This window comes from Cnephaeus nilssonii (assembly GCF_951640355.1).
Source record: "Cnephaeus nilssonii genome assembly, chromosome: X".
Taxonomy (NCBI): Eukaryota; Metazoa; Chordata; class Mammalia; order Chiroptera; family Vespertilionidae; genus Cnephaeus; species Cnephaeus nilssonii.
This window is the reverse complement of record NC_137071.1, coordinates 68,925,203-69,051,192: the sequence shown is the minus strand read 5'-3', so window position 1 is coordinate 69,051,192 and position 125,990 is coordinate 68,925,203. Positions and strand designations below refer to the sequence as shown.

Genomic DNA, 125,990 nt, shown 5'->3' with positions numbered 1-125,990 from the left:
AAACAGGCATTTCAAAGGTAATGTTTAGTAAACAGCAAGATATTATCAGGTTGAGGGGTTTGCCTTTGGCCAGTCAGCAGCAGGTAATAACATGCAGATATTCAACCTTCTGAATATCAAAGTACTATTCAGCCTTCTGACCGGACTTCTCCCATTTGTATTAATTACTGTTGATCTTTGCTTCCAGCAGGTTAGAGTCCCAGGTTTCTTTGTTTGTGAGGTACCACTAGTTAGGAACATGGTAGCTTCTCAGTTCACAGAAGACCCCCTTCTTGAAACCCTGGTGACAATATGCTCCAACAATTATGTTTGCTTCCTCTCTTGTTGGCATGATTTGTTAAGGATAATTTGGAATTTCAAAGGCCTCTTTGAGGAACTTAAGATCTTCCCAAACTGGCTCCTCCAAAACCTCTACCTTCCCATCACCTCATCACCTCCTTTCTTTCATAACGTTCCATCTTCCTTCTAGTTCTTTTGACTCATTTGCTATGTCCTCCTTCAAATTCCTACCTCCTGCATCCCTCTGTCCACACTGACAGACATTTCCCTTCCCATTTAATCCCCTAAGCTACCCACAATCACTGGAATTCTAGGCCCTCTACCCTCTATTGACATTCTCAAGGGACTCAAGGACCGCCAAAAGCAACCATCTGAGGCTGAAAGAAAAAAAGGCTATTGAGAAACAGAACTAGATGTCTTGTCGACTCAGATGGCTGTAGAGACATCCAGACAGTGGCTAGATGACTCCTCAGCCAATCACCTAAAATTTATTCCACACATTGGCCTGGTGGCTCAGTTGGTTGGAGTACCATCCCATACACCAAAGGTTGTGGGTTTGATTCCTAGTCAGGTCACATACCTAGGTTGTATGTTCACTCCCCAGTTGGGATGGGTATGGGAGACAACCATTCGATGTTTCTCTCTTCTCTCTCTCTCTCTCTCTCTCTCTCTCTCTCTCTCTCTCTCTCCCTATCTCTCTCTCAAATCAATAAAAATATATCCTCAGGTGGGGATTAAAAAATAAAATTAAAACTTAGTAGACACCCTCCATAATATTATATATCAGGGAAAAAACAAAACCCTTAAAAGTTTTCTTCACAAATATTGGTAAACAGGTTAACCTTAACTTGCCCCATTTGCCAAAAACACAATTTGGATAAAAATATAAAGTGGAGAAAAGAAGAGAGGTAATTATTTTATATAAACCAGTGAATTTGTATTACTATTATGTTTTACTGACTCATGGCTAAAATTTTAGAATGAAAGATGTAAGATCTTTGTATCTCTCTGTATATGTATGTACATATGCATGAATGTTACATATAAGTGATATTTTTCTACTTCTGGATGGTATTACCAAAATAATTTATAAAATCCCTTAAAGGAGTTCTACTCAAATTAGCTTACAGACAAATGAGCATGTATATAAATTAAGTATTCCTAAAACTCTCAGAAATATAGAAACTAATCTAATGTATTTTTTAAGTTCATGACTGGGAAAATCTTTGGTAAAAAAAAAAAGCTTTTAAATTGTTGCTAAAATAAAAACAAGCATGTCTTCAGAGTCATCAGCTTTAAATGTGATGCAGACATAAAGTTTTTTCTGCCTAGGTTTGCTAATCAAACCAGTTTATGTTATCTCTACTGGTTGTTTAAAATTATAAAACTACTAGAGGCCCGGTGCATGAAATTCATGCACTCAGTGGGGGGTGGGGTTCCTCAGCCCAGATTGCAAGAGGGCACAGGCCAGGCCGAGGGACCCCACCTGTGCACAATTGAGGCCAGGGAGAGAGACGGGAGGTTGGCCAGCCAGGAAGGGATTTCAGTAGGGCTCCAGGGCGTGTCCGGTCCATCTCATTCAGTCCCAATCAGCCAGACCCCAACAGCAAGCTAACCTACCAGTGCACGTCAGAGCGAGCAGTTGAGAAGCCTTAGCATATCATTAGCATATTAAGCTTTGATTGGTTGAATGGCTGACCGGATGATCAGACACTTAGCATATTAGGCTTTTATTATATAGGATAAATTCATCCTAAGAACAACATCCTTCCCGGGTCCGGGTGAGGCCGTGGGCCCCTGGATCCGGGTGAGTCTGGCCCTGGGTCCGGGTGAGGCCGTGGGCCCCTGGATCCGGGTGAGCCTGGCCCCGGGTCCGGGTGAGGCCGTGGGCCCCTGGATCCGGGTGAGCCTGGGTCCCGGGTCCGGGTGAGGCCGTGGGCCCCTGGATCCGGGTGAGTCTGGCCCCGGGTCCGGGTGAGGCCGTGGGCCCCTGGATCTGGGTGAGCCTGGACCCGGGACCGGGTGAGGCCGTGGGCCCCTGGATCCGGGTGAGCCTGGGTCCCGGGTCCGGGTGAGGCCGGGGGCCCCTGGATCCGGGTGAGCCTGGCCCCAGGTCCGGGTGAGGCCGTGGGCCCCTGGATCCGGGTGAGCCTGGGTCCCGGGTCCGGGTGAGGCCGTGGGCCCCTGGATCCGGGTGAGCCTGGCCCCAGGTCCGGGTGAGGCCGTGGGCCCCTGGATCCGGGTGAGCCTGGGTCCCGGGTCCGGGTGAGGCCGTGGGCCCCTGGATCCGGGTGAGCCTGGCCCCAGGTCCGGGTGAGGCCGTGGGCCCCTGGATCCGGGTGAGCCTGGGTCCCGGGTCCGGGTGAGGCCGTGGGCCCCTGGATCCGGGTGAGCCTGGCCCCGGGTCCGGGTGAGGCCGTGGGCCCCTGGATCCGGGTGAGCCTGGCCCCGGGTCCGGGTGAGGCCGTGGGCCCCTGGATCCGGGTGAAGCCGTGCCCCTGGGTCCGGCCGAGACCAAACCAGAGGGAGTCGGACCTGCATTACCACCATTTGTCCACCATCCAGAGCTGAGGGGTCAGTGCCGACATGTACTCATAGGGAACTGGTGGACATTGATATTGGGTCTCAAAAGAACTGTTGGTCCAGAAAGAAACTCACTACAGACTGATTCATTTGCCTGTCAGCATAACTATTATTGCTCATCGCACATTCAATTCTTATAAGTATATCTCTAGTGACACATGATTTCGCTCATCTAGGGGAAATGATGAACAACATAGACTGATGAACAAGAACAGAACCAGAAACAAGGAGGCATCGATCGGACTATCGGGCCTCAGAGGGAGGATAGGGGAGGGTGGGGGGAGGGGGGAGAGATCAACCAAAGGTCTTGTGTGCATGCATATGAGCCTAACCAATGTTTAAGTTCAACAGAGGGTTGGGGCATCCATGGGGAGGGGTGTGGGATGGGAATGGGGGGATGAGGACAAATATGTGACACCTTAATCAATAAAGAAATTTTAAAAAAAAAGAACAACATCCTATATAATAAAAGGCTAATATGCAAATTATCCCCTCAACTGGGAGTTTGACTGGGAGTTTGACCACTTGCTATGATGTGCATTGACCACCAGGGGTGGTGTGGAACATGGCGGGCATCAGCGATGCTGCACTGGTAGCAGGCAGCAGTGGAGGCACTGCCGGCCCCAAGACGAGAGCGGGACCACAGTGGGATGGTGGAGCAGGTGAGCAGGCAGTGCCAGGCCAAGGCGGGTGCGAGTGGGGACCCAATTGCCCCACTGATCACCCCACAGATGGTGACCAGCAGCCGGCAGGGCCGGGAGCTGGAGACCTCTCACCGGCTACCTGGGGGCAGGGTTGATGGGGACGGAGGTGTAGTGAGAATGCAGGGTGTCCACCAAGCTCACTCTCACTCTCCCTGCTACCCTCCCCTGGGATGTCTGGGCTCACGTGCCGGGGAAACCCCTGCGCTCAGGTGCCAGGCACCTGCCAGGAGCCCACCCTGCACCCGCAAGGCCTCTTCCAAATGAGCCAGGCCACCCAGTAGGGCTCCCCGTGGGTTCATGCAGGAGCCAGTCTGTGAGGCTGGCCAGGAGAGAGCATGCTGCCTGCCCACCTTCTATGTGGCTGCTACTGGGTGGCCCAGAGGCCCACGCTGCACCCCAGCCCACAGCGTCTGGCTGCGCTCACCGTATCTCTGTGTGGGGACTCTGGCACCATGCCTCAGGTGGAGGGGGGTGTGTGGGGGCCTGGGAGCCCAGGTGCTTCCCAGGGCCCAGAGGTCAGCTGGGACCTGCCCTTCCATGCCAGACACTCGCACTTCAATCGCCAGCCAGACCTAGGGACCACACCCATCCATGAATTTCATGCACCTGGCCTCTAGTCCTATATAATCCTACCTAATAAAAGGGTAATATGCAAATTAACCATCACTCTGCTACATGCACAAGCCATGCCCACCAGCCACACCCACCAGCCCATCAGAGCGAGTATGCAAATAAACCCAACCAAGATGGCTACAGCCACAGAGAGCAGGAGGGAGGCTTGGGTTTCCCAGGCAACGGATGAAGCCAAGCTTTCCGCCTGCCCTTCCCAGCCTAAGCCCCCACTAAAGGCTACAAAGTTTCAATTATAGAAGGTAAACAAATCCATACAGAAATGGCGGCAGCCACGGAGCTGGAAAGAGCAGGAGGCTAGGGTTGCCCCACGATTTCCGCACACCCTGGCCAGCCCAGGCCTCCGCTTAAGGCTACAAAGTTTCAATTTTAGAAGATATACACAAACCCCAACAGAAACGGCTGCCAGCCACGGAGCGAGCAGGAGGCTTGGCTCCACTCCAGGCTACAAAGTTTCAATTGTAGAAGGTAAATAAATTCCAGATACCAGGGCCTCCACTTGGGTTGCCAGGGGGCATGGCTGGCCTGCAAACCACCACAGGCCCCTCGCTCAGGCCACCCCACGCCCCAAGGGAACCCCCACCCTGATCTGGGACACCCTTAAGGGCAAACCAGCTGGCCCCCACCCATGTACCACGCCTCTATCCTATCTAATAAAAGGGTAATATGCAGATTGACCATCACTCTAACACACAAGATGGCTGCCCCCATGTGGTCAAAGATCCTGCCCCCATGTGGACACAAGATGGCCACCACAAGATGGCCAGCAGGGGAGGGCAGTTGGGAGGCACCAGGCCTGCAAGGGAGGGCAGTTGGAGGTGATCAAGCCTGCAGGGGAGGGCAGTTAGGGGTGACCAGGCTGGCAGAGGAGGGAAGTTGGGGGCAAACAGGCTGGCAGGGGAGCAGTTAGACATCAATCAGGCTGGCATTGGAGTGGTTAGGGGGTGATCAGGCTGGCAGGCAGAAGCGGTTAGGGGAAATCAGGAAGGCAGACAGGCGAGCAGTTGGGAGCCAGCAGTCCTGGATTGTGAGAGGGATGTCCGACTGCCTGTTTAGGCCCGATCCCAGTGGAATCAGGCCTAAACAGGCAGTCGGACATCCCTCGAGGGGTCCCAGATTGGAGAGGGTATAGGCTGGGCTGAGGGACACACACACCCCGCCCCCATGCATGAATTTTGTGCACCGGGCCTCTAGTAAAAGTATAATATGTTAAGTGTCCGACTGTTCATTCAACCATTCGTTCGATTGTTCCACCAGTTGCTATGACGTGCACTGACCACCAAGGGGCAGATGCTCCAACCAGTAGGTTAGCTTGCTGCTGGGGTCCGGCCAATGGGGACTGGGCAAGACAGGCCAGACATGCCCTGGAGCCCTCCCGCAGTCCCTTCTCAGCCAGCTGGCCAACATCCTATGGTCCCTCCCAGGCTGGATTGCGAGAGGGCACAGGCCAGGCCAGGCCGAGGGACACCACCGGTGCACGAATTCGTGCACTGGGCCTCTAGTGTAAAATAAAAATGAATTGGGGGAGCATTTGAGATCTTGTGGGTTGGGCTCAAATAAACTCTTATTAAAATTCTCTACAGTTTTTGACTTACATTGACATTTACTTGGTGTATTTGGCAGGATTCCGAGGAAGCCCACCCAGGACCATCTTGTGAACCCAGACCCTGTACTAGGTATAAGCAAGGGACCATTGTGCCCCGCCAGCTCCCTGCTTTGCATCAGGTGAACGTGGTTTTCTCTCAGAATCCCAGACCTCCTTACTTTAAGTAGGAGGTCCATGGCTTTATTTGAGCTGTTGTTAGAAAATCCTCCAGGTGGATAAGGGTTGAAATAATCCAGGGAAAGGGAAATAATGGGCTTCTGCATTTTTAAAAATTAAATTTATTGTGGTGACATTGGTTAATAAATTACATCGGTTTCAAGCATACAATTCTATGATACATCAACTGTATATTGCATTATGTGCCCATTTCAGCTTTTAATTGAATTACTTACTGAAAATCTGAACAAAATATTTTTGGTTAAATGAAAGACTAAATAGAGAAGCTAAATATATTTGGGTCTGTTAATAAACATGAAAAATTATACTATGAAAAAGACCTATGCCTCTAAGCAGTGTTCAATTATACGAGAAATAAAATAGCCTGGAATTCTGAAGTTGCAGAGTGTTTGGCTAGATGAACAGTAACCTCCCTGCTAGGGCAAATAAAAATTTTATAATATTTTGCCTCTTTTTTAAATCAGTTGTTGATAAGTGACAATATCATGACTCATTAACAGTCTTTGGCCACTGGATCAACATAGAAAAATGTGGATAAAGAACAAATATATTCAAGAATTAAAAAATCTAACTACAGGTTGACCTTTAAAATAAAATCAAAAATGATATTTAGAAAGTTTTAAATGGCAATAAAAAAGAGTCAACACTTTCCCCTAGTGATATATCAACATTTATGTACAAAAATCAAAGGAATGTACTGCTACATTTTGGGTATGTTCATGTGCCACATAACGTTTTGGTCACTAACAGACTGCATGTAATACAGTGGTTCCATAAAAGTATAATGGAGCTGACAAATTCCTGTCAACTAGCTACATCATAGTACAATGCATTACTCATGTGTTTGTGATGATGTTGGTGTAAAAAACTTATTTGCTGTCTGTTGTATAAAAGTATAGCACATACAATTATGTACAATACATAACACTTAAGATAATAAACACAATGTTACGGACTTAGGTCAAAAAAGAGATATGGCCTGGCTGGTGTGGCTCAATGGTTGAGCATTGACCTATGAACCAGGAGGTCATGGTTCAATTCCCAGTCAGGGCACATGCCCTGGTTGCTGGCTCCAACCCCAGTAGCGGGTGTGCAGGAGGCAGCTGATCAATGATTCTCTCTTATCATTGATCTCTCTCTCTCTCTCTCTCTCTCTCTCTCTCTCTCTCTATATATATATATATATATATATATATATTTATATATATATCTGTCTCTGTCTCTCTCTCTCTCTCTCTTTCTATCTCAGTCTCTCTCTCTCTCTTCCTCTCTAAAATCAATAAAATATATTTTTAAAAAGACATGCCTCTAGAAATTATGAAATGAAATTCATAAATTTGCTACAGAATATAGTATGTGGCAGACAGTTCAGAATTGCTTACTTTCTAGTTTTTTTTGTAAAAGATTACCAATGGCTAAAAATTATAACCAATGCCTGTAAAAGAAACTACTAGGAATAATAAGTGTAAAAAAAACTCTATATGCAAGAAAAACAAGATGTGTTTTTGATAAGGAAAACTATAAAGGATGTATTTTTGTTATGGGAAAAAAGAGAGCAAATTTGTCCTGAAGTATAATGACTAGTTGTTCCAGAATGAGAAAGAAAAAAGAGTAGGACAAAAACTGAATGGATATAAAGAAAAATACGTTGTAGAAGGTTTGTGAAAAAGAAATGTTATGTGTGATCAGGTTCTTAAGATAGAGTAGATTTATAAGTTGTTTTCAAAGGAGACTTAATATCAAAAGTACAGAGGTGAAAAACTAGAATTTGGCTTTCTCTTTGTTAAAAATAACAGTTTTCTTAGATTATTGGTCTGCTTGTTTATTGAAGTATAATGGACATACAATATTATGTTAGTTTCAGATGTACCACATAGTGATTCAACCTTTATATACAGTAACCAACTGTCACCATTCAAAGTTGATACAATATTATTGTCTATATTTCCTGTGTTGTACATCCTGAAGACTTATTTATTTCATATCTGAAGGTTTTTACCTCTTGATTCCCTTTATCTGTTTCACCCACACCTTCCAATCCCCCTCTTCTCTGGCAACCATCAGTCTGTCTTCTGTTATCTATGAGTCTGGTTTTGTTTTGTTTTGTTTGTTCTTTGTTTGCTTTTTGGGGTCCACATGTACATGAAATAATATAGTACTTGTCTTTTTTAATTAGTGTTTTCATTTTCTTTGATTAAATACCAAAAAGTGGAATTGCTGAATTGTATCATAGTTCTATTTTCGTGGTTTTTTTTTAGAAACTTCCATACTGTTTTCCATAGTGGCAACACCAATTTATATTCCCATCAATAATGCACAAAGGTGCGAATTTCTCCTCATCCTCACCAGCACCTATTACTTCTTATCCTATCTAATAAAGAGGTAATATGCAAATTGACCCTCACACCCTTGCACAAGATGGCCACCCCATGTGGTCAAAGATGGCTGCCCCCATGTGGTCAAAGATGGCCACCACAAGATGGCCAGCAGGGGAGAGTAGTTGTGGGCGATCAGGCCAGCAGGGAAGGGCAGTTAGGGGTGACCGGGCCTGCAGGGGAGGGAAGGCAGTTGGGGGTGACCAGGCCGGCAGGGGAGGGCAGTTGGGGGAAACCAGGCCTGCAAGGGAGGGGAGTTGGGGGGGACCAGGCCAACAGGGGAGGTTAGTTAGGGGTGAGCAGGCCAGCAGGGAGGGCAGTTGGGGGTGACCAGGTCGGCAGGGGAGGGCAGTTGGGGTGACCAGGCCAGCAATGGAAGGCAGTTAGGGGGACCAGGCCTGCAGGGGAGGGCAGTTGGGGGCGACCAGGCTGGCAGGGGAGGGCAGTTAAGGGTGACTGGGCCGGCAGGGGAGGGCAGTTGGGGGTGATTGGGCTGGCAGGGGAGGGCAGTTGGGGGGGATCAGGCCAGAACGGGAGGGCAGTTGGGGGCAATCGGGCTGGCAGGGGAGCAGTTAGGTGTCAATCAGGCTGGCAGAGGAGTGGTTAGGGGGTGATCAGGCTGGCAGGCAGGTGAGCGGTTGGAAGCCAGCAGTCCTGGATTTTGAGAGGGATCAGGCCTAAACGGGCAGTCGCACATCCCCCGAGGGGTCCCAGATTGGAGAGGGTGCAGGCTGTGCTGAGGGACACATCCTCCCCAGTGCATGAATTTCGTGCACTGAGCCTCTAGTACAGTGATGCCGAACCTATGACACGCTTGTCAGCACTGACACGCGTAGCCATTTCTGATGACACGCAGCCGCTGAGGCGGCCGCATGCCGAGGATGAGACATTTGCTGCTCCTGAGGATGAAACATTTGCGAAATAATGTTTTTTCCTTAAAGTGACACACTACCCGAGTTATGCTCAGTTTTTTGGCGAAGTTTGACACACCAAGCTCAAAGGGTTGCCCATCACTGCTCTAGTATTTTTAATAGCAGCCATTCTAACAGGCAGGATGTGATATCTCATTGTGGTTTTGATTTGCATTTCATTCATGATTAATGATTTTGAGCATCTTTTCATGTACCTGTTGACCATCTGTATGTCTTCTTTGGAAAAATGTTCCTTCAGTTCTTCTGCCCATTTTTTAATCGGATTGTTTGTTTGTTAGTGAGGTATATGAGTTCTTTATATATTTTGGATATTAGCCCTTATTAGATATATGGCTTGAAAAAACTTTCTTCCATTCAGTAAGTTACCTTTTTATTTTAAAAAACTAGTGGCCTGCCCTAACCAGTTTGGCTCAGTAGATAGAGCATCAGCCTGCAGACTCAAGAGTCCCAGGTTCGATTCCAGTCAAGGGCATGTACCTTGGTTGCGGGCACATACCCAGTAGGGAGTGTGCAGGAGGCAACTGATCGATGTTTCTAACTCTCTATCCCTCTCTCTTCCTCTCTGTAAAAAAATCAATAAAATACATTTAAAAAAATAATAAATAAATAAATAAAAATAAAAATAAAAGCCGAAACCGGTTTGGCTCAGTGGATAGAGCGTCGGTCTGCGGACTGAAAGGTCCCAGGTTCGATTCCGGTCAAGGGCATGTACATTGGTTGCGGGCACATCCCCAGTAGGGGGCGTGCAGGAGGCAGCTGGTTGATGTTTCTCTCTCATCAATGTTTCTAGCTCTCTATGCCTCTCCCTTCCTCTCTGTAAAAAATCAATAAAATAAAAAAAATAAAAATAAAAAATCAATAAAATATATTTAAAAAATAAAAAACTAGTGGCCTGGTGCACAAAATTCGTGCAAAGAGGGGGGTGTCCCTCAGCCCGGCCTGTACCCTCTCCAATCTGGGACCCCTAGAAAGATGTCCTACTGCCAGTTTACAGGGAAAGGGCATAAACTGGCAGTCAGACATCCCTCTCGCATTCCGGGACTGCTGGCTCCTAACCACTCACCGGCCTGCCTGCTTGATTGCCCCTAACCACTCTGCCTGCTGGCCTGCTGGCCTTCTCTCCCCCAACTGCCCCCCTGCTGGCCTGCTCACCCCCAACTGCCCCCCGTGTCAGCGTGATCACCCCCAACTACCCCCTGTGTCAGTGTACTCACCCCCAACTGCCCCCCCTGCTGGCCTGCTTGCCCCCAATTGCCCCCCTGATGGCCTGCTCACCCCAAACTGCCCCCCCACTGTCCTAATCACCCCAACTGACCCCCACTGACAGCCTGCTCACCCCCAACTGGCCCCCCTGCTGGTCTGCTCACCCCCAACTGGCCCCCCCCACCAGCCTGATCACCCCCAATGCCCCCCCCCACCAGCCTGATCACCCACAACTGCCCTCCCCTCTTGGCCTCTAACCACCTCTACCTCGGCCCTGCCACCATGGCTTTGTCCAGAAGAACATCTGGAAGGTCTCCTGGAAGGTCTCCCAGTCTAATTAGCATATTACCCTTTTATTAGTATAGAGGCCTGGTGCACGGGTGGAGGCCAGCTGGTTTGCCCTGAAGGGTGTCCCGGATCAGAGTGGGGGGTTCCCTTGGGGTGTGGGGCAGCCTGGGTGAGGGGCCTGTGGTGGTTTGCAGGCTGGCCATGCCCCCATGGGGTGAGGGTCCCCACTGAGGGGGCGCGGCCAGCCTGGGTGAGGGGCTGAGGGCTATTTTCAAGCTGGCCACACCTCCTTCAGGGTGGGGGTTCCTGCTGGGGTGCCTGGTCAGCCTGGGTGAGGGGCTGATGGCTGTTTTCAGTCTGGCCACACCCCCTTCAGGGTGAGGGTCCCCGCTGGGGGGCTTGGCCAGCCTGCAAACAGCCATCAGCCCCTCACCCAGGCTGGCCAGGCACCCCAGAAGGAACCCCCACCCTGAAGGAGGTGTGGCCAGCTTGAAAATAGCCCTCAGCCCCTCACCCAGGCTGGCCGCGCCCCCTCAGTGGGGACCCTCACCCCATGGGGGTGTGGCCAGCCTGGGTAAGGGGCTGAGGGCCATTTTCAGGCTGGCCACGTCCCCCAGCGAAGGCTCCCAGCCCCTCCTTGAGCGGAGGCCAGGGCGGGCAGGAAGCTTGGTTTCCTCTGTTGCTGGAGGCAACCCAAGCCTCCTGCTTGCTCCAGCTCCATGGCTGTTGCCATCTTTGTTAGGTTAATTTGCATACTCACTCCTGATTGGCTGGTGGGCATAGCAGAGTGATAGTCCATTTGCAGGTTTCTCTTTTATTAGTGTAGATGTTTATAAGAGTTTATTTAAACCAACCTGAGGACATATGCCAGGGAGCACGATCTCAAATGATTCCACCTTTTCATTTTGTTGATGGTTTCCTTTGCTGTGAAGAGACTTTTTAGTTTGATGTAGTCCCACTTGTTTATTTTTGCTTTTGTTGCTTTTGCTTTGGGGGTCAGACTTAAGACATCATTGCCAAGACCTATATCAAGAAGCTAAATGCCTATGTGTTCTACGAGTTTTATGGTTTCAGGTTGGTTGGTTTTTATCTATTGATTTTTAGAGAGAGTGGAAAGGAGGGGGAGAGACAGATAGAGAGAAAACATTGATGTAAGAGACACACATTGATTGGTTGCCTACAGCAAGTGCCCCGACTGGGGCCAGGGATCAAGCCTGCAACCAAGGTACATGCCCTTGACCGGAATTGAACTCAGGACCCCTCAGTCCGAGGGCCAATGCTCTATACACTGAGCCAATGCGACCAGGGTGGAAGGGTTATTTAATGTCCAATGGGTCAGGAGCAGGATGTCACCAGAAGTTCATAGATTGCAGGTTTGCAACTCTATAGGGAAATAAGAGAGCCATCCAAAATTAGGTGGTTTCTCTGAGGCAGGCAAAGTGCTTTACTTGTATTCTCTCACTGAATTCTTAAAACAAGCCTAGGAAGAGGGAATTTATACACCCAAGTTCTGAATGAGAAAACTGAGGATCACAGAAGCTGTCATTTCCCTAGGTTCAAACAGCTAGTTAGTAGTGCAGCAGGGATTCAAAGGCAAGTCTGTCTGATTCCAAAGACACCAGCTCTTAGAGAAATACTAGTAACCACAAAAAAAGCGAGGGTGTGATGTTGGAAGCTACCCATTGTCCTCACTAACAGAGAAGTGTAAACAAGGAGCCCGGAATGCTAGTGAACCTTGAGCCCGGGCAAGGGCCAGAGCTATGCACCGATTGTTTAGTCCAGACAATGGTGGCTCAAGCAATTTCCTGACCAAATAGTCTCAGAGTAAATCTTTACCAATATTTACTGACCTTTAAGATAGTCTGTTACCAGAATTGCCTGCCAGACTAAGGGCAATATGTGTATCCAAAATTGAATAAAAGTTTGGCAAGGCCTGGGCACCAGTGAAGTTCTTCCCCTAGAGTTGGACTCTCCACCTGGCCCCCAATTTCCAAATTATTATTTCTTGTCTCATCTCTGTCATTTGCATGCAGCCCTTCTCCAGATCCTGAACCCTGAACCACATGGGACGTGGTTCGCACAGCCCAAAGATTACATATTTAATCCAAGTGCAAGGGATGAGGAAGAGAATGAAATGTTCACTCCCAGGATCCATCCTTTAACCACAGACTTCCCAAAAAATTGTTCTCTGGGAGAAACCAAGATGGCGGCATAGTTAAACAACTAAACTGCAGCCTCGCACAACAATTTCAAAAATACAACTAAAAGACAAGATGTACATCATCCAGAACCACAGGAAAGCTGGCTGACTGAAAATCCTACAACCAGAAGGAAAGAGAAAACCACAAGGGACATCAGAGGAGCTGTAAAAGCCTGAGGTATGGAGACACTGGCGCGCGCGTGTGGAGAGGACGGGGCGGCTGAGTGCCTGGCTGGCGTTCTCTAGCGGGGAAGGAAATAAAAGCTTCAGACTGTGCTGAACCCCAGCTCCGACTGCACTGAACCCCAGTTCCGGGCGAGACCCTGGGGACCCAGGCTCATACTGGGGGAATCTGGGCTGTAAGGCAGAAACTCGGGGGAGCAGCAAAAGGCAGAGCTCCGGAGACGCGCACATGAATGTGCGCAGAGGACGGACTGTTGACTGTGCCACTGAATTGCCCTAGCGGGAAGGAGACAAAAGCTCCGGACTGCGCTGAACCCCAGCTCCGACTGCACTGAACCCCAGTTCTGGGCGAGAATCTGGGAATCCAGATTCCTTGGGGGAGAGATTAGACTGTTTGGCAGCAGGCGAAACTCCAGGGCACCTTTCTCTCAGAGGTGCTTGCAGTGAGTACTGAGGGACACTGAGACCCAGGAACCTCATAGGGCGGGGCTGACGGGAAGCCAAGGCTGTAGGCTCCACCCTGAAACTCTACCCCATCCAAGCTGAGCACAGAGGCTTTTACAATTTTGCAAGTCTAGTCGAATAAGGCTGTCTCCCAGCGTAGACACAGCTGATCCTCACAGCCAATTGGCCTGGAAGTCAACTCCTCCCACTGATACCAACAACAATCAAGACTTAACTACAAGGCTGTACACACAGTTCACAAAGGGGTGCACCAAGAGTGTCCACCTCAGGTAACTGGGGAGACCGAGCCACTGGCCCACATAGGACAACTAGCACACAAAACTACCCTACCAACTCAGGGAAGCAGTGAAAATGCGGAGACAAAGAAACAGATCACAAACCAAAGAAATGGAGGAAAACAAACGACTGGAGATAGAGTTCAAAACCACGCTTATAAGGTTTTTCAAGAATTTCCTAGAAAAGGCCGATAAATTTAGTGAGACCCTCGAGGATATGCGAGAGACCCTCGAGGATATGGAAAAGGACCAACTAGAAATTAAACATATACTGACTGAAATAAAAAATATTATACAGACACCCAACAGCAAACTAGAGGAACGCAAGAATCAAGTCAAAGATCTGAAATACAAAGAAGCAAAAAATCACTCAACTGGAAAAGCTAAAAGAAAAAAGAATCCAAAAATTTGAAGATAGTGTAAGAAGCCTCTGGGACAACTTCAAGCATACCAACATCAGAATTATGGGGGTGCCAGAAGAAGAGAGAGAGCAAGATACTGAAAACCTATTTGAAGAAATAATGACTGAAAACTTCCCCCACCTGGCGAAAGAAATAGACTTACAAGTCCAGGAAGTGCACAGAACCCCAAACAAAAGGAATCCAAAGAGGACCACACCAAGACACATCATAATTAAAATGCCAAGAGCAAAAGACAAAGAGAGAATATTAAAAGCAGCAAGAGAAAAACAGTTAATTACCTACAAGGGAGCACCCATATGATTGTCAGCTGATTTCTCAACAGAAACTATGTAGGTCAGACGGGAGTGGCAAGAAATAGTCAAAGTGATGAATAGCAAGAACCTACAACCAAGGGTACTCTACCCAGCCAAGCTGACATTCAGAATTGAAGGTCAGCTAAAGAGCTTCACAGATAAGAAAAAGCTAAAGGAGTTCATCAACACCAAACCAGTATTATATGAAATGCTTAAAGGTATTCTTTAAGAAGAGGAAGAAGAAGAAGAAAAAGGTAAAGATAAACATTATGAACAACAAATACATATCTATCAACACGTGAATCTAAAAATCAAGTGAATTAAAAATCTGATGTACAGAACAAACTGGTGAATATAATAGAATCAGGGGCATAGAAAGGGAGTGGACTGACAACTCTCAGAGGGAAAGGGGTGTGGGGGGTGTGGGAAGAGATTGGACAAAAATCGTACACCTATGGATGAGGACAGTGAGGGGGGGGTAAGGGAAGAGGGTGGGATGGGAACCAGGTGGACGGGAGCTGTGGGGGGGGGGAAGAGGAACTGTAATAATCTGAACAATAAAGATTTATTAAATTTAAAAAAATTGTTTTCTGATAATTTTCCATTTGAGGAGAATGTGAAATTTGATTGGCAAGATAGAGGGTAGAATCAGCATTAGTACCTGGACATACTATAAACTCTTTCCCAAAAGGACACAAGAAATAAAAAGAAAGGGAGCCCTAGCTGGTTTGGCTCAGTGGATGGAGCATTGGCCTGGGGACTGAAGGGTTCCAGGTTGGATTCCAGTCGAGGGCAGGTACTTTGATTTCAGGCTCCATCCCAGCCCTGGTCGGTGCACATGCTGTAGGCAACCAATGAATATGTCTCTTTCACATTGATCTCTCACATCAATGTTTCTCTCTGTCTCTCCCCCTCCCTTCCACACTCTAAATAATCAATGGGAAAATATCCTCAGGTGAGGATTAACAAAGAGAGGGAGGGAAGGAGGAAAGGAGAGAGAGGGAGGGAGGGAGGGAGGGAGGGAGGGAGGGAGGGAGGGAGGGAGGGAGGGAGGGAGGGAGGGAAAGAGAGAGAGAGAGAAGAAGGAGGAGGAGGAGGAGAGAAAGGATCAAAGGAAGGGGGAAATAGACTGACAAAAGCAGTTGCATCTTCTTTTAACCTTTTTTATTGAGGTACAACATTCACACAGTAAAGTGCACAGATCTTGAGTATATAGCTCAACAAACTTTACATACTGGAGAAGGTTTAACTCGTTGTAAGAGTTGGTGAGTTGACCACAGGAAAATAGAATGACCTCAAAGTAATATTGATGGGCCATTTGAGGTTGTCGATAGTTTATCATGAACCAAGCTTTACTTGTTCTAAGTGTTTTTCTAAGTGTTCCAGTGTTTTATCTTAGTTAATCCTCAAAGCAGCCCCATGAGGTATTATATACCTCCCTTTTCACAGATGATGAAATGGGGCGACAGCAAAACAATGTCACTTGTTTAAGGTCACTTGTTTAAGGTTGGAGCCAGGCATCAAATCCAGATAATGTCTCTAAAGCCCGTGATCTTAACCAGTACACTAAGATATGTCCCAAAACAGGTCCTGATCACACATTTGCGCTGATCATATAGATCTACATAATATATTTCATGGGGCACTGCATTATATGGATGTAGCACATACATTTTTTTTTCCTTTTAGCCACAAGCTCAGTTACCAGGACATGAAGAAAATATGTCTTTCTTTTTTTTATTGATTTCAGAGAGGAAGGGAGAGGGATAGAAGCATCAATTATGACAGAGAATCATTGATCAGCTGCCTCATGCATGTCCCACACTGAAGATCAAGCCCACAATCTGGGCATGTGCCCTGACTGGAATTGAATCCTGACCTCCTGATCGACGCTCAACCACTGAGCCACGCTGGCTGGGCATCAGTGATGTTTCTATCTCTCTCATCTCTCTCTCCCTCTTCCTTCCTCTCTGAAATCAATAAAAAATATTTTTTAAAAATACATAACATGTGTGATAAAATAACAAGAAACTTCATAATTTAAAAAGCATATGGCATTTTGTAATTTGTAACTATATGATTATAAATATATGGTAAGTCAATGTAAACATACACTAATGCATAACTATAAGGCAACAATATGCACAATTGCCACGCCCCCAGCTTTCTTCCAGTGCATTACAAATATCAGTTCATTGAGTTCTCACAAGCCTATGAAGAGAGGAGGAGGACGAGTCTCCCCATTTTACAGATGACAAAACCAAGGCATGGGGACTTTCTAAAGGTTTCAAAACTAGTCAGAGGCCGAACCAGGATTCAATGGCAGTTCAATCTCTGCCTCTCATGTTCCCTCCTTGTCTTTGCCCCCTCCCTCTGTCAGGTTGCCCCTCCACGAGTTCTTGGGCTCTTCGTCTGAGGCCTCGAATTACCTTTCCCCTTGAGCTGCATCTCTGATTCCTCCATAGTGGCAGAGGCCCATTAAACTTGAGAACCGGAACCCGAAAATATGTGTTTCTTTCCCCTTGTGTCATCTTGTAAGACAGCTCAGGAAGGCTGGCAGAGAACATGGAGTTGTTTGCTTTTCTGGGCCTGACTAGAAGCTCTGTCCAAACTAAGCCTTGTAGTATACTGGGCCCTGAATATTTCATAGAGCATGCCTCCACGAATTTGTAAATTGGTTTTATGCTTGACAATCTCCTAAGTTAATTTTTCAGAAACTCTCCAGCTGTGATTCTGCGTTCTCAAGTCAGCCACTAGACATTACCTAATTTCACAAAGGAGAGAGCTTATTTGAGGCTGGGTTACATTTAGGAATATGGAGATCATTGGCATAATTTCCCTCTTTTCTGCTTTGCTGTATTTTCCAATTTTATATAAAGAATATATGTAATTTTTAACTTGCAGAGGAAAATGAAGTTACATTCTCCAAATAAAAAGCCAGGCTAGGCAAAGGACAGAGACCTAAGATTCAGTGTTTTTGATATAACATAGAGTAAACATAGAGAAATGAAAACCTATATGTATACAAAAACTTGTACATGAATGTGTTCATAGCAACTCTATTCATAGCTGCCCCAAATTTGAAATAACAGTAATGTGCAAAATCAAACGAGTAGATAAGCAAACTGTGGTACATCCATACAATGAAATATTACTTAGCAATAAAAATAAATAAATCACAAATTAATTATGCTGACTGAAAGAAGCCAAACCAAAAAAAAGAGTACATATTGTATTCTTTCATTTATATAATAGTCTAGGAAATGCAAATTAATGTATATTTATAGGAATCAGATTAGTGGTTACCTCTGGGGCGGGGAATGGGGGAGAAGGGATTAACTGGGAAGGGGCCTGAAGGAACCTTTTGAGGTGATGGAAATGTTCTATGTCTTGATCTGGTTACATGAGTGCAATTTTTTTTAAATGCCTCTCTGTGGAGGGATATATAGGAGGCTAAATGGTGATGGAAGGAGACTTGACTTGGGGTGGTGAACACACAATAGAATATACAATTGATGTATTATAGACTTGTATATCTGAAACCTGTATAATTTTATTAACCAGTGTCACCCCCATAAATTCAATTAAAATTTTTAAAAAATAAACAAAATGAAAATAAAAAATAAATGTCTCTTTAGACCCCTAACCCCACTCCTACTATAAAGTTGACATTTTTTTAAATATATTTTATTGATTTTTTACAGAGAGGAAGGGAGAGGGATAGAGAGTTAGAAACATCGATGAGAGAGAAACATTCATCAGCTGCCTCCTGCACACCCCCCACTGGGGATGTGCCCGCAACCAAGATACATGCCCTTGACTAGAATCGAACCCGGGACCCTTCAGTCCGCAGGCCAACGCTCTATCCACTGAGCCAAACCGGTCAGGGCTAAAGTTGGCATTTTTGTACCCTTCTCAGCCAAACTGATTCAAATAGTTGCCTATACTCTGTTTCCGCCACCTTGACTTCCCCCCCCGGCCCCCCCCCCGCCCCAACCCACCTCAGCTAAAACACACTCCAAATCCAGATTTCGGCCCTGTCATTCCATGAAAATATATAACCAATGATCTCCATATTTCTAAATGCAACACATATTTTCCAGTCTACATCTTATTTGATCCTCATCACCAACAGACACTGCTGACAATCCATTCCCTACTTTGCCTTCAATGACTTGAGTCCTCCTAACATTCTTTTAAACCTCCCTGGCTGCTCTTCCCCTGTCTCCTTTGCAGGCTGATCCTCCTCTACTCCACATTAAATCCTGGAGTTTCTTAAGGCTCCTTCCTATGTTCTCCTTCATTCCCCGCTCTGATACTCTTCTGATCTGCTGTATTTTCCAATTTTCTATAGAGAATATATGTACTTTTATTCAGCATTATCCCCATACATGGTTTCAATTACCATCTATGGGCATAGATTTCACAATTTATATCTCTGGTTTAGATTCCTCTTCCAAACTGAAGATCCATCCATTGAATTATCTATCTGGATTTCTTGGTGTCCTCAAAAGCGTCTCCAACACAACATGTCTAAAACCACTCTCACAATTTTCATCCTCAAACTCAGTATTCAGTGTCTCTGACCAGCACCCACAAACATGCAGTTGTATAAGCCAGAAAATGAGAAGTCATCCTTGACCTTTCACTCTTCCTCACTCCCAATTCCAATCCATTTCTAATTCCTGTGGATATTACTTCTTGTGTAACTCTAAAATACACCAATTCCTGCCCTAGCTGGTTTGGCTCAGTGGATAGAGTGTTGGCCAGCAGATTGAAAGGTCCCAGGTTTGATTTTCAGTCAAGGGCACGTGTCAGGGTTGCATATCCCCAGTAGGGGGCGTGCAGGAGGCAGCCAATCAATTATTCTCTCTCATCATTGATGTTTCTCACTCTCCCTCTCCCTTCCTCTCTGAAATCAATAAAAATATATATCTTTTTAAAAATACACCAATTCCCTCCATCTAAACCACAGCTAGCCTAGTCCAATCTGCCATCACTTCTATCCTGGATTGTTGTAATGATTCTTTCTTTTTTTTAATATATTTTATTGATTTTTTACAGAGAGGAAGAGAGAGGGATAGAGAGTTAGAAACATCGATGAGAGAGAAACATCGATCAGCTGCCTCTTGCACACCCCCTACTGGGGATGTGCCCGCAACCAAGGTACATGCCCTTGACCGGAATCGAACCCGGGACCCTTGAGTCCGCAAGCTGACGCTCTATCCACTGAGCCAAACCGGTTTCGGCTGTTGTAATGATTCTTAATAGGACTCCCCAATACAGTGTGACCCCTTTCCAGTTCTTTGTCCACATTGTAGCCAGGGTGGTATTTTAAAAAGACAAATCAAATCCATTACCACCACTACCACCCCACCACCACCACCCCCACACACACACATACACACCGGGTTGCCAATGGCCGTTAGGATATAGACAAAACAGCTTAAAGGGGGCTTCTGTTGACAGTCCACTGCCATGACAGTCCGCATGTCTTGACCTCCTATATATCAGCACCCTCAACTCCTACCACACTGCTTTCCCACTGCCTCTTGAACTCCAGTAGTACTGGCATTGTCTCAGCCCCTTTTACTCACTATCATATCTTTGAACACATAGCCTTAAGCCTTCTCCTCCAACCTAATAAGCCTCTACTCTTCCTGACCTCTCTCTCAGCTCAATAATCACATCCTTGCCCTAACCGGTTTGGCTCAGTGGATAGAGCGTCGGCCTGTGGACTGAAGGGTCCCAGGTTCGATTCCAATCAAGGGCACATGCCAGGGTTGTGGGCTTGATCCCCAGTAGGGGGTGTGCAGGAGGCAGTCAGTCAATGATTCTCTTTCATCATTGATGTTTCTATCTCTCTGTCCCTCTCCCATTCTCTCTGAAATAAATAGAAATATATTAAAATAATAATAATAATAATCACATTCCCAGGGCAGAATTCCTGACCACCTTGACTAGTCAATTCCCGCGATTTTATAGGTTCCTATAGAACTGTGAACCCCTTCTTCCTAGTACTTGTCCTTATTGCAAATACACACTTGTATGGCTATTTGCTTGCTATTTGGGAGCTCCACTAGAGTATGAGCTCCATGAAGACTGAGACCTTGTAGATGGTTTTTGCTCACATCTGTTCCCTCAGCACCCAGCACAGTGCTTGGCAACAAATAAGACCTCAATAAGCATTTTGTGAATAAATGGATGAGTAGACACTGTTCAGTGGTCTTTTAAAAAAGAATTGTCCCACAGCAGGACAAACTGATATGTACTGCCATAAGCACTGTCTAAAAGTGCCTTCTGTGAAGGAGAAATAGAGCTAGACACTAGTTAAAAGCAGTAAAGACAGATTTTATTCAGTACTATTGCAATAGGGGAAAAGATACTTCAGTATAAAACTGGGCTCGATTTTGAATATAACAAAGACAAGTGGGGATTTATAGCCAAGGAACAGAGTGGGGGCGGGAGGGGGGGGGGGTCAGTGGATGGAAAATTACTGAGGAGACATCAAGGAGTGGGGATTCTTGCTAAACCAATTTAGCAAGATGATCAGGATCAAGTATATGAGATGACTTAGAAAAATTATTGCTAAAACTGGGCTGGGCACGTGGACAGGGCCCAAAGGAAGAGGCCTAATTGAAAAGAGGTCTAAAGTTTGGTCAAGGAGAGCTCTCGCTCCCGGGTCAGACGGCCGGAGGGAGAAGATGGCGAAGACGTACGATTATCTGTTCAAACTGCTGCTGATCGGCGACTCGGGGGTGGGCAAGACCTGCCTCCTTTTCCGCTTTTCGGAGGACGCCTTTAACACCACCTTCATCTCCACCATCGGAATTGATTTTAAAATCAGAACGATAGAACTTGATGGAAAGAAAATTAAGCTTCAGATATGGGACACAGCAGGTCAGGAAAGATTTCGAACCATCACGACAGCATACTATAGAGGAGCCACGGGAATCATGCTGGTCTATGACATCACAAATGAAAAGTCCTTCGACAATATTAAAAATTGGATAAGAAACACTGAAGAGCATGCCTCTTTAGACGTGGAAAGAATGATCTTGGGTAACAAATGCGATATGAATGACAAAAGACAAGTGTCAAAAGAAAGAGGGGAGAAGTTAGCAATTGACTATGGGATTAAATTCTTGGAGACAAGTGCAAAATCCAGTACAAATGTAGAAGAGGCATTTTTTACACTTGCACGAGATATAATGACAAAACTCAACAGAAAAATGAACCACAGCAATTCATCAGGGGCAGGTGGACCAGTGAAAATAACAGAAAACCGATCAAAGAAGACCAGTTTCTTCCGGTGTTCGCTGCTTTGATGAACTTTTTTCTGAGAGACTGCAGCACACCTAGAGGACCCTTCCCTGCTTCTCTGAAAGCACAGGTCCCCCAGCCTCGGAATCACACCGCCAGGCTGCTGCTGAGAGCACCACCGAGCCTAGACCTCTCCACACAGAACACCTAGTGGATTCCCGCCACAGCCTAGGGAGATAACAGGCTCCTTTTTTCAAACATGGAAGCAATGAAATGGAGACACATGCAAGACTTGTTTTTTTTCTTTGTTTTGTTGCCTTTTGCAGAAGCTGCTCTCTTTTCTTTTTCACTTTGCACATCAGTGTTGTTAGCCTTTCCCTGTTATAGCACAGTCTTAGACTCTCACAAGCACACTTTTGTCTCATAAAGTTCTAGACAAATTTGTGCTTTGGGGATGTGTAAAACAAGAGTAGAACATTTAAAGCAGAGGTCAATATAACTAAAATTAAAGGACATTTGGGCTGATGTTCATATGGCCAGATGTTACTGCATTCATAGCATTTATTTAAGGGCTCTGATTTGTGATTTTCTTAAATAAGAATCATTAAATTCTGATAAAATTTATCTTAAAAATGTCCACCTATTCATCATAGGCTGTAATTTTTTTTGTTTGTTTCTTATTGTTTAGCACTTTGCTTCATTCTTGACTTTTTAGCCAGTCTGGGTAGCTGAAGAAATCACTTTTCAGTTGATTCTCTCTGCCTAACCTATAAAAACTGCATTTGGAAATGACCTTAATCTCTTTTTTCCTGGGGTTCATATTTGCTGTCTTTTCCTATGTTTGACCTATTGTAATCAGTCAGTTATCTAAAACGTAACATATTTTACCACTGTTGTCTGTTTCTAGTTGTGAACTCTTGAGCTGAAATTTTACATGGGCAGAGAATGTACCATTTAGGGTTTTATTTCAGTGTCTAGTTGTGGTTCCATCACATTAGCATACATAATATATTTTGTCTTAGGTTTACTCCCCAGATTGCTGATTTAGTTGTAATACCCAATTCCTACCATGATCCCTGTGTACAAGAGTTAACAAGAGTTAATTTAAATTTTGGCTCACAGAAAGCTTACCTAAAGGAAGAGATATGACTTGTTAACATAAATATAGAAGAAATAGCTCTTGGTAATGGTGAAAATAATGATTTTCGTTCTGTTTTTACTTGGGTTTTTAAACAAAATAAGAATAAATAGACTTAGTGCAGCCTCTAGGAAAAGTCTTGCTGTTTCATTAGAGAAAATATGAGCAAGGTTTCCGTTTTAAAACAGCTACTGTTGAATGGGTAGGACCCAGTTCCATCTGTTCAGGTTTGTTGTTAGAGAACTTGGTCCAGTCATCTGGGGCAAAGCCGACCAAAAGCTTAGCTGTCTTTCTCACCAAACCCTGGAACTGGGGTACCTTTTGTAGATGAAACCATCACATAGGAAAAGAAAGGGATTTAGTGTTAACTGTGTGCCAAATTAAGGTCATTATGTCATTGCTGTTATCCTAGCCTTCTGTGTCGTAACACAGAGGGGAGTAACAAAGAGGTGATGAAGGAAATGAATTCTGTTGAGAAGTATTCTTCCTCTTAGACCTGTTTTGTTTCACAGAGTTTACCATCATGCTTGAAATTAAGAATTGGAAATGGAAGTGGAAACAGATTGCTTGTTACCACAGAGAATTCTGCTTCAAATTAAGATGTATCATAGAATGCTTGAACCATTCAAACTTTTTGAAAACTTATGCACAATTTTGCTACAGCAAATATAAATATTCCAGAGCTATTTTTGATGGGGACACTAAACATTGTTAACAAATTTTTTAAAAACTTACCTATGGCTTAAAGGCATCTGTTGGTGTCCGAGTATAATCAAGCGGTTCCTTGCTTGAAAGTTTATTATAAGTCTACCATCTTAAAATTAGATACATCTTTGGAAAGAAAAAATAATTTCTTAGAAACATCTTGTATTCACTAATTTTCTGAAAAATATTCCAAGCAGTTAAGCTTTCTGGAGGGTAACAAAGTCGTTTCTAAAAAGCAAGTGCTATGACACCATGTATGAATGTAATTCTCTTAGTAATTTACCTCTGACTATTTGGTGTCTTAACACTTTGGTTTATATCTCAGGGGGTTATCTGCAAACCAAAACTGACATATCCTATGGTTAGCTTTTTTTTTTTTAACAGAATGCTTTGCTTTTGTTTTATTCTTTCTCTCTTCTTTTGTCTTATATGGATTAATAACTAGTCTCCATGAAATTCCCTGAAAGAGCCGTGAAAGCTAGATGAGTCTAAAGGTGCTCTTTGAAGTAGCAGCAATTCGGGGTATATGCTCTGTTGTATATAAATAAATCGTCCTTGCTATTTTCTTACATTTAGACTTGCTAAATTGTATATAATTTGAGCTAAGACCATAGGAAATTCACCTTCTGTATGGTAAAATGACCCAATAAATATTCCAGTTTGCTAAATCATGTACATATAGTGCATTATTTTTTCTATTTGTAGATGAATTTAGTGAGAGATAATTGTCTGTTCCCTGCTGAAACTGAAGAAATCTAGTTTGAACATTTCTGTGGTCTATGGATCAGGTACATGAAAATTGTGCAGCAGTACCAGTGGTATTCAGTGGCTGCACTTTATTATCAGTGTGCTCATTTCTGCCAATGATTGACTAGACCTTTTCAAATAGAGTCTGAGGGTATCAGACAATGAAAATGTGCTGTAACTAAGTAGCATGTAAATCAGTTGATTGTAAAATGTTTCACTGGGAACTTATTTTAGCTCTATTTTACTTCAGACAGATTATAAGAAAAGAACCCACCTGTGCATCAGTTAGGAGGTGCTGCAGGGTTTCTTACTATTTACATGAACATTTTGTGCAGTCTTTATTATAAATTTTCAGAAGACTATACTCTTTACTTTGAAGGACTATTTTTTATTATACCTCATTAGCTTACTAGTGTTCTAATACCTGGTAGAAAAACAGTGAGCCAGGATTTATGCATCCAACACAATTTAAATGATATGTTTTGTTTTTAACTAAAGGCATCATTGGGAAAGGTAGGAGGTAGTTTAGAATAGAACATACATGTCATATCCAATAGTGTAAAAAAGAAGTATTATCTCCCTATCTCCATTAATAAATTTAGCTGTGTAATATAGATAAATGTTTGCAGAAATTTCTAATAAGAGATTATAACTCCATTTTACAGGTGCTAATGCTGGGAATCTGTATTAAGGATTATATAAAGTTTTTCCTGTGAACAGTAAGTGATACATATAAGCAGACTTTCTTTTCTAGATTATGACTTAGATTTCTTTATAAATTTAGTTCTTAATCTTTAAAGATGAGCTTCTAAGCTTAAAATTTTAAAACAGCACTTCATTATGTTGGTGTACTTGTGTCAGATTGTAAGCTGTCATTTCTGCTGTCAGGTTTTATAGTTTTCCTTTTAACAGAAAGTACATTCCATTTTCCTTCTTGTTACAGCTAAAGAAGGGAGAAAGGAATGTCTAAAAATGAAATTCCTTGTCCTAGAGAAACCTAGAGAGACAGGATATGCTAATAAAATTTCAAATGCTAGCACAATTTTACAATAGAATTGGTGTTTTTTAAAAGACTAATAAAATGAATGGTTGTCATGCTCACTATGAAAAAAAATCTAAGTGACTGAAATTTACAGAAATAAAAATTAGCAAAAAATTATTTTAGGGATATTTTCAAATTTTACTTCATTTTTTTGAAATAACTTATACGTATGTAATTGCATTTCGTATTGCCAACAACTAATAGAACTTGTTTCATTTTCTTACATTTTTAAAAAATGTGAACTTATCAGAATTCATTCCTATGGCCTTACAGATGGGTTTTTATTTTGTTTGCAGCATTTCCTTTAATTCAAAATACCATAACTCTTTGACTAAAATCATGCCCCCTAATGGAAAATATCTAGTTTTTCCATAGAATTATCTCACTGCATATGTTTTGGTGTTTTTATTTTTGTTCCAACGGCTTAATGTGAAAAGCTCCTGCAGATAAAGTGGGCCTGTCATGTGGTTAGTCTTGTTTAAGCCAATTCATTAACTGTGTACTGATACTATTGCTGTGTTTTTGTTGTTTTTTAAGTGGATTTTATTCCAGGTGAACTTTTTTTATATAATAATGTTCGTCTAAAATAAAAACTACATAATGAAAATAAAAAAAATAAAGTTTGGTCAAGGAGAGAGTCTTTGTCATTTCCTTGGTCAGCAAACTGTGGCTCGTGAGCCACATGGGGCTCTTTAGCCCCTTGAGTGTGGCTCTTCCACAAAATACCATGGCCTGGGCGAGTCTATTTTGAAGAAGTGGCGTTAGAAGAAGTTTAAGTTTAAAAAATTTGGCTCTCCAAAGAAATTTCAATCGTTGTACTGTTGATATTTGGCTCTGTTGACTAATGAGTTTGCCGACCACTGCCTTAGGCCATTGTATTTCCATTTATCCTGCTAGGCTGTTCACAAAATACAGGCATTTGTAAGTGCTTCTTTAAGGTGCAATTTATATTCATAAAGTTCACCTGTTTTAAGTGTATAAGTGAATGGTTTTTAGTGAATTTATAGAGTTGTACAAACCATCACTACATTCTAAGTTTAGGACATTTTCATTATCTTTTAAAAAGAACCTTCAAAAATATAAATATAAAAAATAAAAAGAACCTTCATGCCCTTTTTGCAGTTATTCTCCCTGTCCCACCCTATTGGCACTTTCAAAGATCCTTATATTTACATAAGGATAAAAGGTGCAGCTTAGCCAGACAAGCAAAAATAGAAACTGCCACACGTTGAAATAATTTTAGAACCACCAAGTAATAACTGCAGCCTGATTATTTGCTCAAAAAGATTTAGGAAAAGAGAAATCAGTATGAACTGAGGAGTGCAAGGAAATTTCAAGGAAGAGGTAGAACATTTTAGGGGTTTGCTGCAAATGAAAAAAAAGTGCAAAAGAAAAAATAAAAACATAAGTTGAGAAATATCAAACAAAAGAACTCACATGTTTTCAGAACTTTTTAAATTCTCAGTATGGTGCTATAATACTTGGGGAGCTGTTTGTCCTTGATCCAGTAAGCAATGGGAGTTTTGAGAACAGAAGGAAAAGGATTAATCACAAGCCATAAAAGTTGAATCAAGCCGAAACCGGTTTGGCTCAGTGGATAGAGCGTCAGCCTGCGGACTGAAGGGTCCCGGGTTCGATTCCGGTCGAGGGCATGTACCTTGGTTGCGGGCACATCCCCAGTGGGGGGTGTGCAGGAGGCAGCTGATGGATGTTTCTCTCTCATCGATGTTCCTGACTCTCTCTTCCTCTCTGTGAAAAAATCAATAAAATATATTTTTAAAAAATAAGTTGAATCAACACTCAACTGAAAATAAACCTGTACTGAGCGCCTGCAGTGTGCGCAGGAAAAAGTGACTCCCTCTCTCGTCCGCTCTCCAGCCCGCTGCCCGTGGGCCACGGGAGCCACGATCGCACAACAGCGGGGGGGGGGGGGCGGCCAGATAACCCACGAGGGGGACCAGAGAGGTTATTATCTTCCCTTCTAGATTGCTGTAGCCCGGTTTGGCCTGGGGCCTCCCGCTCCAGGCGCTCAACTGGACCGCAAAGACTGAGAGGGTCCTGGGAGAGCGGGGGAGGGTCTAGGACGGACCAGGGTTCACAGGTCTGGCCGCGGTTAACAAAGTGATAGTCTCCCCTTCAGAACTCAGACACCCGACTCCCCGAGCCCGCCACTGCCCGCCATTGCCGCGCTGAGCGCGCGCCCCCTCTAGCGACCAGCACTAGCCCGCGCGGCCAGCCGCCATTGCCCTGGCAGCCTCTTCCGCATCTCTTCCCGAAAAGGAAATACAAGGCGGAGAGGCAGATTGAGGGTCTCTGGACGGCGCAAGCCTAGAGATAGGAATGAGTCTTATCAAACTCTCTGCCCTCCTGGTGCCCGCTTACCTGACCTTTCCCCTTCCTCTCGGTGGGATCAGGAGGGAAAGGGGACTACGGGCTGGGGAGCGAGAGGAGATGATGGACGCACCTCTGGTCATCGCCACCCTCACCACACAGGTCCCCCATGCGGATCTAAGCCATGTTCTTCTCTTCCCCTCCTCCCTTCCTCCGGTATCCTGCTTCTTTCCCAAAGACAAGGTTGATCCTCACCCTCCCTGAGACAGTTTCCTCATCTTTCAAGTGGAGATAGTGAAACCCCACAACCAAGGGGTCCCGGCTGCCTGTCACTACTTGAGCCAACTAAGCAGAGACAGGGTTGAATCCTATATGAGCCTTTATTCCAATACTGTCGGCAGCGTGGAAGAGCGGCAGGTCATCCACAAACAGCTGCTCTGCCCCCACCCTAAGCCAGCTGCTTATATTGGGTAGAAGGACAAAGATTATGTGGGAAGTAGGCAAAAGGAATATGAATGGGTATCCAAAAGGAATAATAATGAGTAAAATGGTTGCAGATTACAGGCAATGCGGGCTGGGGCTAGAGGGTTGCAAAGGGCTGTTGCCTCCATTGTTTCAGCAACAAGGTTGTTAATCTTTCTATGATGATAGGCAGTTCTCTGATTAGGAGAATGGACAAAATTTCCAGGTTAACTTCCAGGTCCCGGGTCCTACAACTCCCAGTCAGGTTACAATGTGCTTACTTTAATCAGAACAAAACAATCACGGCTAACAGGGCATGATTAATATTTCTTATAACTATAGCTAGTCTCCACTATTTCATTTTTGCCCTCCAAATGGCATCGACACATAATGACATCCAGTGTATGAGAAGCCCAGTGCAAGGGGGGAGGCAGAAAGAGGGAGGGAGAGAGTAAGAAAAAGGGATAGTGGAAAAGAGTACTCACAATCTGCAGGTAAATGTCCTAATTAGTGTATAGGTAGGACAGAGCGTTGGAATACGTAAATAGTTCAGAAAATAATTACTGAATAAATGACAGTGATTCTCAGGTGTTGTCTCTCTGTACCCATCTCTTCTTTCGGAAGCCTAACGTTCTCTTTTCAGAGGGCTGGTGGTAGCCTGTGTGTTCTTTGCATCTGTCTGTGCAGATCACACACAGGCTCCAGGCACAAGCTAACCCCTCCCCTCCGGAGTGCTAACCTGGTGACCCCTGAAATATGCCTGCTTTGCATTCACAAGACTTAATGTTGATCAGTGTGGGAGCAGGTTGTAAAACGGCCCTTGTGATTCTCCCAGCTGGGTATCAGGCACAGCTATTCCAAATGGCTCCTCTCACCTGTTCTGGCTGCCCTGGGTCTGGGGAACACTTATTGAACAATTCAGGTTTCATTCCATCAGCGATTCTTTTGCAATAGACCTTTAGGCTCATCTTGGAGTAATCTTCCTTTTTGCTGGCAGCTTAGGAATTCTCCCTTGATTTGTAAAGGAATTTGCAGTGCATTTCACATTAATTTGCTGGGTGGAGGGGTACAGAAAATGTGCCATGCTTACAGATAGGATGAGACGAGCTTAGTGACCTCCTTTATGGTTGGGTGAATGAATGCAGGAATAAGTAAATGGGTGAATAACAAAATCCATGCAGAAGCTAGTGGTTCTGAGCATCAAAATCACCTGGAGGACTTGTTGAAACACAGATTGTTGGGCCCCATCCGTAAGTTTTTGGTTCAGTCAGTCTGGAATGGGGCCCGAGACTTTGCATTTCTAACAAGTTCCCAGGTTATGCTGATGCTGCTGGCCCAGGAACCTCACTCTGAGAACCATTGGCATTAAGTTATCAGTGGCGACCCCTTTAGACCACGAAAGTTTTAGCTGCAAACTTTCAGCCTGATCCTACCAACTAGCTCCTGGGGGCAGTCTAAAATGAATCCCTTGAGACTGTCAGACCTCAGAGGGAAGGTAGGGGAGGGTGGGGATAAGGGAGAAAGATCAACCAAAGGACTTGTGTGCTTGCATATGAGCCTAACCAGTGACCACGGACAACAGGGGGGTGGGGCATGGGTGTGGAGGGGTTTGGGATGGGAATGGGGGGGGGGGGTTTGAGGACAAATATGTGATACCTTAATCAATAAAGTAATTTAAAAAAATAAAAATAAGATAAAATAAAATGAATCCCTTGAGTTGGTGGCTGGTGGGTATGGGTATGTTGCCCACTTTACCTTCAAGCAAGCTCTCCTGGGTAGTGTGTTAGATTTGAGAGAATTAGAGATGGGGTGTGTGTGTGTGTTTATGTGTTTGCATGCCCATCTGTATTGTTACTCTGAAAGGAACTACTGTCCCTTTCTATACCTCTAGTGCTGACTGCTGATCTTCCAGGGTCTCTCTCTTTTGACCGCTTCCCCAAGCCCTTCTCTCTCTCTTTTTAAATTTTTTTTTAGTTTATTTTGGTAACATCCTATATAATAAAGAGCTAATATGCTAATAAGACCGAACAGCCGAAGGACCTTCAGAACAAAGCCAGGGCTACGAGGGCTGGCCAGGGCTGCAAGGGGCTGCGAGGGCCAGCCGGGGCAGCCAGGGCTGTGAGGGCCAAGCCCCTTGCACGAATTTCATGCATCGGGCCTCTAGTTGGTTAATAAAATATATTTCAAGGGTACATCAACTGTATACTGTGTGTTCACCACCCCAAGTCAAGTCTCTTTCCATCACCATTTATCCCCTCCATATGACCTCTTCTACCACCCCCCACTCCTCTTTTCCTCTGGTAATCACCATACTGTTGTCTGTGTCTATGAGGTTGTTTTGTTGTTGTGTTTTTGCCTAATCCCTTTTCACCCAGCCTGGCACCTTCTGTGTTTTCTTATCCAGCCTAGGAAGCAAACACCTTAGCTCTCTAGACTCAGTCAATCATTTCCTGAGAGTTGGTGACATCTAGTGGCTAACTGGAGAATCTTTGCTCACATTTAGAGAACGTTCTGGAAAATTAACTGAGCAGCCTGGAAAGCAAAAACACCTACCTACTTGTGAACCCTCTGAGAAAGGCTTCCTGAAGGGCTTAGGAGGTGAAAGTAATGATTGGCTCATTATGGTATGAGTCAAAATGGATTTCTTGCAGCTGACACAATTAGAAGTCATCAAAGAATCTGAAATCACCTCCAACTGTATCCTCAGTATAATTTTCTAGGAATGGTGCTCAATAAAAAATGCCCTTAAATAAAGTAGTTAGACAATACCAACTTGATATTTACTTTCCCTCTCCAAGTGTTTCTCTGGGTCCCAAGCTCTAAATATACCAAGGATAACAATCCATTTGCAGTCTGGTCAGATCTACAAAGAGATATGTAGAAGTTCAGGTACAGATGGTACTGACCCAAGGGCATCCAGGCCTTTAGATCATCAAAAGGTGTAATTGTTAATGGCCAGAAATTTATGATGTGGGCAGAAATTCAAAATAAACAGGTATCACAGGTGTTGTTAATAAGCATATGCAAAGTGTACTTTAACAGAAAAGTTTAACGACCTGTTAAAGGCAATCAGGGATCATGAAGGAAACTGCTTCTTCAAGATGCTGATTTTAGGGTTCAGATAAACCTTGTAGAGAGCTGTCATGGGTCACAAAACCTGCAGCATTAGCCGTTTCTTCAGCACTACCCCAGAACTACAGAATTTCAGAAACTCTAGGAGTGGGGCCCAGTAATCAATGATTTAACAAGTCCAACAAAGGATTCTGTTGCATGCTTAAGTTTGAGAACTACTGGTTTAAAACAAGGTTTAAATGCTCTGAAAAACCTTAAAGGGTGCTTAGAGACTATTAAGTTATGAAGGAGACTGAATTACTTCTATAACACAGGCCAACTTTATCAAAACATACAAAAGTGCCTTAAATCTCATTTCGGATTATTTGCTTTTTCTTCTTTGGATTTTGGAGGATGCTGTCTTGTTCCACCTGAATATTAATCAAAGTACAAATTAAAATAGCAATGGGATACCATTTTTCAACTAACAAATTGGCCAAGATGAAGAATAATGTGCATCATTGAGAAGGCTATGATGGTAAAAAAAAATTCCTAAGGGAAACACAATCTTTCCAATAAAAGCTTCTAAAATGTGTGTACCTTTGATTCAGCACTTTTAGGAATATATCTTGGAAATAATTAGTGATATATACAAGAATGTATGAAGATGCTAATGTATAATAATTTTAAAAATTGAAAATAACTTAAACTTCAACAGCAGAGGAATGTGTAAAAGAAAAGGCTCACATAACAGAACATAATAAAAATCAAGCTGCACAAGATTATTTTTCCAGTTTTTAAAAGGAAGATTTATTTAACAAGTTTCACTTAGTACAATATGTCTAATGGAAATCACAATACAAGGAAAGATTTAAATCAAAGCTTCAGAATTTTATACAAATGACATGACCCTACTCCTAAAGTATCAATTGGTATTACATCTCAAAATTGTCCCAGATCTTAATAAAAAATAAGTGTTCACTCACGTGCCTTATAGGATAGTAAACCAAAAAGCTAGAATTAACAAACATGCCAAATGTTTTCACTTTGAATTATAGACAGAGCTCCTATATTTGAGTTTTACAGAAAAGCATGTTTCTCAACACACATCCAAAGTTTTCAATGTCTTGTGGTATAAGAGCAACATTTAACATAGGAGAAACTGCTTTAACCTAAATATGCTTACTGCTTAGGTACACTCCTACAACATAAACTTGAGGAAAGATGAAAATTGTTTTAACAGTTATGGTCAATACTTAATGTTTCAGTGTTCAAAATTACTGAGCTTAAAGTTTGAAAACAATCCTGACTCCCATTTTACAGTAAGCATAAATCACAATCCTGTAATGCAAAAGTGTTAAACGTAACCTTTGTTTTCTTAAAAAAAGAGAAAGGAAAAAAAGAAAGAAATTGACCTAGAGTGATCAGAATCTATTTCCCATTTACCATATTGGATATGCTAGACAGCCCTCCCATTCTATTCAACTCCCATAAATGCACAGCTTTCATTTCTGTAGTAGCTGTGTAATGCTCCTTCTCTACCTATGCAAGGTTTGACTGATAGTCACTTGAGTTTTCCTGCAGAACTTGGTCATATCCACTCATACTGCTCTGACCACCATAACCACCTCCATAACCACCACTCAGCTGCTGGCTAGCAGGACCCCCATAACTAGACTGGTTGGATAAGCCCATCCCTCCCATCATTTGGCTACCATAAGCACCACTACTTGCCCCTGCTGTAGAATTCAAAAAGAGTTCTACATAGCTGTGATCATAAGCGCCCCCACTTGTTCCTGCAGTAGAATTCAAGAAGAGCTCCACATATCTGTGTTGCATATTAGCCTTGTCTTTTGCCATAGCTGCCACAGCATCTTCATGAGTAGCAAATTCAACATCTGCTTCACCAGTAACTCTGCCATCGGGTCCAATTTCAATGTGTACTCTCATGGGGTTAAGAGGTGAGAAAAAATTGTAAATATCATTCTCAGTGGCTCTGTAAGGTAATCCCCTCATGTGTACACAGTGCCCTGTGGTGCTCTGGAAACTGGACCCACCATCTCCGTATCTATGATCAGACATTCCTGAAAAACAGTAATTGAGGTCTCTTCCAAATCTATCAGACCCAAAGCCATACCCATCATTATAGCCACCATAATCATCATAGCCTCCATACCCTCCACCATAGGCACCCCGTCTCATCCTTTCAAACCCAGCCCCTCTGCCAATGCTATTATACCCTCTGCCAGTCCCTGGCCTATCATAGGGACCAGGTCGCTGCATAGCCATGAGCTTTCGAGGGGGGTCATAATGGGTTCGGACTTCAGCTCGGCTACTCTTAAAGATTTCAATGTACCGGTGCCCTATTCTTTCCTTGTGTTTCTTTAAGGCCTTTTCGGCTATCTCCTGTGAAGCAAATTGCACAAAGGCCTCCCCTGTGCTCCGCCCTTGAAAGTCCACAGGCAGTGTCATCCCATTTGGCACAATTTCCAACCCTGAAAAAAACTGAACAATCTCCTCCTTGCTACAGCCAAATGGGAGTCCTCTAAGGCGGACGAAGCCATCATTGGCAGTATCAGGACTATTCGGACCTGTATGCTTCAACACCCAATCCATTTCAACACTGTTGGACTTGAATACTTCAACATATCTGTGTCCCATGGTTTCTCTGTCCTTCTTCAAAGCCAATTTCACTTCATCTTCAGATTCAAGTTCGACAAATGCTTCACCACTCGGTCTGCCTTCTCTGGTGTAGATGAAACGAATACCTGATGTGCCGTTTTGGATTTTGCAATCAGAGAAGAAGCGCATCACTTCATCAGCAGAGCAGGACCAGGGTAGGCCCCTGACCTTCACCACGAAACCCTCCCTGCCTTCCGTGCTCAGCATCATGGTGACTGTTAGGCTCTTGGTGGCAAGCTCGGATCAATGCAATTTCAGTGTAGCTGAAAAAAATTAGAAGACTATTATCATGGAAAAATGTTCACAATACAGTAAGAGAAAAAAACAATTAATACAAAATTCAAATACACTGGTAGCATTTTGGGTAATACATTCACATAAATAAAAGGACTGCACCAAATTTCTAATTCATTCAACAATTTTTTTGACACCTGATACCTATTATGTGTTGGGTATCATTACTGCTGGTTATTTCTAGATGATAGAATTATGGGAGCTTTTTGTTTCAGGAAATGTTTTCTTTGGAAATTCTGTATGTTCTAAGATCTCTACATTGACCATATATTAACATCATAGTCTAAAGAAAAAGGAGAAAAAAATTAACATCAACAAAATCAGTGGAAGATGTCAGCAAATTAAAAAAATGGCTAAGTATGATTACATAAAAATGAAAAACTTCATTACATCAAAACATTAAACAGAATTAAAAGACAAACAATACACTTGAGAAGATAACTGCATTAATATCCTTATGTAAAGAACTCACACAAATTAATAAAGGGAAATATTAAGGCCTAAGAGATAAATGGAAAAAAGACATTATTGGGAATTCACACATTTGTTTTACATTTTTCAGCTGCCAGGTCCAGTACTTGGCTCTGGCATACAAGGATCAATAATCCCAAAAAGGACTTATGGTCCTATAGGGGTACTATATGCCTTTATTAAAAACAAAAGGGCAAATAAACATATTATCTCTGCTATGTCAGAATTATGTGCAGGGTGAAAAGGTATTAAAGCAGGGCGTGGTTGGTCAATTCTATCAGCTGGCACAGAACAGTTAAATGAAACAGACTAACTGGTTCAGGGATCCATAAATCAATTTAAAAAATTACGATAGAGCATAAAATAGGAAGAGGCAAGGCAGGAGATAATGCTGGCAAGATAGAGATCAGGTCCCAAAGGCCTTATTTGACAAATGTTAAGGGCCTTTAACAAGGGGAGTGAAGGGAGTGGAGTGAGGGGAGAAGGGAGTGAGGAGATAGAAGTTAGGGGAAGGGGAGTGAAGGGATAGGAGTGAGGAGAGGGAAGGGACATCTTCAGACCCCTTCCAGATAGATCGCCCTAAAAACAGTGTAGTACTCAAACAGAGGGGGTTGAGGTGACACTAGCAAGATCAGTTAGAACCCTGATCTCCTAGAGACATGTTAAGGATTCACCTAAGACAGGGGTGGGAAACATCTGGCAGGCCGTACAAGGCCCGGAATCATTTGGTCTGGCCCTGCCAAGGCATTAGGTGAGAATTAATTAAATGTTTTACCAAATATAGCAGGCTAATTTTTAAGCTTCTAATTTTGTATGGCCACGAATGATGTTATAAGTATCCAAATGCAGACAAAACGTTCCCCACCCCTGACCTAAGGCATCAGCAATTTAAAAAAGGAAGACATGAGCTATGTATTCAAAGCAGTGGACTCTATGGAACTTAATAACAGATTAAATATAGCAGAAAAGAGATATGAGGATACAGGAGAGGGGTCTAGGAAATGTTCAAACTCCATCAATCACCAGAAATGCACCTTAAAACCAGAATTAAATTGCCACTTTTCACCCATCAAGATAGCGAAAACTAACCAGTGAGGATAAATCAATGCTGATATTCAGGGTTCACAAACTAACACACACCCAGAAGAGTGAAAGTTGGTACAGTAAATCCACACTAGGTTATGTGCCATAAGGAGATGATCTGAAATTCAAAGATTTATGGAGCTATATATTCACTGAAAGGTATTTCATTAAGAAAGACAGAATATTACACAATTTTTAAAAATTATAAAAATATTTAATTACATGAGAAATTACTCTGCTATAATCTTAAGTGACCCAAGATCACAGCTACTTTATAATCTCAACCATGTAAAACACATATATTCTTCAACCCTGCTAGAACTCCTTCCAGAGCCTGGTCAACTGAAATACAAATGTTCACTGCAGCACTGTGAGTAATCGCAGAAAATTAGAAACCTAATTATCCATCAATAGGGGGACAGCTGAATAAAGTATACTTTATCCTTAAAGTGGATGCTATGAAGTTTTAAAAAAGATCTGCCCTGGCCTAAGATTTCCAAAATATATTAAATAAAAACATGCAAAAATATGATCCTACTTATTTGAAAATATAAGCATGCATGTATATATGTTTGTAAATGCAAAGAGGAAGATCTGGAAGCATATAATACAAACTTGTTTTTTTGAGGAAAGAACTGGAGGGTAGGAAGAGTGGAGTGGATTTCCACTTTATATCCCATATCCTATATACTACTACATAGGTTTAATTTTTTTTAATCATTGTAATTGGAATTTAAAAAGCAATGTTAGGAAAAATATATGTATGGGAAATGTGTTAAATGTTAACAGTGGTTTCTGAGTGGTAGATTTATAGCTTTTTCAATTTCATTTTTAAAATTTTTGGTGCATGCCCTAACCGGTTTGGTTCAGTGGATAGAGCGTTGGCCTGGGGACTGAAAGGTCCCAGGTTCGATTCCGGTCAAGGGCATGTATCTTGGTTGCAGGCACATCCCCAGTAGGAGGTGTGCAGGAGGCAGCTGATGAATGTTTCTCTCTCATCAATGTTTCTAACTCTCTATCTCTCTCCCTTCCTCTCTGTAAAAAATCAATAAAATATATTTAAAATTTTTTGGTGCATTCTTAATTTTCTAGAGTAATTATTGTAATTCAGCAAAAATGTTTGCTTTTCTGGAGTTTGGTATAGCAAATTTTATGCAAGTTTCTGATTTGGTACGTGGGTGGCTTATCTGACATGGTCTGGGAACACTGGGCCTCTAGAAAAGTACAAAGTGTACTAACTGCCATAAAACTAGAGGATTCAATTCAACAAACACTAACTGCCCATTATATGCCTTGCACAGCGCATCTGCGGTGGTTAACAGTCGTTATATAAACCATTTTTAGATTTGAGCGATAGATTTTTCGGACTAGTTTTTGGCCTGTATTAACTCTTGAAACACCCGCCCCATTTAATGTCCCTGCAGCACTCTAGGCCTTAATCCCCTCTGTAGTGGCAACAGGAAAGTTCTACTTCGTTACTGTATCACCCGGGAAGGCCACTAGTACTCCATTGCCTGAAGTAGGAACCAGGATTCCATTTGTGAGTTAAGAATTTGTGTATTTATGTGTCTTATACACATACTTTTTATACACCAAGTGCTGAGTAGTTATCTCTGGGTAATGAATTACAAGTATTTTTTTAAAACTTATAGTAAAAAAAAACACTTATAATTTTTCGAATGTTCAAAATTGAACAAATTGTTATAAGCAAAAAAACGTTATTTAAATACTCAACTCAGTAAAAACATTTATTGGGCTCCTCTGTTAGGCACGTAACATTTACCTAGATGTGATTTTACATATAAACTGACTTGGTGCCTCTCCCTACAATCAGGCAGTGGAGACTGAATGCCTGAAAGGATGGACGAGCGCTCAGACCACTAGTCTCAATATGTTATTTTTTCCCTAATTTACGGATGTGGTTTTCCAACGTTTTTCTCCGTCAGGTTTCTCTTAAGGGCTCCCCTGAGACCCGCCCAGACAGAGAGAGATACAAAAACCACACACAGTCACGAACGTCCACCATTTCCCCACCAGGCGCAGCAAAGGCGGCTTCCCGGCACTGAGATGGGGGAGTGGGGGGCGGGGGAAGAGAAAGCGAGGAGCGAAAAAGGAGAAGGCGGCCTGCGGACCCCCGCTTTGGTCTTCATTATCGCCACCCCTGGGTCCCCAGTTCCCACCCACACACCAACCTCCAAAGATGCCGGACGATGTTCCTCCTGCCCTCAAACGGCTATAGCGAGACGGTAGACGACGACCGAACTACTTCTGCTCACGTAAGCGAATGATCACGTGAGCACCTACGTCATGTGAGATCTCGGTCACGTGAGTAACTCCGCTTAAAACTCTGGATCACTAAAGAGCACACTTCCTTCCGAAATGGGAATAGGGCGGGCCTATGTTTAGGAAGAAAGAGCGTGATTGGTTGCGGTGCGTCTTACGTGACTGATCATTGGTCCGTCTCTGGGGATAACCGTCCCAGTTGCCTGAGAAACAACAACGTCATTACGTAACTCTCCAGTGATTGGCCCGCCCCTAAGGTTAAACTTAAAATCCCAGTTTACCGCGGAAATAAGTTATGCTTGGTTACATTGATGATGAGACTGACTAGTAGACGACTCCAGCGGCTGGGCTGCGTGCTGGCGCTTAGGCTCATGGCCCTGGTTCTCCGGGAGATTTCTGGGGCCTGGGCCCTGGACAATGGCTTGGCCATGACCCCTACCATGGGTTGGCTGCACTGGGAGCGCTTCATGTGCAACACTAACTGCAAAGAAGAGCCGGATTCCTGTGTCAGGTATCGGAGTTTTGGGTACGCCCTTCCCTTCGCCTTTCCGTGTGTTTGGAGGGGTAGAGGTTCTCAGCGGGAACATTTGAGCCAGAGGGAGAGCTTCCCTACTGCTGCTGCTTTTTTATTCCCAGCGAATTGGCTCGGTGGCGACTAGCCCTAAATTTTCTCATTATGACCCCTCCTGGAACCCTGCCAGCGGCCCTAACTTCTCTGGCCTCTCAGCCTCTGCCGGATTACCGAGCTAGGGACTTTTTTCATTTACCATCCAGTTCCGTTCAAACCTTCTTGTGAGCTGCTGCCCTACTTCTAATGGTACTAGCAGCAAGCACAGCTGCAGTGAGTAGGAGAGAGGACTTTTCTTCTTTTTTGGTCACAGGGTTCCTTGACTGTAACTTGAGGGAGTTTAGAAGGACTATGGAGTCTCTGCGATCTCCCCACCCTCTCTCCCATGAGTGTGGCCTCTGGCTGAAGGGTTGACCTGAAGGAACTTTGTACAGGCATACCTCATTTTGTTGCACCTTGCTTTATTGAGCTTCAGAGATTTTTTTTTTTTTAACAAATTTAACGCCAGACCCTCAACCAGCAAAAACATTAGGACTCACTTTATTGCGGTGGTCTGGGACCAGATTCGCAGTATCTCCGAGGTATGCCTGTATATGGAAGCCAAGTGTTGAGGCTTGTTGGCTCAACAACTGGCCAGGAGCAACCTGGGTGTAATCTGAAACCGCCCCAGGAGAGCAGGGCTGGGAGAAACCCCAGAAAGTGGCCATTTTAGTGGCCAGGGAACTTACCTATGCAGCTTTTCTTGGGAGGCTGCAAGAGTAATATCCACATCTGCCGGCCGGCCGGCCAAATAAAGGCTTGTACAGAGGCCTTAAGCTGGGTGTAGTCACGTACAGGCATACCTCAGAGATATTTCGGGTTCGGTTCTAGGTATCACAATAAAGGAAGTCATGTTTTGCTGGTGAGGGGTCTTTGCCTTGAATTTGTAAAAATGCAACATCTGTAACGTGCAATAAAGCGGAGGGGGGTATGCCTGCGTACCTTCCTGAAGTTTCAACACATTTCTCTCAAGGCTATATCCTTGGGGCAGCTTCTGAGAGCGTGGAAGGCAAGCAGAATGAACATTCCAAGGACAGGGGAGGGGATCAACAATTGTCAGGTCCCACTGCGAGGTTCAACATCTTATCGCTGATCTTCCCCAACAATGCTGCCTGGATAAGACAGGTATTGAACCTATCTGATCAGCACGTTCGTTGTCTGTAAATTGGGAATAACAACTCTGACCTCAGGGAGTTGACTCAGAAGGATCTGTAAAATAGTGGGGTGTTTTATTTAAAAATTTTAATTACAATTAACACACAATATTCGATTAACTTCAGATGTACAACATAGTGATTAGACATTTATGTAACTTACGAAGTGATCACCCTGATAAGTCTAGTACCCATCTGTCATATCAGTTTCTTTTTTATTGTTTGTTGGGATGACACTGGTTAATAACAGAATAGTTCTTAAACATAATAAAGACACCTGTGGTGCAGAGACCCCTCTGAAAGCAGTGGTTATGATACATCCCAGTGCATGTAAGTTAGTCCTATGAATGTCTTTACAGCTTTACAGATAAAATTAGGATGTTGGTCAAACATTACAGAATTAATGGACCCTCTAAGTTTCAGAAAAAGTCCATTGTGACCCTGGGGCAAAGTGTATAGCAATTGTGCCCATCACATATTTCTTTTTCTTTTAATTTTTTTCTAAGTGGTGGTTGTCTTTATTTTTGTATCTGATTATAAAACTAATGCATAATCAATGCAAAAAGTATAGATAGTAAAGAAGAGTATAATGAAAATAAAGATTCCCCTCATTCCACCACCCAGGAGTAATCATGGTTAAAATGGTAATATAAGGTCTTGGAATAGTTTTTTAGTAAGTAACACAGATCACAGATTTCTTTTTTTCCTTATTATTTCCAATAAAAATGAAATTATGTTTATGTTGAGTTGTTAGCAAGACTCTGAACTTTGCTTGCCTACTTTCAAATTCTAGCTTGCTGTTACTTAGCCATATGACCTTGGGCAAATGAATTACTCTTCCTAAATGTAAACCTGTCATAGAATAAGAACTTCATAAATGCAAGTTGTGTTTATATTCCATATTTTATGTAAGAAAATTCCTGTTGATAGCTATTCAGGCTCTTCAGTTTTTCATTATTGTGAACAAAACTATACATCATTGTACATCATCTGATTATTTCCTTAGAAGTGTAATTACTGGGTCCAAGTATATGCTCATTTTGTGACATACAAACTGTCCTCCCCAAAAGTTTTACAAATGCACAGTCCTAACTATAGTGTATGTGAATGCCTGTTTCCCCACACCCTGGCCAACACTGCATTTTTGTCATTCTTTTAAAACTTTGTCAATCAGGTAGGTGTTTTTATTTTCATTTATTTGATTTGTAATAAAATTAAACATCTTCTCATTTGTTAAATTGGCTCTTGGCACGGTTTCTTTTATAGATTGCCTATTTGTGTTAGTTCCTTATTTTTCAACTGTAATGTTTTGGTTTTTTTTGTTTGTTTGCTTTTGCTTTTTGGATGATATTTTGTTTTTGTCTATAATATGGTGGTTCTTGCTATACATTGGTTTTAACATTTATATATCAAATATAATTTTTTCCCTTTATTATTTCTGACTCTGGCATAATGCTGAGAAAGTACTTTCCTACCTGAAAATAATATAGTCACTATGTTTTCTACTAGTATGTTTATGAATTTTTAAAATATTTAAATCTTTAATGTGTCTGGCCTTTAATCTCCTATAAAGAATACCGTATTTAATATTAACTAAATTCCATGGTACCAAATGGCTGGAAGGATCTCTTTCTGAACATTCTCTTTAATTCCATTGATCTGTGTATTCTAATGCTACTGGTACTACACCAGCTTCATTTATTTTTTTGCAGAGTGATTATATGTTTAATCTTTCAGGTGAACCTTTCAAATCATGTTGCCAAGTTCCTTAAAAAGTCCTTTTGGGATTTGTTCAGGGTTTTATTAAATGCATAAAGGGCCCTGGCTGGTGTAGCAAAGTGGTTAGAGCATCAACTGGGGCATGGAAGGGTCTCGGGTTCGATTCCCTGTCAAGGGCATGTTACCTTGGTTGCGGGTTCGCTCCCTGCCTGCAGTCTGGGCATGAGTGCAGGAGGCAACTAGTCGATATTTCTCTCTCTCTCCCTCCCTCCTTTCCTTCCACTCTCTCTAAAAATCACTAGGGAAAAAATATATCCTCAGGTGAGGATTAACCAAAAAATGCATAAAGTGTAGGGAGAATTAGCTTCTTTTTATTTTTTTAAATATATTTTATTAATTTTTTACAGAGAGGAAGGGAGAGGGATAGAGAGTTAGAAACATTGATGAGAGAGAAACATCGATCAGCTGCCTCCTGCACACCTCCTACTGGGGATGTGCCCGCAACCAAGGTACATGCCCTTAACCGGAATCGAACCTGGGACCTTTCAGTCCTCAGGCCGACGCTCTGTCCACTGAGCCAAACCGGTCGGGGCGAGAATTAGCTTCTTTTTAATATTGAGTTTCTTATCCAAGAGCAAAATGATATCTTAAATTTATTTCCAGGTATTTTAGGTTTTCCTGTTGTTTTTTGGGTTGCTCTTATAAATGGTATCTTTTTCTCCAGCTAGGTTATTGTTGATAGCCAAGGAAGCTGTTGATTATACCTATTTGTATTAGTCCCCTATTTTTCATTTGGGATATTTTGTTTTTGTCTATCATATGTTATGAATATGGTGGTTCTTGCTGTATTTTGGTTTTAACATTTATATATCAAATATAACTTTTTAGTTTCTAATAACCTTTTCAATTTCTTGCATTGCACATTCCTATTTTAATTGTTCAGGGTTCTTAGGGTACAAATATTAAGATTGGGGGCAGGGAGAAGGAAAAGGGCTCAGTCCATTTTAACTTGCTTTGATTGTGATTACTACCCAACTATTACTGGGTTGAAAAAATTTGAAAGCCCCAAGGTACCTAACAAATAGGAAGTACCCAAGCATTTGTTTAATTAATTGTAATGATTCTTGGAATTTCTCTTTCAGTGAGAAGCTCTTCATGCAGATGGCAGATCTCATGGCCTCAGAAGGCTGGAAGGAAGTAGGATATGAGTACCTCTGCATTGATGACTGTTGGATGGCTCCCCAAAGAGACTCAAAAGGCAGACTTCAGGCAGACCCTAAACGCTTTCCTAGTGGAATCCGCCATCTATCTAATTATGTGAGTATATAGATAATTTTCTTTTTCATTCAGGAGACCAAATACTTCTGTATGGAAACTTGTTCAAAAACACTTAGAGAATAAAATAGCTGCCATTATCTGAAGATTGAATTGTAAGGCTTATCAGGTGGAATTTTCATCTGTCAGCAGATATATATTTTGCAACACTTCTTGAGGCCCATCTTGAGTAAGTTCTCCTTTTGCTGAAACAGCCAAATTCTCTGGGAAGAAAAAGGAACTTGGTTCTTGACATATGTGTGCATATATTTCCATATAAACTTTGAGCAGTATTGTAATTGTACTATAAACTAGAATTTTAGAAGATATACTTGCTAAAGATTTTTAAGAGTAATCGAGCCAAACATTAGTTAAAGGCAATGAAGACATTTTATTTAGTACTGTTGTAGTAAGGGAAGGAGCTGAGCTCAATTCTGAATATAACAAAGACAAGTGGGGATTTGTAGCCAAAAAGCAGATTGGGAGGATCACTGGATGGAAAATTACTAAGGGGAGGAGGATTCTTGCTAAGAATAGGCCAAGGACTTACACATCAAGGGTGGAAGATGAGGAACTTGATCATATATCAAGAGTAGGAGGAAGACTTAATAGGATTCTTGCTAAAAGTAGACACTGACTGACAAAGTTGAGGCTCACTTGAGAAGAGAGCTTAGAGGAGCCTAACCAAGGTTTGGTCAAGGAGAGACTCTGTCCAGATATCATTGCCCTGGAAAGGTAACTATTAGGTTCCCATCAGAGAAAGATTAGAGCGGCTGATAACTTTCTCTTCAGTTCTATTCTATAGCTTACATGTGAGTTTGAACTCAGCAGAATTGGAGAATTTGCTCTTTGTCTCCCAATAAACTCTTCTACATAATTTTGGGGACTTGTGGGGAAAAAAATGCCCCAGTACCTGGTGAAGTGTGTCGCTTCCCACAGCATGGAGTGGTTCTCTCTGCTTCATGATTGCACTTCTATTGTGGTGACTTTCCTCTCATTTCAGGTCCATAGCAAAGGACTGAAGCTAGGAATTTATGCAGATGTTGGGAAAAAAACCTGTGCAGGCTACCCTGGGAGTTTGGGATACTATGACATTGATGCTGAGACCTTTGCCGACTGGGGCGTAGATCTGCTAAAATTTGATGGTTGTTACTGTGACACTGTGGAACAGTTGGCAGATGGTATGTTTCATTCAAGAGATTTAGCCATGAGCAAAGAGAAGAACTTTGAAGCCAAGGTAACTGGGTATCCACAGAACTAATCTTCCCATTTTAAGTACCCAGTCACAATATTGGAAATAATTATTCTCAATATGCCAGAGCTACTACCTCTTCTCTTTCAGTTTGTCCATGCACTCATTCATTCATGCAATATAAAGTCCATGCTACTTAACCACAGCTAATACTGTGCACTTTTAATTAAAGAGGGCTCTGAGTTAATTACAAATAGTAATTCTAACTCTCTATAACATAATTTGGGAATGCATCTAGAATATTAAACAGTCACAGAGAAAGGAGCATCTTCATGACTGCCTTTCCTCAATATATGCACCATCCCGCACTATATCCTCAGAACAATCCCAGCAGTCTGGGAGGTATTAGACACAATTTCAACACAGAGAAGCTACCTGTCTCTGCTGCTGGTTTAAAATATAAACATGGCCCTTCAGGGCAGCCCCTGTTGGAAGTCCCTTTCTTCCCCTTATTTTACCCATTGTTTTCTCATTCAGGTTATAAGCACATGTCCTTGGCCCTGAACAAGACTGGCAGAAGCATTGTGTACTCCTGTGAGTGGCCCCTTTATATGTGGCCCTTTCAGAAGGTGAGCTAGTGACTCCAGAATTTAATAGAGCCTTGGTGATAGGTTTTCAGGACTTGAGAACAAAGGTCTCCTTCAAAGTCCCACCTTACTTAACAGTCTCATCTTACCATCTCTCCCAGGACCCAATCACTTCTTATCATCCCCACTGCTCCAATTGGAGTCTAAGCTACCACCACTTGGAAAGTCAGTCATATTTGATTTTTCCCTTTGTCTCATGATTCACAACCTGTTCATCAGCAATCCCATCAGTACTATCTACAAAATAAATCCTGAATCAGCCCATTTCTTTCCATCTCTGCTGCATCCATCTTGGTCTTTCAAGCCACCATCATCACTCACCCAAAATGCTCCCAACAACCTTCCCTCTCATTTCCACTCTCCACCTACCTCCAACCATTTTTTCAGCAGCACCAAAGTGTCCTTGTTAAAATGTAAGTGGAATCACATCACTCCCCTATTTAAAATCCTTAACAGGCTTCCCATTGCACTTGGAATATAATCAAACCCCACTGATCTGGCCCTGGACTATCTCTCCAACCCCATTCCCCATCACTCGCCCTCATTGCACTGGTGTTCTTTCTGTCCCCCAACACTCCAAGCCTATTGCTGCCTCAGGGCCTATTGCTTATTGTTTTCTGCCTGGTACAGTCTTTCCCAAGATTTCTGAGCTCCTTCTTAACATTGAGGTCTCATACCAGATACCACACACTCAGACTGATCTTCTCTAACTACTCTAAAATAGTGTTCTATCCTGCCCTGGTCAGGTGGCTCAGTTGGTTGGAGTATCGTCCCATACACCAAAGGGTTGCAGATTTGATTCCTAGTCAGGGCACAAACACGTTGCGCATTTGATCCCCGCACCATGGGAGGCAACCGATTTCTCCCCCCACCAACCCCGTCTCCCCCGCCATCCTTTCCTCTCTCTAAAATTAAAGAAAACATATCCTCAGGCAAGGATTTTTAAAATATATTTATAAAAAAATAGTGCTCTAACCCAGCCAGTGTGGCTCAGTGGTTGAGCATCAACCTATGAACCAGGAGGTTGTGGTTCGACTCCTGTCAGGGCATATGCCTGGGTTTTGGGCTTAATCCCCAGTATGGGAGATGCAGGGGGCAGCTGATCAATGATTCTCTCTCATTGATGTTTCTCTCTCCCTCTCTGAAATCAATATATATATATATATATATATATATATATATATATATATATATATATATAAAATAGTGCTCTATCCATTCATTCTTTATCACATTAACCTATTTAGTTTCCATCAAAGACCTTAGCACTATATAGAATCATATGTTAACTGACTTACTGTCTGTCTCCCCACTAGAATATAAGCTCCAGGAGGGCAGGGACATTGTCTGACTTTATCACTAGCATATGGTAAGTGTTGAATAATTATTTATAGAATGAATCCCTGTTATTTCTTTTTTTGTTGTTATTAATCTTCACCCAAGGATATTTTTCCATTGATTTTTAGAGAGAGTGGAAGCGGGGGTGGGGGGAGAGACAGAGAGAGAAACATCGATGTGAGAGAGACACATCGATTGGTTGCCTCCTGCATGCACCCTGACTAGGGCCAGGGATCAAGCCCACAACGGAGGTATGTGCCCCTGACCAGAATTGAACCCAGGGCCCTTCAGTCCTCAGGCCAATGCTGTATCCACTGAGCCAAACCGGCTAGGGCTGTTATTTCTAATCTCTAAAATAGTCTTCACCTTTCTCTTCAACATCTTAAACCTTGGATATCCCATGTGCCTATTTACAAACATGTATTTGTTCTGTTAACAAATTATATGCCTAGGATTCAGATTGCTTTATGTTTGATGAGTTCTAGTAATTTTTCAGCTGCTTTTACTTATTAGGTCGTTTGTTATTTGTGATTTTAAATGTTGTACAGTACATGTTCATTTTAGAAGTCTGAAAATAGTGAAGTGTAAAAAAATGTCAATCCTCCATAATCCCAGTATTTAGTTACCATTGGTAAATTTCCAGCATAAACATTGTTTAAGCCATTTTAAGTAGAAATTTTAAGTTATATGGCCTAATTCTGAAGCAAAATTTTTACAATGAAGATCCATTATAATAAGGATTTAGCTCTCCTCAATGGAGACTTTTAAGCTATAAACTAAAGAGAAGGCTAGAAGTTCTTCCTTTAAACTTGACTATTTTCATCTCGCAAGAATATTAGTAGAAAGTAAGCAGAAGAGTTACAGTATCTCTGTTTTCACAGCCCAATTATACAGAAATCCGACAATACTGCAATCACTGGAGAAATTTTGGAGACATTTATGATTCTTGGCAAAGTGTAAAGAATATTTTGGCCTGGACCTCATCTAACCAGCGGACACTTGTTAGTGCTGCAGGACCTGGGGGTTGGAATGACCCAGATATGGTAAGAACCTGAGTCCTCTGTGTTCAAACCCCTGCAGTGGGCCTGTTTCCTATTGACATTCAAGGTAAATTGGGAAGTTCCTTGGAGCAGCCTTTAGGTGAGAGTACTCAAAACAGGGTGCCATGGAAAGTGGCTTCTGTGTCTAGATAACTTTAAGAATGTTTGTCTTCTCTCATTTGAATTCTAATTTCACTCTTTGTCCCAGTTAGTGATTGGCAACTTTGGCCTCAGCTGGGATCAGCAGATAACTCAGATGGCCCTCTGGGCTATCATGGCAGCTCCATTACTCATGTCCAATGACCTCCGACACATCAGCTTTCAAGCCAAAACCCTCCTACAGAATAAGGATGTAATTGCCATCAACCAGGACCCCTTGGGCAAGCAGGGGTACCTACTTAGAAAGGTATAGTAAATGTTCTCTGGAAGAAAATAGGAATTGGACAAGAATATGTTCTCCTGCCTTCTAGTTTAAAATTCATCCAAATGGCCCTGCCCGGTTTGGCCCAGTGGATAGAGTGTTGGCCTGCGGACCGAAGGGTCCTGGGTTCGATTCCGGTCAAGGGTACGTACCTCGGTTGCAGGCCCCTCCCCAGCCGTCCCTGGTTGGGTTGTGCAGGAGGCATCCAATCGATGTGTTTCTCTCACATTGATATTTCTCTGTCTTTCCCTCTTTCTCTTTGTCTTTCCCACTCTTTTCCACGGTCTCTGAAAATCAATGGGAAAATATCCTCAGGTGGGGATTAAAGAAAAATAATAAAATTCATCCAAATGTTTATTTGGGTTATGTATTTTAAGATGGCTTTATACTCAAATGCCAACTTTGTCGTGGGCCTAAATTTATTATATATTAAGATATGCACTGATCTTTTGAGAATATATTTTTTAATCTCAATATAATCAGTAATTAAGCTTTTTTGCTACAATCATTAATTCCCAAACATGCTACAAGATAATTTTAATTTTTCCAAGAAGTGTTTGGTAGTTCTGACAATAAGACTGAATGCTACAAGGCAGCTTACTGCTAGTTACCAAGTTATCACACCTATTTTCTTGGCTTGTTTTTCAGGAAGACAGCATTGAGGTATGGGAACGCCCTCTCTCGAATTTAGCCTGGGCTGTGGCTGTGGTAAACCTGCAGGAGATTGGTGGACCTCGTTCTTACACCATCAGTCTTGCTTCCCTGGGTCAAGGAGTAGCCTGCAATCCTGCTTGTCATATCACAGAGCTCCTCCCTGTGAAGACAAAGCTTGGGTTTTATGAATGGACTTCCTATGTAAAAACTCGAATAAATCCCACAGGCACCGTTTTGCTTCAGCTAAAAATAAGCCAGACTACATTTTAAAAGCTTCCTTAAAAACTGTTATTGATTTTTATTAGAGGGATAGAAAAAGAAACATCAAGTTGTTGTTCCACTCAATTATGCATTCATTGATTGATTCTGGGCATGTGTCCTGATGGGGATCAAACCCACAACCTTGGCTTATCTGGATGATGCTCTAGCCAACTGAGCTACCCTGCCAGGGCAAAAAAAGCTTCCTTAAAAAATCGTATTTTTTTGCCAATGACCACACATCTGTCCTTATCTTCCATTCTCACTTCAGCTAATCTTTGATTTACCTGAATAAAATTTCACTACAGCCCTGGCCAGTGTGGCTTAGTTGGTTGGGCATCCTCCCATGCGCTAAAAGGTTGCTGGTTGGATTCCTGGTCAAGGCGCATGCCCAGGTAAAAAATTTCACTACAGAAACCAATGGTGCAAAAGGCCTAAAGTATGTTTTAACAATTCCTTTGCCCGCCAAGTAACTTCCAAGTAAAGTTGGAAGACTGTCCTGGCCAATGGCTCAGTTGGAGCATGGTCCCACACACCGAGGTTGCTGTTCATATTCTGTATGTGGTCAGGGCACATACAGAATATAAACAATTCATGTTCTGTCACATCTCTGTTTCACTCTAGGATCAGTGAGCATATCCTCGGGTGAGGATTTAAAAAAAATTGGAAGTCTAATCATTGTCAGCTGATAAAAATTGCAATGAAATTGGTGAACCATGACTCAGTCATCCAGATACATAAATTTGGAAGCAGCCCTAGCCAGTTTGGCTCAGTGGATTGTTAGCCTGTGGACTGAAGGGTCCCTGGTTTGATTCTGGTCAAGGGCACATGCCTGGGTTGCGGGCTCGGTCCCCAGTAGGGCTCATGCAGGAGGCAGCTGATCAGCAATTCTCTCATCATTGATATTTCTATGTCCCTCTCCCTTCCTCTCTGAAATCAATAAAAATATATTAAAAAAAATAAAAATACATAAATTTGGAAGCAAATTGCTCCATCTCACAGAGATGCCCTTCCAGTTGCCCAAGTATGTAGCATATTTACTGTGTCATCCAGTTTTACTGCACAAGTAAAACTCAGTAAGCTATATCCTTTATTCTTTAAGGTATTACATGTGTCCTCACCTCCCCGCCCCCCCCCCCCCCCCCCAGTGTCTGTGTCCATTAGTTAGGCTTATATGCATGCATACAAGTCCTTTGGTTGATTTCCCCTTACCCCCACCCTCCCCTCCTTTCCCTCTGAGGTTTGATGTTCTGATCAATGCTTCTGTCTCTGGATATCCTTTATTACTAAGAGCGGAATCTCAGTAATACACAAAGATGAAAGGGATTTGAATTTGAAATGGTTAGGCAATTTAAAAAATGGATTATCAGTGCTAGGTTCCATTTAGGATTTTAATTAACTAGGAATTATGTCATTTGCATCATGAAAAGAATTTGTATAAATTTGAGATGGGGGGTTGTGGGGCAGCCAGCATGGCTCAATGATTGATTCCTGGTTAGGCCATATGCCCGGGTTGCAGGCTCAATCCTGTTGGGGCATGCACCAGGCACTGATGATTCATCATTGATGTTTCTATCTCTCCCTCTGAAATCAATAAAAATGTATCTTTTAAAAAAGTTTGAAGGGGGTGGTGTATCAAAATGTTTGGGTGGTATGAGTAGTCTGAAGACATGTAATGCCTAGAGAACAGGGCCCAAATTCTATACAGGAAACAACCGGTGTTTTTCTTCTGAGGATCAATAAAAACATCCAAGAATTAAAAAAATGATTGAACTCATAAAGGTATGTGAGACAAATTATTTCACTCTTGGTAAGCTCAACATTCACTATGGATACCAATAATAACAAAAGGGATCCCATGAAGCCCCAAGTGACTCAAGTGCCATCACAACATCTGATTTGAGTTCAACCAAATTCAATCCAAAATGAGTCAAGTACCCAAACCCATTAAGCTTGAATTTCCCCTTGTGGGACACTAGTTTACTACCTTCCCAAATAGACCAATTGCAACCACATGAAGTGAACACATCAAGATTTTATTGTCATATAATAAAACAAAATATGACGCTCTAGAACTGGATCACTTGACCCTGCAATAGAAAAGGGGGAAAAAGTGAGTTTTTCTCTTGCAAAGAACCTCTGTTCCATCAAGTGTCTACTCCTGATAATTCTCATTCTCCCCCTTCCCGCTCTGGTGTGGCTCAGTGGTTCAACTTCAGTCAGGGTACATGCCCGGGTTGCAGTCTTGGCCCCCTACTAGAGGTCTTTCAGGAGGCAGCCAATCAATGATTCTCATCACTGATGTTTCTCTCTCCCTCTTTGAAATCAATTTAAAGAATATTTTTTTAAAAATCTTGTAAATCTCATTCTCCCCTTCTTACTCATGCCAAACACCAAAAACCTTATACCTTCAGCTATGGATCAAGTATTTTGAAGGGAGTGCCCCTGATCTTGATGCCACAGTAAATGAGTGGACAGAAATACCTCTCTAAATATAATAAAGCTATATAGAAAAGATTGCACCTCCCATCCCAAATTGTATACCTTTCTCTTCTTATCTCCTCCCAGTTCAAAATGCTTGCATCTCTTAATAGCCAGCATTCTCTTAGATCTGCAGTTAGGCTCAACGCATTCAAGCCTCAGCACAATCTTCTTTGTAGTTTTAGCCTGGAAAAAAAATGAAGTGATACTCCTCATAAATCACTGCAAAAAATCTTTCTTCAAAAATATGACTACATGGGGTTAACTACTACCTTAATTTGTCTTGGGCTATAGAGAGAAAACATAAATGTGAAAACCAATGTATTTAAGAGAAAATGTAATCACAAAGGTGGAAAGTTATCATAATTGCCATCAAGTTCTCCATTCACATCAGGCATCTTAGAGGACTTCTTATCAAAGAGGCACTCATGCCACCTTGAACTTGTGGCTGTTCAACAGCTTTACATAGTTAAGTATTCTGGACAATCAAAAACAGGTCATCCTAATTCATGCGCTATTAAATAAAAACAACTTTTGCAATTCTTTAAATAGGGTTAACTGTTACGTAAGATCTATAAAGTCTCTGGAGAATACCTACAATTACATCTAGAATTTGTGTATTCAACTGTATTATTTAACTCAAAGTACACTCTCCATAAACACTCAACTTTTTAAGCCTGCTCCTGTAGTCAGAATTCTGTTGTTAGTTTTGCAGTTCTCAAAAATTCCAAAACCTAGCTAGAACCTCCCCATCTTCTAACCAAGTTACCTAAATGTGAAAAGGCAATCGTTCCTTTCATCCCTTAGCTATCAAATCACTTACTGCACCTAAATGAACACTCAAGTCATTCCTTAATACTCTGGAACCAGGCTAAATGGAAGAGCAAAATGCCAAAACACTGTTGGTGGGAATGCTGTTCTAGGCACTGTGTGTACTTTAAGGAATAGCCAAATCACCTGGAGTAAAAACAGAAACACATTCAGCCTGAGAATGCAGTGGGAGGTCTGAATGGCGCTTTTTAAGAGGCTTATGACCTCATGAGATAAATAGCACTCATTGCAGGCTTTTGAGCCGAGAAGCAAAAGAACATTCTTACTGCCAACAAGAACTGAGGATTCACTAGGACCTGATGAGAGATAGAAATGGCAAAGGATTTACTGGTATACTCAAACTTCAGTCCTTAGAAGGGCAGAAAACTTCCCTTAACTTGATGTCTGCCTCTTCAAAAAGGGAAGGGCAAAAAATATAAACACTGCAGCCCTGGCCTGATGATAGCTCAGTTGGTTAGCATGTCGCCAGGATATGCCAAGGTCAGGCTGGATCCCTGGTCAGGGCACATACAAAAATCAACCAATGGCCCTAGCTGGTTTGGTTCAGTGGATAGACCATCAGCCTGCAGACTGAAGATTCCTGGGTTCGATTCCGGTCAAGGGCACATGCCCGGATTGTGGACTTATCCCCAGTGGGGGGCGTGCAGGAGGCAGCCAATCAATGATTCTCTCACATCATTGATGTTTCTATCTCTCCCTCTCCCTTCCTCTCTGAAATCAATAAAATATATATTTTTGTTTCGTTTTTTAATCCTCACCCAAAGATATTTTTCCATTGGTTTTTGTTTTTTTTTTTTTAAGAGAGTGGGGGAGAGAGGGAAAAACAGAGAAACACATATGCATTTGCTCCGATCAGAACCTGGGCCGGGGAACTGGAGATACATGCCCTTGACTGGAATGGAACCCAGGAGCCTTCTGTCTACAGGCTAACGTTCTATCCACTGAGCCAAACCAGCTAGGGCAATAAAAAAAATATTTTTTTAAAAAATCAACCAATGGATGCAAAAGTGGAAAAAATAGATGTTTCTCTATCTCACTCTCGAATCAATAAATAAAATATATATTGCAATGATGCAGTATTGTAGACAAACCTTAAGTTGTTGCACTCCCAGCTCCACTGTCTGTAACAGGTATGTTACGGCAGGTGACTGAGATAACTTCGCTGAAACTATGAAAACACACACCTATATTGTAGAGGTGTGTGGGCTAACAACAAATGCAAGGTCTTTACCATAGTCAGTGGGAAATATGTCAAATAGTAATTACTACTCACCTTTTTTCGGAAAATAGGCTTAGTCTGCCCACCATAGCCACTTTGCTTCCTGTCATAACGCCGCTTTCCTGAGAGAAGTTACTTGTTACAGTATGCCAAAGTTAATAATTCACAACAGTCACATAAAAGTCTTACGGCTTTATCTTGGGTTTTCCAAAAGAAATATCAATGCCCAAGCGGTAGGGAGAGGGGGGTCTGGGCTTGTGTATTTACACAAATGCCACATTCAAACCAAATCCCGTGCAAAAGACCATCTTACCCTGCGCATACAGAGAATCCTTGCCCTTCTTGTACTGTGTTACTTTGTGGGGTTGATGCTTGCCACACTTCTTACAGAAAGTTCGGCGGGTTTTAGGAACGTTCACCTAGTAAAATAAACCGTTCAGAACGTGCAGTGTTTATCAGATGCCAATGGCACAATGGCGACCCAGTTCACACTAAGGCAACCCACGAAGATTCGACTCTCAAATTCCTGGCTAATACACCACTCACTAGAAGGTGGTCCAGTCCCATGTGCTTCACGTACTGCTGCCTCCCCACCCCCAACCCCCGCTAAGTCTACTTCTTTGATCCCATCACTTCAATTCCTGGCCCCAAAGCCTGGTCCCTTCGGGGATCGATTCCGGCAACAGAGTTTCTTTGGTACGAGTCCACACAGAGGCCTGGACCCACCCCGGGATGGCATCTTTGACGGTGGAGAGAAGATTAAACTGGATGTTTCTCTGCCCCAACCCCAAAGTCCTACCATGTTTGCGAGCGCTATCAGCAGTGAAAGGAAGACGATAGGCCGGAAACGGAAGTATATAGGAGGTTCCTGGTCGCGCTTCCTCATGGGAGAGACCATAGAGTCTAAGGCTCTGTGCGTGGCGCCGTCTGGCGGCTGAGAGGACTCTATTCGGAGCCACGGAAGGGAGTTTAAGGAAGAGCTTCCCCTAAGACTTCCTCTCGCCCCCTAGCTTTGAGAATTTTCTTTGCTTAATCACTTTTGGCAGACGCTGATTCCGTGCAGAGTTAAGTGAAGGAAGCAGTGCTCTCTCACACACTCTGGCCTCATCTCCCTATCCCCAATGAAAGCCAGGACTAGGGTCAAGTGGAGGGGTCCTTCCCCTGAATGTCCCATTCCTGTTCCACCTCAAGGACACCGACCATCTTTTGCAGCCAACTTCTGGTTCACTGAGGGCTTGAAGGGAACCAATGCTCATCCGTTACATGGCCAGTTCCAATGCATTGGGCACAACAATCAAATAATCATGCTCATAAATGTATAATTACAAACTACCTTGTAAAAAAAAAAAAGGAAAAATGATCAACGTTAAAGCACCCCTTTTTATTGAGGGAGCAAGTTGGCTGCCCTAAATTCTGAAAAGTTAAGATGATATTGTTCAGCTCATGCAATAGCAATAATCAGGCCAGGATATAGAAAATATCCAGCAGCTCTTCCCTTCCCTGTATACCTGTATGAACAAAAAAGAGGCCATATACTAAACCTGACAAGCTCAATAACCAAAAGTAACCACAGGATGGTCAGAACATAAAAATTCCGAACTGGACTGATTTAAGTTAGGGGAACATGTTCAAAACACTATTACCTGGTTTCTCTGCAGACTTACTTCTTCCCCAGTGGCCCACCAATGATATCACTCCAAGTCTCGATGATCTAGCTGTGTTAGATTCTCTCTCCCTTTGTTGTTGCTTTTTTGTTTTTTGTTTTTGTTTGGTTTTATTGTTGTTGTTTTTTTTACATGCAGCACTATTCGTGGTTTTATTTTAGTCTCAGGTAGAGTTAACTGCAATCAGATTGTAGTAAGATTTATCTGAACAAGAGTTGCTAATTTTAGGATTGGTTAAATGCTAAGCCACTCACTATGTCTGGCTGTGTCCCAGAAAAAAAAATGTATATAAACACTTTGAATAATTATAAAGGCAGTGTTTATTAAAATACATTTCATTTTCAAAATTGAGCTATCATCTGTTAAAGTGCACATACAGCCCTAACCGGTTTGGCTCAGTGGATAGAGCATCGGCCTGGGGACTGACGGTCCCGGGTTCGATTCCGGTCAAGGGCATGTACCTTGGTTGCAGGCACATCCCCAGCAGGGGGCGTGCAGGAGGCAGCTGATTGATGCTTCTCTCTCATCTCTCTCATCGATGTTTCTATCTCTCTCTCCCTCTCCCTTCCTCTCTGTAAAAAAAAATCAATAAAATATATTTTTAAAAAATAAAAATAAATAAATAAATAAAGTGTGCATACATTTTTGGAGGACACCCTGTATTTTGGGACTTTGGTATACTTACTAAATGGCTTTCAGGATCTCCTTTTAATGCATTCCTTTAAGTGGTACCTGGAAACATTGCTACCCATGTCCATCTTCTCTACCTCTTATTTGACAGAGGACAGAATAATTGGATATATGTTCACCTTTATGGCTGCAATTACAGCTTTAAGTTTCTTTGAGTGAAACTGTTTAAGAGTGAGTAACCTCATATGCCAAAATCATCCTCTAGGTGCTGTTCATGGTGGCTAGCATCTGCCCCAGGCTGTGCTCACCTAGCCATTAGAATTCCTGGAACAAAAAGAGTAGAAAACTCAGGGCAGGCAAAGCCAAGAGGAGGAAGCTTTTTTTAAAAAAAATAATGAAACATATGTAATACTTTCAACAATAAGAATCTTTAAAAAGTACAAATTAACAGGTACAGAATAGTCATGGGGATGTAAAGTACAGCATAGGAAACATAGTCAATAATCCTATATAATAAAGAAGTAATAGTCAAATTGACCATTATGCCATCACAAGATGGCTGCTTATGACCAGGCCGGCAGAGGGGTTAGTGAGGGACAACCAAACAACTGAACATCAGGCTGCGTGGGATGACCAGGCCGGCAGGGGGGCCGTGAGGGGTGAGCAGGCTGGCAGGGGGGGCAGTTGGGGGTGACCAGGCAAGCAGGGGGGGAAGTTGGGGGCAACCAGGCTGGCAGGGGAGGCAATTAGGGGCGACCAGGCCAGTGGGGGGTGCAGTTGAAGGCAACCAGGCCAGCAGGGAGGGGGCAGTTGGGGGCAACCTGGATGGCAGGGGGGGGTAGTGAGGGGAGACTAGGCCGGTGGGGGGGGCAGTTGGGGGTGACCAGGCTGAATGGGGGGGCAGTTGGGGACGATTAGGCTGGCAGGGGGGCAGTAAGGGGCGACCAGGCCAGCAGGGGGTGGCAGTTAGGGGCAATCAGGCCAGCACGCAGAGGCAGTGAGGGGCCATCATGATGGCAGGGGGGACAGTTAGGGGCGACCAGGCAGGCAGGCAAGTGAACGATTAGGAGCCAGCAGTCCAGGATTCTGAGAGGGATGTCCAACTACCGGTTTAGGCCCGATCCCCAGGATCAGGACTAAACCGGCAGTCGGACATCACCTGAGGGGTCCTGGATTGGAGCGGGTGCAGGCTAGGCTGAGGGGACCCCCCCTTCCATGCACAAATTTCGTGCACCAGGCCTCTAGTCTCTCTCTCTCTCTCTCTCTCTCTCTCTCTCTCTCTCTCTCTCTATATATATATATATATATATATATATATATATATATATATATAAACCTAATATGCAAAGTGTCCCCTTGGGAGTTTGACCAACTGGGAGTTCGATTGCTTGCTATGACATGTGTTGACCACCAGGGGGTGGCGCAAAACGAAGGAAGGCCCCGGCCAGCAGCTGGCAGCCGCTAGGGACCCTACCCATGCACTTTCATGCACTGGGCCTCTAGTATTATGTATGGTGTTAGATGATACATAGATTTATTGGAATGACCACTTTGTAAGTTATATAAATGTCCAATCACTGGGTTATGCACCTGAAAGTGTACTGTACCTCAACTCTAATTCAAAAATATAAAAAAAATTTTAAAAATCCTTAATATATATATATATATATATATATATATATATATATATATATATACAAAAAATATTTTTATTGATTTCAGAGAGAAAGGAAGAGGGAGAGAGAGATAGAAACATCAATGATGAGAGAGAATTATGGATCGGCTGCCTCCTGCATGCCTCCTACTGGGGATCAAGCTTGCAACCCGGGTATGTGACCTGACCAGGAATCAAACTATGACCTCCTGGTTCACGGGTCAACACTGAGCAACACCAGCCAGGCAGAGGAAGCTTTTATGGAGAATGAAACTTTACTTTTCTTATCTTTCTGCCAAAACGAAGTTCAGGAAAATAACTCTTTAATTATTAGTGACGCTTAGTTAACTGTTTTTAGTGACACTTACTTCTGTTAGGACCTGTGAGTTGTTTCTTCCCTTTATATGGCACTATTAAGCTTTCCAAGGAATCTTTCTAGACATGCTGGTGTTTTGCAATCTGTGGTCACAGGGCTGGGACACTACAGTGACTGTCTCCAGCACAGATCTCCTTAACCAGTCAGTACAAATGCTGGGGTAGTATCTGCATATAGAAGGGTTCAGGAATCTGGAGAAGGGGCTTCAACATAAATTAATAAAGAAGCTAGAGAAAAAATATGAACTTGGAAGGCATTTTTGGGGGCATCCAGGGAGGCTTAGCTTTAGTAACTAAGTTCTCTGAGTCTCTGTACCCAGGGCTTTTTATTTACACATTTTTCCCTATAGCAAAGCAGATATACATATCAAAGGTAAGGTTTGGTAAGCAGTTAAAGATTTCAGGTCGGGGGAACTGCCTTCGGCTGTCTGGCAGCAGGCAATAATATATGCAGATTTTCAGCCCTGCTGAATCCCCAGGTTCCATCAACCGTTTGATGAACTTCTTGCATTTATGACGTACTGGAATTAGTCTACAGCATATCCCCCTTCTTTGATTTAATAACTTTAACAAGAATGTATGTCATTTGCAGAGCTCGGGTCCTTTCAAGATTTTTAAATTCAATGGAAAATATAGAGTTCTTTTATGTCCCTTTAAATTGCTGCCAGGCATCAAAGGAATCAGTCTGTGGTAAGCTCCTTTCTGGGCCAACAATTCTTTGAGTCTCCTTCTCCATTACTGTCTCCTGTGACATGACAGCAATGATATCTGGATGATGGACAAATGGTGAGCAATGTAGGTCCAACCTTCTTTGGCTTGGTCCTCGACAACCTGCAGCGATGCACAGTTGCTGACTGCTAGCATGGCAAGGCGTCTTCACTATTCCCATCTCTGGACTGTTTCTCCTCTGTCTCCTCAGTGTGTTGCTTGGGGCCACCACCATCTGTGGCTGGAGTAGTCTGGTTAGTTCCTCTCTCTGATTGTTGCAGGAATCCACACAGGCTTGGAGGAGTTTTCTGGAAATATACAAGCATATTCTCCACCAAAGGTTAATAAAGGAATCCTTTCTATAAACTAGACTTGGGATCTTTTCCTTTTTCCAAACCATTTTCTTTTGGCTTATTCTGACACCATGTGTGTCGTGCCATCAGCATTACAAGTGAAAAATAAATTTAAAGTAAAAAATTTAAGTAATTAAGGCTTGATGTAATTTACTTACATGATATTTCTCCACTACTCCCCTTTTTTTGTTTTAAATAATATCAAGAGGCTTTTGGAAATCCTGCAATGCAATCTTGATAGCTTTTAATTTAATTCTTTGCACAGAAATATGACTGGTTTGGATTCATCTCATGTTAAGCAGATTTACTATGAGATAAACCATCAGTAAAAAATTAGTTAATGCTTCAAGAATAGGTTCCTGCCTAATACAACTAAGTTCTCCTGAATATTCATTTATTTCAATTTGCTAATTTAAATTAGTCCGAAATAAGTCTTATTTTCTAACTCCATTTGTCCTTGGGTGTTGACAGTAAATGACACTAATTGAATTTCTATTAGTGTTTGAGTAATTTTACATAAGCTTTGTTTAAGGAGGCAAAAAGGCAAATTATTTACTTTTTCTTTTTCAGGCCTAACACATTGATTTTTAATTACAGTTTTCCAGACATTTGAAGGAAACCTCCTTTTATTTCTTCCCAGAGTAATTTCTAGGTCACCTCTAGAGAGTTTCTTTTAAAAATCTTTTTCTTGGAGAGATACCAAGATGGCGGCATAGGTAAACACCTGAACTTGCTGCCTCGCACAACCACTTCAAACCTACAACTAAAAGACAAAACTGGTATCATTCAGAACCATGGGAAGGCTGGCTGAGTGGAAATTCTACAACTAGAAGGAAAGAGAAAAGCACACTGAGATTTGGAGGAGGGGCGGAGGTGCAGAAGTGAAGTGCAGAGGTACGGAGGCGCGTGTGAGCGGAAAGGGCTGGCAACTGAGTACGCTGTTGTCTTTTTCAATCAGGAGGGAGATACAAGCTCCCGACTGCTCTGAACTCCAGTTCTGGGAGACACTCTGGGGACCAGACTCATAGGGGAGAAACTGGGCTGTCTGACATCAGGCAGAACTCGAGGGCGGCTTTCTCTCAGAGGTGCTTGCAGTGATCATTGTTCCTGCATGGTGCCGCGGGACACAGAGACCCGGGACCTCGTCCAGGCAGGGCTGATGGTCAGCCATTGCTGTTTGCTCCACCCTGGTGATTCCCCGAGACCCCGCCCCACCCAATTTGCAACCCCACCCAAGCTGAGCGCAGAGGCTTTTGCATATGAATGGCCTGGCCTTTTGCAATCTGAAACCTAACATACTGCAGCTGGGTCAAAGAGCCCCAAAGCCTCCAAAAGAAGACCCAAGGCTTGAGAGCAGCTTGCATTGCTTCACAGCTGGGACTCATCTGGGCACCTCCAAACCCCAAACAAAGAGAAGGAATCTGCAGATCTCTCTGTGACTCCTGCTGGGTGGCCTCTCTCCTTGGAAAACCAAGAGGCAGTGTACCCAGTGGTCAGAGAGAGACCATCCAGACTACAACTCTTCAGATCCATAAGAGACACACTCAGGGGGCAGACTGACTGAGTGCCAAAGCCCCACTGAAGCAAGTCTTGCCCCATAAGGTTGTCTCCAACACAGAAGTTCCCCCATCATAGACACAACTGATCCTTACAGCCAATTGGCCTGGAGGTCAATTCCTCCCAGTGATACCAACAACAATCAAGGCTTAACTACAACAAGACTGTGCATACAGCCCACGAAGGGGTGCACCAAGAGTGTCCACCTCAGGTAATTAGGAAGGCTGAGCCACCGGGGTCCATAGGACACCTAGCACACAAAGCCACACTATCAACACAGGGAAGCAGCCAAAATGCGGAGACAAAGAAACAGGTCACAAATGAAAGAAATGGAGGAAAGCAAACTACTGGATATAGAGTTCAAACCATGGTTATAAGGTTACTCAAGAATCTTCTAGAAACCGCCGATAAATTTAGTGAGACCCTTGAGGATATGAAAAAGGACCAACTAGAAATTAAGCATATACTGACTGAAATAAAGAATAATATATAGAGATCCAATAGGAGACTAGAGGATCCCAAGAATCAAGTCAAAGATTTTAAATACGAAGAAGCAAAAAACACCCAAGCGGAAAAGCAAAAAGAAAAAAGAATCCAAAAATATGAAGATAGTGTAAGGAGCCTCTGGGACAACTTCAAACGTACCAACATCCGAATTATGGGGGTGACAGAAGAAGAGAGAGAGCAAGATATTGAAAACCTATTTGAAGAAATAATGACAGAAAGCTTCCCCTACCTGGTGAAAGAAGTAGATTTACAAGTCCAGGAAGTGCAGAGAACCCCAAACAAAAGGAATCCAAAGAGGACCACACCAAGACACATCATAATTAAAATGCCAAGGGCAAAAGACAAAGAGAGAATCTTGAAAGCAGCAAGAGAAAAATAGTTACCTACAAGGGAGTACCCATATGACTGTCAGCTGATTTCTCAACAGAAACGATGCAGGCCAGAAGGGAGTGGCAAGAAATATTCAAAGTGACGAACAGCAAGAACCTACAACCAAGATTATTCTACCCAGCAAAGCTATCATTTAGAATTGAAGGTCAGATAAAGAGCTTCACAGACAAGAAAAAGCTAAAGGAGTTCATCACCACCAAACCAGTATTATATGAAATGCTGAAGGATATTCTTTAAGAAGCAGAAGAAGAAGAAAAAGGTAAAGATAAAAATTATGAACAACAAAGTGAAAACAAATACATATCTATCAACAAGTGAATCTAAAAATCAAGTCAATAAAAATCTGATGAACAGAATAAACTGGTGAATATAATAGAATCAGGGGCATAGAAAGGGAGTGGGCTGACAATACTCGGGGGGGAAGAGGGTGTGAGTGGTGCAGGAAGAGATTGGACAAAAATCTTACACCTATGGATGAGGACAGTGGCGGGGGGAGGGAGGGTAAGGGCATGGGGTGGGGTGGGAACCAGGTGGAAGGGAGTTCTAGGGGGGGGGGAAGAGGAGCATCTGTAATAATCTGAACAATAAATATTTATTTAAAGAATAATAATAATAATTTTTTAAAAAACCTTTTTCTTTCTTCTTCTTTTTTTTTTTATGCCAAGCAACCTACATGGCTACTTTTAGATGCTGACTGATACTGCTGCCTACATATTAAGTGACTCACTTTCTGTTCATGGTGACTTTATTTATGATCAGATTTAATGCTTGAATAATAACCTTCAGTTTACCCTGTAAATATTAGCAGAAGAGATTTTAAAATGTTAGAATTTCTCCTTTTTATTAAGCTTAAAATTTACTTTTAAACAGTATTCCTTTTCACCAGTGCTCATTTGCATATACAGAGGGATTATGGGAGGTCTCAGGAATGCGAATTTTTATGTTGGCCTTTGTTAAATCCAACTGCTTATAAAAACATTGGCTTCTCAAAAAAAAACCAAAAAAAAAAAAAAACCATTGGCTTCTCATTTAACCGAAATTATATGAGACCTTAATTATATTTTTAAAAACTAATTTATTAAGTAACTAGGGGCCCGTTTTGCAGGAAGATTCCTGCAAGACTTCCTGCGGGCTTCCCTCCCGCCACCGGCACCTCTCCCACCCCCCTACCTCTCCCGCTGCAGCGGGCGGGGCGGGGCGGGCGGGGTGCGCCCCGCCCACCCTGCTGCCGCTGCCACCTCCTTGGCCTCACGCCCTGCTTCCTCCGCAGCGCGTCCCGCCCCCCCTGCTCCCCCGACCCGCCATGCCTGCCGCCACCACCCACCTCTGTGGCCGCGCACCCCGCCCACCCCGCCACCGCCACTGCCGCTGACGCTTCTGTGGCCCTGCATGCCCCGTCCCCGTGGCCACCACCGCCTCCACCTCCGCTGCGCGCCACCCGTCCCCCCTGCCCCCCCCCCCCGCATTCTCCCGCTCCCCCGCTCCCCCGACCCGCCACCACCCGTTGCTGCCTGCCTCTGTGGCTGCACGCGCCTCCCGCGCTTTCCCTTCAGCAGCAGCCATGCTTTCTACTTTCCCTCCCTCTTCCTTCTATGGTGTCTTCAGTCTTCACTCCTCCCTCCCTCAGTGTATGCAAATTAGCCGCCATCTTGGTTGGGTTAATTTGCATAGTCACCCTGACTGGCTGATGGGCGTGGCTTAGGCGTAGCGAAGGTGCGGTCAATTTGCATGTTACCCTTTTATTAGGTAGGATTAAAGTAGGCATCTTTATTGAAAAAGCAAACTTATACGTTTGACCTAGGAGGTACAAATTCCATCTCCTCCCCCCAGCTTGTCTGAAAGCAGGCTGCCTGGGGCTTTGTCTTTATAATTCCTTTGCTGAATCTTAAGAAATATTTAGCTACTTTGTCTTGCCCTCCTTTAGAGGCCAAAACCCCCATAACATTTAAAATATATGTATATAAACAAAATATAGTCATTAATTTTTATTTGATAAAGCTTTCCACATGATTTCAAGTATATTAGATCGGCCTAATTCAAAATTATTTCTTTTAAGAAGAGAGAATGAATCTTTGAATCCAGGGCCTGTGAAATATTTCAAAGTTATCCCTTGATTAAAGTCTTGAAACTTAACTTGGAAAGACTATCAAATATATATATACTAGAGGCCCGGTGCATGAAAATTCATGTACTGGAGAGGAGTCCCTCAGCCTGGCCTGCCCCCTCTCACAGCCTGCCACCCCAGTGGGGCTGAGGGGACAGGGCACTACCATCTTGTGGCTGTGGGCACTGCCATCATTGAGGGCAGGGCAGTGAATTAGCATATTCCCTCCTTATTGGCTGAGGGCACCACCATCTTTGAGGGTGGGGCAGTCAATTAGCATATTCCCTCCTTATTGGCTGTGGGCGCTCCCATCTTTGAGGGCAGGGCAGTCAATTAGCATACTCCCTCCTTATTGGCTGTGGGCGCCGCCATCTTTGCGATGGCATGAGGGTCAATTAGCATGTTCCCTCTTTATTAGATAGGATATATATATATATATATATATATATATATATATATATATATCTCAAAGATTATATTATATACTTTAAAAAAATTTTATTGATTTTTTACAGAGAGGAAGGGAGAGGGGATAGAGAGTTAGAAACATCAATGAGAGAGAAACATCAATCAGCTGCCTCCTGCACACTCCCTACTGGGGATGTGCCCACAACCAAGGTACGTGCCCTTGACCAGAATCGAACCTGGGACCCTTGAGTCCACAGGCCGATGCTCTATCTACTGAGCCAAACTGGTTTCGGCTATATTATATACTTTTTATAATTATTCTAAAAGATACCAATCAAATTTAAACTGGTTTTTATATTAAAAATTTTGTTGAGACCATAGAATTAATCCTCTTTTTTAATTAGACCATATAAAATATTATATCTTAGGTTGAAATTTTACCACACTTGGTACATCAGTATATTTTAAACTACTAATTTCGCTAGAGAAAATACAAGAATTATTTTCTTAAAAATAAATTTCTATACTTTATGCATTTTGTTACCACAACTATATTATTTTTCCTAACTTAATTTGAACTTTAAACTCTTAGAAGCGTTAAAATTTAGCTGAAAAGTTAAATATTTAGCATTTCTCAGATTAATAATAACTTCACATTTTTAAAAAATACAAGACATATTTAATTAATAGATTCAATTCTGTCCTCTAGATTTTTCATGTGAGGCAAACTCAGATTAATATTTCAGTATTTTGTTATTTCAAAATACCTATATATTCAACAAGTTATTTATTATTTAATTCAGTAAACTTCCAAAGTTTTAAGTTGCCAACTAAAATACTCTGGAAGCAAGCCTGTAGCCATTTAAATGTAAAATAGCCTCATTCTTTCTGCTGAGTTGCTGCCTTGGGAAAGAATACCAGCTTTTTCCTCTGTTAATGAGCGAAGCTAGTTTCCCCTGGGGTGACTGGACCTTCATAATATATTATTTATCTATGTTTCAACAATTTTGAGATTCTAAAGCCAGTTATTATTATCCAAGGCATTTACTTTGGTAAATTCTGTAACAGAGATAATTTACTGACTTTTTAGTGGCCTTAATGTTAACTTTGGAATGCAGTCCATTATTATTTAAAAACTACCCTTTATTATGGAAACACCAATCTTGTTGCTTAGAACCAGCCTGTATCTTTCTTTTTCTTCTTGGGTCATTTCTGACATCTTTCTTTTTGAGAAAAAACAGTCTTGGGTTTTTCTATATCATCCACAAAGAGAGTTAAACTTAGCCTAAAACTATCTAAAATCCGAAATCAGATGGTGTGCGCATTTGTCTTAAGCCAGCTTTCTCTCTTTATGAGTACAGAAATTCCAGACACATTTCTGAATTTTGCAAAATTTTAAAATGATGGACCGGGAAAAAACATGGCGGAAATGAGATTTTTCTAATAGTACTCTTGGGAATGGGTATCCATTTTACAGGATCACCACGTGTCTCCCTTCCCCCACATCCGGTTTCCTCTGGGGAAATTCAGTAAATGATCTGGCCACACTTCTTTTCTTATTGAATTAAAGGCATGCTTAATAGGCTAACAATAAACACATTAAATCAAACAAAATGATAGATAAAACTACATTCAACAAATAACATATAGACAAATAACATAATCACAGTTCTTTTCCTGAGTCTCTTCCTATTCTGCTCTCCACAGCATCGACTGGCCTTTAAAGTTATTTTTGCCAAATTCTGCCTGTCCCAAGGTGTTCTACAGTAATTTTTAAACAAGGCATTAGAGAGTCTCGGTGAGAGAGCTGACAGCTTTAATCTCTTCAGCTGCCAAGTCTCTCCACTCCAGAGGCAGAGGATCGGGCGGCTTTTTAGAAATTACAGACTTTCAATCCCCAATATGAATTAGGCATTTTGCAATTTGAACAAGAAGCCACATAGTTAAAAATGACAATGGTACTCTTTTTCCTAGAGCCTGATTTAAAAGAGTACCTTTCAACATTTTAATTTCTTTATCCTTGAGCATGGAAGCTAAAAATTTACAATGATAGTTTCGCCTTTAAACCGAATTCTTCCCCATTATAGTCTGACTTAAAACAAAAGACTTTCCCGCCCATTCTGGTTTGCGAAATCCAAAGCTTGGTACAGGCTTTATGCACAGTGACCCCACCTTTACCGGTGATTAACTTCTTTTCTTCGCTCAGGTGAAATCTTCTTCTCCAGACGTCCTTGTCTTGGGTGCCATTAATGCTGGGGTAGTATCCACATCTAGAAGGGTTCAGGAATCTGGAGAAGGGATTGTGATGTAAATTAATAAAGAGGCTAGGGAAAAAAATATGAATTTGGAAGGCATTTTTTGGGGAGCCAGGGAGGCTTAGCTTTAGTAACTAACTTCTCTGAGTCTCTGTACCCAGGGCTTTTTATTTACACATTTTTCCCTATAGCAAATCAGATATACATATCAAAGGTAAGGTTTGGTAAGCAGTTAAAGATTTCAGGTTGGGGGAACTGCCTTCGGCTATCTGGCAGCAAGCAATAATATATGCAATTTTTCAGCCCTGCTGAATCCCCAAGTTCCATCAACCTTTTGATGAACTTCTTGCATTTATGACCTGCTGGAATTAGCCTCCAGCATACCAACATCATTCTTTATCCAGAAGACTAAAGGCACTGCACCTTTAATCATTTCAGTCTGTTTACTGAGGCACCTGCAAGTCCCAGGGCTAACACAGAACCTTCCCTAGAGGGATTACTGGAGTTAGCTGGGTATGAAGGTGGGTCAAAGGAAGTATCAGTGGGTGGGTGGAAGAATGAACAAAATGGGAGTGCTTCTTTGGCTCAGACTCCTAGGTTGCTTTACAGGACAGAGTTTTGGGAAGAACATCATCTCATCATAGTTACTTTATTCACTTTTGTTATGTATGTATTTATTAGATCATTTGAGTATTGGTACCTTTTATTAAAAGTGTCAATGTGGTGTTTTGCTGTTGGAAAGAAAAGTTCCTAACTGAGCATGGGGAGTAGTCATGTCACAGACATACAGCTTCCTCAGTAAAGGTCAGTCTTTAACTTAAGCAAGCCCTGTCCATTGTTCTTCTGCATCTAAGATAACATAAATCTGAAATATCAGAGTAATTTTCTTTTCTAGATGCCTTGAAGGCATAGCCACAAGCACCAGAGCACAAGACCACTAGAGCATGAACAGAACCCTTAATTGTTATCTTGTTCCCTAAATACCATCTCTATGTGCTATAAATGCTAATTAACTATCCTGTAACCACCAATGTAAAATAAGTATATGTTTTTCCATTTTGCTTTTTTAAAAATTATTTTTATTGATTTCAGAGAGGAAAGGAGAGGTAGAGAGAGATAGAAACATGAATGATGAGAGAGAATCATGATTGGCTGTATCCCCCGACTGGGGATTGAGCCCCCAGCCTGGGGATGTGCCCTGACCGGGAATCGAACTGTGACCACTTGGTTCCTAGGTTGATGCTCAACCACTGAGCCATGCCAGCTGGCTGGACTCTCCGTTTTGCTTTTTATCCAATCCTAGATATTTCCCCACTTTGCTTTCTCCCACCTCCTTATCAACCACCATGCACCTTCCTTACGTTCTCTCCTTTGATTCTAAATATGTAAAAAGAAATGCAAAACTGCCATTCTCTGGAGCATTTTCTTAATCCATTGACATCTTGCTTCTGCACATGTCCTCAAAATTATAGCTCAAATAACTCTTATGAAACTTTTATATGGGTTTGGACATTCTTTTGTTGACACCTGGAAACAGGCATGTGCTGGGTTTCAAAAGAGTAAGTCCAGACCAGCTGGTGTGGCTCAGTAATTGACCATCAACCCATGCACCAGGAAGTCACTGGGTTTGATTCCCGGTCAGGGCTCATCCCCAAGCTGGGGGCTCGATCCCCAGCAGGGGGCATGCAGGAGGCAGCAGATGGATGTTGATGGTTTTTCTCTCATCAATGTTTCTATCTCTCCCTCTCTCTCTAAAAAGACATATCTTTTTTAAGTGAGTCCAGTAAAGAAAGACTTCAGGGTACTTAAAATAGATTGTCTCATAAAATTCTGATTTTAGGAGGTAGGTATTACTATTTTTATCATCGTACAGATGAGGAAATTGAGGCAATAGGCTGTTTTGTTTTGTTCTGTTTTTTAACTGAATCTGTTGGGATGACATTGTTTCTCAAGCCATGGCTGTATTTTTTTAATTTAATTTAATTTTGTATTGATTTTAGAGATAGATGAAGGGAAAGGGAGAGAGAGAAACATCAATGAGAGAGAAACATCAATTGGCTGACTCCCACATGCCTCCTGACCCCCCAGTGGGGAATGAACCTGCAATCCAGGCATCTGCCCTGACTGGGAGTTGAATGGGCGACCTCTCAATGCATCATGGCTGTTTTTAAAAATTGCCAAATGTTAACATATTTAGTGGAGCCAGGATACAAGCATAGGTGATCTGACTCCAGAGTCTGGGTTTCCTTGCCATTCATTATACAATTAGACTATTGTGGCTTGGTAATTATAACAGCTAACAATTATTGAGCATTTATTATATACCAGGCATTTTCCTAACCACCTTATATACTACTTCTTTTAATCCTAACAGCCCACACACGTTATACCATTATTATTCTTTAACAGGTGAGGAACCTGAGGCACAAGTGATATTAAATTTGCTTACCCAAGGTCACACACATGGTTATTTTGTAGAGCTGGAATTTGACTCCAGGTAGTCTAATACCACAGCCTTGTGTTTAATCACAACATCACACAGGGGAAACAGGGGCATCTGCAGGGTAGAGGAGGATGAGGAGAGAGAATTGGGCAGCAATGCAGGAGGAAGTGCCAGAGTATTAGGGGCTGAGGAACTATGAGAGCCTATGGTTTCCTGCTTACATAACCCTCCAAGAATATCCATGGGTCCTGAGCTGACTCTCTGATCATCCTATCCCCTTTTTGTTGGATGGTCTCCGGGAATAAGATAATAAAACTTCTTTAAAGTTTCTTTGCCATAGAACCAGACTGTAGTCTCACATTTTCTTCTCTCAGGCTCTTCTTAGGCAGTCTCACTGTACTTCAAGGAGTGTCTAGAGGTTTTCAATATTAATAACATGGAAATATGAAGACAGTGAACATGACTTCCTTTAGTTCTTTTTATCACACCTTGCGTGACATGGCTTTTGGTTTTTATTCCCTTCACCAATCCCGGTCTGTTTTGGACATGCTCCTGCTCATTAATTTTCCCTAAGATGAGGCACTCAAAACTGATCACAGGACTCTAGATATGGCCTGGCTTTGCAGAGTAGGTGGTCTGTTCATGTTCCTCTGTCTTACTTCTTCAAGAAAGCCTGATATCACTTGGTAATTTCTGGCAGCCATATCATTGGCATGGTATTTCTCTCAATTACTATCAGCAAAAACCTCTGAACCATTTTAATAAGTGCTACTGCTGCCCCACTTTCACTTGAGTGATTTGAAGTTCAATGTCGGTGCCCAATTATGGGACATGACCCTTAGCCTTGGTAAAATACATTTTGGTGAATTTGGCTTATCATATCAAGCAATCAAAATCTTTTGGGAAACTCTGCTCTGGTTTTCTCATCCCATCTAGCTCACAACAACATCAGTTCATTCACTAATTAGCTAGGCTACTTTCTATAGAATCCTCAAAAGTAATTAATAAAAATGTTGAACATGTCCGGCTGGTGTGGGTCATTGGTTGAGCATTGACCTATGATACCAAGGCAGGGCATATGCTGGGGTTGCGGGCTCAATACCTAGTGTGAGATGTGCAGGAGGCAGCCAATCAATAATTTTCTCTCATCATTAATGTTTCTATCTTTCCCCCTCTCCCTTTCTCTCTGAAATAAATAAAAATATATATTTAAATAAATAAATAAATAAATAAATAAATAAATAAAAAATAAAAATGTTGAACATGATAGCACCAAACACAAATTCTATATTACATTTAGAATCTTTTGAGGTGACACTAGGCCACTTATTTGCACTGTTTGGGTGCAGTCCTTCTGTCTATCTAATTTAGTTAAACCCTATCTAGTCAAGTGTGTTAGAGGAGTGCTTGTGGGCAGAAGGTAAAGAAGCACCTAGGTTGCCCTAGCCAGTTTGGCTCAGTGGATAGAGCATCGGCGTGCAGACCAAAAAATCCTGGGATCGATTCCACGCAAGGGCATGTACCTCGGTTGCAGGCTCCTCCCCAGCCTGGGCCCTGGTTTCTCTCACATTGCTGTTTATCTCTGCCTTTCCCTCTCTTTTCCACTCTCTCTCTCTAGAAGAGGAAGAAGAAGAAAAAGAAGAAGAAGAAGAAGAAGAAGAAGAAGAAGAAGAAGAAGAAGAAGCAGCAGCAGCTAGGTTTACTTTCTCCATTCCCTTGTTCTGCTCTCCCTTGTCCAGACCCCCCATTGTATGCCTATCAATCCCAAATCTTCACCCCAAGATGCACCTTGAGAAGGGACAGGGCATATGACAACAAATAGAATCTGACTGAAGAAAAGGGGAGGAAAGACAAATATCTGTGACCAACTCTCAGGCAGGTGACTGGAGCAGCTGTTTGGAGGTGACTAGTTCAAAGGATATAAATTGTCAATAAAATAGGAAGATCATACAACATTTTCTCCTGTCTATTTTATGCAGGTGTGAGGATTAACTACTGTACTATCCTACAAATGCTTTTTAAAAAGAAGTCCTGTTGCTTTAAAAATTCTGACGGATGTCTAGTGGGATCTGTGATCTGTTTTTACATTAGGATACCACACCTGGGTCTAGTACATATGGCAGTGCCTAATTAGATCAGTCACCAGGGGCTCTGTCGCCACCCCAGTCTGCAGCCATTACTGGCTAAATTCCCCAGGATAATCCTCTGGAAGAAGACTGCTGCTGGAACATAAGATAGGAAGTGGCTGAAGGTACATTCAGGTTTATTGGTAAGTAACACACGTAAAATACCTAATCTGATTTATCACTTAATAGTATTAATGACACAGGTATAAACTAGGAGTTAATCCCTGAGGCCGATTCATTAAGGGAGAAAAATCAACATCCACATTAAATGGGGAAGGTCACAAGTCTTTGTGTGGGCTTACATTTGGACATTTTTATCTGTAGAAAAAATGCTTTCTTAGAAAATGACTCAGCAGGAGGAAGTCTTGTCTCTCATTCTGTCAGGCTCTGTACTTTGGGGTCCCTTTGTGAGCACTTTCCATCCTTCATTGTCATATTTAACTGTGTGACCCAAGTCTCCTCTGCCTTGGAGGACATGAAACTCTAAAGGCACTCTTCCCCTTTAGTCCCTTTGTTTTGTCTTTGTGGGTCCACATTTCTCCTCTTTCCTGTAAGTCTCCACTCCCTCTGCTGACCAGCCCCACAGTCCTTTAGTTATGTTGTCCCTTTACCTTGAGGACATAGGCTTGATGACCTGTCTGCTCAAGTGAGCCCCACTAGAGTCTCAGTGGCTCCAGTAATGTTGAGAAGGGTTCTTTCAGAGGGGACTGAAGATAGAAGTGTCAGAGGTCCCAAGCAAATGAAGGGCGGAAACAGCTGGGGAGGGGGGTGTAGAATAGGGACAGCAGCAGGGAGCCAGATACCATGCTACTGAGAAGAAGAAAAAAAAAAGGCATTGGTTTAAGTCAGGAAACAAAAAAAGGGAACTGAGTGGCTGTGAAAGGGTGGGGTTTGCTCAGACTGTCCTTCCTCTCTGGACTGTAAGAATATGTCTCCAGGACCAGTGTCTTCTGAGATCGAGTCCCACCTTCAAAGTCCTGGCATCTCAATGCATCTGGGAAGCTACCGGCATTAAGTCAGGACTGAGGTGGGTCTGGGGTATGGCAGGGGCTGGGTAGCAGCAGCAAGTGCCTTTTTTGGGACCCCTGAAGGCCAGAGAGAAAGCATGGCTGGTGCCGATATAGTAGGTTGGCGGAGGAGGCTGACTGAGAGGGTGAGAATGTCATCAGCATAGGCCCTGGTAATCCCTTCCGATGATCAGAACGGGCTGTAAAGGGTCTTTTCTGAGGAGGGTTGTGGGGGAACAGTAAGAGAAAAAAGTGGCATGAGGTGATCATCTGAACAGGTATCAAATGTTGTAAAGGGGCACCTATGCAAAACTTGGCTGAAAAGTAATATTGTCAGTGGCAGTAGGATAAAAATAAGTCCTTTGTTCAAATATTGCTTGAAGATCCAAAACATGTACTTGTGTCACTGAGACCCATATAAGAAAAACACTTAAGATATAGATTGTCTGACCAAACAGTAAAAGCTCACATGCCACAATAGGCCATTGACTTTTGTAAGCTGGGGAAAAGCACCAGCTAAACCAAGGTTTGGTAGGCTACCTGCCTCAGGCTGTGCTGGGCCAATGTTACCAGGATCAGAGCTGGCTTGTTGGAAGGGTTGTGTGCACCAACCTCGTGGTAATAGTGGGTAAGAGATTGGGCCCAAAGAAAGCAGCCTCAGCCTCAGCCCAGGCTGTGTGGCCAACCCCTGAGGTTTTTCCCATTACCATTGCCTGCCATGTGCACGGCTTTCTTTTGTCTTGTCTTCATCATTTCTTCTCTCCTTTCTGCTCCCCTCCTCCTCTTCATCCCCCTTTTCCCCTCCTCCTCTTTTCTCTTAACGGTAGCCCTTCTTCTTTATTCCCTTCTTTATTTTGTTCATTACCACATCCCCTGGAACAGAGTCAGTGCTTAATAAGTAATTGTTGAATTGCTTTTCTTGCCCCTTCCCTCCCCCCTGCTCTTTTCCTTGTTCCTTTCCCCCTTACTTTCCATTTTTTTCTTTTTTCCCTTTCTTAATACTTTCCCAATAGGATTATTGAGATCAATAAGCATGTTAAAACAAGTAAAGCAGTTAAAACAAGGTCTGGCAATAGCAAGTGCTAATATCTCAGTGTTTGCTATTATTTTTATTCTGCCTGAAATTTGCCAGTGTCCCCAGAGGGCATGCCTAGAGCAAATAGTGTGGTATTTGGAACAAAGGGGATTTCTGATTCTGACCAAGACATCTTTGGATGTGCTGCTGGACCTCCAAAACGAATCCTGGTCCAGTTTCCAGGTCACCCAGCTCTCCAAGCTCCAAATCACATGCTGTGCATTCCCAGAGGCAGGGCAGCAACAAAGCTCAGAGGCAGGGGTCTACCAGCTCAAGGGCTGTCCTCTGTGCTGTTAATTGTGTGCTGGTTCTGCTCCTTCCCACATTTTGCATGCTAAGCCTCTGAACCAAGGGTGCTAGAGCCATTTTTGGAGTCTCAGTTATTTGATAAAACAATGTCACCCTCCACGTAAGCCACAAAATGCAAATACTCATGGAACCTAAAGCATTCTACCGAAACAGTATCCCTTAGGGCTAGCCCTGTCTGCTCTAATCTGACCCCTTTTATTATTCAGGCTATTTAAACTAGTTGCTTGTGTTAAAGCCCAAATTCCTGTTGCTTATGTCTAGTGATGTGTTTGCTTAGAATCCTTTGTAAACTCCTTTTGGTGAGAACTAGTACAACTTTCCATTCATTTCTAGGGTCTTGGAGCAATTTTAAATGAACATTACTATGATTTCTATGATTTACTATTTCCATTAGAGCAAATTTCCTACAGAGTTTCCTTTCAGTGGACTAGATCTATATACCAGGAAGTGACTTAGGTATAAGGAGAAGATACGGCTTTTGAAAACCAGTTTGGGTGTTTTCCACAGAGTCCATAGATATCTGCTGCTTTTCACCCAAAGATGCCAAGATCTGACTTCTAACTCCTGGGAATAAGTGAGAGCTAGAATTTTCAGTGAGGCAGTGCTCAACAAGAAGCTAGAGACCGACCTTGAACTAATTCATTCCAAAGCTGCTTGGTTATGCAAATGAAGCCATCGGAGGAGGGAGAGAGAGAACGCCTCTGAGGACCCTGAAACAAATGGGCCACGTGTGACTTTCAGTTTCTATGGAGGTTCATGTGCACTAACTTAGGGCGTTCAGAGAGCATTGGAAACACAAACCTTAATTTTAGGCTTTCTTTCTTACTCTCTGAGAGCCATCATTAGATGTCCATAGGGTTAATGTTGGTCATCTGGACCTCAAGGAGTTGCTCATCTTACTGACTTGCCTCCCTGAAAAGGAAATGAACTATAGTCTATTAGCTCATCCCTAGAAGAAGAAAATTCTAGGGAATCAAGATAAGTTAAATTTTAGACAAGTTGTAGATTGGAATATAATGGAGTTCAAGATCCTTGTCTCAACGAGAAAGCAGATTAGCTTGCAATAAAAACAGAATAAAAATGATTAGAAATGGAGTAGAAAAGAGGTAAAAGTAGGGGGAAAGCAGGCTCTCAAAAACTGCTAATGGGAATGGAAATTGGTACAATGTTTCTGGGAATAATTTTGTCAATATATTTCAAAATGCAAAATGCACATACTTTTGACTTGATAAGTTATTCTTATTTAGAGATCCTAGTATCATGGAAAAATAATCAGGAGTAAGTTACACAAGAACTTTAGATATTTTTGTATTGGATGGATGGATGAATAGGTAATGTGCAATATGATCTCAAATATAATAAAAATGCACAGAAAAAAAGAAAAGTAATATGCCCACATAACAATGCCTCTGGATAATGAGCTTATTGTTGATGTTTTCTTCTTCATATTCCTGTAATTGAAACATTTTCTATAATGAACATATATTACTTTGATATCAAATAAAAATGAAAATGTCTAAACCAGAGAAAACAAAAACTGACAAAAAAGCCAAAGGAGCACACAAGTCCCGAGTGAAAGATGGACACTCCAGCAGCCACCCTCAATGTGATGCTGAGTGTAAGTTTGCGAATTAGCTCTCCTTTCCTCATCACTTGGCCAGAATCTACTGTCTCTGGGGCAGGGCAGAAGACATGATGGATTCCAGAGACCCAGAAGTTTCCAAAACCAAAGAAAATGCAAAATGTTAATGTGAAATGCTGAAGAAGAACCAGACCCCGGAAACCTCTTGGAAATCACTATAGCAGATGAGAATTTTCCTGGTTAGCATGCAGCCTAAAAGCTGATTCTGCTTGGAAGTCCTCGCCATAAATTTGGTTACCTGTAGTCTGACCCTGAAGCTTTTCATAAAATAATTATGTTTCACTAGAGTCTGAATAGAGCTTTTTGAGAACTTAACAAAAGTAATTAAGTTTCTGTGTTGCTATGGTTATGATATTTTAAAGAAGACTTCTCTTCTGATTCTCAGGCCAGGACATTCTTAATCAAAATCTCGACTAGAACGTGAGAGATGCTTCTTGGGACTGAGAAGAGATTTTTCATAGGCAAAATTTAGCCCATTGATTATACTCTAATTAGATAAGTTGACAGATAATTCTTTTAGATTTCATAGTAAAGCATCAGTAAGATAGGAATGAAGAGGGAAAAAGAATTACACAGATAAGCCGGACTTGGGTTTACCACCTTGTTTGAATAAGTGAGAATTAATTTTGAGTGTGGAAAACTATCTCACATGTATAAGAATGTTTGTGGCAGCTTTGCTTACTAGTGTAATTGAAAACTAATAACTGCCATATCCACTAATAGGAGAATGGAAAAATGAAGTATGACATAGTCATCATATCATATAGAATATTTTCCACATATAAAAGTGAATTAAAATGGATGAAAAAGGTGAAAGGATTAAGAGAAAAAATATATATGACACATAGACACAGACAACAGTATGGTGATAGCCAAAGGGAAAGAGGGGCAGGGAAAGGTAGAAGAAGGCAAAGTGGGGATAAATGGGGATGGAAACAGACTTGACTTTGGGTGGTGAGCACATGATGCAGTGTACAGATTATACATTACTGAGTTGTAGACTTGAAACATATATGGTTTTATTAACCAATGTCACCCCAATAAATTCAATAAAAATAAAAGTAAAAATGTATGAACTAGAGCTACCAAGACAAATAAATCTTAAAACATTACATTGAGAAAGTTGTTAAAGAATATGTACCACTTACATAAAAATGTAGAACATGCAAACCAATACTAAATATCTTTCATGAATACTTACATATATAGTAATAATATAAAAACATGCCCACGAATGACAAACACCAAAGTCAAAATACTGCTAACCTCTAAGGAAGAAGGGATGGATTGTGGAGGGCACAAGAAGGTTTTTACTCAATGGATGGTAACACATTTCTTTTTTTAAAATTTTTTTATTGATTTCAGAGAGGAAAGGAGAGGAAGAGAGAGATAGAAACATCAATGATGAGAGAGAATCATTGGCCGCCTCCTGCATGCCCCTTACTGGGGATCGAGCCTGCAACCTGGGCATGTGCCCTTGATCAGAATTGAACCTGGGACCCTTCAGTCCTCAGGCCGACGCTCTATACACTGAGTCAAACTAGCTAGGACACATTTCTTTCTTTTTCTTTTCTTTTTTTTTAAAATGAATTCATTGGGGTGACATTGGTTAATAAAACCATACAGATTTCAAGTGTAAAACTCCATAAAACATTATCTGCACACTGCCTACATGTGCCCATCGCCCCAAGCAAAATCTCTTTCTGTGCCCATACCACCCCCCTGCACCGCTTTGTCCACCTCTGGAAGCAATTATGGCAGAAAGTTAGGACTCTGTAGAGCTAAGTGGTGAGTACATGAGCATAATGTTATTCTTTGTACTTTTGTCTATTTGCAATAGTTCATATTATAAAAGAAAGTTCATTCAATCAAAGTTTTACATCCATAATAAGCAATAACAACCCAGGGGACAAAAAAGTGAGCATTCCACCTAACCCCTGAGCTTTTATCCCATCAACAATGAAAAGGAAATAGTGAGTGATTCTAGGAATCCGCCAGTTAGGATCTCCTTGTGGAAGATTTAAAGGAAAATGTAAGAAAACCTGGCAGGACTTCATGTGGGAAAGAATCTTCATGTGGACAAAGGTACTGTGGACAGTTAACAAGGAAAATAATCTTTTCCAGCCTGGAAGAATATTGTAGAGGAAAGTGCTCCACAATCCTCTTATCCCCTGTATTTACCACCATTTCCTCTTATGCAGAATGTTCCTGGAAGATGAATAGGAGTCTGTCCCAACAACTATTTGATAATAGCCATGGGAAATGACAGGATGCTGAGGTAGATGGCATCACACCTCACTGAAAGAAAAAAAAAAAAAACCCTTGGGAGGCAATGAAGTACTAAAGAAACAGTAAGGGTTGTGGAGTCCAGATGGATGAGGTTGGGCAATCTCATAATCTCCCTGAGCCTCATTTCCTTCATCTGTTTTCTTTTTCTTTTTTTGTGTGAGAAATAAATAAAATAATGCATGTAAAATGCCTGACAGGTAGACTGCATTGAAACAAGAGTTCTCTTCCATTTCCATGGGGAGAAAAAGGAATAGCCAGAATCTTGCTGAGAAACTAAGTAATGCTTTAAAGGAGAAATAAAGAGAACACACTGCTTCTTGGATATTCTGGCTAAGTAGTTGTTAGAACTATGAATGACTGGAGATTATATATATATATATATATATATATATATATATATATATATATATTGGTTTTTTACAGAAAGGAAGGGAGAGGGATAGAGAGTTAGAAACATTGATGAGAGAGAAACATCGATCAGCTGCCTCCTGCACACCCCCTACTGGGGATGTGCCCACAACCAAGGTACATGCCCTTGACTGGAATCGAACCCGGGACCCTTCAGTCTGCAGGCTGATGCCCTATCCACTGAGCCAAACCGGTCAGGGCATGACTGGTTATTTCTAATTAGCATCTTCTGGATTCTTCACATAGGCAGGCTATGAAGTTTTCTGAATTTTGTTCTGGTGTTGTCCCTAATAGTGTTTTATATTAACTTGAGTAAAGATAGGAACCAAGGGTGGTTTAGATTACTGATTCTGCAAGTGCTATATATATTAATTTATTGGCATAGTCCAGTCTGTAAGATGGCTGAACTATTTCTTATTAAACTCAAAATCTTTGTTTTTTAGTTTAATAAAGAGAACATTATAATGTTGTAATTCTGTACTTTAAACAGAGAGTTCTGTGTCTTTCTATTACTATTCCTTTTCTTCTTTCTTTATATGAACAGCTGTGTGTGTGTGTGTGTGTGTGTGTGTGTGTGTGTGTGTGTGTGTGTGACATTCATGTCACTTCCATTTCCACCCTCTGAGTGAAGTGTATGGTCAGTTCTCATGGTGCATGTTTGTCGTCAAATCAACTCTGTAGGCTTCTGAAATTGTTAGGAAAAAAATTAGTACCTGCTATAATACATACCCAAAGAAACTGCAAGTGCTCTCTAACACACAATGTTCATTACATAGCAACCTTCAGGAAGACATAAAGATGGATACATCTCCTTTCACATTATTGCTGGATGGATCAGTGGTGACTAAGGAAAAACTGCCACATTTTCAGGCTGCATTTCCAGACTGGATCACAAGGAAATTGGAGAAGAGCAGTCAAAGAAGGGATGTCCAGGCCATGGAAATCCCAGTAATCCTCCAGCTTAATGATCTAGACTAGGGTAGAGGCCATTTCACCGCTTGCTCACAGGGGTTTTGGCTAGTGAGAAGCTTACTTACTTCCTCATACTTAGACCAACACTAAACCCTACCCCAACACAGACACTTGAAAGAGAGGAAGGCTCCCTCTTGTACAAACTGGATTTTTTCTAAAAATGAAAAAGAGCAGAGGCAGCTTCCAGAAGGACCTGTCTTATAGGAAATAGGAACAGAGACCAAGAGTGAAGCAGATGTTGAGTCTGAGCAGGGAGTATATCTACCAAGAGTTTGCAACAAAACCAAAGACAAAATGCTGGATGTGCTTTACTCAGCTAAAGAAAAAAAAAAAAAACAACGCATAGCAGGACATGTTTGTTGGGAAGCTTCAGATCCAATTTTCTGGTTTTGCTACTCAGTTCCTTTAGGATTTTATTTTGTCTAATAAATCGAGTCTTTGATTGTGAAGAGATACTTAATTAGAATTCACCATGGGAACAAATGGGATATTATTACTTGGATCTCCATGAGTTGGCAGTTCCTGAGAAAAGAGTATTATTAGTTGGTTACCACTATTTATGTTTAAATGAATAACTTTAATGTGAAAAAAGTCTCTTTGGGATTTTAGCTGAATAAGAAAGGACTCTCATTGGTTGTAAACTCTTAAGAGTTTGTCATTCCCATTTAAACCAAGGAGTTAAGGAAGAGAGCTGTGTGGCAGGGTGTGGGGAAAGGTTTGCTCCTTTGCCCAATTTTTTCTTGAAAGATTATTTACAAACCATGAACTAATCCACACCCAGAAGACAATGGCATCCACATAGCAGATCATTCTGAACATCTCTGCTGTTCCTTTAACCTATTTTTCCCCTCCAGTATAATAATAGACACTTCTACATCACAGAAAAGAGTAATATAACAGTGTGGATAGACTCAGGCTTCAATAAAAACCTCTCCCTTGCTTTCCTGGTGTGAGCAATAATCTGTGCTTCACAAGCAGTGAAAAACCTGCTGACTTTATTTTGTTTCCTAGTGCCACCAAAAGCATAAGGAGTTTAGTTTAAAAGCTAAATCCCCACCCCAGGAAAAAACCCACCACAAACAAAACTTGAGAGGGAATGATGATTTTTTTCAGGATTTATTTAGGGTTCTGTTTTTGTGACAGTATTTATATTTTCACCTTATAGTTCTAATAAAGGTTTGGAATTGGTAATATAAGATCGTGCATAAACTTTAAGTGAATAACTGATATGAAGTGTTGTTTGTGTTAATAAAAAATGGTGACTCTGTGTAACTTTCTTTGCCCTTCTGTATTTCAGTTACCTAAACTAAATCTTTCTGGGGTACTATAAGTTTGGAGAGTGCCTAAATGAGTTACTTTTTATAAATGATCAGAGATGGCATCCAAAGAGTAAGATGACTGTATCATTTTTGCATGATGCTGCTTAAGAACTAATCTAAGTAAAAAGGTGGGGAAAAGCCAAAAATCAAAAACAACTCCTTCCCCCCAAATTATTTTTTTTTAATTTTAGAACAAAGCCTCAATCATTTGTAGCTCTATCAGTGGGTGATGAGCAAAATCAGTTGGGCGGCAGTTAGTATTCATCCATAATTGCAGGTGCACACTCCATATCCTTATTAGACCCCTTGTACAGACCCCAGTGGGACAATGTTTGAAAAATTACACTCACCATCTAGGAAACTGGGAACTGAAAGTCCAATATCTGCCTCAGTGGAGTTCTGGCACCTGCATTATCTCTGTTGGGGATATCAGAGTCAACAGCTGCGCAGAGACTTTTGCTATTCACAGATTCTGCACTTGTCATCATAAAAGGATGGTTAGTATAAATTTGCCTCTAGACATTACCAAGCACACAGGTACATGTCATTTGACATCCAGAGCATTTCATTGCCTTATACAAGACCTTCGTTTATGTGAGGTTACAATGTAGAACCAATCCACTCTATTCAGTGTACATCCATTATACCTGAAAACTGACAGAGATGGGGACTATGGAAGAAGGATGTTAAGGTAAGAATGTCCTTTGTTAGCTTTACACATTTCTGTTTCATTTGAAACTAGGTGGCTAGGCTGAGGGGGTACCAGGGATGATTAGAATTAATGTGATGGGTTGTCAAGAGCTTTCATTATCAACAGCACACAAGTGAGCTCCAGAAAGACGAAGCTATGGCTGCAGTAATACTGGAGAGCATCTTTCTGAAGCGATCCCAGCAGAAAAAGAAAACATCACCTTTAAACTTCAAGAAGCGCCTGTTTCTTTTGACCGTGCACAAACTTTCCTACTATGAGTATGATTTTGAACGTGGGGTAAGTTTCTCTGCTGTGATAACTGAGTATCAATGACTTGGCCTTAGATCTTCATTGGGGAGGAGTTAGAGGCTTTTTGGTTGGAGGAGAAAGGTGGAAGGGACTTAAGTACATTTTAAACTCAGCAAAATGTTTCCTAGACTAAAATTAGCTACAGCCACGTAGGAGCCAAAATTCAAGGGTGCTAAGAAATCGTGAGAGAAATCATACCATGGGATTTTGCCATTGGTGAGCATTCATTAAATGATTGTTGAGAATGAAATCCAAGACTTGAAAATTGCTTCCTTATTTTTTGTTATAAAGATACACAGTCATCCACTCTTTTATAGTGCTTACCCTCCATCTGGTAGTCAAAAAAGGGTGAGATGTGGAAGTTGTTGTTGTTTTGTTTTGTTTTTTCAAAATGACAGGTCCTGATAATAGATCATTGGTGTCACCTCACTATGTTGAATGAGTAGATAACAAAATCTAACCATCCAGTTGCTTAATCACTCTTTTCTTCCTTTTTATTGAATTTATTGGGGTGACACTGGTTAATACAATTATACAAGTTTCATGTGTGCAATTCCACAACACATCATCTATATTCTTTCTCCATTTTCTTCCTCACTCTCTTTCTCAGAGAAGAGGCAGTAAGAAGGGTTCAATAGATGTTGAGAAGATCACCTGTGTTGAAACAGTGGTTCCTGAAAAAAATCCTCCCCCTGAAAGACAGATTCCGGTAAGAAGAGACCATTGAGAGAACAGGGGTGGGGGTAGGTGATGGGGAGCAGATAAGAATCTTGGAACACTTCAATTCTTTGTAAATAAACTGGTTGGTGATGCTGTGCAATATGGAACACACAAAAAAGCTTTATAAAATTCTTCACTCTGTCATGTACTGATTCTACCAAGTCTCAGCATTTTCCCTCAGATTCAGAACAAATAATTTACTTAGGAAAATTTGTAACACAGATGTCAAGATGGCATCATATCAACTTTTCAAACTAATCAGAGATGGTTGGTTTTACTCCCTCAGTTACTAGGGTCAGATTTACAAGGTTGAGTTGGTTTTAAAGCCAGTATCCCAGGCTCTGAACAATATGAATTTTTTAAAATAGCTCACTTATTCTCCTCTCATTTCCCATAGCCTCTCCTGGGCATACCGCTTACTGAGTTAATTTTTAAATATCACTTTTTCAGATTACAAGAGAAATGAATATTTATTATATAAACTTGCAAAAATATTAAAAAACACAAGAAAAGATAAAATCACATATAATCACATCATCTAGCTAAAACACTATTAACATGTTGGTGTATTTTTTTTCCCACTAGCAACACATATTCCCACACTAATATGTGTTATATATTTAAAACATAGAATCATACTACACATCTTGCTTTGCAACCTACATTTTCAATATATGAAAACTTTACCCCATGACAATAGGTACTCATTAATAATATGAGTTTCATGGCTACATAGTATTCCTTATCATGGATATACTATTCTGTAATTTGTTTAACCAGTTCCCTATTACTGCACATTTAAGTTGTCTCCAACTACTTAGCATTATAAACCATGTTGGAGGAACATCTTTGCATACATATTTATGTACTTTTGTTAGTCTTTTTCTTCAATAACTTCCTAGAAGTAAATTTTTTTCTTCTCTTTATGAAATCTGTGCACTTTGGTTATTTTTATCTTTTCATTCTATTTTGTTTACTAGACGTGGAATTTGAATTTAATACACTCCTACAAATTATGCATGAGAATATCTACTTTTCTACATTTTTTAATGCCAGATATTATAGCCCTGGACGGGTTTGGCTCAGTGGATAGAACATCAGCCCTTGGATGAAAGTTCCCAGGTTCGATTCTGGTCAAGGACCAGTTGCAGGCTCAATCCCCAACCCTGATCTGGATGCCTGCAGGAGGCAACCAACCGATGTGTCTCTCTCACATTGATGTTTCTCTCTCTCTGTCTCTTCCCCTCCCTTCTACTCTCTCTAAAAATCAATGGAAAAATATCCTCAGGTGAGGATTAACAAAACAAAAAATACCAGATATTATAAATGTTTAAGTTGGCAGCCAAGAAAAATGGTATTTAATTGCTGCCTTATTTTGCAATTGTTATTATTTTGTTGTTGTTGTTAAAGTCTATGGATTTTAAAGTCTATGTCATCAAATTAATTCACCTTCTTCTTAATGATTTTAAATTTTATCATTAGAAAGCTCTTATCTCCCACAAGATTATACCATCAGTTGTTTTTTTCTCAGTCATTCGGTTTCATTTTTAAAAAAAATTTTTTTTATTGATTTCAGAGAGGAATGGAGAAAAAGAGAGAGATAGAAACATCAATGATGAGAGAGAACCATTGATCGGCTGCCTCCTGCATGCCCCCTACTGGAGATCAAGCCCACAACCTGGGCATGTACCCTTGACTGGAATTGAACCCGGGACTCTTCAGTCCTCAGGCTGACACTCTATCCACTGAGCCAAACCAGCTAGGGCTCAGTTTCATTTTTTACATTAAGCTCTTGAACCCATCCAGAATTTACTTTGGTATATGGTGTGAAATAGCTACATAACTCCTTCCCCTACCACCAATAATAGTGGTTAAATGTCCCAGTACCATTTATTGAGTAAACTCAATTTCTGCAATGATTTGAGATGTCTGAGGCTTTTTTAAAAAAATGGATATGTGATGGTTCCTATGGATATGTGTCCTTACTGGGTTATAGGAAGCAGTCACTAAGAATCTGCATAGTCTGTCCAGGAGAGCCTTCTTGACCTACTACAAAGAACTCACAGAACCAAAGGAAATCCAGGAAAGAACAACACATCAGCCAATAACCATGATTTTTCTTCTTTCATTGCAGAGAAGGGGTGAAGAGTCTGGTGAAATGGAACAGATCTCAATCATTGAAAGGTTCCCTTACCCTTTCCAGGTGAGGTATTTTCTCTCACCAGCTCTCAGAGGAACCTGTAATGTAATCATTAAGGATGGGATGTGGGTCAAAGGGCAGTATACTAAGTCCCAGGAAACAAAAATTGAGGTGGACAAGGAGACTGTACTGAGAAATGAGACTGGTATGATCTAAGAATGTTTGCTGTGCTATTTTCCCAATCTCACATAGTTTCTTTTAGTCTCTACACCTCAAAAAGTCCCCATAATGTCATTAATTTTATTGTGGTGTGTCTTGTATATGATAACTGCATTGAGAAAGATGCGCTGTTTGTCGAGTGAGCATTTCACTTCCTTCTGGTTCTGAATATCTGTCCAATGGTGGTCATGTGGGTTGAAAAGTCAGAAAATGGGAGGGGAGAAGTATTAGGAAGTTTGGTATGAGGAAGGCTTATTAGACTTATACATAAAACTAAATTCTATTCTAGTCTGGGATGACTAGAAAGCCACATAGACATATGTTTGGTAGATATATTGTAAGCCGTAAAGGAGAACAAGAAATTCAATTCATCTTGCTTATGTCCTGAGAACTCTGTAGGCCACTTGTTGTGAATATAGAAGCCCCTGCAACAGTGAAAGCCAGAAAAGGAAGTGGAAAGTCTCAGGGGAGGGGGCTTTCTGTCATGGATTGATAAGCACAGCAAGACTAACAAGCAAAAAGAAAAATGTAAAAGGATCTTGCTCATGTCCTTGACTGTATCACAGTTTACAAAACTTTTGAAGGAGGGGTGTTTTAGACATAGTTTTGCTACCATTGTGTTTCAACAAGATGACGTTGTTTGTCTGGGCTAGTAGAAAAAGCTAAGCAGCATGTAATTCAGAATTAATTTACATTTGACTTTAGAATCCACTATGTGAGGTTTATTAAATCTGTAAAACATCTAATATGTTTTACACACTTCTACAACACCTAGCACAGTGCCTTGTACTTGTGAGGTGTTAAAAATATTGACTGTTTGATTTGATAATAGTGTTTAACATATACTTTACTCTTTTTGGAGTGGATGTATGTCCATGTTTGGTTTACTTTGGCTAATATTGGCAAGTGGAGGCCACTGGGCTGTGAGGGGAAAATTAGCCATGAGTTAAAATTTGGCTCCATATTATCCAAGTGAATAATTCATATGTACTAACCAAGACTTCAGTTATATAAATCATTACTTCAATTCTCTATACAAACTCATAGTTTAATAGGATTATAAAATAGCCTTTGTTGAATAAATAAAAGTCCTGTCTCCACCGTGGGCTGAGGGAAACACTATGAACTAAATTTACACACAAATTGAAACATAAGTTAGTAGAACCTAGTATTCAGTAAGCTAAGACCTTCTAAGTCCTACATACTTGGATATTAATTGCTTAGGAATTCTGCAAATAGTTCACATGACCCTGGCCCAGATGTTGACTAAAGATCCTGCGTGTTTTGTTTTCCACTATGAATAGACAAAGTTGTGACTTAAGATTAATTACATCAAGATCTTTCTCCTTTTATTCTGAATCCTAACTTCTAAAGTCTGTGTGTCCATTGTCCCAGGTTGTATATGATGAAGGCCCTCTCTATGTCTTCTCCCCAACAGAAGAATTGAGGAAGCGTTGGATTCATCAGCTCAAAAATGGTGAGAATTATTTGGAAAAGAAAGAGAATTAATTTCCAGAGAAAAGAAAGGAAGAAGGAAGTAAGAGGAATGGGGGAAGATGGAGAGGGAGAAAGAGAGAAAGACTGAAGAGAGGAAGACAGAAGAGAGAAATAAAAGAGAGGGGTGAAGGTGAAAAGGAGAGAGGAAAAGATAGATGGAAGGAGGGAAGTGAAAGAAAAAATAAAGAGAGGTGGAAGGGAAGGAGGAAGAGAGAGAAGGAGGGAAGGAAGAAAGGAGATAGGAAGAGGAAGAGAAAAAATGAATTTTTCCAATATTAGTGATGCAGTTGAGTTTAATCTTCCATCATATGAAAAAAATATCACACACTAAACTAAAAATTTCAACCCAGTTCACCATTATGTCTGTAGTGCAATGTTGTAATTGTAGGTGTCTCCATTTCTCTTTTTATAAAAATGTCTCATTCTTTACACTGTTTATAAGGGTGGTGTGGTATGGCATTCAATGGTTATTGCAATATTTTGAATCCTAAGTATGCAATACCTAGTTCCAAAAAAAACAAAACAAAACACAGATGTTTATAAGAGTGCTTGAAGTCAATGTAGAGAACCTGGTTCCAAGCCCTCTTCCACCACTAATAAGCAAAGTAACCTCTGGCAAGTAGGCTAATAAGCTTCTTTGTGGCTTGGTTTCTTCTGAATTTGGAGTAATATGCATGCCATACCTACCTCCAAGTTTGTCTTAAGGATTAAATGATGCTATATATGTGAAAGCATGTGGAAAACAGTAAAAGCACTGTACAAGAAAGCACTATACATATCTTCATTGTGGATAAATACTTTCCAAGGAATTATTTTATGTTCCTAGCTTTATGAAGATCTAAACTTGAACATAGTTTCAGCATTTCATATACTCCATATGGTGTGCTCAGATAAACTTGACAGTAAATGCTTGTAGCACAGGATGCATGAACACATATTTGTGTGTATATATAGCCACACGTCAAGTGACTGAGAGATTAACTGGTTGAGTTGACATCAGGAAAGGCTGCCTAGAGAAACAGGAAGGATGGCAGACTGATAACAGCATGGTTGGGTTATTGCATGACAGCCTTTTGTCTCAATAACATTTAGATTCTGATACTCGGTAGCTGGCTACACCACCTTTTTCCACTCCCTTGAACACAAGTCAATTGGTTAAAATAAAAATTACCAAATTTTTCAAGCTGAAAGAGGAGAGGAGTAAGGAAGAGAGGGGTCATTTGTTGAAGTCTTGCTATGTACCAGACACTGAGCTAAATAACATATATTTATTTTTTCATTTAATTCTTATAGAAACGTTGGGAAAACAACAATAATAACTAATGTTTAATGAGCATTTACAATCTACCAGGCTCTGGGCCAAGTACTTCAAATGTACAATTTTATTAAATTCTCACAATAAGCTTATGAAGTGTGTATCATTTGTCTACTTACAGAGAAGGGACTGAGGCTCAAAAAGGTTAAGTAACTTGCTCAAGGGCACACAGCTAGTGAGTGGGGAAGACTGGATTCTTACCACATCCCAGAAACTAAGCTCAAAATATAGTTTCATGCTACTTGGTTCTCTAGCCCAGAAATTGCACCTGTAGTTGGTGTAAGATACAGTCATGTGCTACATAATGACATTTTGGTCAACAACAGACTGCATATACTGGTATGACAGTGATCCTATCCTATATAATAAAAGGGTAATATGCAAATCGACCCTAATGGTGGAATGACCGGGAATGACTGGTTGCTATGACACGCACTGACCACCAGGGGGCAGATGCTCAATGCAGGAGCTGCCCCCTGGTGGTCAGTGTGCTCCCACAGGGGGAGGTCTGCTCAGTTACAAGCTGGGCTCACAGCTGCGAGCCTAAGCCATCAGTTGGACATCCCCCGAGGGCTCCTGGGCTGTCAGAGGGATGTTTGACTGCCAGCTTAGGCCTGATTCCTCAGGGAGTGGGCCTAAGCCGGCAGGTGGACATCTCCCAAGGGGTCCTGGACTGCAAGAAGGCACAGGCCGGGCTGAGGAACCATCCCAAGTGCACGAATTTTCATGCACCAGGCCTCTAGTCCTATATAATAAAAGGCTAATATGCAAATTGTCCCATTGACTGGGATTTTGATCCAGAGTTCAACCAGGCATTTGACCAGGGGGTGGAGCCAATGGCCAACTGACTGCAGCCCCTCCCCCCAGCTGGCCCCACCCCCAATCAGCCCCCCACCCTGATCAGGGGTGGGGCTGGCTGGCCAACGGCCTCCTCCAAGCCAGCCTGGCCTGAGCCCCGATCAGGGTGGGCTGGCCAGATTCCACCTGTGCACGAATTTGTGCACCAGGCCTCTAGTAAAATTATAAAGGAGCTGAAGAATTCCGATCACCTAGTAACATCATAGTGCAATTCATTACTCATGTATTTGTGGTGATGCTAGTGTAATAAGCCTACTGAGCTACCAGTAAAATAAAAGTACAGCAATATGATTATGTACAGTACATAAGACTTGATATGATAAATGACAATGTTATTGCTTATTTATTTATTATACTATTCCTTTATTGCTATTTTAGAGCATACTTTTTCTACTTATAAAAAAAGTTTGCTGTGAAACAGTATGCCATTTTACACCAGCAGCAACTTCATACATATTGTGTTTACCAAGGCTCTTGATTGCATCATTTTATCTTGTGCTTGATTTAATCTTGTGTAGTTTTGTACAGTACCGTGCTATACAGGCTTGTAGCCTAGGATCAATAAGCTATACCATAAGGCTAGGTGTGTAGTAGGCTATATCATCTAGGTGTGTGTAAGTATATTCTATCATGTTCACACAACGATTTACAAGCCAAAACAAACAAACAAACAAACACAACCACTTCAGTTGTGTCATTAGTGTGAGTATGTGCAATTCTACCTTCTTTTCCCTTATGTTTCACCGAAGGCATTTTTTATCCAGTTGTTCCAGACCTGGGTGTATGTCCTGTTGAACCTGCTTGGGCTGACAACATGAGTCAAAAAGCAGGTGTCTTGCAACAAAGATCATAGTTGCTGGAAGATTCAGATGCAAGTTCTAACAACCCCAGGACAGACTGAGGTGCTAGTAATATCAATAGTGAGATAGTCTAGGAGCCATAAAATCCTACCTAGTTAATGTTATCTCACTTTAGAGTAAAATGCACCAATTGAAAATCACTAACACGTCCTGGCCAGTGTGACTCAGTTGGTTGGGCATTGTCCCATGCACCAAAAGGTTGCTAGGTTGATTCCCGGTCAGGGAATATGCCAGGGTTGCAGGCTCAATGCCCTATAGGGGCCGTGCAGGAGGCCACCAATAGATGTTTGTCCCTCATGGATGTTTCGCTTCCTTTCTCCCTCTCCTTTCCTTTCTCTCAAAAAATCAGTAAAAATATTTTTAAAAATCACTAACATGAGAAGGGGACTTCATCAGAATCCTGGCTTCCTCTACTGTGAAGAGGCATGCGGGATCCTTCTCAGGTGCTGGATCTAAGTGTGGTTAAGTGGTTGTAGACAAATGTGGTTACCTGTATACCTTAGATCTTTGTACTTTACTTTATGATATGTAAGTTATACCTCAATTTAAAAAGTAGAGACTCAGGTACCTCTAATCCAGCTGCTATGTTTGTTTTTTACTTCAGTGGCACTTTCCCTGCGAAGGTTGTATGCCTGAGGACTTAGCCTTGGGCTTTCTTCTTCCACTTCCTTGAACATGACAGCAGACACTTCTATGTTATAGCACCACAGATATTTGGCTATATTAACTCTAGAATCTGTTTACTCAAGCTCAATAGAGGCTATCTTAATTGCAATTTCAAACATAAGACCTCAGCAAAATGAATGAAAGAGTGGCATTGGCAAAACTCCAACAACCAGTATGAGGAAGAATACTTCATTCATTCCTGAAACAGAATTTTAGACATTGTCTTGATAACTATGGATATGAGACACTAGTCCATCAAGTACTAGAAGACTGTGCACCAACCACTAGTGCTTCCCAGACAGGGCTGGCCCTATGAATTGGTGAAGTAAGCAGTTTCTCCTAGTCTTCCCACTTGAACACTGTCTTAGCTCAGGCTGTCATAACAAAATACCTTAGCCTGGGTGGCTTAAACAACACACATTTACTTCTCATAGTTATGGAAGCTGAGGAGTCCAAGATCAAGGTGTCTCTGATTTGGTTCCTGGTGAGAATTCTCTGCCTGGCTTGCAGACTGGCCACTTTCTCACTGTGTCCTCACATGGCAGAGATAAAAAGAGAATCTCTCTCTTGAGTCTTTTCTTATAAGGGCACTAATTCCATCATGAGGTCTCCACTCTCATGACCTAATTCCCTTCCAAAGGCCCTCTCCTAATACCATTACATTGGGAGGCTTCATAATATGAATTTTGTGGGGACACAAATATTCAGTCCATAACAGACCCTCTGCTTTTACAATTCTCTCCTAAGTATCTGGAAATACCAGCTCTGAATTAGCTAACAAAAAAGGGCCACTATTTTAAAGGAACCTCTTAAGAGGCAGACATTATTTGGTAATGTAGGGTGTGTTCTTAATGTGTGTGCTGGAGGTGGGGAGGGCAGGAAGCTTTATGTCCCTTCATTAGCATATTAGTATAGCTTAATTTATCATAGTAATTAGTTCTTAAGAATTCTTGGCATATCTACTAGTGCCCAGGCTTGCACCTAGGGTCTTCAAGAGTAGTGTCATAGGAAGAGGGTAGAGGGTGGCAGTGATGGAAGCAATCAGTTCTTGCTGAGAGGAGTATATGGAATGTTGTTCAGAATTGCCAGTGCCTGGTAATAATAAAAGTCAGACAGATGTTTGGTTGGCTTTACTATTAGTTAGAAACTAGAGGCCCAGTGCACAAATTTGTGCATGGGTGGGGCCCGGCCGGCCCACCCCATGGGGTGTTGGGGACTGATTGTGGGTGGGGCTGGCTGGGGGGCGGGGCTGTGGTGGTTGGCCAGCTGACCTCACCTCCAATTGGGGTGTTGGGGGCTGATCGAGGGCTGGGTTGGCCGGGGGGCGGGGGCCGATTGGGACCTAGATCAGGCTGGTTTGCTGCTGCAGTGCGTGTCATAGCCACTGGTCATTCTGGTCATTCTGGTTGTTCCACCGGTCCGTTAGCTGGGCTATTATATATATAGATTCTTTATGGGTGATGCAGCCCCTTATAGCCTACACTGCATCTGAATAGCTCTCACCATCCTGCACTTGGTGCAATGGTGAAGGGGAATGTTGAAAAAGTGAGGGGTGAAGGTGGGCATGGTAAAGTGGTTAGAAATTTTCAAATCCATGCTTAGAAAAACATCAAGATAGCACTTTAAAAAAACAGCACTTTTGTTTTTTTATACCTGGCCATCAGAAGTTTCCATACCCCACCCCCCACTCCACCAAACCTTAAGTGAGTGGAGTATGACTAACAAGCTCTTAAGGACTGGAGTTGGTCTCTATAGAGGAAGGTTTTGTTTTGTTATCTGTTTTAAATATATATTTTTATTTATTTCAGAGAGGGAGAGGTAGAAACATCAATAATGAGGGAGAATCGTTGATCAGCTGCCTCCCACATACACCCTACTGGGGATCAAGCCCGCAACCCGGGCATGTGCCCTGACTGGGTATCAAACTGTGACCTCCTAGTTCATAGGTCGACATTCAATCACTGAACAACACTGGCTGGGCTTGTTATCTTTAAAAAAAAAAAAAGTTACGCAGGGTTTCTTCTTAGCAGTTAAAGCTGAAATGTGTATGTTCTCAAATCCTTAGACCAGCCTACGTCTTTGCCCCAATATCAAGCTAGTGTCAATTATTTCAGTTGTCTTTGCTTCTCTGTTATCTAACATGATCCCAGGAAGACTTACCTAACTGACTCCATGTGAAGGTTCTTGAGATGCCACAGTATTAAAAACCATAATACCAATTCCTCCTATCTGCAAAGTACTCTATTCTTTGCAAAGTACTTTAGCTTCAGGGAGATCTTCTGAGCCTCACAACCCTGGAACGGAAATAGAGCTCCGGCGTTTATCTCCTGCAATGAGCTCAACCCACATTGGTGGCCCTAGAAGATTAAAACCAGGTTTATTCTAGAGAGAATCTAGAGGCAGAATCACCTTAATTTTCCCCTAAGCTCACTCTGTTGATTAGAATATGAACACAGAAAGCCTGGTGCAGAAATTCTCACTAAGGCAAATATCTGTAAAAAATATTTAGAGATATATCAACTCAGGGAGCTGGGACGTTGGTATATTGAAAGCTGAAGTGAGAGTTTGGCTTGGACAAATTGTGTCCCTTATCTGGAAAAAAACATCATAATCAACAGCTGCCTTACAAGAAGATTATAATGGCCACATGGGAGAACACAGATAACATATTTTTGTTCTTGGGCTCTGGAGACATCAGATAGTCTTATCATGTTGGTCAGGAGACAGTTATCATGACTGACCACTGAAGAGAACTGTACAGGACCTCTCAGGGGCTGGGCATGGGAGTCAACTGGCCTTGCTGTCTGCTTCTCTCCAGGGTGGCTGATGAAGGGGCAGTTGTTTGAAGCTCACCACTAAGCTTAGTTGAAGAGGAAAACATGCAAATAGTTGATTCTCCTGCATGTCAGATGTGATCTTTCTCTCTCTTCTCTCCTGTTACAGTAATCCGGTATAACAGTGATCTGGTACAGAAATACCACCCTTGCTTCTGGATTGACGGGCAGTATCTCTGCTGCTCTCAGACAGCCAAAAATGCTATGGGCTGCCAAATTTTGGAAAACAGGAATGGAAGTAAGAGATCTGTTCAATATCATTTTTCCCCCCTTTGACTCTATCATGCACTCTCTCAAGGGTCTATCAAACCCAGGTTTGTACATTTTGGCCATTGCACATAGGGGCCTGGGAGAGGGTGGGTGCTGAAATCCAGCTAGTGCTCTGTTCTCCAAGCTGTGCAACCTGCCACGGGACTGTATCCACCCAGACTTTTTCTAACTTGCCTAAAGGCACTGCAGAGGAGAGAGGGCAAAGTCCCTGATCAAACCAGTCTCCAAGCCATTTCCTAAGATGCATTCTGTATCATCACTGGTATCTTATTTTGCAGGCTTAAAACCTGGGAGTTCTCACCGGAAGACAAAAAAGCCTCTTCCTCCCACACCTGAGGAAGACCAGGTATAAAGGAAAATTGGGTGCTGCTATTGCTCAAATAGAAACTTACAATTACCACAGAAAACACACCAGAGTCTTAGAATTTTTCTGGGACTTGGTACTGTTAATTGATATTCTTTTTAAGATAGGGAATTTATCCCTCTAATTAGGACTTCCCCTTCAGTGGAAAGATAGAGGGCTATTTGGAAGCTCTTGGCAACCATTTAATCCAATCACCTGTTTAAAACAAAACAGATGCTGATTTTTTAAAATAAAAATATTTTCAAACATAAATTTAAAAGAATTTAATAGTAAACACCCAATACTTTCATCCTATCACTAATATATTACTTCAAACTTGCTTACTTTTTGAGGTCTAGAAAGCTCTTCCTCAAATACAAGCATAGTTTAGAGATATTGTGGGTTTGGTTCCAGATCACTGAAATAAACCGAACCGTAATCTTTTGCTGGGGGAGGGTCTTTAATTTCTAAAACAAACAAACAAAAACAAAACAAAATAAAACAAAAATTGCAACATCTGTGAAGCACAATAAAGCAGGGCAGAAATTATTATGCTCATTTTACAAACAAGGAAACTGAGACTCAAAGCCACTTAGTAGATCCATGTACCCCCTGTGCCAAATAGGTTTCCTGATTGTGTGCACATAGTTTTTGTCTGGAAGCTTTAAAAATACTGACATCAGGGTCCTATCCCCAAAGATTTTGATGTAATTGTTCTGGGAAACTGTCTAGGTGTCAGGATTGTTAAATAAATGTTCCCTACATGATTCTGGTGTGCTCTCCAAGCTGAGAACCTCTGCATAAGTGCTTAAAAATGGGTGCTGAATAAACCATCTTACTATGCCTCATTTGGATTAGAATAGTGTCTCTAGTAAACCAGAGAGTTGGGAGAGAAGAGAGTACTTGATGTCTAGCCAAATCACCCTACTTTTTTCTCCTACCTACACAGATCTTGAAAAAGCCACTGCCCCCTGAGCCAACAGCAGCACCAGTTTCCACAAGTGAACTGAAAAAGGTTGTGGCCCTTTATGACTACATGCCAATGAATGCAAACGACCTACAGCTACAGAAGGGTGATGAATATTTTATCCTGGAAGAAAGCAACTTACCCTGGTGGCGAGCACGAGATAAAAATGGGTGAGTCCAAAAAAAGAAAAGAAAAATGGGTGAGTTCACGCCAGCCCTTCCTGAGCCTTGTGACCACCCACTTCACACACGTGCAACATAATTTCCTTACTCAGTATCCCCATCAGAAATTGTTCTTCCCACACCAAGGTGAATAGGCTGCCCCTCCAAGTGCTTCCCAGAGTGCAGCTCTACATGTGGCCACCTCTCTGAGCCTGTAGGTTCTGGCCCACATATTGTAGTGCACAAATAATCGATGCCACATGTGCAGAAGCCACACATTTCACTAGCCAAGCCATGTATCTGTTACATGATCCTCTTTGAGGGAGGGACATGGTTTATATACCTCCATTTGAGATTGGTCTCAGGGGTATGGGCCTATGCATCTGTTTCTTCCCCGGGGAACGGGAATGCTGGATTATCTACCACAATGTCTCCTCTACAGGCAGGAAGGCTACATCCCTAGTAACTATGTCACTGAAGCAGAAGACTCCATAGAAATGTATGAGTGAGTATGCTTATGATTCCAGCGCGCAATCTTCCAGGAGGAATAGAATATAGTATATACGTTTTTGTAGTTTCAACAAAGTTTTGATTTCAAGATACTTATTAAAATCACTGCTAACTAGGTCAAATGATGCCACCACCCCAAGTTAGTGCCTATGTCTTACCCTCACCACAAATACTATCTGCTTATGAGAGGTGGGGAGATCACCTCAAAATCCAGAAGAACCACACTCTAAGAAAGAGTTGACAGTCTGATAGGACACATTTGAAAGGGTGAAAATGTCAAACTTCTGCCATTATCCTTTCTCCCTAATCATAGAAATGGATTGTCCTTGAGTGTCCTGTCCCTGATCCCTTCCCTGCAACCCTCTGTCACCTGCCTTTGCCCTCTACTCTCCATTTCCATGAATTTTCAGTACCAGCTGGGTTTTGGGAAAGTTATGCAGTTGTGCTTTGCATATGATAGGCACTCAGTAAATAGGGGTTGAATGGATTGACTGAGTCACTAGGATGGACACTCTGATCTCAGAATCAATTACACCATGGTCTAGGAGCCACTCAAGCACTGTCCCTTTACAGGTGGTATTCCAAACACATGACTCGAAGTCAAGCTGAAGAACTGCTAAAGCAAGAGGTAAGTGTGTGGCCACAAGTAAATGGCATTCTTCTTGCACAAAACGTGAGGATCCTGAATTGAGGGCTTGCTGCTGCTCGCCAGGCAAGGCAGTGTCAAGACCATCATTTTTATCGGGTCCCAATTACACTTTTCTGTATCAAAAGCAACGAGGCTACAGGTGAATCACGGAACTTGGCATTGAAAGCAGGGGTTGTTCTATTTTCTCCCAGGTTTGGGCAAATGGGATGCAGGTGTGAGCACCACTTCCTCTTTAGAGTAAGCTTATTTTTTTTGTTGTTTCAGGGGAAGGAAGGAGGTTTTATTGTCAGAGACTCCAGCAAAGCTGGAAAATATACTGTGTCTGTATTTGCTAAATCTACAGGGTGAGTGCTACTCTTCCAAGGCCCTGGGGACAAAAGACAGGGGTGCCCACCCAACAGCTCCTTAATGGTGTGTCCCTCGTATTTCCTTTGTCCCTTAAACTCAAAAACTCATCTCACTTCACTTCTTGGGTCCTGCATGACCCTTTTTCCCAAGTTGCTGACTTAGAATCTACTTCTTCAGGGACCCTCAAGGGGTGATACGCCATTATGTTGTGTGTTCCACACCTCAGAGCCAATATTACCTGGCTGAGAAGCACCTTTTCAGCACCATCCCTGAGCTCATTAACTACCATCAGCATAACTCTGCAGGTGAGTACCAGGGGCACCAAAGAAGGGTGTGCCAAGCCCCAGAAGAAGCAATTCAGAACAAGGTGATGAGGGAATGAATAAGCCTCACAGGGCAGTCAGTGCAATCAGCTGTGAAAGTCAACCCCTATGATGCTCGGTGGAGGTCAACTAAAGAGGTAGTCAAAGACAGACCTTATACCCATAGGGACTGGCTTCTTATTTGGTGATTTATGCTCAGTGCTAAGGAAAGACATAGAAGAAACTGGTGATTAATCAATCAGCAAGTATTCATTGAGTTACTACTGTTTACTCAGCAATTTCCTTGGTACTAGAGGAAAAATGCAAAAAAATTAATCAAGGTCCTTGCCCTCAAAGAATATAAAGTTAGAAAACATCAGAAAATGGCTTGTAAGTACAGTAAGTTCTCACTTAATATCACCAATAGGTTCTGGGACTTTAAGCAAAATGATGTATAACAAAACCAATTTTAACATAGTCTAATTGATATAAACAAGTGTTAAGTTCCTATGGCAGCTCATCAACATTATAATGAAAACATTATTTGAGGATCTACTGTAGTGTAGACATTCTAAAAACTGGAAAATTGGTAAGGGAAAAAGCTTCATGGAGAAGACAGAATGTGAGTTAAGCTTGGGCTGGGAGGTGGGGATATATTTAATTGGGTAGTGCATTTTAATTAGTATTTTCTATTTTTTGTACCTAAAACATTTTTATGAGAGGAGTAACTTCCAGAAAATGTTGGGTTCATGAAGATTTTCTGGGATTCAAAATGTATTAGAAAGATGAACATCATAAGTGTGAGGTTTTAAGTGAGGGTGTGTCAGGTATCTCACCCTTACACTGCACCAAGAACATGACGCCCTCTGTATGTTTCAGGACTCATATCTAGGCTCAAATATCCAGTGTCTCAACAAAACAAGAATGCACCTTCTACTGCAGGCCTGGGCTACGGTAACTGTTTATTTTTCTAGGGTAGGGTGGACTAGCCAGTTGCAAGGACTACCTTTGGCCGACCCAATTAGACTTTGCCTTGCCCTGACCGATGTGTCTCAGTGGTTAGAGTGTTGGCCCAAGTACCAAAGGGTCTTGAGTTTGATTCCTGGTCAAGGGCATGTACCTGGGTTGCAGGTTTGATCCCTGGCCCTGGTAGGGGCGCATACAGGAGGCAACCAGTCAATGTGTCTCTCTCACATAGATGTTTCTCTCTCTGTCTCTCCCTCTCCCCCTCCCACCCTCCATTCAACCCTCTCTGAAAAGCAATGGAAAAAATATCCTCTGGTGAGGATTAACAACAACAACAACGATAAAAGACCTTGCCTCATGAGTGTTCTTGCAACACACTGTTCTGCACCAGCTGCCTCAAGGAAGGTTAAGACAGAGCTAAACAAGTTATTTAATGATTCCCCCCACTCTGGTGGCTCCTACTGGGACTGCAAAATATAAATTCATAAAGTGATTATTTTTTAAATTATGGTAAAAAAACACACATAATCACAAACATAAAGGATTTTAAGATGTCTAGTCTATCTTCTTCCCTTGTAGCTGACTTGCACCTAAAATTCCAAGATTCCTCCAACCAGTAATCTCTTGTCCCTGAGATTTACCTGAGCAAAGGTGGATTAGTACCCCTGCGAATTTCCCTTTTACTGATTGCCTATTTCTATTTCCAGTAGGAATTCTTAACTATTGTAGGAATTATATGTACATGACTCCCAAAGACTCACACTAAGGCTTTGTTGTTATAGGATCATGGGAAATTGATCCAAAGGACCTGACCTTCTTGAAGGAGCTGGGGACTGGACAATTTGGGGTAGTGAAGTATGGAAAATGGAGAGGCCAGTATGATGTGGCCATCAAGATGATCAAAGAAGGCTCCATGTCTGAGGATGAGTTCATTGAAGAAGCCAAAGTCATGATGTGAGTTACAGCCCAAACTCAATTCTCAATCCAGTTGCTGGAGTCTAGGAATTACCAGGACAATCCATCGTGGTTTAAGGTGACTTTAGTGAGAAAGATTTGGACCAGGGACTGAGGTCAACCTTTGATTGGTAGGAGTCCTAACTTCTAAGGTAATCATTTGTCTGCCTTAGATATTGGTTGAAATTAGTGTTGATCATGGGTGCTTACCCTCTAAGTATCATTTCGAATGGTTGTGGAATAGAACACTTTCAAGAGGAAGACTGATTCTGATTTAGCCTTAGTGTTCATTTATTCCTTGATTTTTTTCTTGTTCTATTGATGAGCCCCAAGTCCCTGCTCACTCTCACATATTGGGTACTGTTGGGATTAAGGGTGGGAAGGAGGAGTCAACTTGCTATTGTGGTCCCTTATCTGACACTCTAATCCCAGGCCAACCCGTTTCTACTCCAGCCCTTTTCTGACTGGTATGCAGAGCCAGAAGGGGAAGACTGGTTCATTGCCTCTCCTGTAGGAATCTTTCCCATGAGAAGCTGGTGCAGTTGTACGGTGTCTGCACCAAGCAGCGCCCCATCTTTATCATCACTGAGTACATGGCCAATGGCTGTCTCCTGAACTACCTGAGGGAGATGCGCCACCACTTCCAGAATCAGCAGCTACTGGAGATGTGCAAGGATGTCTGCGAAGCCATGGAATACCTGGAATCAAAGCAATTCCTTCACAGAGACCTGGTGGGACCTCAGAAGGATTAGCCTGGGATCAAGGGCTCAGGGGGTGGAAGTAGCAGAGAAAGACATATCGTACATGGATGAGGAGGGTTGCTGAAGCTATCATTTCAGTTTTATCTAGAAAACACTGAAAGTTAGGTGAGCCTCTGCCCCAGTGGTCAGACTGTCAAGGATCTCCAGCCTCAATACCATGAGTCCTGCCATGGTGGGAAATAGAGCAGTCACTTACTCCCAGCCCTGTACCATGCCAAGGAAATGGTGGGGTCCTTCAGGGGCAGAAGAGCAACCCTGCTTCCCAAAGGGGCTGCTCCTGACACAGAGCCATCATTTGCTTACATCAGAGTCACAAACTGGGGGCCTGCGGGTGCATGTTATTTAAAAAATGTTATATATAGCAAACACTTAAAAAGAAACATTTCATATTTTTTAAAAAACTGAATTTCCAGCTTCTCTCGAAAGTCTAGACCATCTTGTAACACCAGGTCCACAATCTCACAGGCCATGCTGGAGCTGAGGAGCAGCTGCCTCCTTTAGACAAGCCGCATGCTCTCTCTCCACTTTCCTGCAATCTTCATCCACCCATTTCACTCTATCAGTTTGCCTGCAAGGCCTCTATAGGCATGAGTTTGTGCTCCCATCAATTTCAGCCAGGTCAAGACTCAAAGGGCCCTAGTCCCACTGGCAGAAAAGCAGAAAACAAAGCACTTGCCTTCTGTTCTCCCTTAATTCTCACAGCATTTCAGTGCAGGAAGGGATGTTGTGGAATTGCCAATGTCAATGAAATCATTCTGCATGTGCTCAGTGTTTCACTTATGAAACAGGTCACTTTACATGTGATGAAAATGCATACATGTTTCTCAGTGGCATCAACTAACTCCTGTTAGGTGGGAAGGTTCTCTAGTTGAAGGAGATGAGGCTGCCTTTGCTTCACTCCCCTGGTGGGCAGAAGCTTTATGCCTTTAACCTTTAGCCAGGAATGGATTCTCACTGCTATCTGTTGCACTACAGGCGGCTCGAAACTGTTTGGTAAATGATCAAGGAGTTGTTAAAGTATCTGACTTCGGCCTGTCCAGGTGAGGGTGCCTCGTTCATCTTTCTCCCTAAAAGTAAAAATAGCACAGTACAAATATGAGGAGACATCATAGTTTTCTATCTTTTCCCTTTCTTTTTTTCTCATTCTAGTCTTTTCCAACATCTTTCCACACTTTTTCTTTCTCTGAATGATTTGTCACTTTTTTCATTCTTTGTTTTATTGTTATATCCCTTTCTCCTCCTATTTCCTTCCCTTTTAAAAATCTTTATTGATTTCAGAAAGGAAGGGAGAGATAGAAACATCAATGATATGAGAGAATCATTGATCAGTGCGTGCCCCACATGCCCCCTGGGATCAAGCCCGAAACCCGAGCATATGCCCTGACAGGGAATCAAACCACTGAGCCATGCCAGCCAGGCTCCCTCCCTCTTTTTTTTAATTAAATTTTTCCAATACCTTATCTTGATCTGTTAATCCTGTTGACTCTACTCCATCTCTCCTTTCTTTCTCTCTCTCTCTCTCTCTCTCTCTCTCTCTCTCTCTCTCTCTCTCTCTTTCTTTCTTTCTTCCTTCCTTTCTTTCTTTCTTTCTTTGTTAATCCTCACCCAAGAATATTTTTCCATTGATTTTTTTAGAGGGAATGGGAAGAGAGGGGGAGAGACAGAGAGAAACATCGATGTGAGAGAGACACATCGATTGGTTGCCTTCCGAATGTGCCTGCAACCGAGGTACGTGCCCTTGACTGCAATTGAACCCGGGACCGTTGTGTCCATGGGCTCTCTAACCACTGAAGAAAACCTGCCAGGGCTCTCCTTTCCTAATCAGTCTAAGTCCCACTGGCAACTGCAGAATAGATGGAAGGGAAGGAGAAGAAAATAGAAAGGAAAGATAGAGAAAAGAAAGGGAGTACCTATTAGATCTTATTTCATTTCATCCTTGCTGTAACTATATGTATTGTCAATCAGGAAAGCTAAATCAGATATGAGAACAGGAATATGTTAAAAATAACATTTTTAGAAGACACTGGATGGCCTGTGGGCATGTATGTGTGCAACTCTTGTTATTATGCCAAGAAAACATAAGTAAATACCAAGCTCTCCAAATCCTAACACTAACAAGTCCTGAATTCTTTGCAGGTATGTTCTGGATGATGAATACACAAGCTCAGTAGGCTCCAAATTTCCAGTCCGGTGGTCTCCACCAGAAGTACTTATGTACAGCAAGTTCAGCAGCAAATCTGACATTTGGGCTTTTGGTGAGTGATTAAGATTATAAATGCAATGGGTAAACTGAGACTTTGCAAACTGCACAGAGAGTATTTGTTCTTGCTTTCGTTCATCTAATCCTAGGGGGCTTACTATGTCTGGCATCACAACATTTCTGGGGATAAAACCAGTAAACTAGACACAATCCCTGCCTACTTAGAACTTACAAAATATTGAGGGAAACAAACAATTCATTCAGTATTTGACAGCTTCTGAATACTGATTGTGTACTAGGGACTGTGCCAGACCCTATAACCACAAAGACAAAAAAAATGCTGTCTCTCTCCTGAAGGACTTAATGGTCCACTGCAACTCCAATTAGCCTCCAATGTAGTCAGTACTATAGTGGAAGTTTGGACAAAACACAAGAAGCACAGAGGGGCAGATCAACTGAATCTAACCTTTGAGGTTAATCTAGGGAGAGTAGGATCCCGGCTACCTGAAAAGATTGAAAAATGACTTACTACACTTTTTTTCCCCATTTTCTAGGGGTTTTGATGTGGGAAATTTACTCTCTGGGGAAGATGCCATATGAGAGATTTACTAACAGTGAAACTGCTGAACATATTGCCCAAGGCCTACGTCTCTACAGGCCTCATCTAGCTTCAGAAAGGGTATATACCATCATGTACAGTTGTTGGCATGAGGTAAGTGTTTTATTGGGACCTCTTAAATTATTTCCCTGAACCTACTTCCTCATTTAGCCAGCCAGGCACTCAGTCCCCACTCTCCCTGGCTGCATGGAGCTACATACATTCTAGGATCCCAGCCAGCACACTAATCCTTTGATAGCCAGAGGCTTTCCCAGGCCACTCCAACCCTCACTAGAGTATTATTTGCAGATTCCAATACCAACTCAGCTTTAGGGAGAGGGGGTGAGGCCATGTCACCTAGTATACACAGGAAGCCAAAGGCACTCAGACAACTGTATGGGCATTTTAAAAAGTCATTAAAATTTGTGCTTATTCCCTTGGGAGTCATTGGTCCTTTCTTCTACTTTACTGCCAACCTTTTCTGGCTGTGGTCCTAAGTGATATTTTAAAAATAAAGACCCTATGACCCGAAAGGGAACTAAAACAGGTAGTGCTCTTTTTAAAAAATATGGTACATTATGGGGCATGTGGTATTATGAAAAAACGGGCTGTCCTATTATTACTAAAATGCTTTGCTGCTCACACCTTTGGTTCTTCCAGAGGTGCCTTCTCTACTTTTCAGTAGATCCTTGGCAACCTTAATTTGGCAACCTAAACCTCTTAGTTCTGCCCTACTAGAAACAGAGAAAGACAGACAGTGTCCAACAAGCACCTATGTGAATCTAGAGCCCTCTCAGTGGGGTAAAAATTGGGGTTCTGGGTCAGAGCATGGCAACTTTTCCTTCAACAGATGACTTGGGTCACAAAGAAAGTATGGAGAACCTCTTGAAGCCATTTCCCTTCTGTCTCCTGTGCCATGCAGGATTAAGGGTGACTGGCTATGCTCCCTCCCAACTAGGATACCCTCACTGTGTTAGTTAACTGTTTCAGAGAGGCACTTTCCCTACAGCCTGTTTAAAGTGGTAGTCTCCAAACTGGATGCACATCAGAATCCCTGGGGAACTCTTAAAAGTACAGATGACTGGGCCTTATCTCCAGAAATTCTGATGAGGTATATCTGGAGTGGAACCCAGATATATCTTTTTAAACTTCCCAGGAAATTCTGATACTCAGCTATGTTTGAGAACCACTGATTCAGAGGAACAAGTAATTGATGGCATTTTGGTTTTGATGAGTTGAGACCTTTGTGGTATGACTATGCCCGGAATCACTAAATACCTCAGGGGCTTGTGTACCATGACAATAGTCTAGAGACAAGACAGTAGGTCCCAGGTGCTCAGGATCCCTGCCCAGTGATGCAGTCCATGGTTTTGAAATGTTAAAATTCCTTGTTACTTTTGACTTATGAGATGATAGAAATAGTGTTTGAAACCAAACTAAAAATTACCAAAGCTTATAGGATTTTAGTTCTGTCAACCACTTAAATTTGTTTGGTAACAATTTTTTTTCAGTTGAGGATACAAAATAAGAATGCACTGGTGTATAATTATGTAATGAATTTGCCCTGTTTTAATCAATATGTTAGTTTGATTTGCAAATTGACCTCATCACATTAATAACCCAAGTTACTAAAGATGGAAAATGCACAAGTATTTTATAGAGTGCTATTATTTTTTCCTTTTTTTTTTTTTGTCTCGACAGGGTATATTTCTAGGCAGATAGTATATACTTAATAAACATTTGCTGCACACTCATTGCATTTCCCTTGAATTCTGGACTTTAACCCACTATAATACTTTACTTTTTATTTGGTTTTAGAAAGCAGATGAACGTCCCACTTTCAAAGTTCTTCTGAGCAACATTCTAGATGTCATGGATGAAGAATCCTGAGCTCACCAATAAGCGTCCTAGTTCTACTCTCCTCCACAAACTCCAATTTCACTTTCTTGAGGCAAACCAAAGCTACAGGCCCTGGAGCCTTTGTGCTCTGGTTGAATACACAAAGGCCCCTCTCTACATCTAGGGCTGCCTCTCTTCTTTGATTCCCTGGGATAGTACCTTCTGAGCAAAGGCCAAGGAATTATGGTGCCTGGTACTGTCCCCCAGAGAAGAAATTTCCCAAGAGTATTAAGACAGACTGAATTTGGTATGGAAACAGTTTTGGGGAGGGAAGGGTGTAAATAGCCTCACGAGGGTTCCAACAGCTCTTTTGGGTATGCATTAGAGCTTTCTGGGAGGGAGGCTGAATTTGGCAAGAATAAAACGGTGTCATAAAAATGGGAGGGGTGGGTGTTTTCATATAATAAAATTACTGGAAAGCATGAAGGTTTCTTTTTAAAAAATATATATTTTATTGATCTTTTTTACAGAGAGGAAGGGAGAAGGAGTTAGAAACATTGATGAGAGAGAAACATCGATCAGCTGCCTCCTGCACACTCCCTACTGGGTATGAGCCCACAACCAAGGTACATGCCCTTGACCAGAATCGAACCTGGGACCCTTGACTCCACAGGCCTACGCTCTATCCACTGAGCCAAACTGGTTAGAGGAAGGTTTCTTGATCTATTAGTCATGCAGCCTCCCTCAAACACCCTATCTCAGTGTCGCAGAAAACTATTGTGCAGCATTGGTTTGTCATAGTCCTACCTTGAGAATTCGACAGGATCCTAGGCATTTAACCTCTCTGGCTGTTGGAAAATTCTGCCTCTGAATCAAACTAACAAGCTAAAACTTACAGTGCCTTGAACACAGTAGGCATGTAATGTTATCGGGATAAAGCTTACAATTGGAGACGAATTCTCCTGGAACCTTTTTCCCTAAGTCAGGAGGGGGAAACCATCAAAGAATTAGAGCCGTGGACCCAGGATTGCTATTAGTAAGAGTTGGGCCCAGCAATCCCTGCCGGGCACTAACAAGGCAGTTGGGAAAGTCGGGGCCAATTTGGAAGCAGGCGGGGTTGTAGGGCCTGAAACAGGCCAGGTGGTCTGCAGTAACTTCCTTTTTTACTTTTTTTTTTCTTTTCGGATTAATGTCCGCACAGCGCCCTGGCGCTGGGATACAAGACCTGGGACCTCAGTCAGCAGGCGGGGCAGAAGTGGGGCGCAAAGGCGACCGGGAGCGGGAGGGGACAGAATGGGAGGGGCGTGGGCGCGCGCGGGCAGCTGGGAGGAGTGCCTAGAGAGGGCAGAGGGCAGAGAACGGGCCTAGCGGACCAGAGTGGAGCACGCTGGCAGCGCGCGCAAGGGGTGGGGGGAGCCAACTAGAGTGGGGCGCTGGGGTTGCTGGGAGGAACGCCCTGTAGGGGGCGGGGCCCGCGAGGACAGCTCGCGCAAGCGCAGTGCGCTCACGGGGGAAGGTTGTCCCCAAAGCAGCGGGTTGTGGTTCCGGTTCCGTCGCGGAGACACGTGAAGGTCGGCGAGTTGGTGCGGAGTTCGTCTCGGCGCGCGTGGCCGGTCTGGGATGGATTCCTCTTCGAATTCTTCCGCGGCGGGTTTGGGCTCAGTGGACCCGCAGTTGCAGCATTTCATCGAGGTGGAGACTCAGAAGCAGCGCTTCCAGCAGCTGGTGCACCAGATGACGGAACTTTGTTGGGTGAGGAGCCTGGGGCTGGGACCTGGCCACCTTACCTACTTTCCCCTTGTCCTTGCCCCGTGGGACTCGCCACGATGTCCGGAATTCGGGGAGGGGGAGCACTCGACAGCACCCCTTGGTTTCTTTAGATTACACGGGCCGAGCCGGATGGGAGTAAAAGTGATTCCACTTCTTAGGGGACTGTCACTCCGGACCTAGGCTTTGTTGGTGCAAAGAACCGGGGATCATAGAAGACTTATGCCGCCGTCCCAACCAGCACTTTAGGCCAGCAAGACTTATGACAGCCCCTCCATACTGGGGTCTTATTTTTGGAACCTCGAGTCCTGTTCCTGGACTCTTCAGGGTGTACCTTGATTACCCAGTTTCTCTAACCGTCCTATGTGAGAAATGAATGACTCTAGCCCACTAACTATAAAAGTGGTGTAATCTCTCCACACTTACTTTCCCCTTTTCTTGCATTGTTGTGTAATACCAAGTCGTTTTGGGTCTGAAGGTTGAGGAATTGAATATGCCTTGTGAGGGTGAAGGCATTTGCGCCTTGGGATCAAAGTGTTCTTTGGCTGCCAACAACAGCATAACTGACCAGCCCTGACATACAAAATCCATAGACTTCAGAGGCCAAGGGTAAATTTTTTTTGAAAGCAGAGGTTTTGAGGCTTGTGTATAGAGCATAGAATAATGACCAGAATTCATTTGAACTGCTTAACTTGAACTATATACAGTCAACGGTTTCCGTAGTCCTTTTCCCATAAACTTGTGGTATTGCTGGACTCTGACCCTTAACAAGTGCTTACTTAACTCCTCTCTGCCTTGGAGCAGTGCTTTGATTCTTTTAAAAAATGTGATTCATTATATTTGGTCCAGTGTTGGGTATGATTAAGTACTCCTCTAAGAATCTGTAAGCGTTAGGAAAATTAATGCAATTTCCCATTCATATTGGATTCAAGAACCTCTGGCTTAAGTAGACAAGGTTACAGAATCTCAGGTCATAGATCTTTTTTTTTCCCTTTGGTAGATTTTTTTACGGTGTTTTGCTGCAATGATTTATCCTTTTACCCTTTTATTCTGCAGTAAATTTAAAGGCATTTAATACAGTTGGCATTGTGGAGTTGTCACCAAATTCAGTGAAGGATTAATTTATATTTTGCTATTTTTCTTGTTTTGTAATATCTCAGCTCCACAATTTTATGGTACTATGACATTAGGCAAAGTATCTCTGTGCCACAGTTCCCCTCTTTATAAAATGAGGATTAATAATAGTACATATTCTGTAGGGTTATAAGAATTTGATGTAAGACTGTAGAAAATTTCTCACCACAAAGTAAGCTGCTGCCAAATGTGAACTATTATTAACACATCAGATACTGTTTTAGGTGACATGTTTCCTTTAAACTCAAGAAGTTAATCCCCTTTCCTTTTTTTCCAAGTTCCCTTTGTGATTCTTATCTTGTCCTCCTGACCAGGAGAAGTGCATGGACAAGCCTGGGCCAAAGTTGGACAGTCGGGCTGAGGCCTGTTTTGTGAACTGCGTTGAACGCTTCATTGATACAAGCCAATTCATCTTGAATCGACTGGAACAGACCCAGAAATCCAAGCCAGTCTTCTCAGAAAGCCTTTCTGACTGATTTCAGCATTACCTTTTTGGAAAAGGAAGGTAGTTCAGGAATGGTTGAAGAAAAGGCTACAGGGGGATTGGCTCCCACCTTGTGGCACTCTGGAAGTATCTGGTCATCTGAGAATGAACAAAGACCAATATTTTTGTGTGTTTGGGGCTTGAGGGTCATATGTGTATTTGGTTATGCTTTTTAAATGTTAATCTTGTGAAAACAATTGGCAGATGAATGGAAAACCTTAGATGCATATTACTGTATGTGGGACTATGTTTTTCTGAACGTCCCATTAACTCCTTCCTATAATTTGGATAGTGGAACTGCTTTTTGTAATTTGATAGTGGGACCACATAGGTAAAATCTGTCTTTTGTGGATTCATTTCAGCTGCCTATGGACATTGATCCACATCTTGGTGTCTGAGAAAGGGTGGCAATGGGGGAAGAGTTATTTGGTACTTAACTAGTGTTTTGACCATCAGTGCTGGGAAAAAAATCTATAGAATATTCACATAATACAATTCAGCTTTCTAAATTATCTCCCTTCCTTATACTGTGATTTACTTAAGTATCTATATAAAGTATGGTCTCGAGGTAGTACAGGCAGCCTGAGAATCTAGAGGCCTTTACTTATAAAGGAATCTAGCCAGTGAACATAATTCTCGTTACTAAAGTGCCATGAGGAAGAATTCAACTTATCCTGTATATCAGGGTCAAAGAAATTCAAAGATGGGCCTAAATAAGTTGTAAAGATTTAGGCCTGTCAAAAACTAACAGCAGTTTCATGTAGAGGTGCATGTCTAATGTCAATCAATCAGTATAGATTCTATTTACTGCAGTTTTTTGATCATTGAAATAAAAGCTTCTACAAGATTCAACTGTGTGATTGAGAAGGCTCTCTATTCTGGTTCTCACCTGCACCCTGGAGAGATTCAGTATGCACTGGTTCCAAGACTGAAATGTCAGTCTGGGTACCTGCTCTTTGTAAGTTATAGCACAGTATTCCAGGGATCCCTGACCTTTTTGTGGAAAAAAAAAAAAGAAGAAGAAGAAGAAGAAGAACCTTGAGGTGAGATGGGGAGGGAAAGAATTAAGTGCTGTCAGTCAGTTCCCTGAGTGTAGTAGAAGAGGTTATATTGATTGGATTCCCCTCCTCTTACTTCAAATCCTAGTAGATTGGAGTCTAGTTGGAACTACTTGTTTGGTGCCTCTAGTGCAAATCCATGAAAGTTGGGGAAATAATATATTTCTAGAAGCTTCAAGTCCTTTTAGCTTTCCTGCTTATAGGCATAACAAGGAATTGGAAACATTTCTGATTAAAACAATTCAACAGCCCTAACCAGTTTGGCTCAGTGGATAGAGCGTCGGCCTGTGGACTAAAAGGTCCCAGGTTCGATTCTGGTCAAGGGCATGTACCTTGGTTGCGGGTACATTCCCAGTAGGAGGTGTGCAGGAGGCAGCTGATCGATGTTTCTCTCTCATCGATGTTTCTAACTCTCTAGCCCTTTCCCTTCCTCTGTAAAAAACCAATAGAATATAAACACAATAAAAAAAAAACACAATTCAACAAACTGAAGTGCTTACTTTGTGCCTAGGTATTTAGCAGTGCACAAAAGCAAAGTCCCTGTCCATGTGGAACTTATGTTCTAGTGAGGAGAGATAGGCAATAAACACATAAATGTATCAGTATATTGAGTGCTATGGAGAAAAAGAGTAAGGGTGTTGGGGAATGTCCATGGAATGTTGTTATTTGAGATAAGATGGTTAGAGAAAGCCTCATTGGGACAATGGCATTTCAGCAGAGACTTGCATGAATTAGGTATCCAAGCCATGTAGGCTTCTAGGAGAAAAACATTTTAGGTAGAAGTGATGCAAGTCCAAAGTCATTATGGCTGGAGTGAAATGAAAATGATAAGAAAATCTGAGAAATATGCTTGAAATGGATTGGGGCTGGGGGTGGGGCAGGGATGTGCAGTGATCATGTAGGGTATTGTAGGCCCTTGCAAGGACTTGGATTTTACCGAGCAAGATGGGGAGCCAGTTGAGGATTTTAAGCAGACAAGTGATGTGATTTAACTTAAGATTTAGGAGTGTGTGGCTGCTGTGTGGAGAACACGTACATGGGAAAGAAAGAGCAGCAGCAAAGTAGTAAGAATAATGCCATTTTGAGGTCCAGGAAAAAAATCAGGTTTTTAGGGTAGTTATCTGGCATACACCTTGTGTCAATACACTCCCACAAAATTTAGTGTGTTCATGTAAAATCTCAGGTCATAAAGAAAAGGTCCTTTGGCTATTTCCTTCTTATTCATTCTTCCTTACTCTTTTTATTATATTATAGTAGAGGCCTGGTGCATGAAATTTGTGCACTCTGGAGGGGTCCCGCAGCCCAGCCCGCACCCTCTCACACGTCCGGGAGCCCTCGAGGGATGTCTGACTGATGGCAGTTGGACATCCTTATCACTGCCGCAGAGGTGGGAGAGGCTCCTGCCACCATCGCTGCACTGAGCCTGGCTTTTGGCTGAGCAGTGCTCCCCCTGTGGGAGCGCACTGACCACCAGGAGCAGCTCCTGCATTGAGCGTCTGCCCCCTGGTGGTCAGTGTGCATCATAGCGACTGGTCCTTCCGCTGTTCAGTCAATTTGCCTACTAGGGTTTTATTATATAGAATATGCATTGAGTTGTGAAGGGGCAGGGTGGGAACTGGGTGGTGGGGGCAAGGGGGATAAATACTGTCAACAATAAAAATGATGTTTAAAAAAAGAATTTGGAGATGTATCAGCAATATGATAATAATTGGTCTGCTTTATTGAGAGTATGTACTAGTATACTATTTGCCATACTAATTATTTTACGTGGTCCATCTTTTTAAAAATTACAACTCTATGAGAGAGGAACTATTATTATCATGCCCATTTTATAGATTGAGAAGCCGAGACTCAGAGAAAGAAACTTATTCAAGGTTACACAGTTAAGTTGTAGGGTTGGAATTTGAACCCTGGCAGTTTGATTCCAGAGCTCATGGTCAGAGCTACTACACCAAATTGCCTCCTGATGTTTATTTAAAGACTAGAGGCCCCGTGCATGGGACTCCTGCACTGGTGGGGGGCATGGCCTGCAGGGATCCTCCCGCTGTGGGAGCGCCACTCATCCTGGTTAGCCAAGCAGCTGTGGACCTGACTCTTGAGTGGCTGCTCCCTGGTCTGGCATTTTCCGTGGAGTTGGAGCAATCGCCTCTCTAAGGGACCTAGTCGGGGCTGGGCCCAGGGACAATAGCACTGAGAGGCAGCAGAGTAGGCCTCAGTCCCGCGGTGGCCACGAACCTGCCTCCTAGCCTCTGGGGTCAGCTCTGCGATCCTTGCGGCAGTGCTGCACGGCCTGTGGGCATCCAGAGGAGGCAGCAGGGAGCAAGGAGGAGGAGCCTGGAGCAAGGAGGCAACCATCGCAGCTCAGGTTCCTGCCCATCGGCCCAGGGTTCGCAGCGGGAGCAGCTGCTCATCCTGGTCAGCCAAACGGTGCTCCCACTGTGGTAGCGCAGACCACCAGGGGGCAGCTCCTGCATTGATCATCTGCCCCCTGGTGGTCATTGCACATCATAGCGACTGATCAACTGGTCGTTCTGGTTGTTCTGTTCCGTCGCTGGGCTTTTATTATATAGGATAGGAAGTAATGTTTCTTTAAAAGGTAGAGCTAGAAGACCAGAACATTTCATTCCAGAGATGGGATGGTATAGTGGTAAGAGTGTAAGTTTTAAAGCTAAGCAGAACTGGGTTCAAATTCTGACTCTGCTAACACCTATGTGACCTTAGGGAAGTCACTTAACCTCTTTGATCCTCAGTTTCTCTATAAAACCGAAATGTAATGCCTACCTTACACAGTTGAAAAATGAAATCACATGTAAAATGCTTGGCAGACTATATAGATGCTTTAATTGGTGCTATTATTATTATTTAGAACTGAGCATCTTTGATAACCCTGGCAGACTCATCTGGGAGAAAAGAGAAAAGCAAGAAGCCACTTAATGAAGCTGATTAATTGATGAAGTGGCACAGTTAATGGAACATCCTATATAATAAAGAGGAAATATGCAAATTAACCCTCATGCCGTCACAAGATGGCTGCGCCCACAGCGGAGGCAGGGTTCCTGTAACACAAGATGGCTGCATCCACAGTGGAGGCAGAGTTCCTGTCACGAGCGATCAGCAGGGACCTGAGGCTGCGTGGTGCTGGGCCGGGGCAGGGGACCTCAGGCCACGCCCCCCCACCCAGGCGCCAGGCCGGGGGACCTCAGGCTGTGCTGCCCGGCGTGCGCCAGGGAACCTGAGGCTGTGCCTCCCGCCTGGCGCCAGGCCGGGGGACCTGAGGCTGTGCCCCCCGCCTAGTGGGGCTTGACGGGGGACCTGAGGCTGCACCCCCTCCCCGGCGGGGCTTGACGAGGGTGGGGCCAGCCTGGTCTGGATCTTGCCCACTGGGGGTGGTGCTGGCCGGGTCTGGGTTTAGCGCGATTTTGAGGCACGCGCGGGTTGGTGGGGACTTGACTCTGGGTCCCGCGGTGCACCCCAGACTCTGACAGGAGGAAGATTTTCATACACATTTTACTAATTTTCTTTCATCTCTGACACTTCTATTATAGAGAAAGGGCAAATAGCAATATTAGAATATTTCCTCTAATTCCCTTTTTTTAAATCTTTATTGTTCAGATTATTACAATTGTTCCTCTTTTTCCCCCCATAGCTCCCCTCCACCTGGTTCCCACCCAACCCTCTGCCCTTACCCCACCCCACTGTCCTCATCCATAGGTGTACGATTTTTGTCCAGTCTCTTCCCGCACTCCCCACACCCCCACACCCTTCTCCCCCCGAGAATTGTCAGTCCACTCCCTTTCTATGCCCCTGATTCTATTATATTTACCAGTTTATTCTTTTCATCAGATTTTTTTATTCACTTGATTTTTAGATTCACTTGTTGATAGATATGTATTTGTTGTTCAAAATTTTAATCTTTACCTTTTTTCTTCTTCTTCCTCTTTTTAAAGAATACCTTTCAGCATTTCATATAATACTAGTTTGGTGGTGATGAACTCCTTTAGCTTTTTCTTATCTGTGAAGCTCTTTATCTGCCCTTCAATTCTGAATGATAGCTTTGCTGGGTAGAGTAATCTTGGTTGTAGGTTCTTGCTATTCATCGCTTTGAATATTTCTTGCCACTCCCGTCTGGCCTGCATCGTTTCTGTTGAGAAATCAGCTGACAGTCATGTGGGTGCTCCCTTGTAGGTAACTAACTGTTTTTCTCTTGCTGCTTTTAACCCTTTGCACTCGGATGTCGAGTGTGACTCGACACGGTTAGCAGTAGAATAAAGGAATAGAAAAAAGCAAGCAAGTGCAAAGGGTTAATATACTCTCTTTGTCTTTTGCTTTTGGCATTATAATTATGATGTGTCTTGATGTGGTCCTCTTTGGATTCCTTTTGTTTGGGGTTCTCTGCGCTTCCTGGACTTGTAAGTCTATTTCACTAGGTGGGGGAAGTTTTCGGTCATTATTTCTTCAAATAGGTTTTCAGTATCTTGCTGTCTCTCTTCTTCTGGCACCCCTATAATTCTGATGTTGGTATGCTTGAAGTTGTCCCAGAGGCTCCTTACACTATCTTCATATTTTTGGATTCTTTTTTCTTTTCCAGTTGAGTGTTTTATGCTTCTTTGTATTTCAAATCTTTGACTTGATTCTTACAATCCTCTAGTCTGCTGTTAGATCTCTGTATAATATTTTTTATTTCAGTCAGTGTATGCTTAATTTATAGTTGGTCCTTTTTCATATCCTTGAGGGTGTTGCTAAATTTATTGGCCTTTTCTAGAAAATTCTTGAAAAACTTTATAACTGTGGTTTTGAACTCTATATCCAGTCGTTTGCTTTCCTCCATTTCTTTCATTTGTTACCTGTTTCTTTGTCTCCGCATTTTGGCTGCTTCCCTGAGTTGATAGAGTGGCTTTGTGTGCTAGGTGTCCTATAGGGCCCAGTGGCTCAGCCTCCCCAGTTACCTGAGGTGGACACTCTTGGTTCACCCCTTTGTGGGCTGTGTGTATAGTCTTGTTGTAGTTAAGCCTTGATTGTTGTTGGTATCACTGGGAGGAATTGACCTCCAGGCCAATTGGCTGTGAGGATCAGCTGTGTCTACGCTGGGAGAACATCTGTGCTGGAGACACCCTTATGAGACAAGACTTGCAAAAAGCCTCTGTGCTCAGCTTGGATGGAGCGGAGTCTCAGGGTGGAGCAGACAGCAATGGCTTCCCATCAGCCCTGCCCTAAGAGGCCCCTGGGTCTCAGTGTCCCGCAGTAATCGATGCAAGCACCTCTGAGAGAAAGCCGCCCTCGAGTTCTGCCCGCTGCCAGAAAGTCCAGTTTCTCCCCGCATGAGTCTGGGTCTCCAGAGTCTCGCCTGGAACTGGAGTTCAGTGTAGTCAGGAGCTTTTGTCTCCCTCCCGCTTGAGAAAGCCAGCCACATACTTAGTTTCCCTCCCTCTCTGCGCATGCGCGCCTTGGTACCTCTGACTTACACAGTTCCTCTGAGTCTCAGTGTGCTTTTCTCTTTCCTGACAGTCCAGTTTCACCCCGTATGAGTCTGGGTCCCCAGAGTCTCACCTGGAACTGGAGTTTAGCGCAGTTGGGAGCTTTTGTCTCCCTCCCGCTTGAGAAAGTCAGCTGCGCACTCAGTTGCCAGTCCTGTCCGCGCACGTCTCAGTACCTCTGCCTACTGCAGCTCCTCTGAGTCTCAATGTGCTTTTCTCTTTCCTTCTAGTTGTAGAATTTCCACTCAGCCAGCTTTCCTGTGGTTCTGGATGATGTCCGTTTTGTCTTTTAGTTATAGTTTTGAAATTGTTGTGCAAGGCTGCAGTTTAGGTGTTTACCTATGCCGCCATCTTGGTTTCTCCCCTATTTCCCTTTTAATGTGCACAAATTTCATGCACCGGGCCACTAGTATAATAATAAGAATTTTGAGTTTTGCACTCTGACTCAGTTGGATGGGCATCATCCCATGTACTGAGAGGTCGCTGGTTCGATTCTTGGTCAGGGTACATGCCCAGGTTGTGGGCTGTTACCTCAGCAAGTGGCAGGCAATCGGTGTTTTTCTCTCTCTCCCTCTCCCTTCTTCTTTATTTATTTATTTTTTTTCTGGATGGTGTGTTCAGTGGTTAGAGCTTAGCTCACACACTAAAGGGTTTTTGTTTTTTTTTTTTTGTTTTTTTTTTTTTCAATTTTTTTATTAAGGTATTATATGTGTACATATCTTACCATTGCCCTCCCCACACCCCCCTCCCATATATGCCCCCACCCCCTAGAGTTTTGCATCCATTGGTTATGCTTATATGCATGCATACAAGTCCTTTGATTGATCTCTTATCTCCCCCACCTCTCCCTAACCTTCCCCTTGTAATTTGACAGTCTGTTTGATGCTTTACTGTCTCTGTATCTATCTTTTTGTTCAAGATTATAATGTTCTTTATTATCCATAAATGAGTGAGATCATGTGGTATTTTTCTTTCATTGACTGACTTATTTCACTTAACATAATGTTCTCCAATTCCTCCCAGGTTGCTGCAAATGATGAGAATTCCTTCTTTTTTATGGCAGCATAGTATTCCATTGTGTAGATGTACCACAGTTTTCTGATCCAGTCATCTGCTGACGGGCACCTAGGCTGTTTCCAAATCTTAGCTATGGTGAATTGTGCTGCTATGAACATAGGGGTGCATATACCTTTCTAATTGGTGTTTCTAGTTTCTTCGGATATATTCCCAGGAGTGGGATTACTGGGTCAAATGGGAGTTCCATTTTCAGTTTTTTGAGGAAACTCCATACTGTTCTCCACAGTGGCTGCACCAGTCTGCAATCCCACCAGCAGTGCACGAGGGTTCCTTTTTCTCCGCATCCTCGCCAACACTTGTCGTTTGTTGATTTGTTGATGATAGCCATTCTGACAGGTGTGAGATGGTACCGCATTGTTGTTTTGATTTGCATCTCTCGGATAATTAGTGACGTTGAGCATGTTTTCATGTGTCTCTTGGCCTTCCTTCTGTCTTCTTTTGAAAAGATTCTATTTAGGTCTGTTGCCCATTTTTTTATTGGATCATTTATCTTCCTTTTATTAAGTTGTATAAGCTGCCTGTAGATGTTGGAGATTAAACCTTTATCAGTGATGCCATTTGCAAATATGTTCTCCCATGCAGTGGGCCTTCTTGTTGTTTTGTTGATGGTTTCTTTTGCTGTGAAAAAGCTTTTTATTTTGATGTAGTCCCATTTGTTAATTTTCTCTTTAGCTTCCATTGCCCTAGGGGCAGTGTCAGTGAAGAATTTCTTTTGGCATATGTCTGACATTTTGCTGCCTGTGGATTGCTCTAGTATTTTTATGGTTTCCCGTCTTATGTTTAAGTCCTGTATCCATTTTGAGTTTATTTTTGTGTATGGCGTAAGTTGGTGATCAAGCTTCATTTTTTTGCATGTATCTGTCCAATTTTCCCAACACCATTTATTGAAGAGACTGTCTTTATTCCATTGTATGTTCATGCCTCCTTTGTCAAATATTAATTGAGCATAGTGGTTTGGGTCAATATCTGGATTCTCTATTCTGTTCCATTGATCTATATGTCTGTTCTTGTGCCAGTACCAGGCTGTTTTGAGAACAGTGGCTTTGTAATACAGCTTGAAATCTGGTATTGAGATCCCTCCTACTTTATTCTTCTTTCTCAGGATTGCTGTGGCTATTCGGGGTCTTTTTTTATTCCAGATGAATTTTTGGAGAGTTCTTTCAAGGTCTGTGAAATATGCCGTTGGTATTTTAATGGGGAGTGCATTGAATCTATAGATTGCTTTGGGTAGTATGGACATTTTAATGATGTTGATTCTACCAATCCATGAACATGGTATGTTCTTCCATCTGTTTACGTCTTCCTCTATCTCTTTTTTCAGTGTCCTGTAGTTTTCCGTGTATAGGTCTTTTACCTCCTTAGTTAAGTTTATTCCTAGGTATCTTAATTTTTTTGGTGCGATGGTAAATGGGATTGCCTTTTTAGTCTCTCTGTCTGTAAGTTCACTATTGGTGTATAGAAAGGCCATAGATTTCTTGGCGTTAATTTTGTATCCTGCTACATTGCCGAATTCATTTATTAAGTCTATTAGTTTTTTGACGGAGTCTTTCGGATTTTTTATGTACAATATCATGTCGTCTGCAAATAAAGACAGCTTTACTTGTTCTTTTCCAATTTGGATGCCTTTTATTTCTTCTTCTTGTCTAATTGCAATGGCTAATACTTCCAGTACTATGTCAAACAGGAGTGGTGAGAGTGGGCATCCCTGTCTTGTTCCTGTTCTTAGGGGAAATGTTTTTAGTTTTTGTCCATTGAGTATGATGTTTGCTGTGGGTTTATCATATATAGCTTTTATTATGTTGAGGTATGAGCCATCTATTCCCACCTTGTTGAGAGTTTTTATCAAGAAAGGGTGTTGGATTTTGTCAAATGCTTTTTCTGCATCAATTGATATGACTATGTGATTTTTATCTTTCAATTTGTTTATGTGATGTATCACGTTTATTGATTTGCGGATATTGTACCATCCTTGCATTCCTGGGATAAATCCTACTTGGTCATGGTGTATGATCTTTCTGATGTACTGCTGGAGCCGATTTGCTAGAATTTTGTTGAGGATTTTGGCATCTATGTTCATGAGGGATATTGGTCTGTAATTCTCTTTCATTGTGTTGTCTTTATCTGGTTTTGGTATTAGGGTGATGCTGGCTTCATAGAAGGAGCTTGGAAGTGTTCCTTCCACTTGAATTTTTTGGAATAGTCTGAGGAGGATAGGTTTTAGTTCTTCCTTGAATGTTTGGTAAAACTCTCCTGTGAAGCCATCAGGCCCCGGGCTTTTGTTTGTCGGAAGCTTTTTGATGACTGCTTCAATTTCGTCCATAGTTATTGGCCTATTGAGCTGTTTAGATTCTTCTTGATTGATTTTTGGAAGGTTATATTTTTCTAGGAATATGTCCATTTCCTCCAGGTTGTCCAGTTTGTTGGAATAGAGTTGTTCGTAGTATTTTGTAACAATCCTTTGTATCTCAGCGGGGTCTGTTGTTATTTCACCTCTTTCATTTCTGATTTTGTTTATTTGGGTCCTCTCTCTTTGCTTCTTGGTGAGCCTGGCTAGAGGTCCATCAATCTTGTTTATCCTTTCAAAGAACCAGCTCTTGGTTTTGTTGATCTTATGTATTGTTTCTTTGGTCTCTATGTCATTTATCTCCGCTCTGATCTTTGTTATTTCCTTCCTTCTGGTTACACTGGGCTTTTCTTGCTGCTCTTTTTCTAGCTCTTTGAGTTGTAGGGTTAAGTAATTTATTACCATTGTTTCTTGTTTTTTGCAATAGGCCTGTAGAGCTATGAACTTCCCTCTCAAGACTGCTTTCGCTGTGTCCCATAGATTTTGGATTGTTGTGTTTTCATTGTCATTTGTTGCCATGATGTTTTTTATTTCTTCCTTGATCTCTCTGGTGACCCAGTCCTTGTTTAATAGCATGCTGTTTAGTCTCCATGTGTTTGATTTCTTTGGATTGTATTTATTGTAGTTGATTTCCAGTTTTATGCCACTGTGATCTGAGAAGATGCTTGATATAATTTCTATCTTCTTGAATTTGAAGAGACTTTGCCTGTGACCCAGCATATGGTCTATCTTTGAAAACGACCCATGTGCACTTGAGAAGAATGTATATTCTGTGGCTTTGGGGTGAAATGTTCTGAAGATGTCAATTAATTCCATCTGGTCTAGTGAGTCATTTAGGATTGCTGTTTCTTTGCTGATTTTTTGTTTAGAGGATTTGTCCAGTGGTGATAGTGGGGTATTAAAGTCTCCTACTATGATTGTGTTGCTATTAATCTCTCCCTTGATATCCTCCAGGAGTTTTTTTATGTATTTGGGTGCTCCTATATTGGGAGCGTATATGTTTACCAGAATTATTTCTTCTTGTTGGATTTCTCCCTTTAGTATTATGAAGTGGCCTTCCTTATCTCTTGTTATGGCATTTACTTTGAGGTCTATTTTGTCAGATATAAGTATTGCTACCCCAGCTTTTTTTTCATTTCCATTTGCCTGAAAGATATTTTTCCATCCCTTCACTTTCAATCTGTGTGAGTCTCTTGTTCTGAGGTGGGTCTCTTGTAGACAGCATATATATGGGTCGTGTTTTTTTATCCATTCAGCTACTCGATGTCTTTTGATTGGAGCATTTAGTCCGTTTACATTTAAAGTTATTACTGAAAGGTATTTGTTTGCAGTCATATCTATTTTTGTGTCTGTATTCCTTCTTACCTGTTTATTTCTTCTTTTTACAGTATTCCCTTTAGCAATTCTTGCATTGCTGGTTTGGTGGTGATAAACTCCCTGAGGCTTTTTTTGTCTGCAAAGCTCCTGATTTCCCCTTCAATTTTGATTGATAGTCTTGCTGGATATAGTATTCTTGGATTCAGTCCTTTGCTTTGCAACACTTTGTATACCTCCTTCCATTCACTTCTAGCTTGTTGTGTTTCTGATGAGTAATCATTTGACAATCTGATGGGTGTTCCTTTGTAGGTAACTCTCTGTCTCTCTCTTGCCGCCTTTAGGATTCTCTCTTTATCATTTATATTTGCCATTGAAATTATGACATGTCTTGGCGTGGGTCTTTTGGGGTTGATCCTGCTTGGGACTCTCTTTACTTGCGTAACTTTTATCTTTCCCATATCCGGGAAGTTTTCTGTCATTATTTCTTCAAATAGATTTTCTAATCCCTGCTGCTCTTCTTGTCCTTCTGGCAGCCCTATTATACGCATGTTACTTCGTTTCATGTTGTCCCGAAGTTCCCTTAGGCTTTCCTCCTGCTTTTTAATTTTTTTCTCCAATTGCTGTTCAGCTTGAGCTTGTTTCTGTACCTGATCTTCTAACTCACTAATTCGGTCCTCTGCTTCTTGTAGTCTACTGTTGAAACTTTCCATGGTGTTTTTGATTGTAGCTATATCACTTTTCATTTCTTCCTGATTCTTGCATAAGTTGTTGATTTTCTCATCCATCCGATGTATAAATTCCATGACCATTACTCTGAATTCCTTTTCGGTCATGTTGCAAGCTTCATTTTCACTAATTTCCTTTCTTGGCGACTCCACATTTTCTTTCCTCTGTGAGTTATTTCGTTTCCCCATTCTGGCTATTACCAGAAAGCTCAAGCTTCTGTTTGCGTGGACCTGGGCCGTGTGCTGTGGGGACTTCGCTCCACCCTAGTTTCACTGAAGTGCTCTGACACTAGGACGTGTGGCTGTCTTTGGTTGGTGGGAACCAGACTTGCCCAGGATCAGTGTCCCCAGTGTTCTGTGTGGTCTCGTGTGCACATTTAGAATCAGGGGCCCTGTCTGCACCACACTGTTGGTATGTGCCGAGAATGAGATCCTTAGCATGTGCCAGGAGTCAGAGTTTCCCTGTGTCTGCACCAAGACTCGAGTGTCAAAGTCTCTGTTGCCTTGTGCGGTTTCTCGTTGAGAATCAGGGTCCCTGTGTGTGCACGCACCAACAATTGGGGTCGCTGGCTCTTAGTGTGAATGCGCTGTGAGTCAGGGATCCCAGGCAGCTGTGTCCGGCGTGCCAAATTCCCTGAAGTGGAGCTGCGTCCTGTGTGTGCTCTCTCTGCTGAGCCAAACCGGCTAGAGCGCACTTTCTTAAAAACCTGAAGGTGAGCCGGCTCAGTGCACTCTCCCAAAGTCCCAGAAGGGGGGCGGAGTCTGTCCTGCGCGCCAAATTCCCCAAAGGGAAGCCCCTCTGTGCAGGCTCTTAAGAATCTCCGAAGGGGGAGCTGTGACCCGCGAGCCAAATTCCCCCAAATTCCCCGAAGGGGAGCCCTCTGTGCGCACTGACAGATTTCCCCGACGGGGAGCTGCTTCTGTCCCGTGCGCGAGCGCGCGCCAAATTCCCTAAGAGGGAGCGCGTCCCTGCGCAAAGCTCGGCAGCTTGGGCCGGGGGCGGGTCTATCAGTTACTATGGCGCTGTCTGTGCGCGCTGTGCGTGCTCCTGTGAGCAGCTAGGGCGAAGGGCGCGTCTATCAGTTACTATGGCGCTTTCCGCGCGCTGTGGGCGCTCAGCAGCTTGGGGGAGGGGCAGGTCTATCAGTTACTATGGCGCTATCAGCGCCTGCGAGGAGGGGGATAGGCTCTTTGACTCACAGAAATCTGCCGGGAAGTCTGGATTCTTGTTGTTTGTTTGTCTGAAGCTGTGATAGCAGTTCTCTGTCCCCGGTGGCTGCAGGGTCCTGGTTTGTGTCAGAAGCCAGGATCTGAGTCTCAGGCAGCTCTGTTTCTCAAGATGGCGTGGTCTCTGCGTCCTCACCAGCCGCCGAGAAGTGTCCGCTTTGTGCGCGGGGCTCCGCCGTCTAGGGCTGCCCTGTTCGGGAGCCCCTTGGAAGACCTGCAGAATCTAACTGACCCTATCTCATACACACACACACACCACACACATCTACACTCTCCTCTATGGGTTCCTCACTCACACTCTCTCTCTCCCTACCTTCCTGCCGGTCGCCATCTTTTCCCTCCTTCCCTTCTTCTTTAAAATCAATAAAAACATTAAAAAATAAATTTTAGTTTTATTTTAAAATCAATGGAAGCTATAGGAGGATTTTAAACAGTTGAGTGACGATGATATTTGCACTTTTTAATGAAAAAAATACTACACATGTTTTAAATTTTCAAACAATATAGAATTGCTTAAATGCAAGTCCCCCTTACCCTCACACATGCATCTAGAAAGATCACTTTAGCAGCTGGATAAAAGCAGAGAAATAATAGTAAGAATATTTTCCTAATTCAGGCAGGAGAGTATGGAGGATTCAGTTCAGATAGTGGAAGTGGGATGGACAGGAGGAGACATTAGGAATATGGGGGAGCTGTGAGAGAAATCTGGAATAAAGTGGAAAGGGAGTAAAACATGATAGGAAAGGAGGTAGGGTATTGAAAAATGTGCCAATGACAGGATAGTGTGGGATTCAAAGAGCAGCAAAGGTGACTGTAAGGAATATAGCAGAACTAATCATGTTGAATGGGCTGCAGAGAGGGAATGACATAAATGGCTCTCCCCAGTTCTATAGCTCCAGTGTCTAGGTAACCCCTGGAATTGTTTGTTGTAGCCTAATTTACGAACCATAAGCATACCCCTAAGTCAGAAATACTTAAAAGATTACTCATAAATACAATGTTCTATAAGTTTTAATGGGAAATTTTAGAAACAAGCCAAGAGGGAAACAAAAGATAAAATGTCACTTGAGTTTTAACACCCTACTTTATTAAGGAAAGGAGAAGAGTGGAAAGGAAAAAAGGAAACAGTGGGGGATCCAGGGACTCAGCAGTATTTGTTAAACTGTACTTCAGACCTATACTTAACTTAAGGCTTAAACCATTTGCTACATAACATGACTGAACACTGTACTAAACCAGTGTTGTTCAAATTAAAAGTCTTTTTTTTCAAATTAAAAGTCTTAACATTACAATATTGCTAGATGTACCTTGTCACTACAAAGGAAACTACCAACACTGCCTAACTCTCTTTCTAAACAACCATCCTTCCTCATCATTGAGTGGCTGGATATACCACCAGGCCCAAAGAGCTGATCCCTGTTTTTCAAGCACTTTCTTCTTTTTCTTTCCCTTAGGAAGGTCCTGGGGATCCTTTCTTTTCTTCTTAAAACTGCCAGCACTGTAGGGTTCTTCCCATTAGATTAACTATTATTCCTTACCCCGTTCTTCCTATTTGAGACAAGCACATAGGCCTTTAGGATGTTTAGGGTTTTGGTTTGAATCACTATGTGAAAATAGACATGTGACAACACAGTAAATATGAAGAAATTGCAAAAGTCACTTTTACAAAATTCTACAGTCAACTCTGATTCACATTCCCTTTATCCCTGCTATGGTGATTACCAAGATCCCCCGGTCTTTATTCTAGAGTGGGCTTTCATTAAGCTTCCGACTTCCCATAAAACTCAGAAACCACAAAATAAAAGGTTCTTAATTTTGTCTACATAAGAAATCCTAACAGCAAAAACTTCCATAAGCAAAGTTAAAAGAAAAACAACAAATGGGAACACATATTTGAAACTTCTATAAACGACTAATTTCCTCATTATATAAAGGGCCCCTATAAATCAACAATAAAAGACCAATCATTCAATAGAAAAATAGGCAACTGATACAGAGAAGGCAGTTCAAAGAAATGAAAATACAAATGGATCTTGAACATGTGAAAAGATGTTTATGTTTAACAGAAGAAGAAAAAACCCTACACTGAGCCCCAGCCCTGTGGCTCAGTTGGTTGGAGCATAGTCCTGAACACCAGCGGGTTGCGGATCTGATCTCCATTCATCCCTTGTCGGGCACTCACTGGAGGCAACGCTCAATGCTTCTCTCTTATCTCTGTCTTTCTCTGTCTCTCTCATCTCTCTCTTTTTCGCTTTCTCTTCTCCATGCCTCCCTCTCTCTCTCTCTAAAAAGAAACAAATAAAAACATATCCTCAGTGAGGATTAAAGGAAAAAAACGGCCCTGGCTGAGTAGGACAGTTGGTTGGAGATTCGTTCCGATACATTAAGAACACCAAGGTTTTGGGTTTGATTCACAGATATCAACCAATGAATGCATAAATAAGTAGAACAACAAGTCAATGTTTCTGTCTCTCTCAAATCAATAAATAAAAAGAAAAAGGAAACCTACACTGAGATATCATCTCATGTATTAGACTGACAAAGCAAAAATATGATACTGTTGTGTGTGGGTGTAAGGAAAGTGACACTATTACATTACTGATGGGAGTGTAAATTGGTACCACCATTATAGACAGCAGTTTAGCAATATCTACCAAAATATAGATGTACAAAACTTCTATTCCAGAAATTGACTTCTAGGAATTCATCCTACAGATATACTCACATGGACAAAATGACATATAAACAAGGTTATTCACTGCAGCATTGTTTGTAGTAGAAAGGAACTGGAAACAACTGCTTCTCAATAAAATATTGGTTAGATAATGTTACTACAATGAGATACCAAGAAACAACAGAAAAGAATGAGAAGCCTCTTTATATACTGATATGGGATGAGTTCCAATACAAATTGGTAAGATAAAACAGCAAGATTCAAGACATATACGGGGGGATTAATATACATGTACACATTTGCTCGAATAACCATATATTATCTCTTTATTTTTATTTATTTTAGAGAGGAAGGGAGAGGGAGAGAGATAGAAACATTAAAGATAAGAGAGAATCATTGATTGGCCGCCTCCTACATGCCCCCTATTTTGGATCAAGCCCACAACCCCGGCAGGTGCCCTTGACTGGAATCGAACCCAGGACCTTTCAGTCAGCAGGCCAACACTCTATCCACGGAGCCAAACCAGCTAGGGCCATACATTATTTCTTGAAGGATATTGTTAGCATTAGTTGCCTCTGGGGAGAGGAACTGGATGATCCAGGGGAAGGGGAGGGAGGGAGATTTTTTTTTTTTTACTACATATCTTTTCTTTATGCCCTTTGATTTTTGAATCATGAATATATTACCTATTCAAAAATTAAATATTCTTTTAAAAATAAAAGAAAATTCTCCCCACTTCAGAACTCTAAATTCTGTACTAAAAGTAGAAAGGTGTGATGGAAACCACTTCCAGAAATAAAAGCCCCATATTTTAACTATAATACTTGCAGAATCAAATAGATTACTTATATCTAAGGACCTCAAGCAGGGCTGGGATAGGGTGGGTTGAGTAAGGCACTCACCTTGTGTGCAAAATTTAAGGATATGCCCAAAACTAAAAAATTCAGAAATATAAAATTTTAATGTAATATTTTAAAATAAAAATTAATTCAAAAATCCATGATGAACAAAATACCAAAATTGTAAATGCCACACCAAGCCATACTGGAGCATGTGCCCTTAATAAAAGGAAAAATGTGGGCCCCATATACATGTTTTAATGCGTTCTTGAATAGTTAACTTTTTTCCAGAACATTAAAGCAGTTGAAAATAGATTAAAACTCACATCATTAAATATAAATATTTTATCTATATCAAAATCCGAATTTATTAAATTTTACTTTCCTGGACTTCAATGGAAGCAAAGTCATCAATAATATTTTCATTAACTATTTTCCTATGCAAAATTAGAATATAATTTGGGGGAAGTGCTAGTAATCTGGTGGAATTTAAATGCAAGTAGATGCTGAAGAATCTCTGGAAATGAGAATCACAAAATAGACATGGGTTTTTTTAGTTATGCCATGCTAAGGACTTTGGATTTTATTTTAAAGGTGGTGGGGTACCTCTAAAGTATTTTAAGCCTGTGTTTTAGGAAGATTACAATCACATCAGTGCCCAGGACTGAAAAAGGAGAAGACTGGAAGTAAAGACCTGATAGACTTTTAAGGTAGAAATGTAATTCCAAGGTTGATGGGCTAGGTTTTTTAAAAAATATATTGATTTTTTACAGAAAGGAAGGGAGAGGGATAGAGAGTTAGAAACATCAATGAGAGAGAAACATCAATCAGCTGCCTCCTGCACACCCGCTATGGGGGATGTGCCTGCAACCAAGAATCAAGGTACATGCCCTTGACGAGAATCGAACCCAGGACCCTTCAGTCCGCAGGCCGACACTCTATCCACTGAGCCAAACCGGTCAGGGCTAGGTTTTGATGACTAAATAAGAGGAGTAAGAGGGAAAATATGAGGATGACCAGCCATTGAAGATTCACCCATTTACAACCTGTTCTGTATCCAAATTATATTACACATTTGTTCCTGAAATGAATGAAAGAAAGTAAATTACTCTCTTCTTTCCAAGAAGCATGCCAAGCATCTTTTATTTTTGTAGAAAAGCTCACCAAAAGAGTTGAGAATCATTAATCTCATCAATTTTCTCATATTAAAAATGACCCATCCATTATATATATATATATATATATATATATATATATATATATATATATATATATATATGACCATATGTAAGTTCCATCCTTCTCACACTCACCATAGTCCTTTTTTAAAAAAGTCCTTTTCAAGAAACCTGGCACCTGCCCAAACCGGTTTGGCTCAGTGGATAGCGCGTCGGCCTGCGGACTCAAGGGTCCCAGGTTCGATTCCGGTCAAGGGCATGTACATTGGTTGCGGGCACATCCCCAGTGGGGAGTGTGCAGGAGGCAGCTGATCGATGTTTCTCTCTCATCAATGTTTCTAGCTCTCTATCCCTCTCCCTTCCTCTCTGAAAAAAAATCAATAAAATATATTTTAAAAAAAGAAACCTGGCACCAAAGCTGGTATTCTGCCAAATGTGCCAAGATTAGGATTAAAAAAAAAAAGTAAAAGAGGCAGCAGACCTCAGGTAACTGGTAAGTTGACAATTTGTTTCCTTTTTTAGACAAGCAAAAATAGTTAAAGATGATGAAATAGGGCAGAAAAAATCCATTTATATTCCATTTATATTCTTCTATGAAAGAAAGGGAGATGGTCTTTTAAATAAAGAATTAACGTCTAAGCCAATGCTGCCTGCCATCCTAAGATTATTTTCCATTAAAAATAATATATTATGTTCATTTCCAGTAATTTAGTGGCCAAAATAACTTAAAAGTCCTCCCACAGTACAAAACACTTAGAAATTTGGAATAAAATATAATGTCCTTTTAAATGTACAGCTGAGTTTTCAGGTAAGTAAAGGAAATCACAATGAGTCCAAACACAAAATGAAAAGCAGAAAACCAGAGAATTTAGTCAGAGTTAGAAGTCTTAGCTGCTCTGATGGTGGGGTCCAGGTGGCTAAGATGCATAGGGGTTTTGTTTTTGTTTTAGTATATATATATTTTTTCATTGATTTCAAAGATGAAGGGAGATAGAGAGATAGAAACATCAATGATGAGAGAGAATCATTGATTGGCTGCCTCCTGCACGCCCCCTATGGGGGCGGGGTGGATCGAGCCCGAAACCCAGGCATGTGCCCTTGACCAAAATCAAACCTGGGACCCTTTAGTCCGCAGGCCGATGCTCTATCCACTGAGCCAAACCGGCTAGGGCAGGTGCTTAGGTTTGATTTCCATGTAGAGGCAGGAGACAGAGCCTTGGGACTAAGTAAGGCAGAGGTTTTGGAACTGAGACACCTATAGAAAGTTGAGACTTTCAAAGGACTACACCATAGATAAGGATGAACTAAACAAAAATCTGGACAAAAATTCACTAGCATAGGGAGATGACCTGGGATCTGGGAAGGCAGAAAAAAGGTTTCCCTAGGAGGATTTGTAACTTCAAGCCTGCGTTCACACGAGCTTGGGATTCAAAATGTATACGTCCTGTAAAGTCCAGGAATCCTCCAGGTTAAAAAAAAAATAGCATAAAGTGGTTCCTAGCTGTTGATAGCGGTCAAACGACTTGGCAGAAGCAACACACAACAGCATTTTCCCAGGTCTTTAAGCAGTAGCAGCAACAAGGTCCATAAGTTTAGTATCTGTTTTCTTCTATGTAATTTATTCTTTCAGTCTTTTATCCATTTTTGAGTTAATTTTTGTATATAGGTTTTTTTTTCTATTCTTATTTTACTTAGAGTTTTTATTAGGAATTCCTGCTAACTTATTTTTCAAATTCCTTTTCACTATTTACCTATGTGATCATAGGGCTTTCTCCTTTAATTTAGTGATATAATAGATTATGATGATAAATTTTCTTACATCTAATCACCCTCATCCCTGGAATAAACCATATTTGGTCATAGTCTAACTTTTTATTATGTGATTTTAAAATAAAAATAAAAAAGTAATTTTTAACCAGAAATTATGTTCTAGTTTTTAAATCAGTACCTGGATATCTCTGTTTCTCTGCCATCTGCAGCAAGGTAGAACTCTGCTCCCCCTGTTGAGTACAGATCACTATTACTACAGAGCCCTGAATAATTAGGATGAAGTCCATGTTCCCATTCATATTGAATTATCCATTCAAATAGTAAGAACATAACACTGAATTATGGAAAAACAGATAAAAGGTAAATAAACTTAGAATTCTTTCTCAAGAATTAAGCTAGACAGTTCTTGAAAAAGTCGTAAAAATGACCAGTTCATTACAAATTTCTTACACCACATAGATTTTTTTTTAGTGTTTCAATAAGAATAAGAAATGGTTGTTAATTTAATTCAATGGGAAGCTCCTAGGAACAAAGAAGCAGCAAAGGGCATATAAGGCAGACAAATTAAACTAAAGAAAAATTATTGCAGAAGCAACAATTTAAGCAATGTTATAGTTGGTGGGCTTTATAGATGGGCAAATATTCACTGAAATATATAGTATCCTTTGAACACTCTAAAAATTAAATTTTCTCCTAAGTAAAGAAAGA

General features: G+C 42.0%; 6 protein-coding genes across 8 annotated transcripts; 4 read left to right on the top strand and 2 right to left on the bottom strand.

Moving 5' to 3' along the window:
• Positions 1-21,289: 21,289 nt before the first annotated feature.
• On the top strand, positions 21,290-22,266 carry LOC307095713 (ras-related protein Rab-8B-like). Its single transcript, XM_079765184.1, has one exon. The coding sequence runs from the start codon at positions 21,320-21,322 to the stop codon at positions 21,941-21,943; it is 624 nt and encodes a 207-aa protein (XP_079621310.1). The 5' UTR covers positions 21,290-21,319; the 3' UTR covers positions 21,944-22,266.
• Positions 22,267-32,147: 9,881 nt separating this feature from the next.
• On the bottom strand, positions 32,148-38,181 carry HNRNPH2 (heterogeneous nuclear ribonucleoprotein H2). Its single transcript, XM_079765424.1, has 2 exons — positions 38,077-38,181; positions 32,148-34,299 (listed from the first exon to the last, which is right to left on the bottom strand). The coding sequence occupies exon 2, from the start codon at positions 34,244-34,246 to the stop codon at positions 32,897-32,899; it is 1,350 nt and encodes a 449-aa protein (XP_079621550.1). The 5' UTR covers positions 34,247-34,299; positions 38,077-38,181; the 3' UTR covers positions 32,148-32,896.
• Positions 38,182-38,432: 251 nt separating this feature from the next.
• GLA (galactosidase alpha) lies at positions 38,433-50,523 on the top strand. 2 transcript variants are annotated; one of them, XM_079765425.1, is made up of 7 exons: positions 38,433-38,693; positions 42,790-42,964; positions 43,965-44,142; positions 44,691-44,782; positions 47,020-47,181; positions 47,387-47,584; positions 48,248-50,523. In XM_079765425.1, exons 1-7 carry the CDS (start codon positions 38,479-38,481, stop codon positions 48,521-48,523), a joined length of 1,296 nt encoding a protein of 431 aa, XP_079621551.1. In that variant the 5' UTR covers positions 38,433-38,478; the 3' UTR covers positions 48,524-50,523. The 2 variants fall into 2 exon arrangements, with proteins under 2 accessions (XP_079621551.1, XP_079621552.1); XM_079765426.1 differs by having other exon boundaries at positions 38,436-38,678; positions 48,248-50,522.
• Positions 50,524-50,526: 3 nt separating this feature from the next.
• On the bottom strand, positions 50,527-53,902 carry RPL36A (ribosomal protein L36a). Its single transcript, XM_079765427.1, has 5 exons — positions 53,842-53,902; positions 53,356-53,461; positions 53,097-53,164; positions 51,056-51,178; positions 50,527-50,601 (listed from the first exon to the last, which is right to left on the bottom strand). The coding sequence occupies exons 1-5, from the start codon at positions 53,842-53,844 to the stop codon at positions 50,581-50,583; spliced, it is 321 nt and encodes a 106-aa protein (XP_079621553.1). The 5' UTR covers positions 53,845-53,902; the 3' UTR covers positions 50,527-50,580.
• A 17,227-nt stretch (positions 53,903-71,129) lies between these two features.
• BTK (Bruton tyrosine kinase) lies at positions 71,130-102,547 on the top strand. 2 transcript variants are annotated; one of them, XM_079766031.1, is made up of 19 exons: positions 71,130-71,243; positions 80,055-80,225; positions 80,848-80,946; positions 83,092-83,160; positions 84,712-84,793; positions 91,456-91,584; positions 91,895-91,962; positions 92,909-93,096; positions 93,530-93,592; positions 94,171-94,225; positions 94,511-94,590; positions 94,772-94,899; positions 95,776-95,850; positions 96,645-96,816; positions 97,331-97,547; positions 98,553-98,617; positions 99,714-99,832; positions 100,332-100,489; positions 102,194-102,547. In XM_079766031.1, the coding sequence occupies exons 2-19, from the start codon at positions 80,085-80,087 to the stop codon at positions 102,263-102,265; spliced, it is 1,980 nt and encodes a 659-aa protein (XP_079622157.1). In that variant the 5' UTR covers positions 71,130-71,243; positions 80,055-80,084; the 3' UTR covers positions 102,266-102,547. The 2 variants fall into 2 exon arrangements, with proteins under 2 accessions (XP_079622157.1, XP_079622156.1); XM_079766030.1 differs by lacking the exon at positions 71,130-71,243 and having other exon boundaries at positions 80,045-80,225.
• Positions 102,548-103,738: 1,191 nt separating this feature from the next.
• Positions 103,739-107,855, top strand: TIMM8A (translocase of inner mitochondrial membrane 8A). Its single transcript, XM_079765857.1, has 2 exons — positions 103,739-103,966; positions 105,430-107,855. The coding sequence occupies exons 1-2, from the start codon at positions 103,835-103,837 to the stop codon at positions 105,589-105,591; spliced, it is 294 nt and encodes a 97-aa protein (XP_079621983.1). The 5' UTR covers positions 103,739-103,834; the 3' UTR covers positions 105,592-107,855.
• The last annotated feature ends 18,135 nt before the right edge of the window (positions 107,856-125,990 follow it).

What these genes read in the sequence shown, in the direction of transcription:
- GLA (XM_079765425.1), top strand. Translation starts at nt 38,479, where the DNA reads ATGATGAGACTGACTAGTAGACGACTCCAGCGGCTGGGCTGCGTGCTG. An exon ending in ATATGTGGCCCTTTCAGAAG is followed by an intron (nt 44,783 to 47,019) that starts GTGAGCTAGTGA and finishes CTGTTTTCACAG; the next exon opens with CCCAATTATACAGAAATCCG. An exon ending in AGGGGTACCTACTTAGAAAG is followed by an intron (nt 47,585 to 48,247) that starts GTATAGTAAATG and finishes CTTGTTTTTCAG; the next exon opens with GAAGACAGCATTGAGGTATG.
- BTK (XM_079766031.1), top strand. Translation starts at nt 80,085, where the DNA reads ATGGCTGCAGTAATACTGGAGAGCATCTTTCTGAAGCGATCCCAGCAG. An exon ending in TTTGGAAAACAGGAATGGAA is followed by an intron (nt 91,585 to 91,894) that starts GTAAGAGATCTG and finishes CTTATTTTGCAG; the next exon opens with GCTTAAAACCTGGGAGTTCT. An exon ending in GTATTTGCTAAATCTACAGG is followed by an intron (nt 94,591 to 94,771) that starts GTGAGTGCTACT and finishes CTACTTCTTCAG; the next exon opens with GGACCCTCAAGGGGTGATAC.
- LOC307095713 (XM_079765184.1), top strand. Translation starts at nt 21,320, where the DNA reads ATGGCGAAGACGTACGATTATCTGTTCAAACTGCTGCTGATCGGCGAC.
- HNRNPH2 (XM_079765424.1), bottom strand. Translation starts at nt 34,246, where the DNA reads ATGATGCTGAGCACGGAAGGCAGGGAGGGTTTCGTGGTGAAGGTCAGG.
- RPL36A (XM_079765427.1), bottom strand. An exon ending in GGATTCTCTGTATGCGCAGG is followed by an intron (nt 53,165 to 53,355) that starts GTAAGATGGTCT and finishes AACTTCTCTCAG; the next exon opens with GAAAGCGGCGTTATGACAGG. An exon ending in GAGGAGATAAGAAGAGAAAG is followed by an intron (nt 50,602 to 51,055) that starts GTATACAATTTG and finishes TTTCTATTGCAG; the next exon opens with GGTCAAGTGATCCAGTTCTA.
- TIMM8A (XM_079765857.1), top strand. Translation starts at nt 103,835, where the DNA reads ATGGATTCCTCTTCGAATTCTTCCGCGGCGGGTTTGGGCTCAGTGGAC. An exon ending in AGATGACGGAACTTTGTTGG is followed by an intron (nt 103,967 to 105,429) that starts GTGAGGAGCCTG and finishes CCTCCTGACCAG; the next exon opens with GAGAAGTGCATGGACAAGCC.